The following is a 131,738-nucleotide window of genomic DNA, read 5'->3' on the forward strand; positions in this document are numbered from 1 at the left end:
TTTGTAACATTATAAATGTCTTTACTGTCCTTTTTTATTAATTCAATGCATCCTTGCAAGATATGTACTGAGCAAAACCTTTTCTGAGCAGAAAGCATTCAAATACTTTCTAGAGGCACTTGAATTATCTAAAAAAAATAATTATTTGAGCTTTGAGATGGAGACTATCAAAAAACATTTAAAAGTTTCTCTACAACAGTAAACACACTTCTGAGCCAAATCTTAGGCAAAATAGTCTGTGCTTGTTGTACATGCACACACGCCTCCTCAAATATAAATATAAACTGATGGCAATGAATGCACAGGGTGGATGGAGGAGAAAAACAGGAACTGTGAGCTGGTTAAAACACAGCCAGAAATTTGCTTTTTCATTGCAGTGGGAGAGAACTGTTATTTGGGCCTCACCGTAGCCCAGCTGATGCAGTGTAACAGGGTTTCTCCTGCTGACGTCAGAACAGCCCGTGCAAACCCCGCAGTCTCGGGGGATGCAAACAGAGAGAGCAAAAAACAACGAGAGAATAGAGGGAGAGCTGGCCACCTAGCAACCCGTTGCCCTGCTGCCATGGAGAGGTGGGCAGAGAGCGGAGACGACAAACCTATAGGAAGAGAGGGAGGTGATGCAAGCACCGGGCAAACTCAGGGATTCCCTCATCTGGGGTTCACACCAGCCCACATCCCAGGAATCGCCCCACACACCACGGGACTTCAGCAGTAATGAGATTCAATTACTGCAGAGCCTTATGTAACCAGCCAACTTACTTTCACCAGTGTCACCAGTTTCACGCAAACACAAGCACTTTTGCTGAAAGTAGAGTTAGAGTTGGATATAATAGTAAAAGCACTTTGTAGGCACAAAAACACAGAAAAGTGTTGGGGGTTATTACTAGAAATAATGCAGAATTTATAGCCCTCAATATTCTGTAAAATAAGCTGCTATCTTGCACACAGTAAAGTGCTGTAATTAGTGAAGCATATAATGTGGCATTTGAAGCTAATGTGTGCGCTTGTGAGATAAACATGACTTGAAATTTGATTGACTGAAAGTATAATGATTTCACTTTCATTTTGCTTCATTGTTTATTTGCACTGTTAAACTGGTTTTAATTGGTAAAGATAATTAGTTTTCTCATTACAGAGATTTGAGATGCCTACCATCAATAACATTCATTACTCCTCGATAAAGCTCTAGTTGTTTGTCATTATCTATCTATTAACTCCCTCAGTTTACAAACTGATAATATTGGATTACTTGCTCCACCTAGTGACTCTGCTAAGAATTGGTCTGTGATCATGTTTCTATTAAACTCTCACTCTAATACAACCTTCAACTTGATCTATGACAACAACAAAAAAGACTATTCTTCCTTTGACAGTTACTCTCTCAGGGGTCTATGTCAGCGTCTGCTGTCAAAAAAAGTATTTGACAATTTCTGACGACCTTCATAATTGCAGCTTTATTTACTTTAATTTAATGATAGTTCCGGTCATGGATGCTGATACAGAGTTTCACTGGAGGCCTAGATTCGCCCCTTTTTACCTCACCAGCGACGGACACGTCCAGTGTGTGAATTAACCAGCTTGAAAAGCCCCAAAAGGAAATTTTACTTTTTTATGAGATGGTCTTTCAACATTGCGTACAGCTAGGTGACGCTATGGGGAAACACCTTTCTCCTAGAAATACTGAAGCCTGGTTTCACCAATGGCACTTAAGCATACAAAAAGGAGGCGGGAAGCCAACGAATATAAGGCGGCACTCCTTAGAATCGTTCTCCTTCAATTTGCAACCCAGAAGCCTCTCCTTCACTGTCAAGTCATCAAAGAAAGTGGATAATTTCACGAAAAGAATTCCCTTACGCACTCCGGCAGGGCCTTTCGTACCGAACACTGGCAGTGGCGAGCTCACGCCGGCCCAGCGCCTGCGTTCCTTCCACTCCCTCGACCAACCCTCCCCAGTGGCATTTGTCAAGTTGTTTTTCTGGCCCCCTTCATGGGCTTGTTGTGACCTCTTCTCTTTTGGCACAACCGAGGAGGAATATGATGACGCCATGTACACGGCAGTGTCTGAATGAGAGGACTGGCCGGCTAGTCATATGTACCCCTTTTCCACCATAATGAACCGGGTGCTAGTTCATAGCCAGTGCTAATCCCAGTTCATAGTTGGTTCGACTGAGGAGCCTTCTAAGAACCGTTTGCTTTTCCACATGCTGAGAGCCACAACAGAGCCATGTCTTACGTCCCTGTATACATCTCATCTGTCTCAGCAACGCTAGCGAGGCAGCGGCAGTGTTGCCAAGTCCGCGGTTTTCCCGCGTAATTGGGCTACTTCATCACTGTTGCCGCGGGCTGTTTTGGTTGAAGCGACCCCAATTATGTGATATTTAGCCCCGGGAATGCGAATTTTAGTAGGCAACCATGCAAAAATTACACATATTTTACCCCTAAATGTGATTTTTATCGGGGAAGCCCCCCTGAAGCGCGATTTGGCTTGTTTTGAGTAGCAATTGGGCGGGTTTTGTTGTGAAAACCTGGCAACCATGGGAAACGGGAAACACACACACCAGGCTTGTTCGAGATGCATCGGCGCTGCGCAGACCGATCCACGTATGATATATAAAAAAAAACGCATGAGTGAATCAAAAGCATAAGAAGTCATATGCTCTCGCTGGACTCGTTATCATACGCCAATCGGTCTCTGCACTGCACCGCTGCGAACAAGCCTTCCATCAACAATGCAAACGTTGCGTTACTATTGATTCACATGGCTTTACCATCCTACATCGGCATCAAAACACAACGAATCCAACGCATTCATGCAGTTCGCCGTAATTTGTATAGACGGAGATTACAAACGAGCAGCAGCTGTTAGCTCCATTAGCTGCTATTTCAAAAATGGCGGATCTCAAGTTTGTGTTCGTCTTGTTGACCCCGCCCCCAGCGCCTGACGTAATCGGTTCTTACTTCTAGCCCTGTTCTAGCCCAGCAATGTTTTGGTGCTTTGTGTGGAAACACAAAGAACCGATTTGAAACTAGGCTCTGGCTCCAAACTAGCTCTAGCACTGCCTTGGTGGAAAAGGGGCAATGGAGGACTCCGATTCTCACTGCAGTGGCTCATCAGAAGCTTCTCCACGTTATTTCTAAGTCAGTTGAAGAGTTCGGCCTGGAATGGTCTCCCCCCGCTGAGCCAGAACAAAGCAGGCATGATGAGTGGTTTCTTCAGCCAAATTCCTGCCCCATTCTCCCCAGATGCTCAAGCCCCTAAATGAGCAGGGTCCCGATTCAGAAATCTTTAAAGAGCTCCGCAGCGCCACCGACCTCGCTCTGCAAGCCACAAAGATGACGGCACAGTCCATCAGCCGTACCATGGTTAGCCTAGTCGTGCTAAACAGGCACCTGTGGTTAATATTGACGGAAGGCCGTCCTCCTGAACGCCCCTGTCAGCCCCACTGTTTGGCAACTTGGTTGAATCCCTGGCATAGCGATTCACAGAGACACAGAATCAGTCAAGGGCCATAAAACCTTTTATGTCGAAGCATGCCGGAGAGCCTCCTCCCTTGCACTCATTGTCCACCCAGCACTCTTCCTTTAGACCATGGGCAATGCCCACTCTAAAACCTTGTTCTCAGCCAGAGCCTTTGTGCGGCCCATGGGACTCTTGGTATCTGCACTTCCTAAGCGTCAAGGCTCAAAAAGATGAGGCTTCCCATTCAGATGCTGCTCTGCCTGTTCCCCTCGCCTCCCTGCCTGTTGCAGACGATGAGAACAAAGAACATTGTTGTGTGATTGTTCCACATGTATGTGTAATAAAATCCAAACAACCTGCACAACTTTCAGACCGAGCCACTTTGAAACCGCAGATTGCGTTACATGCTTCAAGCGGTTACATGCACCCTGATTCAATGAGGTTCAAGCTCAAAACGCCCCGGTATTGAGGGTAGAGATTCAAAACAGGGTAGAGGCTGTGCCTCGAGTAGCACAGGACTGGTTTTAACTGCCGCTGTTTTCTGGTCCCCAAAAAAGACAGCGGACTTTTCCCTATTCTAGACCTACGTTGGCTGAATTGCGCCATCGCAAAGCATTCTTTCATAATGGTCACAGTAAAACAGATCCTCTCGTTCATTCAACCTGGGGACTGGTTCATGTCTGTGGATCTAAAAGATGTTTTCCATATTCAGCCCCTCGACACAGGTGCTTTCTGTTTATGTTGGCCTACTAGTTTATGGTCCTCCCGTTAGGTCTGTCTTTAGCTTCTGTGCACATTTACCAAGTGCATGAACGCTGTTCTCTCTCCACTTCGTCTGAGAGGAGTACGTGTTGTGAATTATTTGGACGATTGGCTGCTTATGGCTCCTTCAGCGAACAAGCTGTGCAGCCACAGAGATCAGCTTATCAACCACCTTCGGTGTTTGGGGCTTACGATCAACCTGCAGAAAAGTCCAGCGCATGCAATGTATTCCATTTCTGGGCACGAGTCTGAACTCTATTGCTATGATAACTCACCTGAGGCGGTAGCCCCCTGAATGAGCACAGCTTTTTACAATCTGTGTCTGGACAGACACAGAGAGAAGGGGCATATAAACTGTCTGTAGCAGTTCACCTGGATATCAAGTGTTTTTACTCTCAAGTCCATTACAAACATGTTCTCATTAGCACGGACAACATGGCATTGGTGGTGTACATAAATTACAAAGGAGCCATACATTCCTGCTCTCTCATCACACTCACGACGAGCCTGTTGATACGGGTAGATCAACATATCTATTCGAGCTGTCAATGTCCCCGGCCATATGAACTACAGGTCGGACATGCTGATGAGACACAGGGTAGCCTAAGGAAAATGGAGACTACACCCTCAGACTGTGAATGTTATATGGAGGCGAACAGAGGTGAATATCTTTGCGTCAGCGGAGAACACTCACTTCCTGCTCCCTAGCAGAGCGCTCCACACTGGGAGTGGATGCACACGCTCACCCCTGACTAGAGGCATTCAAATATGTGTTACCCTTGGTGAACGTCCTGTTAGATTCTGTTAACTGCACCAAAATGGCCCACATAGCCCTGGTCCTCAGACCTGCTTGTGATTCTGTCAGGTCCACCCATGGCCCTTTCCGCTGAGGAGGGATCTCTTCTCTTAAAGGGTTACTTCAGCGATTAGCATTAAGCTTTTTAATTTCTGACTAGAAAGAAGTAGAAAGTGGAAAAAGTTGGTCAAAAACGTACATTTACACAAAAACTGGCCACCAACCGCAACTTTAAGATGCCATCTTTCATTTTTAGCTTAACTGTCACAGAATGGGCACCGAAGGATACACCTATGCTGCCATCAGAAATCAATCAGATGAAGGTACTTGGAGAATCGGATTCGGACATGCCTTGATGCCTTCCTACCTTTACCCAGCATTTGTATGCTTTCAAACGCAGCCAGTCTCCCACAAATCAATTTATTCTTTCTATCAGAGAACACTAATCCAGAACTATAAACACCTTGAGCTAAGTCCAGACATTACTTTCTCAAATGTCCACTCACAATGTGAAATATTAGCATAATGCCTGCCCAAAGGCATATGCAAAGAAAGAAGGTTTCAGTGAATTGAGGTTTCAGTGAAATGTCGCAGAGATGCGGTGTGTTTGGATGTGAAAGCAAAACCGCTTTTGCTTTCAGAGTTTATAAAGCTGTTCCAAGCAGTATAACCCAAAAGCTCGCTTGAGCACATTTTACAGAGGACAGCTTCCTGAATATAGACAAAGCTATATACAAAGACTACTTACCACTGTGAAACGTTCTGCTCAAGTCAAGCTTCCAAAGTTGGTTCAGATCGATCGGTTTGATCATCTGCATTTTCAGAATAAAACCGACAACATTGTTATCGGCTGTGTGTTTACAACTTTAGAAGCCTTGGAAGCTGAAGCTCCCAATAAGGGGCGCCACATTTCCAACACACGCTTGAGGTGTTTGGCCAATCACATCAGAGCACTTTGATCGTTTTTCGGAAGGAGGGGCTGTTTCAGGAGTCAGCGTGTTTCAGAGAAACAGAGAATAGAGGACCTATATGTACAGAATGTGAAAAATAGTGTGTTTTTTTAACATTAAAGCATGTTCTTTTACGCACAATAATGAACTTTTAAAATATCATGACCCCTTTAAAATGTCTGATTGTTGACATTTTGCTAAAATTGAAATGGTGCCATAAGAAATAATCATTGCTTGAGATGGCCGACCAATTATTTCCTTGAATACTGTAAAATTATAAAGTGCATGTCTGCTAGACTGCCAAACTACATTTTTAACATTGCACTACAACATACTGTACAGATGACCTCAAAGCTAAGAGTTTTAGAGATTTGTGGCCTTTGGTCCATTTTTGATTTTATGTTGTCCTTAGTTTACATGTTAGCAATGTAAACGCTTTGAAATATTTTTTTATAACATAATGGGAATGTTAGCAAAACCTTCAAACATATTTTTTGTTAGCTGGAAAGGTGTTCCCTGGGCAAGAGTCAAGATTTGAATTCACAGTGTTGCGATTATGATTAAAATAAGAGATACATAAATATATATTATGCCTGTATATAGCCAGATAAAATGGTTCTCTTTCATTAATCATCTTTTCAATTATTCTAAATTGCCGAAACACTGTTTTAAATAGGATAGCTGATTTAATATTTCACATTAATGACACATTAAAAACATATGCAGGACTATAGGAATGATATCAAGTCATTGATACATTCTGTAAAATGTCCAGGTATGTAAGGAAGGACTCTTTGAATAAATTCACATTTCTTTTCCTTAACACATTGGCAGATGCATCACCATCAATATCATCATCATCATCCTGCACATGCTAAACTAAATAGGTTACAATTTAAAAGTAAAAGCACATTTCTAAAACAGGGGCATCTTCCCCCATCTTTCATCTTGTCATACCTCCTATGTAATTACAGCTTTTTGACAGAATGCTTTTTACATCAACAAAAAGGTAATATTATAACCGAACAGAAATGCAGCATCAGCTGAAACAAATGGTTCGAGCTTGAGAATTTACAGCTCCTAAACCAGAGTTCTTTATGAAAAACTAAAGGCAGATATTAAATTACAGGAATGGCTGTTGTTAATGCAGCTAAAGGTGGTACAGTTATTACTCTTTTACAGAGGGGATATCCATAACTTTATGAAACGTCCTTATGATGTGCCTCAAAACCACTGGACGAGCTGAAGTAACAAATAAACAAGCAAAGAATGGAGCTCTCCAGAACTGCTGCAGGTACAATTGCATAGTACATTTCACCTACTGCATGATAAACAAAGTTTAAAATAAAAAAAGAAGACAAAGTTTAGATTAGAAAGATTAGAAATAGCTAAAACGCCATACCAAAGGAGCTAAATGAATAATCCATTAGGGATGTAATTGCATTTTTATTGAATTATAATTCAGGGTCAGTTAGTACACACTTAGCAGCAATCTCTTTCTTTTTCATTCTTTTAATATATTAAGAGCATTGAGAATTGGCACAAACAATATATTAATGTTGACTATTCCCTCAGTTCAAATCTGTATGCAATAACACCAATTTCCAACACATTACAGAAAATATATTAAAGAAAAACTGAATATGTTCAATTTGTCACATCTCACTCAATGCAGGCTTCGGTGAATTAAAAACACGTTATTGACAGTTTTGATTATGCAAATAAGAAATAGCGAACAAAGGGGGAAAAGCAGCGAAAAACAGGAACAAAGAAAGGAGACTGACATGTCTTTTTTTGAGAAACAACCGCACTAGCATTTAATTAAAAGAAAGAAAAAAGTGTTTCTTTTTTTCAAAACTGAATTACTCAAGAGACTGAGACAGAAAAAGTCAAGTTGCCAATCAGCATCAGTGAATGAAAGATCATGATGATATTTAAGACATGACAACAGATCTGTTATTTCTAAACAGTGTTTCTACAGAAATTTCTACCTGCTGTTAACTACATGTTTGTGTGTCTAATGTAAGACTGAAGTATGTTTTAAAATGAACTGTAAAAACGATCATTAGTTCTTCTCAAATGCAACTGCCCCCGTGTTTCATTTCTCAACAAAATAAGGCAGAGAGAAGACAAAACACTAAATTAAAACGCCACACGAATATGCACAAAACAAGAAATGAACACGTTTCTGTACATCCTAGCCCACAAAAGTGACAAATTAAATGTAAACAAAGACAGAAAAATAACTTAAAAAGCCTATCAGAGCAAGGCAGAAATTTTGTACAGTCAATAGTATTATACAAATTAACAATTTCAGGTAAATTCCAGCTAAATAACCGACTGATTTAAATAGACTGATTCAAATCCGTTCCCCGTCCATATGTAATCGTTCAATCTGAGAGGCAGAGAACGGTGCTCTTTTCCTGTACAGCAACGCCCCCTACCAGCTCTCAGTAGTAATGTGTTTTTGCAACGCCCTTGAACTCAAGATCAGTACCACACACACCAAATCCTCCAGTTCTGAACAGCTTTGCTGGGAAACACAACTGCCCACATTTGGATTTAGGGCTACATGCGATTTCAAATGAACTTGGTTCACAGGGTAAAAACAAAAATGTCTACAGATGGACCATAGGGTAAAAGAAAACGGTCCACAGGGTTTTACGCCAGCATATTTTATAAAAGCACCTATGATTTTCAACAACGACAGATCATTTCACCACACTGAACCATACCAACTCTCGGGTGATGCCATGCTTTGCAGTGCGCCAACCGAATCTGCTCAGTACATAGATGACAAACTGATATGGAGTATTTGAGTTTCCTAAGCAAGCCACAACAACAAAAATCCCAGCACTAGAAGGCAGATAACTCAAAACAGAGGGGTCTTGCCCTTTCCTGTGGCCGACATGTGATTGTTTTCATCTTGCACCCTATCAAAACACCAGATGACACCTGCTATCTGATCTACCAGTTAATATAAATGCCTTTTAATACTTTCAAAATGTGTATCACGCTACACAAATGTAAAATTAGCACAAGGGACTGCTTATGCGAGTTGAACGCCTCCAGCCCCAGCTGACAAAAGCGTTATTAATGGCATGAGCGTTTGAGAGCCTGCAGCTTCCGGGAGACATCTGACCTCTTTGATCATGAATATTCACAACACATCTCAGGCTCTGGATGTTCTGTGACCCGGAATAAGAACAGAACTGCTCTGGGCGCCTCCAGAACTCTCCACGGACGCTGTACTCGTGTAAATCAAGTCTTGTTTCTATTCATTTAATAGCCCAGTTTTTCTGTTCCCAATTCTTGTTCGTCCCATAGCGTGTGGCCTACATGCTAAAAAAAAGAAAGAAAAAGGGAACCGGCCTCTATTATGGAAAACATGGGAGTTCTGGCATGGAATCTGTGGTTATAAGGGACAGAAGTGTTGATGTATGATCATGTGCAGGCACTGCTTTCTGATCTCATGCTTTACTATAATATTAAGGCCTACAGAGAATAAGACAAGACCCAGCCTTACTTAACACACGCACAGGAGTGATAACGTGGAAAATTAACGCATGAAGCCTGATGTCTAAACATTCTCACCGCATTAAACCTATTAGATAAAACAGCCTCAGGCGATGTGTGTGTGTGTGTGTGTGTGTATCTGCAGGTGTATAGCAAAGAGCACTAATATTTGGTTGTTAGTATGAGGAAGCATGTGATGTTTGTGTGTTGTCCAGGGATGGATGAACGCAGTGTGACTCATGGAGATTCGGCAATGTTGTTGGCCGTGGTTGTGGCTTTCTTCTTTGGCGGTTTCTTCAATGTCTTGGTGGTCTGCTGGGGATGACAGCAGAAAATGGTGGTAAACAGAAACAAAAGAAGGGAAAAAAGAGGATTAATAAAAAGACATGGAAAAGGTGTATACAGAAAATAACCAGGAACCTCTCATTCTGGTTTACATTCAAGCAGGCAGATGTGACAGACTACAGGACATTCAGAAAGTATTCGGACCCCTTCATTTTGTTTTCATGCAGCCTTGAGGTATGATCACATTAGTGAAATTGTCAATAATGTAGCGATACATGAAGCACTGCACACAGAAGTCACTTTCAAACCAAGCAATTTTCAAATGACCAACTTGAGCCTGTTGTAAAATCTTTTGCCCTCACGCAAAATTCCAGATCATGTGGATTCCTATTAAAATTACTGGATTTCAGCTGTGAAAATATGCTGAACAAAAGCTCAAAAATGCTTTTTAAAAAATCTACACTCCGTAGTGCATAATGACGAAATGGTTAAAAAAATAAAAAAAAAAGGATTTGCAAAAGTATTAAAAAGAAAAAAAGCCTAACTGAAATATCACATTGGCATAAGCATTCAGAGCCTCAAAGTGCCCCTATTATGCAGATATTATCTTTCATGTAGTGTGTTAAAGCTGTTTGTGAATGTAAAAGGTCTGAAAGTTTCAAAGATCAAAGTGCAGATAAATGGAGTTATTGTCTCCTAAAAGAAAGAACCGATTCTGAACTACCTGAAAAAAGTTGCCAGTAATTCCAGTCTTACTTCCTGCTCAAAACTATGTAGGTTTGTTTGCATAATGCCAGGTCTTCATTGGCTGCCCGTGAAAAGCATCTACTTTAACCCTCAAACACTGTAGTTGTTGCTGAGGCTTGGAAGAGTTTGGTTCGTGTTGTCAACATGTCAAGAAGACAATGTTTTCTGCTCTGTAAAAAGCGAATCCACTTTGCCTCTACTTCCAAAGAACGAGGACTTGCGCTGGAACTGATACAGTAAAACTAACACTATTGTTACTGTCTGTATGACTGTATTCAGATATGGTCGATCAAATCACAACAGACTGGGCCGTCTGACCCAAGTCTGCAGCACTCCTGTAAATAACTGAAGCCTACGCGCCTTGATCGCCCCCAGGTGGTTGGTCCCAGTATAGGTCATAACCCCCACCCCTCCGTGGATTCTAATGGACGTGAGATAAACTAAACAATCAAATTACACTTCATATAATTTTTCCCCAAAGTTGGTTTCTGTCATTTTAGTTTTTTATCACAACGATTTAATTTCAAGTGTTCGACTTTTAAATAAGGTTAGTTTTAGTTATTTATTTGATCCTATAAAAACGGGGGTGTGAGGTCATGATTGACAGCTGAGATTGACAGCTTCTCTGAGTGAAGTTCTTTTTTCAGGATTTTCGGGAGGAGAGTGGAGCAGACTCGGGTCCCGAGATAACTACTGCGCAGAAGGGGTGTCGAAATTAATCGTTTCTACGATGCATCGATGCAGACGAGGATGATTCGGTATCGGTTCAGTAATAGGCCATAACCGATTATAATGTACTGATGCTTTTCTGCCGTCATTTGTCACGTACGTGTGTTGTCGCGGTAGCATACAATGGCAGAGGGAGGCGAGACCGAGATGCGAGGGCGCGTAATTAAAAATGCTCCAACTACTGGGCATCTGGACACATTTCTTTAATGAACAACCTGGTAAGCACGACCTGGAGAAGACATGCGCAGTGTGTAAATCATGTCACTCACAAATAAAATATGGAAAGGGTAGTAATACCACTAACTTGAGAAACCACGGCAGCCGCTTTCATCGTGAACTGTTAACGCCTGTCAGTGCCAGTGGACCCAGCTCACCCAAAAATGTCTGTATCGCTGCCTCAGCCTCTTCCATCCCTCTCAGCTTGATTTCCGAGTATAGCGTTTCATACAGGTAAGGCAGAGACAGGCCCGGTTCCAGAATCAAACACAGTGAGTCATCACTTTTACCATTACTATTTTGGTACGAGTACTTTTCTATTAATCTATTAGTCTGCCTTTACATTGCTTTAATGCGTTACTATTTTAACATGTCATATTTCTGTCCCGTGCAGAGTGAATCCAGCATTTATGTAGATGCAGCATACAATTGGCCATAGGTCCTCTTAGCAGCATGAAAAACAATAGTTTTACTCAATGGATTATACCGGCTGTAACCTCAAAAGCGGGCTAAGGCCCTCAGCAAAAATATCTTACTTGCATCGTGTGTCTACACGACGTTTCACGAGCCTGCATAACTCAGCACTGAATAAAAACTGGCATCTCTGATTGGCCATTGAGTTCAAGAGATCAACAACCATTTCTGTGATTGGCTGCAAAAACATGTTGTAAATAGAAATATTTTACGTTCTCCAGGGGTCTGATCTTCGTACCTCGCTTAATACGATTTGACAGATGCCAGATCTTCTAATTGTGATAACTGATCAGCAAATTTGGTTCTTCAAATGAATTTGTGGATTTGATTAAAATATCTGGATGAAATTGTCTGAGATTACTGCACGTTCTAGTGTTCATTGGAAAGGCCAGATATATAGATACTCGAAACCATGATTGGCAAGACCGCAACTTAATGACATCTTATAAATAAAAAAGAGCATCACACACCTGACAAAAAACTTGAATTTCTGGACCTTTATAAGGAAGCAGCCAAGCGACCAAAACATAAAAGTTATAATAGATAAATAAAATGTACTGTTTGTTACATGATTCCCAATTATTTCCATGATTTCATGATTTCCATTACAGGCTTTACATTTTTATTTCCCTGTTGTAATTAGCAATTCATTTAATTTTACCTGTGAAACAGATTTGTTACGTGACAGCATTAATTAAAGTTTCTTAAGGGTCAAGAAAATTTTTCTAATGGCACAACAGACAGCATTTTTGCAGTTATCTGCATCAAGCCACTCCCATAATTGCTGCAAATTAATGCACGTCTTTAACTGTACATCATGTGTGTAAGACTCCAATACAATTATTAGGTAATTATTCCCTCACTAATAAATCTCTCAATGAGTGAAACTGGATGTGTCTATGATAGACACAAAATTATAATATTATTAGCAAATTTATTTTAAATCATTATTATGGTCCCTGGTTCATTAGGGTACCCTTGTAAGAACGTAGCAGTAGCTGGCACAGATTTTACTTTTCATCCACTTAAAAAGATGCAATCTAATCCTGTTTACAAGAAATAAGTTGCTCCTGGTTAGGTTTGAGCTTACGGGCCTGTTGCTATGACAGCAACTCCAGGATGAGCGTCGAAGAACCAAACAATCCTGGATCATGTCAAATCATCAACTATGAAATCCAGATAACTGAGTAATCCACGTACGAAGACATTTTCAAAATGTCTTCTTTTATGGTCCAAAAAAAGAAAGGAGGACATAGGGCATTGCAACAACACTAGGGTGAGTAAAAGGTGACAATTTTAATATCAGGGTGAATTATCCCTTTAATGTGGAAAAAAGACTAATAAATTGGAGCCTTTTAGCACAAGGTTACAAGATAAAATGTGAAACTGGTCTGAATGCTTTTCTGAATGCACTGTATTTCAGAGAACACATAGATTGCGTGATTTCCTTGCATTAAGAGTGGCAAACACATACAGTTACTATGAGTAAAAGAAACAAGAAAAAAAGAGGGTTGTAGACAGAAAGAGCAATTGAATTGTGTACCTCTGTCTTGGCAGCGGCTGGTTTCTTGGCTGCTCTGACGCTTACAGCGCGTTTGGGGGCTTTATCAGCTGCATCTTCATCTGAATGCTCTGTCCTGCTATCTGACTGGTCATCCGAGCGAGAGCTGTGCTGTATTTCAGCGTCAGCCGGCATGGGTGTGGCACGAACTGAGGAAAACAATAATGAAGGATACAGTTTAGACAGAATCCCTACTCTGCAGCATGTGCTGTACTAGATTATTCTTCTAGATGAGCAGCTGCCATGAATGTAACATGTTGTCAGTTGCTTTTTATTAGTCCGAGACAAATATTTGAAACCAGAGTATTGAGTAGGTCTCTCAGGCCAGGAGTTTTCAAACTTTAGGATGCCACGAACCCCTGAATATGATGTTCATGTAATTCATATACAGTACCGGTCAAAACATTTAAAAAATGTTTCCAAACTTATCTTATGCTCATCAAGGCTACGTTTATTTAATCAAAAATACAGGGAAAAAAACATGAATATTGTGAATATTATTACAATTTAATTTATTTTAATATACTTTAAAATATATTTTATTTCTGTGATGCAAAGCTCAATTTATCAGCCATTACTCCAGTCTTATGTGTCACATGATCCTTCAGAAATCATTCTAATATGCTGATTTATTATCAATGTTGGAAACAGCTGCTTAATATTTTTTGATTAATAAATATACTTTGATTAATAAAAAGTTTAAAATAAACTAACAAAGAAAATAGAAATAGAAAAATCTTTTGAAATAGAAGAAAAATAAATATGTTGTCACAATATACATTACCGTTCAAAAGTTTGGGGTCAGATTTGTTTTCTTCTTTTTTTTGCAAGAAATTAATAATGTTATTCAGCAAGAGTTTTGTTATATTGTTATAATAGGGTGACCATATTTTGATTACCGAAAACCAGGACACTCAACCCGGCAATGAGATACTCATATGATACTCAAAGTTTACTCAAAGATGCCTTATTAATTTCAATACATTTAAAGTATGCCCCCTCTGTATGGATAGAAAATTATTAAATTAGAACTGTTGCCTGTTCAGTAACTGATACAGACCAGTACCTAAAATGAGCCATATTTAAGAGGTCACATGAATTCAACCAAATCAAATCGGAGCATAAAATCTTGTGGTGTGAACATTGGCTCTCAGGCATTTTGGTGCGAACGGACTCTCTCTGGCATTTAAAGCTTGCCAGACCTCATTCAAAGCCTGAAACACAAAGGCTTCTTTAGATGAGCCTTTTACTTGTCCATTCACAATGCATGTCTGATGCTCTGTAATTCAAAGAAGAAGCTGTGTGCGCTAATAGAATCACTACACATCTCATTATTGAAATCATCGCCTCTGTGTGACTCTGGATGATTCTACCACAGGCTTTGTTCGTGTTTGCTGTAAAGCCTCACATGGGGTCATGACCTTCAGCAACTTGCCAGTTTAATGACGGCACAGTGTATGAAGAGACTAAACTTCATGGTCTTGATCCGCCTGAATGAGTGCTGAAACTCATCCAACAAGTGGAAAACAGCGTTCAGTTGCGAATGAACCAACTCCAGCAGAATGACCCCTCCTCTTTCTCTTCCAGTAGGCAGCTGAATCACATGCTGGTCACATCAGCATCAGCATTATAAACAGGCTGAGACAATGGCTGCCTGCAGAGCGGCTTTCAGGGAGTCAGCAAACACACATACACACCTCACTGACCGGTGTGTGTTTGAACAGGACATTACAAATAGGAGTAACATTAAAATAGTTTTGAAACAAAGGGATATTTACTAGAGTTATCCATCACTATGGTTACATCCGCACCTGTCTGGTCCTGTATGCACAGGATTAAATTTAGAGTGTCACACCTGTTTCAGTTTTGAAACCAAACACTGTGTGAATTTCGCCTATTATGTTTTAGTTTTAAAAAGTTAAGTCCTCGATATACTTCAAGCGAAATTGAACAAACTGGTGTGACATGATTTCAAACAGCATCAGGCCAAAACAAAGTTAATTTGGAGTTTGCCAAAGCAAACTTCTCAGATCTGGATCTCGGATGTTGGGGTAGGTATAGTGGGACGATGTATAGAGACCAATCGGACACTGTTTCACATCAGGATCGCGTTTGGGTTGGATCGATCGCTCAGGTTGACAGGTCTTCATTTAGAGTCTTTCAGAGTCTGCAAAGCATTAAATTACCTCATGTCTCAGAGCACATGACATTACAATAATAATGAACATAAAACAACTTACAGAGCTCTTACTTCTACCACCTGACTGCTGCAGATTCATTTCAGCGTTGATAGTGTTGACATAACACGACTTGAACAGCTCCGGGTAGAACGTCACAGTGGCAACCTCATAATTACGGTCACGACATGGCGTGAACGCAGCATAAGCTGTTGTTTTGGTTCAGCAGGAACTGTAAAAGTTGGCTGCTGTTTGTTTATGACGCCCGGTGACTGTCTGTCTACAACTGTACTACAGTCTCATGAAACACTCTGATGATGTGTGATGTCTACGCGAGCAGGGTGCACATGTTTTTGTCTGACCCTGCTGACCCAACGAGCATTTCAATGTCCAATGGTCACGCCTTAACTGCAATGTCTAGTATTGCATTAGTATTGCATCCTTCTCATGGGCATTTAATAATTTTTGACTTTTCAGTCTGAGTTAAATCTCTTTTTTGGCTCAATTTATCTGTAAAAGAAAACATGCCTAATAATTCTGCACACCTGAATATAAGGTGATTTTCATTTCCAGCCTTCATGAACAATTATATATCACTTATACATTATTAAATACTAAATCAATAGTAGTTATTAGGATTACTGTGGTTTGGAATTGGTCAAATGTGCCTGGAAAAAAAATATGATCAGAAAATCAACGTGCCTAATAATTCTGCACACAGTGTATGTAAATTACCACTGTAGACATCCAAATCAAGTCTACATGAAATGTATAACATGACAGGTCATCAACAGCTGTTTGTCTGAAAAAAAAAAATATTTTATTTTAATCAGCTATGACATATTTAAATCTAGCATATTTTGTGTATGAGCCCATACAGTAGCCTAGTGAAATAAATAACCATATTTTATTAAATCTAAAAAATCTAAAAGGTGTGCAATCTGTGCATCATACCAGACACCTAGATGAACACTTTACAGTTGATTTTATGACTGTAAACAATTCTCTTCAAACGCTATTGAAGTTAGAAACGGGTATATCAATGTTGTATGTAACTTTAGAGACGGTCCCTAAATTCACGAATATCAAACGTCCAACGTCAAGCCAGCTTTATCAGGTCACATCAGGTGCACTATGGTTCTGTAAACGTTTGAAACTATTTTCGCTGCTGAAATAGAACAAAAACAGTCAATCACTGTACGATGAATCTCCTATGTACATCGCACACACATCTCTGCTTTGATGAGAGTGCAGATTTCAGTGAGTAAGAGCACACTCTGAACAAAACTCAGCGTTTCAGCGATGACTAATCTGATCGTCTCTGATTATGACATTGCATTTATAAACTGAACAGATTTGTATGTGATGCCTTTGAGAAGACCCGCCAAAGTGGCTAGTGGGAGTGACTGTGTTACACGCCACAGTATGTCAAGCCCTGGTTATATTATAAAACTTACTTGTATTACTGATATAGCCATCAGAATGTGAGAAGAGAGTTTCAACCAGTATAACAAAAAGTGTTTATTAAAAAAATGCCTTTTATCAATCGTCGTTTAAAGGGTAGGACAAAAGCTGTGTGTGTTACCTGTGCGTGTGACTGTTTTAGCACGAGGTAGCGTGGCTGCGGTGTGTGTGTCGTCTGTGCTGTCCAGCAGCAGCTCATCTTCGTTCTGAATCAGAGTCAGATCCTGCATGCTGAAACTGCGCAGCTTCTCTGATAACACACCCTGACCCTGCAGTTCAATGACACAAAAGACAAACATTACAATTGCAATCTTATTCAAGATGCGTAACAATATTACTGTCCATATGACCAGGGACATTTCTGAGGGGAAGGGGGGTGGAGGTGACAACAGAACTGATTGTTTCATGTAGAAAAAAAAACTAACCAACCACCAAATCAAAAACATTATTATTAGAATAATAATTGCACTGCAAAGTCATCATATCTGATTATTCTTTTGAATTATGGAAGCGAGAACATCCATTAATGCTAGGGATCGGACGGTATGAACATTTCATATCACGATTATTATAGTGACCCAAATTATCACGATTATCAATATTATCACGGTTTTGTTAAAATGAGATGAAAATGTTCAAAAAGAACACACTGAAAACATTTCAACTAGTTTTATATTTGAAAATCAGCAAACAACAAATAAAACAAGCAGCTCTATACACTTTTTTAAAAACAAGATTCTATTCTATGTAATTTCCTTTTTTATAATGACCGTCATCAATAGCAACATTATAACGGCGCACATCCCACACATAACGGACCGCTCTCTTGTTTCATTCAAATGCTTTTGATTGTATTGAAAATGAAATCGGAGGACTTTACTATTAAAGGGGTGATGAATTGAGAAATCAACTTACCCTTGAGCTTTTGACATATAAAAGTTCATGGTAATATAAGAATATCCTGTAAGTTTCAGAGCTGAAAACTTCCTTGTTAGTCAAAGAAAAGCTTTTATAGACACCAGGCCCAGCAAACGACAGGTTTTTCAAAGTGGGTATCTATTACGTCAAAGGGAGGCAAGCACCGCCTCAGCAGAAGAATATCAATGCCTACTTCATCACTGCCTGTTTAGCCTGTAACATAGGCCTAGTGTTAAACCATGGAGCTACAAAGCAATAAACATGCCGTTGAGGAACCCAGTGACTGGGTTCAACAGTAATGCAACATGTACGTAACTGTGTTCATTCTAATGCCTGATCTGAAATGTGATGATTCATGTTGTCAGATGTTCTTTGTCTGTGTGTCAGTAAATCAGACCAGTGACTAAACCATCAACTTGCGTTGTTTCTCTAAGTAGGAAGAAAAAAAATCTGTTATTTAAAGCTGATTAAAAAGCGATCAAAGAAAGCTCCCTTTGCAATCGTTTGAGCAGCACGCGCTGAACCTGTCAATCAAACACGAGAGTTTATCAGTGACGAGTTTCAGTGACTTCGGCTTTATTCAACAAATCCCTTAACTATATCACGTTTGCACTGTTAGTGAAGATGAAAGCAGTTCATGTACAGATGTTCTGTACTGCTTTCATGCGCTCAGCATGTGTGTGAACGGCTACAATGATCATCACTGCAACCTTTCATGCCACAATCTTAATATAATGCCATAGATCAAAATATAATGCAAAACTTTTCAGAATTAGTTAACCATGAGAGCTGTAATTGTAAAAACGAGCTAAAAGAGAGAGTAATACTATTTCAAATGCAAAGACGTCAGCCAATCACAGCAGTGGGTGTTTACACTGAAGTCTCCCAGCGGACACGCCCCTTAAAATGGAGCATTCAGAGCAGAAGGCTAAAATCAGGGTAGGAAAAAAATGCCTTTTATTTATAAATTATGACAATTTTTGATGTAAAAAGCATTCTAACATTATATGTGCACCCCAGGAAACATCATAAAACTATTTAAAAAAAACTCTGCAGTTCATGACCCCTTTAATACTACTACAATTATTAGTATAACTTCTTGTGATCATCTTGTCTGGACGATTGTTTTGTACGCTGTACGAAATGGATTTATTAGCAGGTCATTTTTAAAACATTCATCTCAATATGTCCCCGTAATTATTTATGTGGTAAAGAAAATCTGTGTAATTAGTTTACAATGAATGTACATTATTATCCCTTAAATGTCACCCTTGTCTTGTCTTTGGCTCAAAGCCACTTGCTTCCTTGCATCCTCGATCAAGTTTCCCTCAGGACTTTTGTAAAAGCCAAAATATGACCACACCTCAGATTTTAGTCCTTTTAGAAGGCTGAACAATCCCCCGAGCGCTGTCACTGCCTTCTGCAATTTTAAAAAAACAACCTTGCGTGCTGCGCCAGGACAGGATTTACCGCGAGTTTTCAAAATCGTGATAATCAAATGGGGTTTTAATGATAAATACATTTTAAATGATATTACTAACCGTCAGGGCATTTTATAGTGGTTTATCATGAAACCGGTAATCGTCCCATCCCTAATTAATGTATTTATTGTCGCTAGTCCAGAATATTAGGTCTTTCATCGATTCAGTCTTCCTTGTATTTTGTAGCTTATAGAAACAAACTAATTTAAGCATATAAGCACTGTCAAATCAAAACAAACTGCACCAAGTTTGTGAATCAGAGGCTGTTCTTTGAAGCCCTGCAAACCTAACGTCCTCCATTGCCTAGTGTATGCTGAGTTCAGTCGAATGACAGTAAGAGTCATTTTAACAGAAGACTAAAAATATATTTTTTTTATAAAATTTTGGACTGACTCCCCCAACCACCTGCACGCGAATCACCTACCGGGCAGTAACATTTAGCGTCAAAACTAAGAAATGTGTCAACTTTCGGGCACTATTCATTTTGTACCAATAATATTCTAAGATTAAAGTAAACGTTATAGCTAACAACGCAATGTGCAGAATATGAAATCAATAAAACACCTAGTCAAATTATAGGCTATTTAAAAGGATTATTGCCACTTCAATAGACATCAGTCAGTGTACACTTTACAGACTATGAATGATTTTTACTAGTACTTATCTGTATTTAAATGTCAGACATATAAAATAAAATAACATAAACATAAGTTTTAAAACACTGAACAGTTGTGATATATGACGAGCACTGAGCGCTTCCGTCTCTGGCTCAATGCCAGCCAAAGCGCGAACGCAGATTTGAATTTAGCAGTTGATGACGTGACGCACAACGTTCTAATCACACCGGTGTGACTGTGCGATTCAAAAGCTTAATTATCAATTGTAAAATATATATTGTTTTGTTTTCTGGAAGCTGCATTCAAATCCATTTGGCTCAAAAAGTTTGGATAACACAAATGTGTACTGAACAGTGACCCCACTACACCACACAAAATATACACTGATACATTTCTTTCTTAACTTCAATATGCAACAAACATCTGCACCTCAGAATAGCACCTACACGTCACAACAATACGAATTTTTATATGCTGGACCGGCATTTCAGATTTACTTGCCTTGCCTATATTTACATTGGCTCCACCACAAAAAAGTATATTCTATTCTTATTTCAGAAAGAAACATTATTATATAATACTGATCAAAAGATTTTTTTCTTTCAGTGATTTCACCTTTGTGGCGGCTGTGACGGCTGCAGTAGCTGCAATGTTGAGTCCTCTCTTCCCAAACCGCATCATGGTCTCATAACTGCGGTCTTTAGCCTGGGTTATGTACTCATCAATTTCCTGTAACACAAACATAAGTCATGCAACACAAATCCATTACCCTGCCTTAACTCTCTGATTGGTGTAGTGCTCAGGAAACTGTCTGAAAACCACCACCTCGAGCAACAGTTTGATTATATTCATGAGGTTCTTTTGTACCTTTTCTTTATTGGAGAGGGTGGGGTGCACAAACTTGCGATACAGCACGCTGGAGCCCTTGGTGTACGGGGACAACAGCCAGACAACAAAGGCAATCTTAAGCTCAAAATAAAATGGAAACCTAGCAAAATGAGAGGTCAACATATTAACAGTTAATACAACAAAAGTTAAGATAAATTAATAATCATTAATAACAATGATAGAAGAGGACTATAATATAATATCACTACAAAACAAATTGTGTAGCTTATTAAAAAAAAAATTCAGTTGACTGACCAAGAGAGAAGCATATCTGTGATCGTCTCTGCTGTCGTAAATATTGCAAACACTATCCAGTACATCATCCATTTTACCTGAGGAAGGAAAAACATACACAGATGTTTTAATCAAGCAATGACATCAGCATGCATCAGGTCACATGCTCTTGCTGAATACAGCCTTGCGTTATGCATGACTGCTTGCTTATGAAGAAAAAAAAAGTCGCCATTGCCATTGGATTTGCCAGTTATATCTCCATCTGTACAGCCAATAAAATTAACAGCCAATTAAGCAATTATCAAATGACATCACAATGGTTGTCTAAAAAAGTGTGTGCATTTATAAATCCAGGTCTGCAAGAAAACAGAAGAATAAAAGGTTATGAAATGTTAGAACTGTGGACTAAATATCTCTTAATGAATGTGTAAAAAAATTACACTAAAATTGGTGTCTTTGGGAGCAAACTGCTGCCCTAATGATTTCCATAGCAACCAGTAACCTGAGACTCCAGAATAAGATTTCCAAAAATAAGATGCATGTATATATTTAATAAAGTAAAATAAAATGTATTCCTCAAACCTTAGGGAATAAAAAAAACTCATGTTCTCTTTTAAAAGCCATCTTATTTTGGTATTTTACATGAATAGGGTACTTGAAGCAATAAAGGCACAATGTGCCTTTTTTTAATTTTTTAGTAATGCATTTAGTTCAATAAATGTAAATATAATCCTTTCCATTCTGAATAGCAGAAAGAAAAATCAATTTTCAATTCTCAACATCTTTTCAGAAATTGTATTGTTTAGTCAGTGTGGATTCATCAGGCTCAACCATTCAACCTCATTACCATATAGTATAAATAACTAACAACCAACCAAACTAGCCATTTAGACAGTTTACACTAAAATTAAAAACCTAATCAGTAACACACATTCTGGAATTTCGTATTAGAATTTTGTATTTGTATTGAAAAAAGTAGATATAAAATATAGCCTTAGTATATAAAATATACATAGTATATATTTGTCAAATATATCTGTATAAAATATAGTATAGTTAAATATAGTAATTACATATAGCACACAGTATAAAAAATATACATAGTATATATTTATAAAATAAAGTATAGCTAAATATAGTAGGCCCATATATAGCATAGTATATAGTATCTAATTCTATCGTCAAGTTTGCGGACGACACAACGGTGATTGGGCTCATCAGCAACAACGATGAGACTGCCTACAGGGAGGAGATCCAGCACCTGGCCACATGGTGCACCGAAAATAACCTGCTCCTCAACACCACCAAAACGAAGGAGCTCATCGTGGACTTCAGGAAGGAGTCAAGAGGCACACACGACACCATCCACATCAATGGAATGGCTGTTGAACGTGTCTCCAGTTTCAAGTTCCTGGGGATCCACATCTCAGCGGACATGTCGTGGACGACCAACACCTCCAGCCTGGTCAAGAAGGCTCACCAGCGCCTCTTCTTCCTGAGGACACTGAGGAAGAATCAGCTCTCCTCGGCTATCCTGGTGAACTTCTATCGCTGCGCAATAGAAAGCATCCTGACCAACTGTGTCGCAGTATGGTATGGGAGCTGCTCTGTTGCGGAGCGCAAGGCACTGCAGCGGGTGGTGAAAACTGCCCAGCGCATCACAGGGACTCCACTGCCTGCCATCGAGCACATCCAGAGGAAACGCTGCCTGCATCGAGCTCGCAGCATCCTCAAGGACTCCTCTCACCCAGCCCACAGACTGTTTTCTCTCCTGCCCTCCGGCAGGCGTTTCAGGATCCACCGGACCAGGACCAGCAGACTTAAGAACAGTTTTTTCCCCAGAGCTGTCTCTTTATTGAACTCAAACCCCCGCTGATCCACTCCCCTCATATACTGATAACTCTCCTACCTCACATCCACCTTCACTTTGTTATTTGCACTACCGACTCTTTATTACAGTAACAACTGTTTACTTATTCATTTTGCACTGCCATATCTTAACTGGATTATGCTCATTTGCACTGCCGACTGTTATTTACAGTACCTACTGTTTACATTTGTATTTTGCACCGTACTTCTAACTGTAATATGCAATCACTTCCACTGCACTTTTACACTTTTTTTCGGATAGCTTCTGTCCATAATTTATTGCACTACCTTAATCCACTGCCATATTCCTAATTTTAGCCTAACATATCATTGTATACCTCTATCTGTAAAATTCTGTTTATAGTAATAGCCATCTGTATATTATATTATATTCATAGTACATATCCACCTGTAAATTCTGTTTATAGTATTAACCATCTGTATATTATTCACTGTACATATTCACCTGTAAATTCTGTTTATAGTAATAACCATCTCTCTCTTTATAGATATATTTATATATACTCAGTACATATCCATGTCCTGCACTTATGCAAACGTTGTATATCCTGCACTTGCTGCTATTGCACTTCTGGTTAGACCTAAACTGCATTTCGTTGCCTTGTACTTGTACTTGTGTAATGACAATAAAGTTGAATCTAATCTAATCTAATCTATAGTATATATTTATAAAATATAGTATAGTAAAATATATATAGCATAGTATATAAACGATATATAGTATATATTTATAAAATATAGTATAGAAAAAAATATATATAGCATAGTATATAAAATATATATAGTATATATTTATAAAATATAGTAAAGAAAAATATATATAGCATAGTATATAAAATATATATAGTATATATTAATAAAATATGTATAAGGTATATGTATACATTTATAAAACATATGTATAAAGTAGTAAAAATATAGTAAGTAGTATATATAGCATAGTATATAAATATATAGAGTATCTATTTATAAAATATGTATAAAATAGTAAAAATATAGTAAGTAGTATATATAGCATAGTAGGGATGAAACGATTACCGGTTTCACGATAAACCACGGTAAAATTTACTGACGGTTAGTAATATCGTATAAAATTTAATTATCATTAAAACCGCATGTGATTATCACGATTTTAAAACTCGCGGTAAATCTTGTCCAGTCAGCGTCAGTCTGTTGCGCGCACCGCTGTTTTCTGAATGAGGAGAAATGTCAGAAGGCAGTGACAGCACTCTGGAGATTGCTCAGCCTCTAAAAGGACCCAATCTGAGGCGTTGTCATATTTTGGCTTTTACAAAAGTCCTGAGGGAAACTTAATCGAAGATGGTCACCTGTCTGCAGAACATGCCAGAATAAAGTCGCTGTAATAGAGGGAAACACTTCAAAACTACGAACGCAAGGCAAGTGGACTTTGACCTCAATACCAAAACTACGTCTGGGAAATAATAACGTGAAGCGAACGAACAAGTTCAGACAAGACTAGGGTGACATTTAAGGGATAATAATCAGGGCTTGACATTAACAACCGCCGTTTGCGGGTGTAAGTTAACGTTATTTCGGCTGCACACTAGCCACTCTGCTGTTGAACTTATTATAGTCTTCTCAAAAGCCATCTGTTATAATCGCGTTGCGCATTATAACCACTCACACGTGTTTATATTGAGTTTATGAATGCATGTCTCATAATCAGAGGCGTTCAGATTATCCGGAATTTTGTTCACAGCGCGCGCCGCTCACACGCTGAAATCTACACTAAAAGCAGATGTGTGTGTGATGTACGCAAGAGATTCACTCATCATACAGTGGATGACTGTTTTTGTTCTATTTCAGCAGCGAAAATAGTTTCAAACAAACACAGCAGAACCACAGCGCATCTGATGTGACTGGCATAAAGTTGGTGAATTTAGGGACCGTCTCTAAAGTTACACACAACATTGGTAACGTTATACACGTTTGAAACTTTAATAGCATTTGAAGACAATGAAAGTCATAAAACTGGCTGTAAAGTGATCATCTAGGTGTCAGGTATGATGCAGACATTTTGATATTTAATAAAATAAACTGTCAAATCATATGGAAATATGGATATGCATTATATAGGATACTGTTTGGGCTCTTACACAAAACATGCTAGATTAAAATGCATCATTGCTGAACACTGATGAGAATATTGCTTGAGAATATATTTACAGAGATAATATTAGAGATTATATTTACGAGAAATTATTATTATTTATGCGTTGCTATATTGACGACGGCCATTATAAGGAAGAAAATCCCACATAATCTTGCTTAAAAAAGTGCATAGAGCTGCTTTAGTTTGTTTGTTGATTTTCAAATATAAAACTTGAACAAAACCGTGATAATATTGATAACCGTGATAATTTGGGTCACTATAATCGTGATGTTAAATTTCCATACCGTTTCATCCCTATAGCATAGTATATAAATATATAGAGTATCTATTTATAAAATATGTATAAAATATAGTATAGTAAAATATAGTAGGCCCATATATAGCCTAGTCTATAAAATATATATAGTATATATGTATAAAATATAGTATAGTAAAATATACATGTATAAAATATTGTAGGCCTATATATAGCATAGCATTAGGGGTGGCACGGTACATGGAAAAAAAACTAACACTTTGGTTCGCTTGTCTCGATTCGGAGTGTGTGCGTCGCACGGTTTGACGCATGCGCAATGTATCCTCGTGCCCGTATGTTACCTCAGACAGTGGGTGTCCTTTTCGCGCGAAATAAGAGGTGGGTGTGTGTGGACATACAGTAAAGTAAAAGTGGAGTGCTGCAGGTCACGTCACGTGAAGAAATGCAAGTGGGAGAGATAAGGAAGACTGCCCGGAGTTGTTGGAGGATGCGCTAGCGTCGTATAGCAGGCAGGGCAGATGCAGTGCGGAGAGCGGGAGCCGCGCGCGCCCGTTGCGCATACACACACTGGCAGTGTTTGTCTCACGCAGCTGAACCACGGCTTGTGTATTGCAAATACAGACAAATATTGTCCATTCTGTCACATTTTCCGGTGTTCTCCTCCGACCCCTGTCTGTCTCATGCTTTGATTTATGATGGGCAGCATATATCTGCTGCAAATGCGACCGTGTTCCCCTCTGTCTCATACACACATGCATATATAACATGTTGTATAGGCTATAAGTAGTTCACATGATCAATGTAACATTTAAAAGTAAAGATATGCTTCTAGTTTTAATAATTTAAACATGCCTTTGAAGTTTAGGCAAAAACTTCTAGCAGTGTTGTGTTTTTGTGTATTTTATTTTATTTTTTCACAGCGCTGGATGTCATATGCCATTGTGAAACACACGGAACACTTCATGGTGAAATTTGTTAATCAGGTCAGCTGAATTAAACCCACAGTGCATTGTTCTAAACAAAATTGATATGATTAACATGAAAAATGTTACGCCAATGTGCCGGACTCGGTAGACAGCCAGTTAGGAAACAACTTGATGTAACAATTTTTTAATACTGTATCCTAAATTGTGGATGATTAAGCCATATATACCATATGCTGAAGTAAATTTCTGGATTGTTATTGATTAAAAAAAACAACAACAAGAACCGTACAGAACCGAAAACCGTGACCCGAAAACCGTGATACGAACCGAACCATGGGTTTTGTGAACCGTGCCACCCCTACATAGCATATATTTATACAATATATATGAATAAAATATAGGATCTCAAATATAGCATAGTATATCAATTATTATAATATACAATATACTAGCTTCATAAAGAGGAGCTTCAACATTTTCTGCCAAAGCGACCCACCTAAAATAAAATCTCGTCCCATTAATGGCAATATAATTTAATATTACTATAACATTACAAAAGAGTAAAAAAAAAAAATCAGGGAGATATCAGATGAGGATGAATAACTGGACAAATTGACCTAACTGAAGCCACACTGAAATACTCACATACTCCTTGACGTTTTTCGTCTTCACAGCCTTATAAGAGGAATAGGCTGGGTAGAGGGTCCCGAAGGCCAGGCTGCAGAGAGAAAAGACCCTTATTAAACACACTCCCAGCAGACACAGACAAGCTCATCTTACCATTACACCAACTCACTTCAGCAGCTAACATTTCACTTGCACCATTACCTCGAGTTACAGGACACAATTACGACACTTAAGAGGCTGCCAGCCTATTTTAAGTATTAGAGGATGGATATCTCCAGTTCATTCAAATCAAACCAGAACAGAAATAAATGAATCACACAACCAATACTGGTGGTGACTGATCAAAATATTCAGATGCTCTGTACTTCAGTGAAAAGCAAGCACAAATCTTATCCCAGTCAATACTAACCCTACTGTATACACACTAGCATGTTTCATGACGCTATTGAAAGCAAACACTCTGTATCTGAGAGCCATTAAAAGTGAATCATTTATGAGCGCATGGAGACGGATCTACACACAAAGGGACCAGATTCCACACAGATGCCCTGTGCAGCATACACTCAGACACGTGCCCTTGTGCACTTGCACTCCTACACACACAAACATGCCATTTTGTGCTGAGGCGACAATCTGAACGTTCTGCACTAGCAGATCCAGTAGAGATGTCAGGATACAGGACAGACCACACCTACCCACTGCAGCTGGCAAGAGTGCATCCTGATCACTGTGATCTGTGGCTTAAAGTCACCATGAAATTAAAATGGACAATTCTTAAAGGGATAGTTCACCCAAAGATGATTGCATAATATACTCACCCTCAAGACATCCTAGGTGTATATCAGGGTTCCCACTCTTTTCTTGAAATGATTTTCCAGGACTTTTCCAGGACATTTTCAAGACTTTTTCCAGCTGCTACAGTGCGAGTCAAGTTATCACAACTAAGACCGTGGCGATATACCGATATTATCACATCGAGACAGATGTGATATTGTACCTATACCGTTATATCTGTATTATAGTTGTGCAAAGATTGTTGTCTTCCACAATGCCACCTGCTTTCCTCTACTTGCTTACTTACATGTTTTTTGTTTCTGCTGTCGGACAATAGAATAAGTATGAAATACTGAGTGGAACGTGGCCCGGTAAGACTACCTGTTACCCGTCGCCATCTCGAAGCTGTCGTCGTGCTCGCTACGGCTCCACTAAAACCAAAAATATATTTCATGCAAAGGTATGAGTGACACGCCCACAGCTCTCCACTGCTCCTCTGTCACTCAGAGAGAGGGAGAAAAAAAAAAAATTATTATATATATATATATAGCAACACTCTTTAACAGAAAGTCGCTAGCTTTGGCCCTTCTTTGGATAAATAAATCCTTACTTGGGTATGAAAAACCGATAAATCTAGCAACAAAGACTGATGAAAACACTGGGAGGCAGAACTGTTCAAAGGAAATGTGCAATTTGATTGGTTGGTAGCGTCACCAGACCTGCCAACTTCGTCGAAAAAATTTTCAGTACCACTTATGTTGTGCAGATTTTTTTTTTTTTGCAGACTTTTGCAACTCCATTACTTTGCACGCAGTAATTTCCCCATTCACCGGCTAGAAAATGGTTATAAAAAAAAAACAATAAAACCTATATTTTTGATTACAAAATATAGACATTTTGTACTGTACTGGCCACAATCTTTAAATGTTTTTTGCCCTCCACATGGCGTCGACAGTCCGCAAAACACACACACACACACACACACACACACTTGTTCACTTGTTGTTGTATTAAAATAAAATTGCCAGTAGGTGGTGGTAAGTAACTGTCTTTATGAGTGAGTGAGTGAGTGAGTGAGTGAGTGAGTGAGTGAGTGAGTGAGTGAGTGAGTCAGTCAACGAGTCATTCATTCATTCAGTAACGAAGCAAGTGGCTGTATTTATGAACGGATCATTAAATCTCACGATTCGTTCATACTAAGCCACAGATTCGTTCACGAATCACCGCTGTGTGCTGCAGTTCTGCTGTGGCTTTCGTTGCAAAATAGAGCAATGATCGGCTACTGACAATACTGTTTTAAACGTTACATCATCACTTAACAAAAGTTACCCTTAGCTTGTTGAACTGTTGTATAAAATCAATGTCACTAGGGCTGTCGCGGTAACCGCGATATTGTAAAACCGCGCTATTGACAAGCCAACCGCAGAGGAAGGAAAGCAACCGCAGAAACCGCGGCAACCGCAGTATTCAGTTTTGGGTTTTTTTGTTTTTTTTTGTGGCCTTGTTTTACAATTCGTCATGTGCATTTGAAGTTAAATAAATTAAATTAATAATGATACAAGAGTACCCAACCCGCGGCTGAGTTTACGGATCTGCTGTCTGGCGAAAGCTACGTTACAGTGTCTTCTGTCAAACCCGTCCTGAAACTCCTGACAGAAGATATGCTTAAACCATCAAGCGAGGATACCACCTTAACATCGGACATAAAGCACAAAATGTGTAATGTTCTACAGGGGAAGTATGAACCAGCTGCCTTACAAAAACTTTTGGCAAAGGCCAGTTTTTTAGATCCTCGATATAGGGACAATTATATCAATTATTCGTTAAAATTATTTGATTTCTTTTATTTTTTTAATGGGAAAAGGCATGTTTTTGTTGCTGTTTTGCATTTAACAATAAACAAAAATGTTTTAAAACGTGTCTCTTTGTCAGTTAAAAAGCAACAATTTATGCTACATAACTCAACAACAGAGCTTTTTATGCAGTAAAATCAGGATAAATTAGGTTTGTAAAAAAAATAAAATAAAAAATAAAATAAAAAAACGCGGTAATACCGCAGACCGCGCTATTGAGCCACCCATAATAACCGCAAGGTAATTTTCATAACCGCGACAGCCCTAAATGTCACGTTTGAAATCGTGGATATTCGGGAAACATTGCATTCTTGCTTGAATAATATGATCAAAATTAAAAACACTGCTGTATCAGCCTGCATTTTGATCGCAGATTTAATCGCACAAACAGCGCAAGCGGCTTGTGACAGAACACAGACCGACTGAATGACACTTTAATTTAAGTAGAAAATCTCAAATGAAGATCACTGAACTCCAGCTTACTTGTTTGTGTTTTCTGATCACCCGCACTTCTTCAACAGTGTAGAGAGGATTCATTATTTAAATCTGGTAAAAACAGAATGTAATGTGTTGTCTCATTTATTCAGCAAAACAAGTGGTTTTGGTCAAGTTTAAAAAAAAATTATCCACATTTCAGTCTCGTCTTATTTTGTCAACGATATTGCATGTGTTATTAGTCACAGTTATCGTTTAATGACGTGGGTGTCGTCTCTCATCGTCTTGTCTTAGTCAGGGAAAAAAAGGTCGTCAACGAACATTTTTCATCATAGTTTTCGTTAACGAAATTAACACTGGTTGTCAGACAGGAGTACCGCACGTGCACATTTGCCACAGAACTCACAATGTCCGTAGTTTAGAGGGGCAAGTCCTACCAGCGTACTGAGATGTCAAATTGCGTACTTGCTTGAAAACAGACATTCATGCGTAAAATGTTTAACCCGTTTGTGTTCATCCACAAGGAGGTACAATTATTTTCCAGGACAACGCAAACGTTTCCAGGACATTTTACTTTTTTCCCCATTTTCCATGTGTTTTCCAGGACTGGAAAATTGGTCTTTCATTTTCCAGGTTTTCCAGGACGCGTGGGAACCCTGTATATATGTGCATGTATGCCATTCACTGCCATTATAATGCTTGGATTGGCCAGGACATTTTTAATATAACTCTGATTGTATGTGTCTGAAAGAAGAATGTCATATACACCTCGGTGAGTAAATAATGGGGTAATTTTAATTTTTGGGTGAACTATCCCTTTAAGGGCCGGTCACACTACACTTTACATTCCATTGACTTCCATTCATACACATGCGCTTGTGTCAGACTGCAAACATTTCACTGAAAAGTTTCGCATTTCGTAGCATTCCAAAGTTTAAGTTTGGGGAACTCTAACCTGCGAATTCACATTACATGACAACGTGTGACCAGTAGAAGATCGGTTTTCACTTCCATGACCACAGGTGAATAAAATCAAGCACTAGGCATGCAGACGCTTCTACAAACATCTGTGAAAGAATTGGTCGCTCTCAGGAGCTCAGAGAATTCAAGTGTGGTAACATGATTGGTTGCCACCTGTGCAATAAGTCGTGAAATTCTTGAAATTTCCTCACTACTAAATATTCCACGGTCAACTGTTAGTGGTATTATAACAAAGTGAAAGCAATTGGGAACAATGGCAACTCAGCCACAAAGTGGTAGGCAACGTAAAATCACAGAGAGGGGTCAGCGCATGCTGAGGTCCACAGTGCACAGAAGTCGCCAACTTTCTGCAGAGTCAATAGCTACAGACCTCCAAACTTTGTGTGGCCTTCAGATTAGCTCAAGAACAGTGCGTAGAGAGCTTCATGGAATGGGTTTCCATGGCCGAGCAGCTGCATCACAGCCTTACATCACCAAGTGCATGCAAGCACGGGATGCAGTGGGGTAAAGCGCGCCGCCACTGGACTCTAGAGCAGTGGAGACGTGTTCTCTGGAGTGACCAATCACACTTCTCTGTCTGGCAATCCGATGGACAAGTCTGGGTTTGGCGGTTGCCAGGAGAACGGTACTTGCCTGACTGCATTGAGTGTAAAGTTTGGTGGGGTTGTTTTTCAGGGGTTGGGCTTGGCCCCTTTGTTCCAGTGATAGGAACTCTTAGTCTTAATGCTTCAGAATACAGAGACATTTTGGACAATTTAATGCTCCCAACTTTGTGGGAACAGTTTGGGGATGACCCCTTCCTGTTCCAACATGACTGTGCACCAGTGCACAAAGCGACGGTCCATAAAGACATGGATGAGCGAGTTTGGTGTGGAGGAGCTTGACTGGCCTGCACAGATTCCTGACCTCAACCCGATAGAACACCTTTGGGATGAATTAGAGCGGAGACTGCGAGCCAGGCCTTCTCGTCCAACATCAGTGCCTGACCTCACAAATGCGCTTCTAGAAGAATGGTCAAAAATTCCCATAAACACACTCCCTAAACCTTGTTCACGTGCATGTAAAGTGTTAATGTGTATACTATATTTATAAGTGTATATTTTTTACATTTTGACTGTATTACTATTTGTTATATGTTGAATTGAAGTGTCCGCAAAAATTTCAAATGCTCAAAGTCACTATGTTTTATGGAATATTGCAGTGTTTTTTATAAATGATTTATCTGTGTGCACACATTTTTTCTTTTCCTTTTTTTTAAAATAACATGCCCTCCAAATATTTCATCAAAATAACTTCCCCTCTCTCTTATGTCTCGTTTCCACCGAGTGGTACGATTCAGTACAGTTCAGTACGGTATCATTTTTGCCGTTTCCATTGTCAGAAGTTGTGAATGGTACCCTAATTCTGAGCCGTAGCGTACCACTTTTTTTGTGACCCTTCTATTGGGGTCCCTAGCTCAGTAGTCCGGTACTAAAGGGTGGAGCTAGACTCACTGCAGAACGTTGATTGGTTGACAGAGAATCATCACTTGCGCATGCTTTTTCGGCTGTGTTTTTCCTTGCAGCCTTGGCTTAAACAAAGCGCGTCTTCTTCTTGTGACAACAGCGACATGCCGAGAAGCAAGAACAACATCTGCTGTATGTTGTCCATTGTTTTTGCGTGAGAATGACATCAATCGCTACACCACGCATATCATAAGCATACTGTTGGCGGTGGAAAAGCAAGCCGGTCAGGGTTTACGGTACATACCGCACCGCTCGGTGGAAACAATTACAGAGACATCTCTACTCTGATGACATGTTTAGTGGTGTAGGGCAGGGCAACCGGTCACTCACATGATATCCACCAGTAGCAAACCACAACCATCCAACTATCCAATCACTTCCCCAATGGCAAAATCAAGTCACGCCCTACATTCGTTCTTGTTCAAGAAGCCGTTTCACACAGATATACGTCACAATAAAGAAGAAAAGTATCACAACTTCCATTTTTTGCCGACTTCAAAAAAATGCTTTTCTTATGCTTGTGCATGTGATGCATTATACTCTGTAAATGTGCATGTACAGACCGTGCACCACGTGTAATGCATAATGAAGCATGAGGACAGCGAGGCAGTCTGGCGCGTGGCAGACCACATGCCCTCTGTCCCATTACAACTAGCCCGACTCCCATAATGCATCTGCTCAGCCACAGCAAAGAGCATTCCATGAGATTCAGCAAAACCACGATAATGATGCCTGATGTTTGTTTCTAATGGCCTAGATCCAGACCAACAAACAATGAATTCAACCTTTGCCATTTGCACATGCATGGCCTAAGTGTTTGATTTCATCGATCAGGGAGTTTGTAATCTAAGTATGATCCACTGAGAGAATCAAACCTGACTGTAAATCCCACTAAGGAACCCACCTGAGACCAAAACATCACAAATGTGAGTCATATGGAACAGATTGGCCTCCTTCAAATTACGCAACATCACCAGCCGGGAAAAATCAGCTGGGCAGGTAGGCCTTCTCACAGAAAACCCCATCTTAGAAGTCTTTGATCACAGTTTGTGATTTAAAAATAGGCATTTGACAGTATGATGACATCAGCTTTGAGGAGATGATGCGATGGGTGTAATACATAGCCTACATAATAGCTGGGAAGCCTGAAACCTGCCCATATGTCAAATATTTCTATATTTCACATTCTCTATTGAAGTGTTTGGTACATTAAGACACAATATCATACATATGGAGCATTCTGCTCCAGGTGAAAATCCCACAAGCACCACAAACGGTGAACCGTCCTCGTCTGGATGAAGTCATCGCTTTGTTTTATTAATTTAACCCCTTGTGCAATTTATATGAGTAGCTGAATATCTTTATCCCTATAAATGTTAATATTATCGCATTTCCCTGAAAAAATAAGCAGAACATTTTCATTTTCCCATTAAAAGCGTCATGTATCTGCAGCAACACACAACACAAACACGCGCCGCATATACACTCACACCACCATCCGCGAAATGATCCACGACACCATCTTGATCTCTGCGAGGACTTTTCCTTATTTTAGTCGATTATTCAACATCTCCATTCCGACCGCACGAGTGATGCTGAATATCTGGAGGAATCTCAACAGATCTTGTGTCCGTGTGTCTCAGTACAGCCGTTATGATGATGACGGGGAGCCGCTGCATATGCGCTCAGTCAACCCGTGTCTCTTAAAGGGACAGTGACACCTTTACACCTGCTCTGTTTATTAAAAAACAAACATTCATTCATCTGTTTCATTGCTACCCTGACAAATATTTGACGTGGTATCATAGTTCAAGAAAGTCACTATAGTACATAGTTATTGCTTGTACTGTAAAACCAACCATAATCTAATATTGCCACAAGCTGCAGTCAATGATTCAAACGGAAGCCAAAAATACTGTGCGATTTACTTTCATATGATAGGTGGTGTATGTTGACTATTCGAACCATGTAGGATGTCATAGATCAATTTCAAAAGTCATAATTTGCAGATCAAAATATTGAAAGCTAAGGCCATTTTTTATGTGGCGTTCTGACTTTTAAAACTGCATTTGTGTGAAATGTTGTGTTTAATAATGTTCAATGTTTTTAGAACTGAAAGTAAAACCAAGTTAAAAAAAAATGTGTAATATAATATCAGCTCAAAATGGTACAGTTGTTGAATTGTACATTGATAATACACAAAACTACTTTCTGGAAAAACAGGCAGATGTTGGTTGGTTCGTTCATATTATTATATCCTGCAAAATCCAAGACATAAACACAATAATACAGAAATATATATGAATATAAGCTGCAATCAATATTTTGTTTAATACCCCTCATAAAAATAATGTGGCATCATGATGCTGGCATTCTGGTTCAAGTCCAAAACACCATGGTAATACCATGTTACTCTGGTATTTGTTGAATGTCACATGTACAATGTAAAGTGTGTAGGTGAGTCTATTGATGTAAAAAATAAAATGTTGGTTATGATCTAGGGTGCCCCCTGCTGCCAGGGTGTGGTGGGTATTGGCAGCAGGGGTCAAGAGGGTCCCGACCCCTAGTGGTGTAGTGGTGGTGGTCAGTTTGGAGATGTGACAGTGATTGACAAAAGGGGCGGCGTGGTTATTTTCTTTAATAACGTGACCTTTTTTAGTTGTTGAACAATGCCTGCTATGAGCCTTAATTTACGATTTTTACATTAAAATTTCAAAAAATCACTGGAACAATGTTATATATTTTGTTGACTTGTGTACTTCCATTATCCCAAATAACAATGTTTCCAACAATGTTTAAATCCAGAGAAATAAGCAATTTTAACCAGTTTTACTTTTCCAGTTTTACTTTCGTAGAAACCATTGAAACACCAACGATCCTATACATTATGGGCCAGATTTACTAACATCTTGTGCCAGCACAAACCCGCTTTTGGCATTAAAAAACTACTGTCAGGATAGCGCTGAAAAGGCATGGACAGAGTTATTTTTGCGGCTTGTAGGAGTTTTCCTTTCAGACACAAAATTTATGGAAGGAGAGTATTTAAATGAAAATTAATCATGAATTTTATTAGACAGGTGAGCATATGTTTGGATACATTCATTGACAGAAAACTGATCAGTCTCAACACAGTTAGTCTTATTGTTTGAATTGCTTGTTTTCTTGATTTACCACGAGTAGCCTACCATGTTTTTACCATGCCTCAGAGACAATTTTATCAGGTGGTTAACATAGCATAAACAGAGAGCTTTCTCCATTATACAATATATTTAAAAATTTAGCAAAAACAACTCATCCAGTTTTTATCGATCTAGATAGAAATGCAACAAGTCTCTCACACCAGCCACCGAGCAAACGAACGCACAGTAATGTTATAATATAACTTTCAACACACTCAAATGTATTTAGTATGATTGTTTTAACCATGTTAAACAGCACTGCTTTACCCCACATACACAATGAAAAGAGCGGAAGCGTCTGACTGCAGCATAAGCAGAATAAAAGCTCAGGACCGGTGTTTCACGCAGGTCTCTCTCATTAGCATTCGCTCCGGCGGCCTTGGGCTGCCCTGCTTCATACCACCGCAACGTTAATAAAACTGTAATACATTTGCTCATTCATGAACATGATTTCTGCCCGAGTCCATCAGACTCCTTTCCATCGGCTGTAGAGGTGAAGAGTAAGAATAAGTGACCTCTAGTGGCAAAAATTACATATTGTTTCTTTAATATGAATAACCTTAATATGAAGATCTGGGCTGCGTTTCCCAAAAGCATCGTAGGCCTAAGTAGATCATGAACACGACTGCACAAATCATCTTAGACTTATGGGCTGTTTCCCGAAACCATCGTAACTTAACAAGTACGTGAAAATCTTCATAGAGTGCTCTGGAGTAATTGCAAATCCCTAAGTGCATTGTAAGGAGACAGAGCTATGAGGTCACCTGCAGGACATTGCTAAACTTTAGTCCTGTCCAGTGGGACTTTAATATTATTTTTATGTATTTCTTTATAAAAAATAAAAAAAAATTGCTTGTTTTTTTGTTTGCTTAAATTCATTTTGAATAATTCAATAAAGAAATAATAATGAATAAATAAAATAAAAACTACATGACTGAACACTGAATAAATTAAGGAACGAAAAAGTGCACTGCTGAATGGACATTCATACGGCTTGTATGCTTATTTTCAGTACTACAGGTAGCCATATAAATTTGAAACACTTAAGAATACTTCTTTTCATAGAGTATTAGTCTTTGAGCGTTTCAACAAACACAAGGACATCAAACCTTTGAATCTAAATTTATTTGCGTTTGTTGTCAAAAAGACATTGCACAATGGGACTAACTACATATGGAAAATAATATTATTAAAGAGATTATTAAAACAAATAATTAGTCATGATTAACCAACATTAAACAATATTACCTGAATCATCTGGCAAGATAATTGGCACCAAAATGGAGGGCCTTGGTGTCTCCTCTCTTCTAAAGCCAGCTTGGCCTTCTTAAGGTCAGAAAGCTGCTGCTGAAAGCTGTTGTCCCTCTCACTGGCCTCTTTAAAACATTTCCTGATGTCTTTTAAGACATCTAGTTTCTCATTCTCCAGCTGCACTAAGTCCTGACTACGACCACAGACATTTTCAAACCACTGAGGTGTTGAGGTCTGACAATTGAAGATGGAGGCTCGAGCATGGGTGGGCTGTTGGGAGGACTGGGAGATGGTAGGTTTTTGCCAATGGGAGGTGAACCTGGTGGTCCTGGTTCAGGCATCCCTAATCCTCCATGGAGGTCAATACCACCACAAATCTCATCTGAGGCCAAGTATTGACAGTGCCGTTTCTTCTTCCAGTGTAAGAAGGGGGGAGTCATTTGTCCCACCACCTGTTTTATTAATTATTGACTTCTGCAGTGCTCTTGAGGCTTGCAGTCCTGCCACTTCTTCCTGACCTCCTTCCCTGATTTTAATGCCCCTGCTTGGAGTTAGTTTTATAGCAATATCCTCACAGATTTCTTGTTTTTGTTTATTTGCAAAATTATGTTTGTTTAGCTCCACCTCTAAAATAACATTAGTTTTCTCTTTTTTAAATTTTAGTTTTTGGATTCAGCCATTTTTTTTTTGCTTCCACCTAGCCCATGTTCTTATATAGATTTTTGGCCTCGTAGCAAATTATAATTAGGTTAAACATTTTGAAATACAAGCGTGTGCTACAACTGCGAGCCATTCTATAATGTGACTTTTTTCACCACCTGACAAACGGACAGCGACTCTTAAGTAGCACGTAAAGGTACACTTTGTAAATTTTAGCGGCATCTAATGGTGAGGTTGTTAATTGCAATCACCCACCGCTCACCCCTCCCTTTCGAAGCACATAGAGAAGCTATGGCGGCCGACACAGGACAAAGATGTCGTCGTCTGAGACAACAGAGAGTAGCTAGCGCTCTGTAGAGAAGTTTGTCCGTTTAGGTCTACTATAGAAACATGACGGCGCAAAATATCGACTTCACTGTAAGGGGACCCGCGGTGTATGTAGATAGAAATGGCTCATTCTAAGGTAATAAAAACATAACCGGTCATTATGAAAGGTCTTTATACACCACTGAAAACAACGTTATGTATATTATATTGCATTTCTGTCAATATATCCTCATAAATACTACACACTGCACCTTTAAAGCACAGCTATCATGTTAAGTGCATTTTTGTGAAACAAACACAAAGGTTCGTAAAATCGCTCATAGAAAACGTTCTTAAGTGTGAAGATCCATCTTTATCTGGAAATAATTTTCCAATAAACAAGATGCAAAATAATGCAAAGAGCCATGTATCATTAAAAATAGAATTTATCTCTAAGTGAATCTTTAAATAAATATTATGCTACATATTAAGAGAAAAATTATTTTGTCTCCCAAGGACATTTTCTGATTTTTCCTGCCAGTCGCATTTAGTTATGACTAATATAAATGTGGCTTTTACCACATTCCAGCGACCGATTGGCTTTACAGAAGCACAAGTCAAAAGTTATTTGATAAACTCCGATTACAGCCAAAGTTCCCCTTTTGCGTCAAGAAAATTTCAAAGTAAACAGACAATATTTCAAAAGCTTTAGTTTATTGCAGTGCCATCCATGAACCACAAAATGTCTTATAAAATAAAATAGTAAGCATTTAACAAATAGATAGCTAAGAAATTCATTGTGTCATTTCCAAACAACAGGGCCAAATCCTTTCTTGTAAATCTTTATTGTGGAAAAAAAGAGAAAATCATACACACTGCTAAGATCAATATATATATTGGTACATATTAATGAGCAGTAATTCTGCAGAACTGGAATTGTTGATTCTTGAATGACTGTCCCTCAAAGCCAGTCGAACTCCTGTTGTCAGTGAATTATTACCTAAATGGCATCTTACAAAAAGCAAAGGACATGTTTTCATCATCAACAAAAAAAAAAAAAGAACTTAAAACTAAAAACTAAAAAACTTTGGTCTAGATCCCTTCCATGTTCTTCTCCACCTCTCCTGGAAAAGGTGGCGGGAATCTTTTAATCATCTGAATTACTGTTGACCCCCATCTTAACTAAAAGCTCTCCTTCATTGAAGAGCACAAAATGAATGTTCTCTAAGCAGGAAACCCAGTGCTCACTTTTCACAGAAGTCATAGAAAACCCTTTAAAAGATTCATGTCAGCTTATAATCACCAGCTCTCTGAACAGTCCAACAAACTTTAAACGCTGAGCAAAAAACAGACTTTTTAAATACAGAGAAAAGGATTGTAAAACTAAACAATGCTTTTGTAACACTGATGAAGCAGCATCTTCATCCTACCAAAACGCTGAGATAAGTTCCATTATAAACAACTTGTTTTGCGAGTGCACTGGCCTCATCCGAACCCAAATTCACGCCAACTAAGAGCGGCCTAGCTTGGGCTCATGGGCTTTTAGTGTTCCCACAGCATCCTTCACAGCATGGTAGATGATGTTCTTCACCTGTGAACAACAGAAATGCAACATTAAACCAACATAAAGTGCTTGGCTTAGCAGAATTTGTTTTTGCGAAGGACAAAGAAATACCTGTAGCTTGTCCTCGTGGTTGGTGTGAGTGTTGGAAAGGTGCCGGAACTCTTGTGTCAGTCTAAAACAGTGCTTCACGTGTTCAGGAGACACAAAGTCCTCTGCGACCTTGATACAGCTGTACAGATTATGCACCTGGCAAAACCAAGATGAGGAAATTAGTATTTATGTGTCAAGTAGGGGTGTGTCATATGTATCGTCTATGCTAATATCTTAATAAAGCAGCAAGCCCTGTGAAGCCGTGGTTTACAGTGAATTTCAGACCTGCAAACTCACAAGTGTTGAAAAAGATGACATGTTTCTGAATTAAATACTTGGGGGCCAGTAGAATTTTTTTGTGGTTTTAACATGTAAACGAAGCATTCTGGTGCACTCTGGCAAGAAAATAAAGGGGAAAGACAAAATTTGCTTTCAAATAAAAAACATTTACACTATAGTGCTGGTCATTGGCACAAATTTCACAATTTGATTTGAAATTGATTAACATGGGTCCGTCCTATCAGGTACAATACATAGTAAATTGTATGCACTGTACAATGTGTGGGGGGATTTTTGGTGGTGTAAACATATTTATTCTGAAGCAAAATTCTCAGTGTAATATCAGCTTTTACATACTTAAATCTACATATTTGAGATATTTCCCCCAGGAAGTTATAAAGGCAATTTTTTAACCTTATTAAATGCATCATCTTTCATGTCAAATTCTTACATTTGATCAATCAATTCTGTTATATTAATAATAAGACACTATAAGGCTGTTACCAATCAAATTAAATAATTTACACTGCAAAATTACAACTATAATAAATAATGTTATGAGATTGAGGTTTTAAACGTTTGAATATACAAATAAGAAAAATGCAATGATATTTTAAACATGAAACTAAACCGCCAATAGGTGGCAGCAAGTGACCGTCTTAATGAGTGAGTCACTGAGTTGTTCATTCAAACGATTCATTCAAAACGCTGAATCGTTCAGTAACAAAACACCGGGCTGAGTGTTCCTTTCCTTTGGAACCATTTTCGTCAGTGAAATAGAACAAAAAAGTCAATATTGTTTGTGTCGAAAATGTAAGTAACTTATTAACTAGGGATGGGCAACAGTGGTCGAGTAATCGAGTACTCGAACGTGACAGCGATCATCGATCATGAGAACGATGATCGCCCTGAAAAAAAAAATATTTGTCTCTTTTTTATTGGTTATTGCGTCGTTTTGCGCGGTACCTGAGGTCTGATTGGTTAGCGTTATACAGCACGCCTCCAGACCGCGGCGAAATAAAGTGAAACTGAGGCGTGCACTGCAGTGATGTCTGGAATCACTGTGATCATTAAATGGTTAGTGCAAGATGTGCAGCGCCAATCTGTCATAGCCTACATAGCATTATAATGACAACACGATGGAACTAGAATGCTGTAAATTATCTGTGCTTAGTTCCCGGTGTATCAGCTGATCCACAGAGAAACTAGCGAGAACACTCAGACTAGCGCGTGAAGTTCATGTGCGCATTCACGTCCTTTTCTGCAGATGCACGTTGTAAGATTACTTTTATGTTGTCCATCTGATTAATCTAATATAAAACGCGTTTGGTTGAGCTTAATAAACAAGCAAAGCGCTGCCGTTATACCGGCTGTTGTTCATTCTCTTCATTTTCAGCTCAAACGCATATTTCATGCTCGAAATTATATGGTTTAGAGACAGTCATATTCTTTTCAGATAGGCTATTTCTTTCTCAGAATCATTGATATTAGTAATGCAGCACTGCTATACTGTTCTCGTATTTTTTAACAGTAGACCTAGTTTATTTAAAGTTGTTTTTCGGTATGAGTTCGAAAACGCGCAGTAGCCTATGTCTGTAAACGCTTTGATCATGAATAATAAAATTAAGTGCATGATGTGCAGAGTCAATCTGTCAAAGCATTATAATGTGAACACGATTTTAATAAAATGTTGTTTCTGTGTGCTTTCGTTGTCCGTGTATCAGCGTTGTTAAGGGAAGAGCGCATTCAAAATGTTCCGTTTCAAACCATAACCTGTAAAATCTAGCTCGCTGAAGTTCACGTGAACATTCACGTCCTTTTGTGTTGATTTATGTCGTAAGAGGTTCATAATAATCTTCATATTAATATTGATATAGGGCGCGTTTGGTTGAGTTTATTAACCAGCTAGCAAGCTAGCAAGTGTTATTTCACAGTTTCAGCTCAAAGGCAACGCTCGATATTACTGACTTGGTTATTTGAGACGGTCATTTTATAAAGATGATTGTTTTTCAAAGACATTTATGCATCATAATCTAGCAGTTATTTTTTGTTTTATATGTTCATGTTTTCATGTCACGTTTGTATTTGTCAAAAACCATTTTCATAACAGTTTTCATTATCTCAATGACGGACATGCCCTGCCCCCTGCACATGCCCCGCCCCCGAGTACTCGAGTAATCGTTTTTGAGACCTATCGATGATCGAAATGAGAATTTGACAAAAATGCCCATCCCTATTATTAACTAGGGTACTTGTTTATTGAACCACAAAATTCAATGTAACATTTGCAATCGTGATAATATTATGCATAATATACAGCTTTCGTGCTGTAAACTGCCGTTTGTTTGGACTGAGACGCTACAGTGTCTGTGAAGGTCACGCCACATTAGAGCGTCAAAAAAGATTGCGACAGCTCGATAGACGTCTATGGTCTCACTCCAGTCTATGGGAAATTAGCCCATTTCCAATTATTATTGTGATGTTATCAATGCTTTCACCCACTTTGTACTTATATTGTATATTATGCATATAAAACACAAAAAATGCCGGCGCACTGGTTCATTTTCAAATAGATGCTTTATATTTGTTTTGTTCAAACATTGCTGTTTCTTTTGCTATAGATATTTTACTTTTCATATTATAAAGCAATGTTAATTATGTTCTTAATAAGGTTTTTTTATTTAAAAAATATATAACAAAAAGAACCGATAAGAATACAGTTAAAGTACCATCTCAGTAACTAACCTGATGTGGCGCTCCAGCTGGGATGAACACAGCATCTCCCAAAAACTGCACAATGGACCAGCCCTGGACTCCATACTCCTCGAACAGCCTGTGACGCAGCGTCTGGTCCAGGTACCAGCTCTGGTCATGGATAGGATCGTGGTCTGGTGGGTTCTCTTGACCTTGTTCTTCTCCAACCTGCGATAAATAGGTGTAATTAACTTCAGTTATTCATACCGTATTCAAAAAATACAACACGACATCATGGCTTTGCGTAAACATAGACAGCACTTTCTAAAGCCAAATGGCATGTTATCTGTACGCATTTTGAGCTATCTGCGTGTATGTCTACGCTGTGTGATTCCGCGTGTATGTGTACGCCGAAACGAACATCATCTCCGCGTGTATGTGTACGCCGTGTGATTCCGCATGTATGTGTACGCTGTGTGATTCCGCGTGTATGTGTACGCTGTGTGATTCCGCATATGTGTACGCTGTGTGATTCCGCATGTATGTGTACGCTGTGTGATTCCGCGTGTATGTGTACGCTGTGTGATTCCGCGTGTATGTGTACGCTGTGTGATTCCGCATATGTGTACGCTGTGTGATTCCGCATGTATGTGTACGCCGAAACGAACATCATCTCCGCGTGTATGTCTACGCCGTGTGATTCCGCATGTATGTGTACGCTGTGTGATTCCGCATGTATGTGTACGCTGTGTGATTCCGCGTGTATGTGTACGCTGTGTGATTCCGCATGTATGTGTACGCTGTGTGATTCCGCGTGTATGTGTACGCTGTGTGATTCCGCGTGTATGTGTACGCTGTGTGATTCCGCAGATGTGTACGCTGTGTGATTCCGCATATGTGTACGCTGTGTGATTCCGCATGTATGTGTACGCCGAAACGAACATCATCTCCGCGTGTATGTCTACGCCGTGTGATTCCGCATGTATGTGTACGCTGTGTGATTCCGCGTGTATGTGTACGCCGTGTGATTCCGCATGTATGTGTACGCTGTGTGATTCCGCGTGTATGTGTACGCTGTGTGATTCCGCATGTATGTGTACGCTGTGTGATTCCGCGTGTATGTGTACGCCGTGTGATTCCGCGTGTATGTGTACGCCGAAACTAACATCTCCACGTGTAGGTCTACGCCGTGTGATTCCACGTGCATGTGTACGCCGAAACGAACATCTCCGCGTGTATGTCTACGCCGTGTGATTCCACGTGTATGTCTACGCCGTGTGATTCCACGTGTATGTCAACGCCGTGTGATTTCGCGTGTGTGTACGTCGAAACGAACATCTCCGCGTGTATGTCTGCGCCGTGATTCCGCGTGTATGTCAACGCCATGTGATTCCGCGTGCATGTCTACGCCGTGTGATTCAGCGTGTATGTGTATGCCGAAACGAACATCTCCGCGTGTATGTCAACGCCGCGTGATTCCGCGTGTATGTCAACGCCGTGTGATTCCGCGTGTATGTGTACGCTGTGTGATTCCGTGTGTATGTAAATGGATTTATAAACATACTAAATGATGCTTTTTTGAAAATGTAAAAATGCAGAATGTTTCTTGTGATGGGTTTAGGGGCAGGGGCAGTGTGTGTGTGTGTGTGTGTGTGTGTGTGTGTGTGTGAGATGGGTAGGTTTAGGGGTAGGAGTAGTGTAGGGAATAGAATGAAACGGCGTTGATAAACATGCTAAAAAAAGATTATGCGTCTTGATAGCACGCCAAAATGGCATAGCGAATTGGCGTGTCATACATATGCTATTTCATCAGTCTGAAAAATAGGTAGAGGTAGAGAACATTGCCCAAATGCGACATTAAAAATGTCCTCAAAGACACACGAGGGTCTTCATTTTTGGGTAAACTAATACTTTAAAAGCAAATCACATCAAACAGACAATGTTATCCTTTTACCTTTCGCAGGAGCTCACGGATCTTTTCAGCGTCTTTGGCGGCGTAGATGTGCCAGAGCGCTCCAGGTTTCTCCTTGATCTCATAGACCCTTTTCTTAGTCATGTCATCCACATCACCCTCTTCAATGGTCAGCATCACTTCTGCAGTAATAACAGGTCAGTCAGTAAACAAACACACACACAATCATAACTTGTGTAAAAGTCTTTATCCTTTCCATAAGACGGCGAACTACAGCTGTACTATTCATATTGATTGTAAGATCCTCCTTTGTGTCTACACTACAGCTTTAAATGAGTTACAGCAGTGTGAGCACGGTGACAAAGTTCGCACGCAATATGTAAACCTTCAGAAAGCACAAAAAAATATGACTGCACTGCGAGTCCTGACAGGTCTCACATGCAGATCTGAAATGCGAGTTCTGGTCTACATGCACACATCTGAACACACATTTCTGTTTTGTTAAGAAATGCTATTGGTTGCTGGCCTTCTCTGGAACTCTTATTTTAAATGGCTGCTTGCATTACATTAAAGGGACACGATTTCTTTCTGAGGTCATATGTCTTAGTAGCTGTAAGATTATTTGTGCGTTGGTGCATCTTCTGTAGTTACATCATGTACTAAGAGCGACCGTCCGTCCGTCTTTCGGATGAGACGTTAAACCGAGGTCCTGAAAATACAAGTATCGGATCAGGACTCTCACTTTCAACCACTTCCGTCCTGATTTCTTCAAAGGGTCAAAGGGAGGTTCTATGGTCGGTAAATGTATTGGGTTTTTTTTTAGATCTTTTGATCTAATGGACAAAATAAGCTCACGCAATTTACATATGAATATGAAAAAGGACGCAAGACCAGCCGAACGCTGTGAGTGTGTGTTAGACATCAGGAATGGTGAGAGAACATTGTGCTTGGTACGTTTTTCACCTTCAAACCACATTTGGATCTTCAGCCGACAAAGTTTAAATCTTGTCTGGCTAGCGCACTTCCAATAATGTTTACGTATTAGGTCAGTAGTGGAGAGTAGATGGTCTTTTGTGGCTGTTCGAACACATTGATCAGATCGACCAAAATGCATCTTAATACCAGGTGTAAACAGGGCCTAAGACTGTCGCCAACACAGATGTGACTCAGGGTGCTTTCACACTGGCAGTTTAGTTAGTTAGAAACGGAGCACAATTCGCATGAAAAATTGGTAATTCAGGGGGAAAAAAGCAACTCTGATTCAGGTGTGCACTTGTTCAGGAGTAACCTGCACATGCATTTAATCGGATGCCATTATTAGTACAACAAAACACATGTAAGGGATGACAGTGGTGATGATTTACCTAGGAAACGAGTGAGAGTGAGCCTGCAGTGTCGTTGTGCAGAGTGAGTGCAATCTGAGCAGCAATTGAATGGCTCGCAATCCGCTGTCTCCCCAAAAGAGTCAGTTTTTAAGCCATTCATGCGACGCACATACAGTAAACGCAAGTTTCGTTCACTCTGCTGCGCATAACCGCACCAAATCAATAACAAAAAATTATTGACCCATGTCCTGTTTTCCTGTCATGCACTGTGCATGTAAGATGCACGCAAACGCACCAGGGTTCGATAGAACCAAGTTTAGTGTGAAATCAGATCAACATTGCAAAACAGTCGGACTCGGACCACAGCAAACATGCCCAGTGTGAAAAATTCTCAGAGATATCTGTCAGGTAGGACTACAACAGTGGGATTTTAAGAACTTCAGTTACTCATTCATGTGCAAAACACTTATGCAAAACATAATGGAGCAGGACTTTAGAGCATGTTACACAAGTTTAATACCACACACAGGGAAAATTGTTACCATTTCTCAATGTGTGGTGTGGCAAAACCTAAATAACGACTTATATAGTGATGACCTATTTCAAAACATTGCATCATGAAGATTCAAAGCGTTATGAATCAGTGAGTCGATTCAGCGGTTTGGAACGCCAAAGTCACGTGATTTCAGCAGTTTGGCGGTTTGACACGCGATCCGAATCCTGATTCAACTCGCTGATTCATAACGCTTTCGAAACATCATGATGCCGTGTTTTGAAATCGGTCATCACTATACAAGTCGTTATTTAGGGTTCTCTTACGAGAGGTTCTCTCGTATTGCGTAAGTTTCCTTACGCATCGGGAAAGTATTCTTTCTTCGAGATTTCTGAAAAACCCAAAATTATCCTTAATTTTGTAACATTGTCAACGCAGTGCGGCAGCCTGGCAGACCATAGCAGGCTATTCCAGCGTGCTATTGGCTGCTCTGCTGGCAACTGCAGCAGCCTATCGGTGAGCCCGCGTGACGTGGCGACCAATTCATTTGCCTACAGGTGGGGCGTGGCCACGTGTATATAAGCAGGGCTCACGGGCTGCATATTCGATTTTCTTTTCTTCAGCGAAGCCCTTCGCATCGCTGGATCTGGAACCCGCCGCCGTGATCGTGCAGACGAGCAAGCAGAGGACAGCGCCTGAAGAAGCCGGCAGCATCGCGCCACCTTCAGCCATCCGTGCCTGCTCTGCTATCCGGCAGCCCATATCCTTTACGCTCAAGTGTTGTCGCCGCTGCGTCACACTTTCACAAAAAGAGCCGAGCGTTTGATGCAAAATGTCTCGTTCCACCTGCGGCTCGTGTCACGCGCAGCTCAGTTCCGGGGACCGCCATATGATCTGCGCTCTCTGCCTGGGCCGTGATCACGCCGCCGCCGCACTTCTCGCCGGCGGATGCCCGGAGTGCGAGGAACTCGGAACAGTTTGAGAATGACATCCCTCCAGTCTCTGCTAAGCCGCGCAGAAAGAAGCGCCGCTCGCAGCGGACTCCGGAGTTTGCTGAGAGAAGCTCGCCGGAACCCTTCCCGCCTGCTTCACTCTCGCCTTCCCCGCCCCCACCCCAGGCCGCCATCTCTGTTGCCGCCTCTGGGGATGAGGCGGATGCGGCCGCGGAACGCGCCGACAGCTGCTCCATCATGGCTTCCGACAGCGAGGACTGGTCTTCCGCGACCTCTTCAGTTCGGGCCTCCGGACGCTCTCGAGCGGGTGAGGACGCGGAACTGTTGCGCCTTCTCATCCGGGCCGTCGAGCAGCTAGGCCTCGAGTGGGCCCCGCCCAAGGTGGCAGCGCCGAACCGACTTGACGGATGCTTCCTAAACAGTCGCCGCCGTGCGCCCACCTCCAGGACTGCACCCTTTCTGCCAGAGCTTCACGAGGAGCTCGCGAAGTCCTGGAACGCGCCATTTTCCGCAAGGGTCTCATCTCAGGCTTCTTCGGCGCTCTCACAAGTTGACGGCGCGGCTGAGAAAGGCTTCAACGATATCCCTCCGGTGGAAGAGGCGGTCGCAGCGCACCTTTGCCCGCCTTCTGGTTGGCGCTCAAAGGCTTTCCTCCCGTCTAAGGCCTGCAGAGTGACGTCATTGCTGATCGGCTGCGCTTTCGCTGCCTCTGGTCAAGCGGCATCTGCTCTGCACTCTATGGCCGTGCTGCAAATCCTCCAGGCTAATCTCCTCCGCGATCTGGACGACGTTGAGTTGGTCACGGATTTGCGAAGCGCGACGGATCTCGCCCTCCGCGCTACCAAGACCGCAGCACAGGCCCTCGGACGCTCTATGGCCTCCCTCACGGTAGCTGAGCGCCACCTCTGGCTCACGCTCGCGGACATGCGAGAAACAGAGCGCGCGGCTTTTCTAAACGCCCCGCTCTCCCCCTCTGGGCTCTTCGGACCAGCGGTCAAGGGGATCGTCGACCATTTCTCGGAAGTGCAGAACACGACTCAGGCAATGAACCTCTTTCTGCCTCGACGCCCCGGCGCTAGCAATAGCTCCGCTGCTCGCCGTCCTCGTGACCAGCCAGCACCGAGCTCCGCGCAGCGCCCAGCGCGGCCCCCATCGTCTCAGCGAAGACCGAGCGGCCGCCCCAGATCGCGCTCTTCCAGCCGTGGTAAGCCGCCTCCACCGCGGGGCCCCCGGCCTAGGATCGCGCTGAAGTCCGAGCCTCCAAAGTCCTCCTAGCCAGAGGCGAGAAACGACGGTTAAGTCCCGCCGCGGCCGGACCACCGTCAAAACCCGTCAAGACCACCTCTTTCCTGTCAGCCCCCACCACTGTGGCTGCTGCAGATGGTTTTCACGCAGCCAACGAGCCGGCAAAACTGCCCTCTCGCCTGTCTACAAACGCCGTTTTTACGGCGAACCAGAGAAATCACAAAAGTTGCATTATTTCTGGTTGCACGGCTCACGCCGTATGTGTTTCAAATGCAGTAAATGTGCCCACTTTTCTGTGTTCACCCCTGCACACAAGCACTATAAGCCCCGTGTCTCTCACTCACATAAAGCGGCCACCGGCCGCTCGAGTGCTAGAGTTAGGTCACGTGTCCGCTTGTTTGCGTCCACGCCTAGCCACCACACGCGCTGTCACACAGCCACTCTTAACCGGTCATGTTCCACGTGTAAGAGTTGTGCCCGCTCAAACGCGCTCACACATTTTCGCGAACATTATGCCTCAGGCACCACGCGCCGCGCCACACACCATTTGTTCTCCGCCCAGGGTGGCCGGAGCGATGAGTGTGGGGCCACACACAAGCCATTCCCCGCTCAAAGCGGCAGAGATACAGTGTGTAAGGCGGCCAGCCATCGCGAGCGATCGGCTGGCCCACAGCACCGCGCCCGCCCCTCCTATACAGGCCGTCAAACCCGCGAAGCGCGGCGTTTCGAGCCCGGAGGCCGTTCTATCCCGTGTGGCACACGCGAGAGCGTGGGAAGCCATTTCAGGTGTATCAGAATGGGTGCTGAGAACAGTGAAGCACGGCTACACTCTGCAGTTCGCTTGCCGCCCTCCGCGCTTCTGTGCGCGTACGGAGACGAGAGTGAGCGAGGAAGTAGCACATCTACTTCGAGCGGAGATCGCCACGCTGCTGTGCAAAGGGGCTATAGAACCGGTTCCCCATTCTATGAGCGAGTCAGGCTTTTACAGCCGATATTTTCTCGTGCCAAAAAGGGACGGGTCGCTCAGACCGATTCTGGATCTGAGGCGTCTGAACAAAGCTCTTTTGAGGAGATCGTTCAAGATGCTTACGACCAAGCAGATCCTCGCGCATATTCGCCCGAGAGACTGGCTAATTTCCCTAGATTTGAAAGATGCATATTTTCAAATCAAGATAACGCCGCGTCACAGGCCATTCTTACGATTCGCCTTCGACGGCCAGGCTTATCAATACACCGTCCTTCCGTTCGGCCTGTCACTAGCACCCCGTACATTTACGAAGTGCATGGACGCGGCCCTCGCTCCCCTGAGAAATCGAGGGATGCGAATATTGAACTACCTGGACGATTGGCTCATCCTGGCGCAGTCAGAGGCCGAGCTCCTCGCCCACAGGGCAATGCTGCTCAGCCATCTGGACAGCCTGGGGCTCACGGTCAATTGGACCAAGAGCTCATTAGTGCCCACGCAATCAACCTCATTTCTGGGTTTGAATCTGGACACTGTGGCAATGTCAGCCCGCCTGTCACCCCAACGCGCGCGCCAAGTTCGGCGCATGGCTGCGTACTTCCGGCCGGGCAAAATCGCACCTCTCAAGCTTTTTCAGAGGATGCTGGGACGTATGGCCTCAGCTGCAGCTGTGCTCCAGCTGGGCTTAATGCGCATGCGTCCGCTGCAATGCTGGTTAAACGCTCGAGTGCCTCAGAGAGCCTGGGCGTCCGGAGGCTTCAGGATCAGAGTGACTCAGGGCTGCGTTTCAGCCCTAGAGCCCTGGTTAGTAGCCGACATGTACCAGCGGGGAGTGACAATGGGAGCCATCTCACACCGCAAAGTCATCTCGACGGACGCCTCCACCTCGGGTTGGGGCGCCGTTTTCGAGGGCAGAGCGGCCTCGGGCCTCTGGTCGAGCGGAGAAAAACTCCTACACATAAACTGTTTGGAGATGATAGCGGTAGAGAACGCGCTCAAGCAGTTTCTCCCGTTTATACGAGGACACCACGTGTTGGTCCGGTCGGACAATACCACGGTGGTGTCCTACGTGAACCGGCAGGGCGGTGTCAGGTCCAGGTGTCTGGGCAATCTGCCGGAACGCCTGCTCGTGTGGGCACACAGCTCGCTGCGCTCGCTGAAAGCTGCGCACGTACCGGGCCACCTCAATGTGGGCCCGGACAAGCTGTCCAGGGGCCTCATTCTCCCAGGAGAATGGTCCCTGCACCCCCAGACAGTCCAGCTGGTATGGCGCCTATTCGGCAGAGCGGAGCTCGACCTCTTTGCAACAAAAGAGACCGCCCGCTGCCCAACGTTTCTGTCCAAAAGCGAGGATGCGCTGTCCCAACCTTGGCCCAGCCTCCCGCTGTATGCTTTCCCACCGATTTCCCTATTGACCCAGGTCATAGCGAAAATCAGGGAGACGCACCGCCCGGTGCTCCTTATAGCGCCGCGCTGGGAGAACCAGATTTGGTACCCAGAGCTGGTGAAGCTGTCGCACTCACCCCCTGGCCAGTTCCGCTGAGAGCAGACCTCCTCTCTCAAGCAGGAGGGTCAGTTTGGCATCCCCATCCAGAGCGATGGTCTCTGCATGTATGGGTGACCAACGGATACCCGTTGACCTGCCCGAAGGGGTTATGAACACGATTTCACACTCTAGAGCCCCCTCGACGAGGCGGTTATATAGTTCTAAGTGGACGGTGTTCACTGAGTGGTGTGTTTCCAAGGGATTTGATCCACAGCAATGTGGGGTCCAGCGGGTGCTCTCCTTCCTCCAGGAGCTGTTGTAACTGGGCAGGTCCCCTTCCACGCTCAAAGTGTATGTAGCGGCTATAGCAGCGTTCGCTCAGACGACGCTAGGCAGCACGCTAGGAAGGAACGAGCTCATCATCCGTTTCCTCAGAGGGGCCAGACGGATGAATCCCCCGCGGCCCCCATCGGTTCCTATATGGGATCTGGCCTTGGTCCTAGAGGCCATGAAGGCTCATCCTTTCGAACCGCTCGAGACTGTGGAACCAAGGTTCCTTTCGCTAAAAACCACGTTCCTGATAGCTCTGGCTTCAGTAAAACGCGTGGGGGATCTACACGCACTCTCAGTGAGCCCGACGTGTATGGAGTTCGGCCCAAATGACTCCAAGGTCATTCTTAGGCCGAGGCATGGTTATGTCCCCAAAGCGATAGGCACTCCCATCAGGGCCCAGATTGTCTCCCTCTCGGCTCTGCCAGCACCCGACGAGGGGGACGGTGGCAATGTCCTCTGCCCTGTCAGGGCATTGAGGGTTTACGTCACACACTCCGCCGCCTTCAGGCGTTCTGAGCAGCTATTTGTTTCGTTTGGAGGGCGCACTAAAGGTCTCGCCTCCTCGAAACAGACCCTGTCCAGGTGGATAGTGGACGCGATTGCAGTAGCTTACGCTTCCAAACAACTGCAGTGCCCGCTAGGTGTCAGAGCACACTCCACTAGAGGCATGGCCTATTCGTGGGCTTGGGCCAGAGGGATTTCCATCCACGATGTCTGTATGGCGGCAGGCTGGGCCTCCCCGTCTACGTTCGTGAGATTTTACAATCTGGAAGTTCCTGCCTTACAGGCGAAAGTGTTATCAGTTCAATAGGGCTGTTGGTTCTGCCCAGTGATTCTGCGCAGACATAGCTCACATACTGGTAGTAAGTTCGGTACGAGGCTTATGTAAATTTGAAGGAGACCGGCGGTGCCGTTCCCTCATTTACGAAAAGAGCTGTTGTAAGTTTGAAGGTGACCGACGGTGCCGTTACCTCACTCATATGACAAGATATTGTGAATTTGAAGGCGACCGGCAGGTGCCGTTCCCTCATTCATAAGACAGGGTGTTGTATAGGGCTGGGCAATTTTATCGATTCTGCGATATAAATCGATATTTTTTTCTCCCAAGAAAGTATCGATTTTTAAGCCGCGAGTATCGATACATAAGTCCCATTCAAATCCCCGTGTTTACCCCCATTTGCGTTGCAGGAAGAGCGATTTGGTCAGCCAGCCGCTAGTATCGCTGTAGAGCAAGTTACCCGTACTACTAACTTTACGCCGACGTCTACCTCTTCTTGTTTACGGAGTCAGAGCGAGGAGATTCAAATAAATGGCGGCGAATATAAATCCAGCGCCTTCATGCTTAAAAGCAGATGTGTGGGAGCACTTTGGGTTTAAAAAGAAGAAGGAAAGCGACGACTTAGACTCAGGGGTCAACAACATGAGTCGCCCGCAAGCACCACACGAGTTGCCCGCGGGTCTGTTCTAAAAATAGCTCACCATAGCAGCTGCGTTCAGTCGCTTCCGTGTTAATTTAAGCGCAGGGCTCCAGGCTGAAGCCGAATATATACTAGTGTCTGTAAATAATAAACTGCAAAATACTATTTAAATATTACTCCTGCATGTTCTGCGTCTGTGTGGATGACGAGCGCCGCGCGTGCACTCGCTCTTGTAGTCTCTGCCGACACGAACACAAACCTCACTTCATGAGAATTTACCGTTTCATTTGAGAAAACTGGCTGCGTCTCATTCTGCTCCTGGTTCAGAAGTCAGGGCACTGATCAGGACATAAGTCAATGGGCTGATCCCTGATCAGTGCCCTAACTGAACTAGGGAGCTGAATAAGACGCGCACCCACTGTCATATCATCATGAACACAGACACTGGTAATCACGGCAACCCGTCAAAATAAAAGTTTGGTTTAACGTGAAGAGATTGACTACAGATTGTAGCCTACAGTACATTTAGCTACGTCTCTATGTAATAATAATACGTCTCTACTAATAATATTAATTATGAAATAAATAATACTAATTATATAATTATTAATGGTTGCTTATTTTTCACTTGATCTTTCATTTATAAACAATGTTTACTTTTAAACAGCATACAGCCTTTACATGTTTATGTATTATTTACTTATGATTATCATCATATATAATTTATTTAAAAAAAAAAAAAGTGGTATTGTACCGACTACTGGAACTACTACTATACTCTTTCAGGTGTAAAACAGTTTGGATAGTTGTTAATATGAGAATTATGATGCATTATTTAAGAGTTTTAAGTATTATATAACATGAGTAGCTCTCTGTGACTTTTTTTTTTTTATAAAGTAGCTCTCAAATGAAAAAAGGTTGGAGACCCTTGACTTAGACAAAGCATCGCGGTTGATTTGCAAGCTGTGTGACACAAACGTGAAATACTCTGGAAATACCACCAAATGTCAGTGTCAAGCTAAAAAAGCTGTCAAAGAAACTGTTCAGAACAGGCCACTTGCTATAATTTTTTAAAACTCCATTGTTAATTGCAATACTGCACTTTATTTACTTTTCAAAGGCTTGTACGCTACAGTTTGCACTGTTTCAATAAATGGAACTAATTTTCTGAACACATCTTTGATTCATTTTGTCCAGCATTTGCAAGCTGTAGACTCTGTCCCGTCAGAGACATATATTGTGTAATTGATGATTTTAGTTTTCAGTTCAGTTAATTCAATCCAAGTAAATGAAACACTCACAAGATGTCACCAAAATCACTCTGTCCCCTTTAAATCTTTCAGAAAATGATGTAAGTGTATTGAATTATTTCGAATCGTATCGTTGGCTGATTATCGTGATATATATCGTATCGTGAGCTGAATATCGAGTATCGTATCGTATCGTGAGATTAGTGTATCGCTACAGCCCTAGTGTTGTAACCACCCGTTGTAACCACCCGTCAGTTCGAACGAAGTGTCTGTATATGTGGTGGCCCATTTTCCTTACCGGCCACCCTGCCCGAGCAGTGTTATGGTCCCCGGTTCCCTGGGATACATATGCTGTGCGTGAGGCGCGCACGGCGTTGACAATGTGTTCCCGATGCGTAAGGAAACTTACGCAATACGAGAGAACCTCTCGTAAGAGAACGATACTCGGTTACTTAACGTAACCTCGGTTCTCTCTAGAAGAGGGAACGAGTATTGCGTTCCTTGCCGTGCGCCCCGCGGGCTTTTACGCTTCAGAACTACGAAAACCGAATATGCAGCCCGTGAGCCCTGCTTATATACACGTGGCCACGCCCCACCTGTAGGCAAATGAAGCTCATTGGTCGCCACGTCACGCGGGCTCACCGATAGGCTGCTGCAGTTGCCAGCAGAGCAGCCAATAGCACGCTGGAATAGCCTGCTATGGTCTGCCAGGCTGCCGCACTGCGTTGACAATGTTACAAAATTAAGGATAATTTTGGGTTTTTCAGAAATCTCGAAGAAAGAATACTTTCCCGATGCGTAAGGAAACTTACGCAATACGAGAGAACCTCTTCTAGAGAGAACCGAGGTTACGTTAAGTAACCGAGTATCGTTTTTTTGCGCACAAAAACTAATTCTCGTCGCTTCATAAAGTTATTGTAGAACCACTGTAGTGAGATGGACTTTGTAACGACGTCTTTAGTACTTTTATGGGTCTTGAGAGTGTACAGTGCATTGTGCCAATGGAGGCCTTTCAGAGCCCTCGGATTTCAACTAAAATATCTTCATTTGTGTTCAGAAGGTCTCATGGGTGTCGAACGACATGAAGGTAAGTAATTAATGACAGACTTTTCATTTTTGGGTGAACTAACCCTTTAAGAAGGAACTGAATGTGATGAACTACAAGAAATTTGAGATTAATTGAAATTAAATATTTTAATCTATTGACAGCCCTATTGATCAAGCAAGCAAATGGAGCAGAGGGCTGAATGTGGAGGGATACAAAAAAACAAAACAAAACAAAAAAAAAATCACAATAAACTGTTCCATTATCCCAACATATGGGAAAAAAACCCTAATCTGACCACAGAATCCTGGAATAAAAAAAACGAATTCCAATTAAAATATCTTTTAAAACCTTTAAAAGCAGGAATGACACGATCAACAAACATCACTGAAAAGCATGGACAATTAAAAAAAAAAAAGTGTATAGCAGATATTAACTATTTAAAGGGGTCATAATATTAGTCACAGCTGAACACTGCAAATTTTCAACAAATCCGCCTGCTATTGAAAATTGTTCCATTCAAGTTATGAACCAGATAAACCAGTTCATTGAAGCAACTGCCTCAAAAGAGCAATCCATTTGATCTGGTTGCAGCAGTTAACATAGTAATATAGTGCACAAGGCCGTGATGCACTAAGCCGACGGTCGACCAATGCCGAGCCATCGTTAAGCATCTGTCGGTCTAGTTTCTGCAGTGCGTTCTGCACCGTTAGCACTATTCGGACCCCCATCTGCAACTTTTCGACCAATTGAGCATGTTGAAGCCGCGTCAGAGAGATCACTCTGATTGGCTGGTCAGCTTAGTGAACCAGTGCACAAGAAAAACAAACGTGAACAACAAAGTCAAGAGGGCACTAACAGAAGGCTCATTTTTCATCCTCATCTCATCTGAGATTGTCATGGAGTCCATCTACAGGGAGCGAGATTGGTGTGAAAGTGGTGAGCAAGCGCTGCTTTGTTTATGGTTTGTGTATCCGCAGTCTTCTTATTGGTTCCTCTTTTGTATAACAAATACAGACTACTGCAACCTGCTAGAATGAAGAGTTATTTCCTCTCACGTATGTACATGAGAGATTGCCATTGGCTTTGGTCTTTGCTGCGTGCTCAACTTTTTGGCCCGCCCGCTAGTTATTTGATGTCGTTTGGTGTGTCTGGGCCTTTAGGTCTAAACCAGTGTTTCCCAAGCCTGTTCATGGAGCCATACCAACAGGGCACATTTTGTATGTCTCCCTAACATCTTGTAAGTCTCCCTAACATTTTGTAAGTCTCTACTAACAAACTAATGAGTTGAATAAGGCGTGTTTGAAAATGTGTACTGTTGTGCTGTGTCCTAATTCGCATACTCACCCTAAATATTATTCGAAATTAGAATTAGTATGTCCCAAATTGTAGTATGTTGAAATTAGTATTTCAAAGGTGCCTGGATTAGAAGCCTTTTTATTTTTCATAAATTAAAAATAAACTAGGAGATATGCTGTGCTGGTGGAAACAACAAGACCATGCTACTGCGACTGTCAAGACTGGCTCGCACATTGTTTAGTGTTCCCGCCAATAGCAGTAGCAGCGAGCGTGCCTTCTGCGCAGCTGGAAGAGTTAAGAAGAAAGGAGGACTAGATTAAAACCTTCCACTGTGGATGCTGTGCTTTTTCTCCCACGATGCTCTGTAGAGACTGTTCTTCTGGCTGTCTACTTTTTCTGGTTAGAATCCGAAGTGCAGACATGTGGATCTAACAGCTAATATTGCCCACAACCCATTGCGCATTGGACAAGGATTTGTTTTTTTTTCAAACATGAATAAAAAGGTGTTAAACCACCACAAACATGGCGGATGTGAAAGACGGTTAAGCAGAGAGGTTTGGATAAAAGGGTTTGAGTAATTAATAATCAGTATCTAACCTGACAAAAAAAAATATTATTATTCGATGTTATCCACATTATATTTCATCTCCAACAGCACTGTAAACTTTAATAAAGATTTTTGGTCATTAACTCATCATTATGCAAACACATGAGGAGAGTCTTCGTATGAACTCTTCGAAAAAAAATCCCCCTTTGTGTTTCACAGCTGAACTAAAAGCATATGGTTTTGAAATATAGTAAATCTTCATTTTTGGGTCAACTATTCCTTTCATAAATTGTCTTTTTTGACTGAGGAGGACATTTCAATTTCTGAAATGTATAAGTCATTATACATAAAACTACTTGTGGTTATTATTATTATTATTATTATTATTATTATTATTATTATATGACCACTTAAAAAAATAACTCATAAATTGGTCTGAAGGGGCATCAACAGTGAAATGTAACAACTAGTGATGCACCGATCATGATTTTACATGGCCGATTCCGATACTGATTTTTTTCAAGAAAACTGGCCGATTCCGATACCGATTTCCGTTTATTTTTATTTTTTACACAATAAAAGAACGAAAGTATACATGAACAAGATGTTTATTTGGTATTTAACAGGCTAAATTGGCTTTTGGCTAATGAAAACAAGTCCGCAATCTGAAATTAACGGGAAATTGAATTGGAAATTAAAAGGCTGAAAGGTGAAATTAAAGGCAACAACTGCATATTCTGCAATCCAAACAAAGATGTTACTTAAATCAGCATTTGTTTTTAAATTCAGTGTAAAGAAAAAAAGTCTTTACCAGTGAAATTAAATAAAACCAAAGTATATAATTGTTCCAAAATGTTAAATCAAATAATGTTTAGTGCAACGAAAAAAACTAAGATGCTACAGCAGGTGCTTTTTAAATCAAATTAAGTCAAATGTAATTTTAAGGTAAAATAAAAATGATCATCCTATAGGCTACAGAACTGATAGAATTTCATTTCAAAAGTGCATGCATGTTCTTCTTTAGGCTACAAAAAGAAGTATTACAAGTTAGTCTGTTTCGTTCTCATCCGATCCAACACGTGAGAAGCTGAGCTGAACAAACGCTCACTATCTCCTTGTGCAGGGCGCAGAGAGGTAAGCTCGCGCAACTTCACCTCACACAGGAAAGCGGCTCTTCCCTCAGTTCTCCAGTTTCCGTTTGTAACACACAAGTGACATGCTCGCGAATGACTGCAATATTGGCGTATGTGCACGCGGGCGCAATTCCGGAAAAAACGGCAGAAAAATACAAAGAAAAACGGTTTTTGGCCGGTCAACCGGTGCATCCCTAGTAACAAAAAAAAAAAAATCTGAATGTAGTACAAAATGTTGCACTGAGAGGTGCACTGTCCATACCCATTACCCATATAGTGTTGCTTTATAATAAACCATCAACACTAATAATTAATTTAATGTAAAGAAGAGTAGTAAGAGATGGGTTAAAGCAATGGGAGTGTAGAACAAGAGATAGTGAGAAAAGTGGGAAGGGCATGCCTGAGGTGAGACAAATGAAAAAAAAATGCACAGACCTTTAAATCCCGCGAGGTCTGCTTCTGTGAATGAGAAATGGTGCCACAATCAAAAGTAGTAAGACCCCCAAGAGCACAGGCCATCCTAAAGGCCCTGACTGCATCCGGCCCACTGGCCTGTGAGTGGTTTGGATGCTATAAAGGTGCTACAATAGCTCATTATCTGCACAGATTTCACCATGAGAGACCTCAGTCAGAGCAGATGCTATATTTAAAGGATTAATTCACTTCAAAATTTCAATTTCCTGATAATTTACTCACCCCCATATCCTCCAAGATGTTCGTGACTATCTTTCTTCAGTCAATTTTTTTTTAGTTTTTTGAGGAAAACATTCCAGGATTTTTCTCCACATTATAGACACCTCAATGGCAACTAATGGGTTGAAAGGTCCAAATCAATGCCATTTCAAAGGCTCTGCACGATCCCAGCAGAGTAATATACTTATCTAGTGAAACCATCGGTCATTTTCAAAAATAAATAAAATGTATATACTTTTTAACCTCAAATGCGCATCTTCAGAGTTGTGCTTCATGACGCATCACGTCGGAAAGGCCACGCGTGATATAGGTGGAAGTACCGACCCAGTGTTAAAACAAACGCGCAAAGACTAAATCAAATGGCCTGACGTGATTACGCCATACACCGTGAAGACGAACAACACCAAAGTCGAGCATTTGTGTTTTAAAAGTATATACATTTTTAATTCTTAATTTCTTTTCGACTGAAGAAAGAAAGACATGAACATCTTGGATTCCAAGATGGTCCCTGTGTGTTTGGCATGCCGTCTGGTGCTCTCGTAGACTTCAAAATTCTCCTCTTTGTATATAAATCTCTACATAACCTAGCTCCTGTTTACCTCTCTTAGCTTCTTCATCCCTACACTCCATCCAGAAGCCTAAGATCCTGCGGCCAGGGTCTGCTGGTAGTCCCTCACTTTAGACTCAAGCGTAGAGAGGAGCGTGCATTTGCGGTGGCAGAGCCACGACTTTGGAACAGCCTGCCGTTAGAGATTAGATGTTGGTAATTTATATCGGAGCTTCGATTTCTGGTTGCGGTCTTCCTGTTTTATGGTAACTGTGCTCTTATTTTTATTGTTTTATGCATGTTATATTTTAATCTTGTTCTTCTGTTAAGCACTTTGGTTAGTATAGTTGCTGTTGTAAATGTGCTATATAAATAAAATGAACTTGAGCATCTTGGATGAGATGGGGGTGAGTAAATTATCAGGAAATTTTTATTTGAAAAGTGAACTAATCCTTTAAAAGATTAGTTCACCCAAAAATATGTAATATATATAATAATGTAATATATGACATTCTTCTTTCAGACGAATACAATCAGAGTTATATATAAAAAAAAAAGTCCTGGCTCTTTCAAGCATTATAATGGCAGTGACTATTTTCGTTTTTTAAATCCATAAAAGTGCATCCATCCATCATATAACTGCTCCACATGGCTCCGGGGAGTTAATAAAGGCCTTCTAAAGCAAAGCCATACGTTTGTGTAAGAAAAATATATTTAAAACTTTATAGACTAAAATAACTAGCTTCCGGTGGACTGCCGTACGCATCGTTTTACGGCAAAAGAGTAACCCCTGTTATATGATGGATAAATGCACTTTTATGGACTTCAAAAAGTCACTGCCATTATAAAGTTTTGAAGAGTCAGGACATTTTTAATATAACTGATTGTATTTGTCGGAAAGAAGAATGTCATATACACCTAGGATGACTTGAGGGCGAGCAGAGGTGTCAAGTAACGAAATACAAATACTTCGTTACCTTACTTAAGTAGAAATTTTGAGTATCTATACTTTACTGGAGTAATTATTTTTCAGCCTACTTTTTACTTCTACTCCTTACATTTTCAAGCAATTATCTGTACTTTCTACTCCTTACATTTTAATAATAGCCTCGTTACTCCTATTCCATATCGGCATGTTTTCATTCCGGCTTGTCGTCAAAAAAAAAAACTATCCACTGTATCCAGATAAATCGCGCCATCCGGATAGAGTGAATTTGATTGTGGTTGGATGAGAAGGATAAACACAAACCATTCCGACACCCTATTGGGTTGTACGCGATCAATCACGCCTGCACCTGCACAAATCACACACCATGTTGCCAGATAGGGCGGATTCTCGCCGTCGAGAGCACGCACTTTCAGCCAATCAGCGATCAGCAGGCAGACGTGCTCATTCATGACTTTAGCCGGGTTTTTAGCGTGATAACTCATAGCTGTATATTCCAGTGATCGTTATGCCAGTAGCATAAATATACAGTAAGTTGTATCTACAGTAAAGAGTGGGAGTGACTCAACTCTCAAACGTGAATTACACCTGTGACTCGAAGACTCTATCATATAAATATGACCGTGACTCCTGTCCATCGTCATATACACACACTTAGGACATCTGCAACTAGCAACCCCGACAGCTGCTGAAAGAGGTTTAAATCAACGATTAATCCGTTCTGACTGTGCTAAGTGCATGTGCCATGTACTTCACGAAAGACGTACTGTAGTTTTGTCAAAGCAAAGTGCAACACAAAGGTAAGCGCATTGTTGTTATTTTTTGTTGACGGATTATTGTACAGTATCAATGAATTACACATTTTGACAGTGGTGTGTGCATTAACGTGTGAAATGCCTGTTTATTACATTGCTTTTTCCAATCTCTATATTGGGCACTTTTTGCACATAAATTGGCTTCTTACTGTTGACATTGTGTTTTTCTGAGGGATAGCCGTTTTGACAGTTTCTACCTGGACATAGTCATATTTGATTCGTTTTACTGGGATTTTTTTTTTTTTATCATCAATGTTATGTTTAAAGGAGATAAAATGGTAACTTACTTATTAACATTGATTGTAATGCCAATAAAATAATATCACATTATTTTGGCAGTTAAAGTTTTGGGTTTTTTCTAGGAGTGAATAGTTGCCTATAAGTATTGTAAAGGTGCAAAAAGTCAAAATTCAGAGGAATGTTATCAATAACCATTTTTTGAATATAAATGTACATTTGGTGAGTTTTTGGGCTGGAAATCGTCGACCCAATCTGGCAACACTGATCACACATTCAAATAATGGTTATTGATAACATGCCTCTAAATTTTGACTTTTTGCTCAGTAGTACACATATGGTTCTTTAATGTATTTGCATTGTCCTAAAATGCGTTGATTTTCAATGGGAATATATGCGGCTGAAACGGGTAGCCTATGCATCTAAAAAATGTAAACATTAACTTTTTAATATAACATTATAGTCATTATGGCCTTTAGACTTTTTTTTTTTGAGGAGGTGGGGTATGCACTGTGGCGCGGCCTAATCTTTTGTCCTTAAAGGGATAGTTCACCCAAAAATGAAAATTCAGTCATCATTTACTCACCCTCAAGTACTTTGTTCATTCAAGTTTCTTTGTTCTGAAGATATTTTGAAGAATGTTTGTAACCAAGCAGATTATATGCAACCATTGACAGCCATAGCATTTTGCCCCTACTATGGCAGTCAATGGTTTCTCTATCTGCTTGGTTACAAACATTCTTCAGAACAAAGAAACTCATACCGGTTGGAAGTATTTGAGGGTGAGTAAATGACAGAATTTTCATTTTTGGGTGAACTACCCCTTTAATGGCATTTTTTCCCCTTACATTACTTTTATACTTTAAGTAGTTTTGAAACCAGTACTTTTACTTGAGTAAAAAGCTTGAGTTGATACTTCAACTTCTACAGAAGTCTTTTTAAACCCTAGTATCTATACTTCTACCTGAGTAATGAATGTGAATACTTTTGACACCTCTGAGGGCGAGTAAATCATGGGCCAGTTTAAATTTTTGGGTGAACGATCCCTTTAATGACACCAACAAAAATACAGCTATGAGGGAAAGACATTCAATATGTTGTACTGATCATGAACGACACTGTACGTCTTTCTGCAAACATAGGCATCACCATCACAACCTAATTAAATACAGCTTCTACTCTTAATAAGGTCTGTCATGGTGGAATCTAGGAAACTACCTCTTGAGGGAGGCTTGGGACTATTATTCACCGATATAAAACTTTTAACAAAAAGTTAGGGGTCTGAATACTTCTGTAAGGCACTGTATCTAATGTGTTCTATTTGCCACTTTTCCCCATCCAATTATTTAATCTATGGGTGGATTCTCTAATTCTAGCTTATGCCTAAAGGGACACTTTATCTAAAAATTCAATTACTATTTATCATTCCAAACCTGTATGACTTTCCTTATTCCACAGAATGCAAAATTTGCTAGACAGAATGACCCATTCAACATTCACTTTCACTGTATGAGGAAAACAATGCAATGAAAGTGAGTTCAAATTCTGCTTTTCCTTTTATATTTCGTCAAACGGGTTCAGAACAACACGAGGATGAGTAAACAAATGACAATATTTCTATTTTTAATTGAACTAACCATTTTAGGACAAAGCGTTTTCAGGGGAATTTGACAGCTTGTGAACACTGTGTTGATTTTTCATTTTTTGTATTACATTGAAGGTTTGAAACCATTATTGGTGATAACATTTGCAAATAAGACGATAAAAAGATTTACAAAAGATTACAAAGGTTTTTTTTTTTTAAATAATAATAGACTACAAAATAACTATCAAAATGATGCCCATCCTTATACAGTACAGGAACAAACAACAGATGCAAACTAAAATATTATAATATAATTTAGCAATATAAGTTTACAGAAACAATAACAAGTAAATTAGCAATAAAATGTTATACACATAAGCTTTATGCTTACCCTTTTCTTGATCACTGTCCCCTTCTGGGACGCCCACATACACCATCACGTTGACTGCATCGGATACGTCCAGATGCAGGTTAGTGGTGCCAACCTTCCTGTCTTCTGTGGAGATCAGACCTGAGAGAGACACAGCAAAGGAAAGAGGTTAAAGATAAGTCAACGTATTCCTCTTGAGTACTGGCAGGATTTTGAATGAAGATCCCTTACCATAGGCATTGTACATTTTAGGGCCCAGATCTGGCCGAACGAAGAAGTTTGGAAGACGAGAAGCCAGGTTGAGACGGCCGTCTCTCTTTGTGTACTCTGGTAGAGGAAGGTTGTCCATGAGATCATCAAACCTGCAAACAGAAGAACATAAGTAAGTCAAATCATAAACTGCTAAACACACTGGCTGCTCCCAGATAGATATAGCACGGATGAAGATACCAAGGCAGCAAATGACATCAAACCTACCGAGTGGGCATCATGTCTCTGAAATCTTCTCCAGGAGGCCAGTCTTTAAGTTTTAATACCATAGGTTGGCCATCTCCACCTTGCAACCGTTCTAGAGAAGAAAGGAGAATATAATAAACTCAAGGTTAAAGTGGTTTCATTGTTAACTGGTTATGATGACAGTTAGGGATGTTAACAATTAATCAACAATCAATTAAACGGTTGTTAATAATTGATTAAACTATGAAAAGCCCAGCCAAGTTTGAGAAGAAGTCTGGAGATATTAAAGCATATGTACTCACTGGAAATGACCTGGAAGCCATCCCAGAAGTCTCGGACTTTGACATCAGAGATGATTGCGCAGTTCCTACAGTTGACCAGGTCTACATCCTGGTCTCCAAACTCCAGGCTGAAAGCCTCAGGCTTCCATAAGTTACCCTTCAGCCTCCTGTGTATGCCCGAGACCAGCACAGGCTAAACAGAAGAAAGTGTGATTAGCATCAGCAGAACATAATTGATAAAACAGAAGTGCATCCATTTGACCGCCACTGCTCACCTGTCCTTGTTTCCAGCACTCTCTGAAGATCTTCCAGTTGTTGCCGTTTCTGGGGTCTTGTAGGCAGAGTAAACGGCCGTCACACAGCCAGGAGTGGGAGGTGTGAGGGTCTAGCACACTGAGGCCCATCACCCCCTCTCTGCGAGGAACAGCCCCAGACTCGCCGCCTTCTGCTGACCCTGACACACGCCGACCCTCTGCCTTCTTTGTCTCTACTACTGATGCAATGATATGATCTAGGAAATTAGGAAGACCTCCCTTCATTTTATCAGTCTGCTAAGGAGGGAAAGAACAAAACTATATTAATAAAACGCATTTAGAACATTTCATGTCTTTTAAGTCTCAATAACAATTTTTACATTACCATTCCAATGTTTAACGTCAGTATTATATTTTTAAAGAAATTAACATTTTTATTGAGCAAGGATACAATAAATTGATCAAAAGTGACCATTTCAAACTATTTCAATGAATACTGAAAACACATGATTTAAAAATAAGCCTCAAAAACAATGCAAGATAGATGCAAAGCACTGATACTTACACCAGCAGTGGAGAACACTGAAGGGAAGGGGACTCCTCCCTCGGTGGGACCTTGCGGGAGCTTCCCAGGGCCACAGTTCAGCAGATCTCTGAGGCTAGTACCCTCTGCTTTGGGTTGGGATGGGCCAGCACCCAGCAGCAGACTATTGAAGAGCTTGGGGCTGGAACCCGAGGGTTTGGAAAGCGTGCTGAAGGAGTCCAGGCCAAACGGAGCGCGAGGGTCACGACCCATCATGGAGCGCAGTGACTCTGAAAAATGATAAAACAAGAGGGAGAGCATATAATCATGCATGGTTTGGAATAGAAAGATAAATAGGCTTGTCAATTTTTAAAATAACACTATATAGTATTTTTACTGCAAATTACTGCTATTTGAAAGAAAATAGGCAGTACAGATCAACCCATATGATTTACGAATACCAATATTTAATTATTATATATGTTAAAGTGTCTGATAACCAGTGCAGAACCAATATTTAAAGGTCCCATGGCATGAAATTTTCATTTTATGAGGTTTTTCAACATTAATATGAGTTCCCCTAGCCTGAATATTGTCCCCAAGTGGATAGAAATGTTGATTGGTGTAAAACCGAGTTGTGGCTGTCTTTCTCTGCCTTTGAGAAAATGACAGGCCAGACGAGCCAATCCTGAAGTCTCCTGGTTTGACGTCCAAGCAGGAACGGTTACCTCCCTTTCCTCCACCCAGAGAATTTGGCACGCCCATGCGAGCGCCATATTTGTTTGTCCTGGAGAGATCATGGCTTGTGAACGAGTAAATGCTGGCAGTTTCTCAGTGTTTGGATGTACAAATGAAAACAGAAGTCTTTTTTCAGTTCCTTCTGATCTGTGATCAGTGATTTCTGATGTGTAGCTAATTATTTATTATTCGTGCACACAATGCGGCTTCTCTCTCTCCAGACAGAACGGTGTTTTCGTGTTTTCTATCTTGTGAGTCAGTGTTTTTGTACGTCCTCGTCGCGTCTATCGGTTCTAAAATGCCGATGTTGAGCAGAAACTCATGACTGTATGCACAGAGTAACATCTTTAGAGATAAACCTCACACACGCCGAAGCTCGGGCTGCACTGGCCGGTGGCCTTCAACATCCCCGACCCCCAGTACTGCATCTGGCCCACAGCGGAGGCACCAAACGCGGCGTGAGATTAAGCAGAAGGGGGGTAAGCGTGAGCATATCCGGGCTAGCCAGCCTAGCCCCACAATAAACTGGATTACATTCGATTACTGCTGTTGTGTCTTTGTTTGCGCTGTGTACTCAACGCGCATCACTGACGCTTTTATTTTATTTTAAAAATAATGCTATTATCAACACTTACTTTTAACTCGTTCATCTCGACAGCTGTAATGGTACTTTGCATGTGTTACAAAGTTGGTAATAATGATGAAGACGGACTCGGTGTGACTGGGACTCGTGTTTATTCAGAACTCTGATACAAACACAATAAACTCGCGCTGACTGACAGCGCTCTCATGACTCAGTAGTTACTATAAATAACTTTGTTAGCAATCGCTGAGCTCCATCTCTGGTACATTAGTGATGTCCGGTTCGCGAACGATCTTTCTTTTGAACCAGTTCTTTTTAGTGAACCGAATCAGTTCACCAAATCGGACTGAATCGTTCTAAACGGTTCGCGTCTCCAGTCAGCGCTGATCCATAATTTACAAAAGTTACTAACTTTCTGACATGAGTGACAGCCCCTCCGACTAGAAATAGACTAATAACCTGAAGTATATGCTGTAACTACAACAGTTCAGACATGCTGAGAACTGATGTGAAGTGAACTCAGGTCCATCCGTCTCTCTGGCAGTAGGGCTGTAGCGATACACTAATCTCACGATACGATACGATATTCAGCTCACGATACGATATATATCACGATATTCAGCCAACGATACGATTCGATACACTTACATCATTTTCTGAAAGATTTAAAGGGGACAGAGTGATTTTGGTGACATCTTGTGAGTGTTTCATTTACTTGGATTGAATTAACTGAACTGAAAACTAAAATCATCAATTACACAATATATGTCTCTGACGGGACAGAGTCTACAGCTTGCAAATGCTGGACAAAATGAATCAAAGATGTGTTGAGAAAATTAGTTATATTTATTGAAACAGTGCAAACTGTAGCTTACAAGCCTTTGAAAAGTAAATAAAGTGCAGTATTGCAATTAACAATGGAGTTTTAAAAATTGCAGCAAGTGGCCTGTTCTGAACAGTTTCTTTGACAGCTTTTTTAGCTTGACACTGACATTTGGTAGTATTTCCAGAGTATTTCACGTTTGTGTCACACAGCTTGCAAACCAACCGTGATGCTTTGTCTAAGTCAAGGGTCTCCAAACTTTTTTCATTTGAGAGCTACTTTTTAAAAAAGAAAGTCAAAGAGAGCTACTCATGTTATATAATACTTAAAACTCTTAAATAATGCATCATAATTCTAATATTAACACCTATCCAAACTGTTTTACACCTGAAAGAGTATAGTAGTAGTTCCAGTAGTCAGTACAATACCACTATTTTTTTTTTTTAAATAAATGTTTTATTATATATGATGATAATCATAAGTAAATAATACATAAACATGTAAAGGCTGTATGCTGTTTAAAAGTAAACATTGCTTATAAATGAAAGATCAAGTGAAAAATAAGCAACCATTAATAATTATATAATTAGTATTATTTATTTCATAATTATTATTATTAGTAGAGACGTATTATTATTACATAGAGACGTAGCTAAATTTACTGTAGGCTACAATCTGTAGTCAATCTCTTCACGTTAAACCGAACTTTTATTTTGACGGGTTGCCGTGATTACCAGCGTCTGTGTTCATGATGATATGACAGTGGGTGCGCGTCTCAGTCATTCAGCTCCCTAGTTCAGTCAGGGATCAGCCCATTGACTCATGTCCTGATCAGTGCCCTGACTACGGAACCAGGAGCTGAATGAGACGCAGCCAGTTTTCTCAAATGAAATGGTAAATTCTCATGAAGTGACGGTTTATGCTTTCGTGTCGGCAGAGACTACAAGAGCGAGTGTGCGCGCGGCGCTCGTCATCCACACAGACGCAGAACATGCAGGAGTAATATTTAAATAGTATTTTGCAGTTTATTATTTACAGACACTAGTATATATTCGGCTTCAGTCTGGAGCCCTGCGCTTAAATGAACACGGAAGCGACTGAACGCAGCTGCTATGGTGAGCTATTTTTAGAACAGACCCGCGGGCAACTCGTGTGGTCCTTGCGGGCGACTCATGTTGTTGACCCCTGAGTCCAAGTCGTCGCTTTCCTTCTTTTTAAACCCAAAGTGCTCCCACACATCTGCTTTTAAGCATGAAGGCGCTGGATTTATTTTCGCGGCCATTTTTTTGAATCTCCTCGCTCTGACTCCGTAAACAAGAAGAGGTAGACGTCGGCGTCTGTGTAAAGTTAGTGCGGGTAACTTGCTCTACAGCGGTACTAGCGGCTGGCTGACCAAATCGCTCTTCCTGCAACGCAAATGGGGGTAAACACGGGGATTTGAATGGGACTTATGTATCGATACTCACGGCTTAAAAAATCGATACTTTCTTGGGAGAAAAAATATCGATTTATATCGCAGAATCGATAAAATTGCCCAGCCCTATCTGGCAGCAGCTCGTGCCTCGTAGACCTCGTTAAACCACGCCCCCTCCGCTCATTTAAAATGCAAAGATGTCAGCGGCGTTTTTACTGAAGTCTCACAGCAGACACGCCTCTTGAAGCAGGGCATTCAGCCACAGGGCAAACAGCAGTATAGAATAAATGCCTTTTATTTCTAAATAATGACATTTTATGATGTAAAAGTCAAACTAACAATATAAGTACACCTCAGGAAACATTATAAAATAATAGAAAAATGCCATGCCATGGGACCTTTAATAATTTATTAAATATTTTTTCAGTTTTTTTTAACACAATGGTAACAAAATAATTATTATACTCCAATAATATTAGGGAAGCTAGCACACCAAATATTTTTAAAAGAAGGCTAAAAATGTATTTTTTACTTTAGCTTTGAACTAAAATGAAATTAATTTACTAAAGCAAAAATTATCTAAATTCCTTTTGTATTCATTGACTTTTTTACCTAATATGCATTTTTTGTATTTTGTTTCTCTTATTATAATTAAGTTTTAATTTCCATCTTTTGTTATGCATTACATGAATACTAATTTAATATTTTATTATTATTATAATAAAGTGGGGTTTCATGTTATATTAAGTATTTTTATTTGTTTTTATGTAAAGAACTTTGTGCTTGATGTCATGTTTTGTATTGTAAAGCACTTTGATATGCATTTCTTGTATGAAAGATGATATAAAAATAAGCATATTATTATTATAGTGTATTTTAACAATAAAATAAGGTTCATCAGTTAACAACATTAGTTAACATTAACTAATAATGAACTGCATTTATTAAGCATTTATCTTTGTTAATGTTAATTTCAACATTTACTAATGCATTATTAAAATCTTGTTAACATTAGTGCACTGTGAACTAACATGAACAAACCCTGAACAGCTGTTTTTTAATTAACAAAGATTAACTAATGCTGAACAGAGGTGTTGTTCATGGTTAGTTCATATTAACTAATGCATTTAACTAATGTTAACTAAATACAACCCTATTGTAAAGTGTTACCATAATACAAATATCTTTGCATAAATATAAGAAAAATTGTGTAAACACTTTGGTCAAATGTAAGTTAAAGTAACTGAAGCGAAAACCAGTTGGGTTGCACTTTATTTTACAGTATGTGTACTTGCATGTAGTTAAGAAAATACTGGGTAATATAAGGATTAAGTTTAGGAGAATATGTAGGTTCAGGGTTAGTACCTAGTTATTACCCAGTTACTGTAATTACTGTAATAAGTACATATTATATACATAGGGAACAGGACTGTAAAATAAAGTGCTACCACTGTTACGGTTATAAAGTACCTCCACATAGTCTCACCTTTGGGCTCCTTTTGTGTGGCAAGGTCAGCCAGCCAGTGCAGGGCTGAGGAATTGGCCTTGACATCTTTTGCGGCTGGTGTGGGGGCAGCAGCAGGGCTAGGTGCGCTGTTGTTTGTTCCACTGGTGCTTGATATTGTGTCAGCACTGCACGCCTCTTCAACAGGTTCTGTTTTGACTACTGCGCCTGCTGCAGATTCCCCATTAGGGCGGGTTGTGGCTGAAGTGGAGGTGGCTCCATTACCCGAAGTGTGAGCTGCACTCGACTGCACCAGTAAAGAGACAAAAGATGAGATATTGCAAGAAGAGACTAGGGGGGGGGGGGGGGGGAATGTGTTTCTGCAATACTTAAGAGTATCAAAAAGAAAACATGCCTGTGAAAGGCCATTTGGAGCACTGGGCCGCACCAAGGGTTTGTTATGTCGACTAGTGCAGGGGCAGTTCGCTTTGATCCCCCATTTACCTCTGGCTGCGTGTACCATGTCACCTATGCTGTACAAGGCTAAAGAGATACAAGGAGACAATATAAATGTGATTGTGGCTCCAGTTACTGTGATTTCATTTTCTTTTTTTAAATATACATACACCCATCAAGCGTAACACTATGACCACCTTCCTAATTTTGTTTTGTCCCCATTTTGCTGCCAAAACAGCCCTGACCCTTCGAGGCATGGACTCCACTAGACCCCTGAAGGTGTGCTGTGGTATCTGGCACCAAGATGTTAGCAGCAGATCCTTTAAGTCCTGTAAGTTGCGAGGTGGGGCCTCCATGGATCGGACTTGTTTGTTCAGCACATCCCACAGATGCTCGATTGGATTGAGATCTGGGGGAATTTGGAGGCAAAGTCAACACCTCAAACTCGTGCTACTAAAACCATTCCTGAACCATTTTTGCTTTGTGGCAGGGGACATTAACCTGCTGAAAGAGCCACAACCACCATGGAATACCGTTTCCATGAAAGGGTGTACATGGTCTGCCACAATGCTTAGGTAGGTGGTACGTGTCAAAGTAACATCCACATGGATGGCAGGACCCAAGGTTTCCCAGCAGATCATTGCCCAAAGCATCACACTTCCTCCTCCAGCTTGCCTTCTTCCCATAGTGCATCCTGGTGCCATGTGTTCCCCGACTATGCAGCCCCATATGCAATAAACTGTGTATTCTGACACCTTTCAGAACCAGCATTAACTTCTTGAGCAATTTGAGCTACAGTAGCTCGTCTGTTTGATCGGACCACACGGCCCAGCCTTCGCTCCCCCCGTGCATCAATGAGCCTTGGTCGCCTATTACCTTGTCGCCGGTTCACCACTGTTCCTTCCTTGGATCACTTTTGATAGATACTGCCCACTGCAGACCGGGAACACCCCACAAGAGCTGCAGTTTTGGAGATTCTCTGACCCAGTCATCTAGCCATCACAATTTGGCCCTTGTCAAACTCACTCAAATCCTTAAGCTTGCCCATTTTTCCTGCTTCCAACGCAACAACTTGTTCACTTGCTGCCTAATATATCCCACCCACTAACAGATGCCATGATGAATAGATAATCAGTGTTATTCAAGTCATAATGTTATGCCTGATCGGTGTATATTAAACAGGAATAAATGCACTAACCTGTGCCAGGTATAATTTGAGTGGGCATGAGGTTCTGTGGTTCATGTGGCTGGCCTTTAGCACACTTCAGCCATGAGAACACCTCTTCATCAGAACTGTCTTCTACTGAAAGAGTGGAATCAGAGACATGCTGTAATGGATGTACATAATACAAGATAGTGGTCTTGCATCAAACAGCATGATCGTTTGACCAGTCATTAATGTGACAGATCCTTATCATATTTACCTTCAGGTGGCCTGTTCTTGCGTAGCCGGTAGCAGTCAAGACAAACACCGAAGCCGCATTTGCGACACACCCAGTGGATGTTGAACAGTGTCGTTTCACACACATCGCACATTTCTCTCACTCCCCTCACAGCTCGCTTCCATGCCACTTTTTCTGCAAAATCACAGAGGATTATCAGATTTTATACAAGTTCTTACCAGAGTTTTAAAATGGTTACTAGCTTTTAATTTGTCTATTATTTTAGTTTTGTTAATATTTTAGTGAACATTTATAAACACATTTTTTATTTTAGCTAAAATAACTTTTTTTTTTGCACTGCTAGCTTTCGTTTTAGTAACAGTTTCGACTATTAAGTCCTAAAGTGTTCACACTAAAACAAGTGACCTTGAGGTCCTTTATTTATAGGTGGTATATAAATAAAAATGTGTAGTTTTATTATATATGGAAAGCTTTTTGCAGATAAACCAATGTAGGGAAAAGTATGTCTCAAAACTTGAGTAGAATGTCTAATTCATCATTGTCGGTTCGGTTAAGAGTTTGGTTTTATGTGATACTTTCTTATGATTTATTCAGATTATAAGTTATTTAGTGTGAACAGGCCTTTATTCAGTTTTAATAAACATTTAGTTACTTACGATGGGGCTCTACCATCATCATAGCCTCTTTCTCTGACATGACCAATTGGCAAAACTGGTCACCCACGTTTGCTAAAATATATTTGGACGTGTCCAGGTCAAGTCCTTCCTGTGCCACGAGGGTGGGGAGCCACAGTCCCATTGCCATGCTGTCACTCTGCTGCGGGCTCAGAAAACCTTCCACACGAAGGACTCCCTTCTTAGTGAAAGCCAGCCTGTTACAACATAAGTCAAGATGTCAGTGTCATACCTTAGGCAAGAGTTAAACAAGTCATACCACAAGTTGTCTGAATCGTATTCACCTGCGAAAGTGGAAGAATCGGCAGGCCACATTTGGGTCGTCATCATCGGAGTCTTGCTCGCGGGATTTCCTGTAGCGCTCCAGACGGCACTCGCGGCATTTGTGCAGGTGAGGAGCCACATTAATGCAGGAGCCATCTTGCAGGAAGGACTCTCCGGACTGCTTCAAACGCCGAACCTTACTCTGGTCCTTCAACACGGACTGTCCCACTAGAGATGTTCACACATGAAATCAAAATCAGATGACCGTGAATGCTGACTGATCTATTAATTGTAACCTTTAATATTAAAGTAATGTGCAAGAAAGGGCTCCTTTTTTTATTATAATTGAATTTATTTAAAGACAGAGACACAATTTGTTCAGTAAACCACCATTTCATTTTTAAAAAATGATTAGTTCTCTCTCCTGCTGTACCGAAACCGTACCGAGCCATGACTTCAAAAGCGAGGTACGCACCGAACCATCATTTTTGTGTACTGTTACACCCTTACAGCTGATACTTATTGCATTTTAAAGGGGAATGTCTGAAGAATAAATAGGAGGGAAACAAGATACGTTTCAACATTATCAAAACAATTGCATACAACATGCCTCTCTGTGTGCCAAAAATCCACTGAAATGGTCAATTTGGGGCACATTAACTTGCTCAAAATGATAAGATACTAAAAGAAAAGTTTGTTAAGACCCAGAATCTAAAAGGATATTACGATATCTTTAATACTTTTTGAGTTACAGGCATGCAAACTTGGTGTAAAAAACATGCTTTTCCCATTTATGAAATGTCACCGTTGGCATTAAATGCAACAAAGATTGCTAAAGTCAACAGATTTAACTAACAGAACTACTAATCTCTGTGTAAAAGAAAAAAATATTGATGCGGTCATCTATTTAGTCATTTTTTCCTTCCTGTAATTTGGCTTCAAATAATTAACAATATCTACGCACTAGTCCGCTTTCACAGCCTCATTGTATTTATAAATCACACTCTTGCAAACTATTCTAACTTGAGGAAAAAAATGTTTTCAATAAAGACAGATAGAGTTGTCAGAATCTTAGTGGTGGTGGTGTGTATCTGTAGCCTACTTTAAGCTTTTAGCTTTTTCCAATTGTTTTTAGGCTTTAAAATTCATAAAACTTGTGTTCTTTTGTGAAGATTATCATAATGAAGTGAACAAATCGCGTAAAAATCCTAAACTTTTGTTGGTCACAGAGCTTATTTTCTGCAATAATACAAAAGCCAATGGAAAAATCTTACAGGGTTTTTGTCGAAGGAACCAGTGTGAAGCTAACTTACGGGTTAGCCTACAAAAATATGTCAACTGCACCATTCTACGCAGAAAACGGGAGCACCTTTGTGTCTACGCTCGCACATTGATATCAGTTCTCAGCTGTCAAAATAACAATCTTGCTTCTGACATATCTCGGCCAAACTGAAAAACCAATATAACAATATAGGCATAAAACTGCTACAAGGCAAAACTCATAAGGCATGAATCAAAATTAATCAAGTGATAGTTGAAAAGGTTCAACTGTTTTTGTCCATACAAATGACAGTCATTGAGGTCCAAAACAACACTGGACCCCTTTGACTTTTATTGTATGCAAAAACAAAAACAAACAAAAAAGACATTTATCAAAATATCTTCCTTCATGTTCCACAGAATAGAGAAACTCATAAAGGTTTGGAGCAACATTGGGGCTGGTCAATGATGACAATTTACATTTTTGAGTGAACTAATGCAGTAGTCACACACGTTACCTTTAAAGGGTTTGCTCCGCGGCCGGCTCTTAGGCGCAGGCTGGGTCTTATTCTTATCCTCATTGGCTGAAGGAACACCAGGTTTCTGGCCCTGGCCAGAGTTGTCCTCCGCCTCGCTTAAATCAGACAGGTCACTGTTGCTACTGGACTCTGAATCCCTTTTGGTGGACTGACCGCGTTCCTCCATAGAAAACTTGGTTTGGTCGAAGGGCATTGCGACACCTTGGTCTTCAGTGGTGAGGCGGGTTCCCGTGCTGACATCCGAACCCTCTTTGTTTGGTTTGGATGTTTGTTGTCCATCCTGGGCTACCGATGTGAATGACGGAGTGGTTATGAGAGCAGGAGCAGCGAACTGGGCGGCTAAGATTCCCTTAGGAGGTTCTGCCATGGTGAAGAGATTTGGTTTGGCATCATTACCAGGAGAATCTTGACTAAGTACACTGGTGCTGCCTGAAGGTGAAACAGCAGATGCAGACAGGGCGGATGAAGACTTTGGAGTTGACATAGAACTGAAAGGGCTGTGTGAAACAGCTCCACCATAAGCGAGAAATGGATTTGTCTCCTTCGACGCCTGTAGGAATAGGTTCTGATGAGTTTCTGAAAGCTTGTTGCCAGCAAGCAAACCAAAACCGCTGACTGGGCTCGAGCTGTTAACATTTCTAATCCCACCACTGGCACTTCCAAGTCCACTGGTTCCTAACCCCAAAGAGGGTTTCTGCACCTCCGCAGAGCTTGCGGCTTGCCCGATGGCTGAGGGAAAAGTGGCTGGGAGTTTTCCGTGTGCCTCCACCACCGCGCCGAAAGGCTTGTTCATTAGCCCATTGCCTGCAGGCTTGACATCAGGCACTTTTGGCTGCTCTTTCAGTGGTGCCAGGCCACTAGCAGGTGCTGAACCAAACAATCTAGCGGATGCAGAAGAAACAACAGCCTTTTTGAAACCCTCGGAGGAAGCGGTATGCTTGAACAGGCTTGGCGGCTCCTTGTTCAGGCACTCAGACAAGGACGTGAAGGCCTTTGACTGGCCTTGCGTGACACTCTGGTTCTGAGACATGCATTGGAAGAACAGATTCTGTGAGGGATCAGCGTCCTGCCTCTGGGGTTCCTTCGCAGCTCCAAAAGAAAAGCCAAAAGGCTTGTCCTCCTGGGAAGAACCATTGGTCTGTGTGGGAACAAGGGTCTTGGGGGTCTGAAATATAAATAAGCCAAATAAGGGACAGTCCAAAGAAAGAAATGGACAATCTTGTTAAAGACATCTTGTGAAAACCAGTGTTGATATTAACTAAAACAAAATTTCTCAGTAATTGAACTGAAATAAAATACTTAGTGTTAGTTCACCCCAAAATAAAAATGCTGTCACTAATTACTCACCCTCATGTCATTCAGCTTCAGAACACAAATGAAAATCTTTGTGATGAAATCTAAAAACTTTTGTCCCTCCATTTTATTAAAAAATATCTTCATTTGTGTTAAGAATGTGAACAACCAAAAACGCTGATCTGCATTTTTGCACGGTAAAAAAAGTGCACCTTGAATTATAAATTAGTTATTAAAATTCTCAATTTTCCATTATAGAAAACTAAATAGGGACAATAGTCTGGAAATGCAAATATTTTTCCATACTCTGCTTTCTTTTTTCCATACTTTTACAAACTGATTGCAAATTTCATAAGGATTCAAAAAACCTTATAGCATTTTTAAGAAAGGTTTGTATTTAAATTATTCTGAATAGGTTTTAAATAGATTTTTCAACATAAAAAGTATTTCTTATAAATGTATATTAGTTCATAACATTACATTTTTAGGGGACCCCTAAACACCCTTGAACCTTTTTTGTGTCAAGGTCGATTTATGTCTGTTTTTTAACATGACAAATGCGTGCAAAGGTTTTTCCAATTTCCATACATTAATATTTTTAACAAAACGACTTCACTCTGATACACCCCAAAATATCAAAACAAGTATGTTTTTAATTTCTGAATTAAAACTCATAATGAAGTGGTGTATTAATTTGTATGTATGAATTACATTTAATATATTTTTGAATGAATTAAAAGATGCAAAGGGAATAAACTAATGTCTTACCTGGCTTGCTTCTGAGGTTGATCCCCACATACTGGGCTTTTGGTTTGGGTCCACAGGAACAGAAAGAGCCACACTTGAAGCATTGTCTTGGGAAGGTGATGAAATGGTCACAGGACCTGGAGACACCAGGGCAGCCGTTTTAGGATACCCTGAAAGGACACCTCCCTCCTCCCGCTCAGTTGCTGGGAGTGTGGGAGATGATTTAGGGGCAGGGGCCCCGGGCACCAAGCTGGGCATTTGACCCAAAGAAGGAAAAGTGTTAGAAAAAGGCGACGGGGCAGGCTTCAACGGAGGTGGTGTTGGAGTGGACGCAGGAAGCACCGCTGACACTGAAGATATCCGCTCTTGGTTTGGGACAAAACTGCCATTCTCCTTGATAAAACTTGTGCTCCTTATGTGGGAGTGATCCTGCTGAGAGGAAGTGCTGTTGTTAGAGGAGTCTTGGTTTGTGAAAGCTACTGGACTACAGGTGCTCGACACCCTCCCACCTACACCACCCCCTCCGTCTTTTCCCTCCACTAATCCCTCTCCCGGTCTCTCTACGCGTGTTACCATAGCCTCAGTGCCCTTGTTGGAGCCGTTCCCATTCTGGCTGTCAGAGGCACTCTCCCCGGCTCCTTTGAAACGTTTGAGAGTAACGTCTTCATCTCCTTCAGATGCTGTCCGGCGCCGCCGAGTGCCCTCACCTTTCCCACCATCACCATCCTTCTTGCGTCTATCTTGGCTCTAAAAGAGACACAATATGGTAGAATGACCCGGGCACAAGGTAAATTACAAAGTTCATATATATGTGTATGTGTATATCTAGCTATGTGTGTGAATGTGAAACTATACACACACACATGCATAAATAAGTGTTTATATATGTTTGAGGTCAGTAAGATTTTCTGTTTTGTTTTGGAAGAAGCTCATATGCTCACCAAGACTACCTTTATTTTCAATAGATTTTAAAATGTAATTTATTCCAGTGATGTAGAGCTGAATTTATCATCATCATTACTCCAGTCTTCAGTGTCACATGATCCTTCAGAAATCATTCTAATATGATGAATTGCTGCTCAAGACGCATTTATTATAATCATTAAAATTGATTATCATCATTATTAATGGTCAAAATAAAAGCATTTATTTAATCTTTTCTTCAACAGAAGAAAACTTTTGATCAACATTTGCAATATAAAGTCTTAGCTGTATAACTTCCAACTATTTTTGCTAAATCAAATTTAACATTTAATACATTCTTTCTGGTGCAAATAAAAATGTTACAAAAAAGAAAAGAAAATTACAATACCCAAAAATACTTTCTTTGGAACAGGGGACATAACATATGCTCTAATTGACACTAGCAATGACAGAAACCTAACATACCTCCTCTAATTGTTCCACAGCAAGCATCACGTGAATAACTCGAGGATCGACCACTTGAGTCTCCTCACCCTGCAACAATACACCATGACAGACACATCAAGCCAAACACCATCTACTGTACCCCATGAATCAGTCAATGGTAACACCATTAGTTAAACAGAGAGCATACTGACTTTCGCACGGACCTGGTCCATGGTAATCTCCATTATGTGTGAAACAGGATCATGCTGAGATACGAGTCCCAGGGCCCAGGGCTCCTCAAACTCCGGCTGGTACACCTGTACTCTCCGACCCTGAATAGTGTAAGATCCTGTGCAAGACAGAAGAGAAGTAAAGCTTATATTATCAGCTTAAAGGGATAGTTCACCCAAAAATGAATATTCCGTCATAATTTACTGACCCTCATGTTGTTTCAAACCCTTAAAGTCCCAGTAAAGTCAAAATTAAATGGGTTCTGAGTTTGTCGCACCACAGAAAAATGTGTTATTAACCACCCAGCCAAATTTGAATGATAAAAAAAATCCTCCAAGTAAATAAAATAGCTAATCAAAATCTTGAAAAAAAGAAGCAGCATTCTGTGCTCTCAAACGCTGAGGGAGTGTCCGCTGTCGCCGCTGAAACCACGCCCACTCACAGGAAAGCTGCGGTAAGCACTCAAGACAACATACATACGGCGGCACCAGATGTCAACAGGACGGGAGGATGAAGGCCGGCGTGGGAGATAGTCGGTTCGGCCCCGTTCTGCAGCGGATTATCAGTGAATCCCAGTTGTCAAGTTTGTAAAACTATCCGGTATAAAGTCACTGCAGAGGCAGGTGTTGGTGGTGATCCTCCGCTCTCCATCAAGGTAGCTGTTCACAAAATTAATCCACCTCTTCTTGATGTCATCATTATTTTGTAAGCTGTAGGTTGTAGTAACTGACAGTACTGACAATAACGCATGATTGAGCGGGCGAACTAATGCGAATGTGCTCTAGTTATGATAGTGTTAGTGGAGGAGCCAGCCTCAATGCCTCCAGTGCGTTATCGAGCCACCGTTTTAGCGCCGGCCAAAAAAATCCTGAACACAGCGATGGTGAAAGTGAGTCTAACTTCACAATTCAGTACTACACAGTTCACAGTCTTTGTAACATGTTTCAGCAATACATTTCCAAACATTTATAATGCATTTAGAAACAAATCTCAGAATTTCCTTTACAGGGACTTTAAGACTTTCGTTCCTCTTTGAAACCCAAATGAAGCTATTTGTAATGAAATCTAAAAGATTTCAGTCCCTCCATTGAAAATCTATTGTTCACCCAAAACTTTCAGAAAGAAATCGTAAAATAAATCCATATGCATTGAGCGGTTTAGTCCAAAGTCTTCTGAAGAGATGCAATCGCTTTATAGGATGAACAGATTGAATTTAGGCATTTATTCACATATAAACATTGGTCAGAAAAGTCAGTTTACAGCATTTAATTTAGGTAAACGGAAGCTCAAGCATGGTTGCTTGATGAGTGAGAACCAAGAACGGTTGAGCTTGTGTTTATATGCGAATAAAAACGTAAATTCAATCTGTTCATCATATAAAGCAATTATGTCTCTTCAGAAGACTTTAGACCAAACCACTCAATGCATATGGATTTATTTTACGATCTCTTTATGAATGTTTTGAAGCATCAGAATTTTGGGTGAATAGACTTTTTAAATCTCTGATTTCATCAAAAATATCTTCACTTGTGTTCCGAACATGAACAAAAGTCTAATGGGTTTGGAACAACATGAGGGTGATTAAATGATTTTCATTTTTGGGTGAACTATCCCTTTATATATTGCACGACTTCATTTCAGGCTTTGAACAGGTAAGTTTACTCAAGCACGTTTATAGAGTTAGAGTTTATTTATAGTTAAATGTAACTGACCTTTCCGTAGGATCTCCTGCAGCTCAGAGTCACTGTGCCAGCTGCTGATGGCAGCTTGAAGTGCCGGCTGCTCTTGTAGCAAGGAGTGTCTAAAATCTTTTTCAGTCTGAAGAAAGAAAGATAATCTATTTGATATACTTCCATTTGAACTTGTACAGTGCAAAAGTTGCATCAGTAAATATGATCAAAATGCAGATCTCATGATGGTCACCAACCTCAAAAGTGTGCAGTGAATTCCCATTAGGGAGAAACACCAAAGTTCTCGGTACAAAGAACTCGACAGGAACCATGGATCCCAAACCCACACGGTCAACCAGCGGTTTGAACATCTGAAGATTGAGACAAAAAGACAAAAAGTGGGTTCGGGAAAACAGTATGAGATGCACAAACGAGTGAAAAACAAAACAAGAGACCCAATCTAATCAATTTCCAAAAGCTTTTTCTAATTAAAACTATAACTACAACAAAAAACAAAGACAACTGACAATGTGAATGTACTGCAACTGCTCAAAAACCCCAGCAGAAATTAGATATCCAGCTCACTGCTTGGAGTACGCAAGTCACGCTCGCCAGGAAAGTGAGCGAAACGCACACAAACGCACATTTTTATCAAATCATGCATCATTAGTAGCGGTTCACTTTCTCGATTTAGTACAATTGCTTTCTTATCAACAGCGAACCGTACCCCAGGTGACCCTTTTTAAGCGGACTCGGGTACAGTTCGTGGGTGTGCACCCGAGTTTGGAAGACAGCGTTCACATCATCCAAACGAACCAAACTCTGTCGTCAATCGAACCCGGGTGCGCACCCTAGTGTGCTAGTGTGAAGGCACCCTAAAATTCATCGGTCCTCATAATATTTAATCAAAATAATTTCCTCTCTCTTGCAGCGTCATCTCTTGTCTGATGATGTGTTTACTGGCGTGAGGGCGGGCAGCCTGTCACCAATAGCAAACCACAAGCATCCAATCAATTCCCCATGGACAAAATCAAGTCTCGCCCTACATTTGTTCTTTTTAGAGAAACCGTTTCACAGGGAAGAAGAGATTAGCGCAACTTCCGTTTGACACACCGACTTTAAGATCTGTCTTGGATGTTCAGATCACAAGTGGCCAATCATGGGAAAATTACCAGGATGGGCAGAGCTAAATCCCAGTGTGCATCTGTACTCACCAAGGCTGGCCATTGAGTAGCAGCCGCTCCTACAGCAGCGGCGAGGGAAGGGTCGCTACAGTTGGCCCAGACGATGGCACTCTCCATGAGAACGGCACGCACCTCGTCCCCGTACACCTGCACCCATGACCGCTGCCGCCAACGGCTCTCCTCAAATTCCACAAACACCTACAATGAAAATGGAAGGTTGGCATCTTTGCAGAACACCGCAAGTAAAATGCTGCACTCTAGAACGCTTGGTTTCGACACGAACCATCTGTTGGAAATGGATATTACGGTAACTACATACCAAACTCACAACCTTTTCTGTCCCATGACAACAACCCTGTCATAAGGCTCATTAGCACCAAACAGGAAAATGCTTTTATTACTCATATTTCAGCAGCTGCACTGTTAATATTACGGGTATAGCGATACCCTCATGTGACAATTCAATACATGTCACGATATTGAACTCACAATACAATATTATTGGGATACTCAAAGACATATGATAAAATGTACTGTTGATTAAAATGCTAAACTTGGTATTACATTGGGGCTGGTAACCCAATGGTGACACCAGAACAAAGATATTAATGATTCTGAAGCTGAAAATACAGAATTATTTTAGACGATTATGCTTGCACTCTGTCACTGACTGGATATATTTAAAATAATGTAGGCCACTTTTTACTGGTAACATTGGACATTTGGCATTATCAGGAACCACAAATATTCCCCAATTACATTATACATTAAATTCAACATTATATAGATAGTAGTTTAATGTAGTACTGACGCTGAAACTTTTTTGGGTGAGTGAACTATACACAACACAAACTGTCAATACCCACGATACATATTGTTGAATTTTTTGTATCGCGATATATTGTGACACTGACACCCCTAGTTAATATTATTAAAATGTGGTGAGTGAAAGTAGCTTCCTTTTAAAAATGTATAACTCCATTTTAAAAATCAGTTCGAGAATCTGTTATTTTAGAACAGCATTTAGTTTGAGACATTCGAAGGGACAAAAAAAGTAACATTAGCTAGTCTGCTGGATTCCAGTAAATAACAGATCACTAACAAATGGTAAAAATTAACAGGATTAAATCAAACCAAAGCACAAGAAATATAAAGCCTGCATGTGTCTACCATGCATTTCATTGGTTCTGTATTCGGGTTGTTGATGTGAAATGTCATTTTTACTGTCACAAGATCAAACTTAATATAATTAGTAGTCTCATCGTTTAAAATGCAGTAAATGGTTAAACATTTCTTTGTCTTACATGAACCTGTTGATATAAAAACTGCTGTCTTTAGATTTTTTTTTTTTTAACTGAGCCAAATCTCAAAATTGTCCTATGGTTCAATACATAACTTTTATAAATTAAAAAGAAAAGCATACAGATGTTAATAAATACCTCAGGCATAATTTTACAAGTGTCTATTTTAGTAAATGACAAATGATTTTTTCTCATCCATATTTCTAAAAGCGTAGGAACTTGATACATTTTGTCACTAAAAACCATGTCCTCTGGTGTGACACCATATCCTGATTTAAAATCGGCCAATTCCACTGACAAGTTTAATTAGTTGAAGGACCCCATTCAATGTCATGATACTGAAGCCCCCTTGAAGCATGTGGACATGGCAAGTGTCTGTCTCCGATAACCACTATAAATGTGTTAAGTTTTGGTGTCCTTTGGCGCGACACCCCTTTATTATTAATTCTTCCTATGTCAAACCAAGACACATTTCAGTAAAAATGTAAAATAAAATAAAAAACTGTGAACGAATTTACAAACGTTAGTGACACCTTATATTTTCTCAAACATCAGACTTCACACTACATAATATGCATTTTATTTTTCAAAAGTGTTGTTTTCTTATGTCAACTACCCATTGACCATTAAACTGAATCTAATGTAAATTAATCCAAAACCATCTAAAAATCTTAATATATAGGGTTTGTCTGTGTGAATATGAATAGACACAATAGCTTATATTTCCACTTATTCTAAATAGAAAAAAAAAAACACTTATCAAAACTCTCAGTCCCCATCATAACAAAATGAATATTACTTCAAAGGCAATATGATATAAACAATGGCCTTTCCCTTTGTGACCATAGCGAGTATATTTAAACGATTTCCATCGTGCTGAATGCGTTTTAATCACAATGGGCCTTTTCTGAATTTAAAAACTAGTAAGCTGCCTCTCCAGACAGCATCAATGACTCCCAAAAATACACCAGGATTTAAGCCAGCCCTTATCTGCAGCTAGCTAACTTAGCTAACTAGCACTCCAACACACATTTAATGTCTATGTGCTTATCTCTCCCTCAGTTCAGAATCAAATGCAACCTAGAGTCATGTCTCATTGTGTTACACTGACGAATGCAGCAGTGTTTATTCGCACGGACCGGTTTTGTTTGATGTTTTGACGGTGTGTTGGTGGTGTTGTTGTTGTTGTATCGGTCTCACCTCCACCCCCGGGCTCGCCAGCCCGATCACACTGACCGCCCGCACGGTGCCGCGGAGCCAGGCCGCCGGCTCCATCCCACCGGCCGCCGCTGCAGCCGCGGAGCTCCCGTCATTGAGCAGCAGAAGCAGCCGCTTCCCGATCAAACCGAGCGAGTCCCCCATATTACAACCACCATGAAGAGAGCGACTTCCTCCGGAGCTCTGCTCAAATCCGCGATCAATCGTACCTCAACTAAATCAGTCAATTACTGTAGCCACATATGAACGACTGCAGCCTATGCGCGCGGGATTTGCATCGGCAAGCTGAGACGATTGAGAACGCGCTTTACTGAGGAAAGGTAAGGTGTTATTGTTCGAGCTACAGCCCCTTGTCTTCATCCGCCATTTAGCTGTGCAGTAATCAAACGCACCCCTCGTACTGCTGCGGGACTGCGCTTCACTGGCTGCCGAGAAATAGAGCAGCGCCCCCTTCTGGACACTGTACGCGCCATTCACAGTGAACGCGCATCTCTGGAGGTCTGTCTGGGAGGGTCACGCCAAACTCTCGCGAGATTCACTTGCACTTATTTATTGGGATTGAGTCGCGCAGCAACGTCCGCGTTTTAAACCAACTTATTGACAATAATTGTCAGTTACACACTTTCCCCAATTTTATTTTTAAATACGTTTTTTGTTTAAATGTTTTTTTAATCGATTAAGGCTATTCCCAGTGGTATATTAACCTCCTAAGACACATGAAAACAAAGTCTATAGAATTTAGTGTTTGTTTCATGTCATTACATTGTTAGAGCATAAGAAACAAATGAAACTTGTTTTGTTTTTTTTATATTTCATGCATGTTATGCTATGTCCTCGTATGTGGACACCGAGACTCGGTTGTTTAAAAAAATAAAATGACATGTATAGGCAAAATCATTGGGAATTTGTTTTCCTTCACCAATCAATTTTCAGGTTTCAGAATTTTTTTAACCAAACTTTGTTTAAATATGATTCTCAACTAGGTTATGAAAGATATAACGGAATTAATTGACATACCATTTTACTTTATGCAATATGTGGGTAAAATGGCCACATGGGTTTTCCCATTCATTGCAATCTTATCTATACACTGGATCTAATTTGCATAATGTGTTCTTGCAGCAACATGTAATGAAAAAAGAAGTGTAATAACGGGATGAATAGTTGGGAACATTTTCATAATAATATCTAATATTGCCTATGAACATTGATATGTTGCCTATTTTCTTTCTCTGTTTACTTGTGTCTAAAATGCCTGATAAACACGTCCCTGTGTCCTCTACAGTGGACATGTATGAAATCAGTGCCCTGTTTTGTAACAGAAAGTCATATTTTGATTAGAAACCATAACATTTTCCTGAGATGTTGAGTTATAACAAACAATTTGAAAATTAATCAGATTTAAATAGTGCTAAATTTGATCATTCAGTCATTTTTAAAGACCAATGAGAAGTCGTTGTCCATGGTGAAACCTCCAAAGAAATGGTATTGCTGAAAAGCCCTCAATGTGCTCTTTACAGGACATGTGTGGTGTCAGAAAAATTCACTAAAATATAATGTGGCACCCAGGAGGTTATGCCTCTGTGGCCTAGAACCTTACAAAATCCCTAACTTTCAGTAAATGGCCTCTCTTTTTTGAACTCCTTTAACGTTGGATCCAATCCTCAATGTAAATCAAAATGGCTTAAACCTCACCATAGGCATACACTCTTAAAATAAAGTTTTCAAAATTGTGTTTTTGCAATGATGCCATAGGAATAATTTTTTTGGTTCCCAAAAAGAACCTTTGAGTGATCCGTTCTTATAAGAACAGTTTTCTTTCTTGGTGTAAAGAAGATTTTAATAACCGTTTTCCACTATAATGAACCAGAAAGCTTCCCTGGATGTTAAATATTATTCATCATGAATGCCAATAAAGAACCTGTCTTTAAGAGTGTATCGTTATTTCTAACAAATGTCTAATTATTAATCAATGTTATCCTATAAATGCAGCTATTAGTAGATATATCCAACATATACATATACATGTATTACCTGCAACAGATAACTTGAAGATACTGAACTTTTTTTTTATTGCTGTTCCCCCTACATTTTGTATTGACTTTTAAATGGACATGACAGGGACATTACATTTAGACCTGTACAATATTTTACTTTTACAAAACCCACACTGAAAAAAAAATTGCATCATTCATTTTATTGAACTACATACAGTATATATAATCACACCGATCAGGCATAACATTATGATGTGAAGTAAATAACACTGATTATCTCTTCGTCATGGCACCTAGTGGGTGGGATATATTAGGCAGCAAGGGAACATTTTGTCCTCAAAGTTGATGTTAGAAGCAGTAAAAATGGGCAAGTGTAAGGATTTGAGCAAGTTTGACAAGGGCCAAAATGTGATGGCTAGACTACTGGGTCAGAGAATCTCCAAAACTGCAGCTCTTGTGGGCTGTTCCCGGTCTGCAGTGGTCAGTCTCTATCAAAAGTGATCGAAGGTAGAAACAGTGTTGATCCGGCGACAGGGTCATGGGTGGCCAAGGCTCATTGATGCACATGGGGAGTGAAGGCTGGCCCGTGTGGTCCGATCAAACAGACGAGCTACTGTAGCTCAAATTGCTCAAGAAGTTCATGCTGGTTCTGATAGAAAGGTGTCAGAATACACAGTGTATCGCAGTTTGTTGTGTATGGGGCTGCATAGCCACACACCAGTCAGGGTGCCCATGCTGACCCCTGTCCACCGCCGAAAGCACCAACAGTGGCCACATGAGCATCAGAACTGGACCACGGAGCAATGGAAGAAGGTGGCCTGGTCTGATGAATCACGTTTTCTTTTACATCACGTGGATGGCCCGGTGCGTGTGCGTTGCTTAACCTGGGGAACACACACCAGGATGCACTATGGGAAGAAGGCAAGCCGGGGAGGCAGTGTGATGCTTTGGGCAGTGTTCTGCTGGGAAACTTTGGGTCCTGCCATCAATGTAGATGTTACTTTAACACATACCACCTACCTCAGCATTGGGGCAGACCATGTACACCCTTTCAAAAAAACGGTATTCCCTGGTGGCTGTGGCTCTTTCAGCAGGAGAATACTCCCTGCCACAAAGAAAAAATGGTTCAGGAATGGTCTGAGGACCACAACAACGAGTTTGAGGTGTTGACTTTGCCTCCAAATTCCCCAGATCTCAATCCAATCGAGCATCTGTGGGATGTGCTGAACAAACAAGTCCAATCCATGGAGGCCCCACCTCGCAACTTACAGGACTTAAAGGATCTGCTGCTAACATCTTGGTGTCAGATACCACAGCACACCTTCAGGGGTCTAGTGTAGTCCATGCCAGCAAAAGGGGGACCAACACAATGTTAGGAAGGTGGTCATAATATCTAAAAAACAACAATAAGACACATTATGTGTGTGGATGTGTTTACATGCATTATTATTTTTTGTTCTTTATCTCAGATTCTCTGAACTGTTAAATAATGCTCTTTACTTTTTTGTAATGTTTTTGACTGTTATTACTGAACTAAATACATTCTAGAGCATTGCTGGGGATATTTTGCAGTATTTTTTATCAGAATCCTCTTTGAAAACCATGGAACTGAATACAGTTTGTTTTGCCAGCAGGGGGCGCAAGAGACCATTCTCGATGGACACTGTTTATGAGTTGTTTTCGGTCTCTTGGAACTGACCACTAGGAATTTTGGGACATGGATGACGTCTAGACTTCATTAATTAGTCGTTTACTCGTTCATCTTCAGAATGCAAATGACACAAATGTCAGTGGAGGGACAGCAAGCTCTCAGATTTCAACAAAAAGATCTTCATTTGTGTTCTGATGAACGAATGTCTTGTGGGTTTGGAACAGGTTTGGAACAACATGAGGCTGAACGATGACAGATTTTTCATTATTGGGTGAACTGTCCCTTTAATGAGTTAAGGGAACCTGACGTTCTTTTTCATGTTTAGGTTAACTATCCCTTTATTATTTTTATTATTGTCTAGACTCATATAAGCCTGAAAATCACAATTATAAAATTATTTGATATTTCCAGGTTTTCCATGACAATGTTGGGGCTCCTAAATCTAGTTTAATTCTCTGTTTTCTCCACTAGATGGTGACATTTCAAAACATAATCACGTTGAAGTTCAGCTTCGCTTGACTTGAAGTTCAAAACATGGGTGTCTGTCATGCAAGAAAGCGGTTAACTGGGTAATATCACGACAATATTATTTCCCAAATAATTAAATGTTAATAAACGGTAATACATCTAATGCTTTTCAACGAGTTTATGTTGTCATCCACCGCCGCTGATTGTTTGAAAAATGTGCCATGTGAAAATGCTGCCTTCAAGTGCTATCGGGAATTTCCTACTTTCTGAAGTCGTGATTACGACCTCATTGTATTCAAATTTTAACTTGAGGGCGTTCATGTACAATTATTTAACTAGGAAACTATTATTTACGATAATTCGATAGCACGTGAAGGCAGCATAAACCCTTTTTATTTAGTAGCCTAGGCTATCACCTGAGAGGGAAATTAAAACATACACATAATCACATCGTTATGGGTCACACAAGAGGTTATGGATAGATTTCAGAGACTGATTTTGCTGTTAGCCTTTAAGTAGCGAGAGAAAATGCTCCTATGTGGCATTATTGACTAATTTTATTACTAATTACAAATTATATAATTAGCATAACAAAGTTTTTGTTCCCTTTCTGTAATGACAGCAGCACTATGCACTCCACTATGCACTCCACAAGTTTGTGCAAACAACAGATTCATAATGTTTGAGGGGGCCCTTATGTTCCCAGATTTATATTGCACATAATGAGCACATGAAAATGGTCCCATGTTTCCTATGTTTAATTAGCACAAAAAAAAAGGTTTGTAATAGTAACAGTAGCCTAAAACACTGTATAAGTTCCCTTACCATATGGTGAAACATGTAATAGATCTAACAGACATTTTACATAATTTTAGAGAAAAATACTGTTTGTTAGCATGATGGTCTGTTGTATTTGTATGACAGTGTGTCATATATTCACATATATCCAGGATGATATATAATATACAGAAAACAGGTTTTATTATTACTTTAGATGGAATATTAACATTATATCAGTTAATAAGATATAGTTGTGTAACATACATTTAGGTTCAGTCCCATTAAATCTAAATGCTACCGTGTTTATTTGTTTTTGCAGTAATGTGCTGACAACCACAGCTGCTGATTTCTTTTTTTTTTACTGTACATTTTACAGGTTTATTTTTTTTACAGTGTGAGAACCTGGAAAAAATATATTCCCAAGGTCCGTATTAGCCTAATATGAGATGGCTTATTGTGGGAATGTGTCAAAGGGGTTTTCTGTTCCACAGCACTGCTGTGTGGCTCTCAATAGGGAACTAAACAAATTGCTATGGAATCATAAAAGACTATAGCTTCCTTATGTTAAGAGTTTATAAAGTTGATAGGGCCCTGGGAAAATAAGTCCAGAAAATTACTTAAAGGGCACCCATTATGCAACATGTCTGAACATGTTTGAACATAAATGTGTGTTGGCAGTGTGTGTACACAACCACCCTATAACGGTAAAAATTCACCTATCCTTTTTTTTTGTCCCCATAAATCATAAGCAGTGTCTCAGAACAAGCCGTTTGCAGATTCTGGGCAAGCCTGCCGCACTCGTGTTAAAAACTGAAGCCAAAACGTCTCGATCGCCCCAGGTGGTTGGTTCCAGTATAGCTCATACATTTTCTGGAATTTTGGGAGGATATTGGAGCTTTAGCTTTAATTTCTACATTTCCATAACTGTTTATTTCACACCAACATAATGAATTGTTCTGGATCTGCGAGAGTGTGGGCAGGCTTTTGATATCGCGCCTCTACTTCCTGCTCTATTCTGCTCAGACTCCAGTCCCGAGGTCACTACTGCGCAGACTCGGTCTCAAATCTGCACAAGATGTCAGCTTCATATTCTGACCTCCGGACGCTTCAGTTACTTCAGCGGAAGAGAATGAAGTTGCGTTGTCCATATTTTTTTACGGTCTATAATTCTATGCAATGTGACATCACATTTCACAGGCCCCGCCCACAAGTGTTGATGGAGACTGCCGTATTAGCATAGACCCCGCCCTCAGAGAGAGCTGTACACAGTCTGCCATGTTTATCTCCTCGCCAGAGCATTAACAGCAGCGTTCAAGTAAGAAATGTGTTCTTAATAAAGCTACTAAAGTTCATTCAGTCAAGAGCAGTGAGTGATTTTCTGTTTGATTCATATTAACAGCAGATATAGCAGTAGGTACTGTTTGTTATACTGCTTTCACTTTAATAAACTAATATACACACAGGATTTCTGTACTTGCTGCATACGTGCACAGACATAACCAACTGTTTTCCTGTGAACTTAGTGTGTTTCTGACATAACCTTGTGTGCATTTGACAGTTTAATCGCAATAACACATGAAAGAGAACTAGTTTAGTTTAAAATACCCACGGACACATCGATATCCAGCTCTCTGTGCATGGTGTGTTTGCTCAAGTTGAGTGATATGACTTTGAAACGCATGCAGATGATAATATTTCATCATGATGAAGAACTGCAATGTCATGCGTATCATGTTGCAGTTTTCATTTGCCTGTTCATGAGCTGTGAAGGCTCCGCCCCCTGGGGCAGGGAGCAGCAGCTCATTTGCATTTAAAGGAGACACACAAAACTGCAAATTTTTCTCAAAATTTGACATTTTCATAATGGTATATTAAAAGATCTGTTAGGAATTTTGATCTGAAACTTCACGGACACCTGAGACTTATATTACATCTTGTAAAACGGGGCATAATAGGTGCCCTTTAATGTGTGTTAACAGACCATTAAACGAGTATGAGGTCTCTGTGGAACAAAAGTGGACGTTTCTAAATTTGTGGGTGTTTTCAAACTGATGGGTGTTTATAAACCATGCAATGAAAATGATCCCCTTCACCTGACCCCACCCCACCCCACCCCTAAACCGTACCCACCCTGTGACGTGGGAAAATCAGGTAACGCAGTGAAAAACGCCCTCTGTTTATGGCCCACTGATCTAGTAACTCCTTTTACTATCCTGCAGATACCTATACTTGCATTGAACTGGGGACCCTATTTCATGTGTTCTTTAAATAAATCTGGGAACATAGGTATGCTCCCGTTTGAGGACCCTTATTATACTAATGATGTTATTATTAAGTCAAATTATTATAAAATGCTACCACAAAGAAAACGCAACAAAGAGGAGATGATTTGAGAGAGAATTTCATAGTTTATTATTAGAAGAAACATAAAATACAACATATACACTACCGTTCAAAATATTTGAAATCCTTTTAAAATGTTTTTGAAAGAAAAACAGTAATATTGTGAAAAGTATAGCAATTTAAAATGTTTTCTATGTCAATATATTGTAAAATGTCATTTATTCCTGTGATCAAAGCTGAATTTTCAGCATCATTACTCCAGTCTTCAGTGTCACATGATCCTTCAGAAATTATTCTAATATGATGATTTGCTGCTCAAGAAACGTTTCTGATTATCAATGTTGAAAACAGTTTTGTGATACATTATTACCATTCGAAAGTTTGGGGTAGGTAAGGACGCATTAAATTGATCAAAGATAACAATAAAGACATTTATAACGTTACAAAAGATTTCAAATAAATGCTGTTCTTTTGAAGTTTATATTCATTAAAGGTCACAAATATGAAGCAGCACAATGATATACAGAAAATAAATTGGAGCAGCAAATCATCATATTAGAATGATTTCTGAAGGATCATGTGACATTGAAGACTGGAGTAAGGATGCTGAAAATTCAGCTAATATATTCAAATAGAAAAACAGTTCTTTGACATTTTGATAATATTTCACAATAATACTGTTTTTACTGTATTTTCAACCAAATAAATGCAGCCTTGGTGAGCATAGGAGACTTCTTTCAAAAACATTTAAAAAATCTTAATGATTGCAAACTTTTGACCGGTAGTGTATACAACATCTAAACGGTCCCTTATTTGATAAATGACACATGATCAATGTTTTGGTGTGATTCCGCACAAGATAATATTGTAAACTGTATGCATGCTGCATTTTGATCATCATTAGGCCTGTATGAGACAGGAGCTGAGGTGTCTTCAAGTGTTATTTTACTAATGAACTACCGGTTGACTTCTACAGCGTACTAATCGTCGGTCAAATCACTCAAAACCCAACTAGGCTACTTCAAAAAGGTTGCTACTGTTGTGAGATCAAGAGGCAGGCTTATGTTAATTCGTGTATTTATGTTGAAATCAGTGGTTGGGCAACTGCAAGTCGACTATTCCATAAATCTATATTGGCAAAATAATGTGCGATTATGCAAAGATACACTGAGATTACTGCGAGTACAGCACCCGTAATCAAAGTCTCTATTAACAGAATACGAGCCGTTCTTTTCCAGTGAGGAGAGGAGCCAATGCAGCTCACTGGACGTCCAGCCAGGCGGCTCTCCCGCATTCTGCGGCAGTGACTCAGCATTGGCATGAGGTTAAACTCGGCTCTCCGTTTGGACAGCGTCGAAGTGTCTATGCCAGCGGTGTGACCGGCATCACTGATATGCGAGGCAGTTGTGCGGCGTGCACTCTTCTTGTTCCTCCAGCTCGGGGCACGGCGTGCCACTGTTGGCGGGTTTCAGCAGGATATAACGGGTGCGATGGCGCAGTCCGCCCCGAGAGCACGGCCCCAGACACAGGCCCCAGGACGACCACATCGACACCTCGCAGTCCAGTGGTGTTTCTGAAACACATGCAGGAATCATGAGGATCGCTAGTCTGGAAGCAATCCGTCAAGAGATTATGTTTATGTGGCTGTTTATGCATGGTCAGATAAAGAAAAGCAGGCCACTGGCGTACTCTAGGGCAGACCAGCTCGGATATCCCAAATAATTGAAGATACGTGTATTTTACAGTAGGTCTATGGACTCGCATCAGCGACATGCAATAGAAAGTTGTAATACTGAATCTCTTAAAGTGCCCCTATTATGCTTTTTCAGATATTATCTTACATGTAGTGTTATAGCTGTTTGTGAATGTAAAAGGTTAAAAGGTCAAAGAATGGAGTTATTGTCTCCTAAAAGAAATAACCGATTCTGAACTACCTGAAACAAGTCGCCTGTAATTCCAGTCTTACTTCCTGCTCAAACCTACGTAGGTTTGTAACAAATTTGCATAATGCCAGTCTATGGTCTTCCTTAGCCGCGTTCCCACTGTCGGGCCAAATACGGGCATGCTAGTGCATGCTAGGGCCAGTCCCGTTTCCACTGTCACTTCCAGAGCTTGAACGGGTCTTGCCTGGGCTTCCTTGGAGCCAACGGCCAAGGTTTTTTGGCCTGCCGAATACCTTGGTCGAAAGTGGGCCAGCTCGGGCTTGAGGAGTGGTTATGAACAAAGGGTTTATCTGAGTCTGGAGACGGTCATGGTCATGAGTCATGGTAAATACGACCGCTTGAAGAAATAAGACAAATCATGTAGGCTATCACAATCGTGTATTTATTTGATCTGTCATAATGTCTCATCTCTATATATCTTTTATCGGGAGCTTCTTCTGTTCCTCTGGTTCTCTGACTGATAATATAACTGTACTGGGACTGTCACTGGAAAGAGCGCTAAAGCTCCTCAGGTCGTACTTTTGGTGGAAAATTTGTAGAAACGATCATTCTGTGACTACAAATAAACAGAAACAGACGCCATTATAATAAGTACGTGTGTCCTCTTTCTTTTCTGAAATAACGGTAAATACCTCTTTATTTCTGTGGGACTAATGTGCAATCTTGACACAAATGAATTCATTATGATCAAGGTATCACTTAATATTGTAAAACTGTGGTAAAACATTGATGCTTGGGCTTTAAATATTCAAGTAAACAACAAAAATTGCAACACACGGCCGCTTTTATCATGTCGGTTTTGCGATCTCGCTAGTTTCCAGAGATTTATTTCTGATAAAACGTCCATTTGTTGGTGAAACGATGGGTTTGTGTGACGTTGTTCCAGAGAGGCGTGTTACGGTTGGGTTTTAGTGAAGCACTGTGGAGCTTCTGGCCCGATGGTGTGGTTTTGGGCTTGGGGCTACAGGTCTGAGGCTATTAGCACAGCCCGGCCCATTGAAAGCCCTGGCTCACACAGACCCCACAATGGAAAAGCGGCTATTGGCTGACCGCGAACAACGTCTACTTTGACCCTCAAACAGTGTAGTTGTAGACATGTCGAGAAGACGCTGTTTTCAGCGCTGCCAAAGCAAATCCACTTTGCAGCACTTCCAACGGATGAGGATTCGGTACGGTAAAACCAGCATCATCGTTGCTGTTCGTATCAAGTGCTGAGGAAGATCTGGAGCTGAAATTCAGATATGCATATGCATGTTTTTTTGGAGACCTCCACAACAAAATTAAGAACCTTTAAAATAGCATAATAATTGAAACCAGCACATTAGTTAGTGGAACAACGCACATGCTAAATTTTTTGTGGAAGCAAATAAAAAGTGTTTACCACATGTGGCGTGCATTAGGGTTCATCAAGTCTAAACTGTTTACTTGCCCTAAAACACGTTAAATCCTGCACAATGCTGTGGTAAACCAAAACATCTTGAAGAAGCACATAGCACTTCTTTTTTGGATTTACCATCAGATCACGATCGAGAGACACAATACTCTGCCCTTGCATGTGCGAAATGTGTCTGCAGCTCTACCTGAGAATCTGTGAGGTTTGGTTGCTTCAGGCAGGATGTGATTGGACACCCGGTTCTGTTGACGGGCAGATGAGCGACCCTGACGCTTGACCCAAATGGTGGCCAGAGGCGGGAGTTCTGTTAGCCGAGGGTAAAAGAAGGAATTTGCCGGGTGGTTTGGGTTCTGAGAGGTGATCTGCATCACAATAAAACAACAGAGACATGGTAAAACAGTGATTTGAATTAGTAAAAAATATTGCAAATATATCAGTGGCCAAAAGTGATGTCAGGCCTACAAACAATTGACATCATTACCATATATTATTAAAAATGTGTCAATGATTTTGTAGCATGTGATGATAACGCAATGAAACATGACAAAATGTGCAGTCAACATTTTTGGCCCGGCTGTCTTATAAAGAAATTATGAACACATGCAAAAACAAGAGAGAACCAAGAAAATATGAATAACTTTTTTATTAATTATGCTGTATAATGGATGTTTTTTCCTGTGAGCTTTTTGTTTTTCTATGCATTTTTTGCACAGTAAAATAAAATCTGTAGCTGTATTATTTTTACCAAATAATTTTGGTCTTTCAATCATATTTAAAATATTCAACAACAAAAAAATAAACACTGCCGTTCAAAAGTTCTTGATCGGTATGAATTTTTATGTTTTTAGAAGAAGTCTCTTATGCTCACCAAGGCTGCATTTATTTGATTAAAAATACCAAAAAAAAAAACAGTAAGTAAGAAATAAGAAAGCACTGTTTTCTATTATATATTAAATATTATACATTAAATAAATATATTTTAAAATGTAATTTAGTCCTGTGATCAAAGCTGAATTTTCAGCATCATTGCTCCAGGCTCCAGTGTCACATGATCCTTCAGAAATCATTCTAATATGATGATTTGATGCTCAAGAAACATTTATGATTAATATCAATGTTGAAAGCAGTTGTGTAAATTAATTCTTTGATGAATAGAAAGTTCAAAAGAACAGCTTTTATTTGAAATAGGATATTTTGTAACATTATAAATGTCTACACTGTCACTTTTGCTCAATTTAATGCATCCTTGCTGAATAAATGTATTAATTTATTTAAGTTCTTTAGGTTACATTGGAATAAATATTACTTTTTTGTATTTTTAATAAAATAAATGCAGCCTTGGTGAGCATAAGAGACTTATTCTAAAAACATAAAAAATCTTACCGATCAAAAACTTGAATGTTTAAAATATAAAAATATTTTAAACATTAAAGGAAAATATATAAAATATATAATCTCACCATGGTGATATTTTCAGAAGGTATTGTTGGAAAGTTCGGTGAGGAGAAAGTGAAGCCGCTATCTGTGCCGGCATCAAATGGGTGCAAGTCAAAGGTCACTTCCTGTTTCCACTGGCCACCCTCACACAGGTTCAGACTGTCAACCCCCACAAACCAGTCTGGACTGGGGATCACTTTCACTATCAGAGACAGCTGTGAGAGAAAACACAAGACGATCAGTCACCCTCATGTTGAAAACACACACACAGACATTATCAACGCTGATTTACCTTTGGCAATGCACTTCCTTTTTTCAGCATGCTCTGCTAACATAATTGGCTTCATAAGTCACATCTGAAACTTTTCTTTGTAGCCATTTCCAGCATTTTCCACTCCTTCCTGTGTATGTTATGTTAAACCATTCAATGGTGATGAATGTTTCCTTTTTGACTATGACCTCATGCAGGAAGATCCCTTCGGTAAGAGCAGAATGAGGGAATAGCCACACGACACAGTCGCACAGAGAGAACGTGCCATACTGTGACAATGGCTATTTCAGGACGAGCACAAGCCTAATATTGAGCCAAAGATGATTCATCAGACACAATAAAACCTGACAGATCATGCCTGCTTGAGTTCATTTCAGGTATATCAGTCAAACCTCTCTACTAAAGAGAAGGTAGATTCATATTTTCTGACCAAAATGCAAAAGTGCAAAACTCGCCACCAGGTTTGCCAGGATATTGCTGTGCAGTTGCTAAAAGGTTCGGAGTGTTTTTTAGTGTGTTGCTATGTGGTTGCTAGGGTGTTCTGGCTAGTTGCTTACTGGTGCTAGTCAAATTTTAATAGACCCTTTTCACAGACTGTGATGACGCATTTTAACGGTAATCAATATCGTAAATCCTGCTACGTTTTTTGTATTTTCATTTTTTTTTTTAAATGTATGTACATTTATAACACTAATACTTTGTATTATGTTACTTTTGCATCAAATTACAAAAAACAAGTTACCGCTGCTGTAAGGGTGTTTCTAATACAGCGTCTATGGGAGTGATGGTAAAAATTAACTAAAAATTATCTTTCTCTCTTTTCACTGCCGTTATTAATCTCACTCTATTTTTCCCCTCTTTTTGAAAGTTGTGAAATCACTATTGTGGCGTTTTTCTTTTGCTATTTGAGCAAATGGGCACACAAAAAATATATTTCATGAATACTCTCAATACTCCGCTATAAAAGTTAACCCAACTATGACGACTTCCGCTCTGAGAAACCCGGAAATGTGAAAAGGGTCTATACACAATAAAGGTTCTTTATTGGCATCGATAGTCAATTTTAGGGGTAACGCAAGTTAAATAATCAAATTACTTTTGTCAAGTAACTAGTAAAGTAACTCATTACTTTTTAATTTAAATTTACTTTCTCAAGTAAGTAACGCAAGTTACATAGTTTCCCCATTCTTGTCCTTTATGTTGAAAGAAATCATGAGTAAATTCAGAGAGACGTGTGTGAACATGATGCTTATTGTAGTTCTAGACTAAATGTGAACATGCATTTACTCATCTCACTTGCACTAAATGAATAAAACCGTGAAACTCAAACTCAGAATATTACGCAAACCTGCAATAATTGAATGTTAAATAACACAAATATACTTTATGTGTTTAATCTCACTTTATTAACCAATGTATCAGTGCTGCTGACCTTTGATGATCCAATTCAACCATAAGCAAAAATTATTTTAGATAAACATCATTAGTTTCATTTTTTGTTTTAATTGTTGAAGTGAGAGCGTTTATTTGCCTGCGTCCTATTCTTCTGTGATCCAGAACTGCAGCACAGCTGAAAGGTTTGTTTGAGCTGCGCCCTCTAATGTACACGCGTGAGTTTGTATTTCCTGAGGATTATTCATGTCACTTTTGGGGCCCTGTCATACACATGGCGCAATGTGGCCCCAGGCAAGACACAAGGGTTTTTTGCTAGTTTCAGCCCCGACGATATTAATTAAATGCACTCGCGCCCATCTGTTCGCCCATGGGCATGCTGGTCTGAAAACGAGGTGTGTTCAGGCGCATTGTTTTGAGGAACTGAAATCGACTGCGCCATTGACCAACAAAAACCTGGTTTAAAGTGAATAGTGCAGTATTTTTTGTGTTATTTAAAGGGCGTGTTTGTAATATGCGCCTATAGGCGGGTGGACAATACGCGTACACTCTGATTATTACACACACAGGGACACGCAAACATTTTTAAATATTAAAAATAAAAGGAAGCATTCAGTCTTTCCACTCACAAATTCTGTCATGTAAATCCGCTATGGTGCAAGCGCAACTGGCTTTTAGAGGAAATTGATTGGTTTATTGCAAGTTATGCCCAAAACACACCCATGGCTCAATAAGAGACTAGGTACAACCCTTTTAGACCCCACCTTTAAACTAGCAAAAGTGGATTCGGACACGCCCCAAAGTGCACCTGCGCCATGCGCTCAGATCGTTAAAATAGGGCCCTTGGTGTGGAAACGCCTTTGAATTAGCCAAAAATAGAATTTTTGTTATTAAATCTTTTCCCGTCAGCGTAAAAAATATAATTTTCACAACATTTTCATGGCCCCCAGATATTTTGTATGAATATCTGATCATGCAATATATTAAAATAATGAACAGACCCTCTGCTTTTAAACAAAACAAATAAACCAAAAATTCTATAGCTTAATGCATTCTTTTTTTAATCAACACTTGATTGTGGGTAAGTTTAATAAAAAAGCAACATTTTGAGCAAAAAGCTGAGAAAAACGCATTCTTGTTAAAGACTACATCCAGAACACAGTCCTAGAGCTCGTCCTGGGTGGACATTTCATTCATAACATTAGGCAGTTTTGATTTATATGCTGTTTAATTTTGATGATCGCGTTATTTTACATATGCCTATGATTACATATGAAATCGACTGTTTCTGCTTCTTTTTCGCATGTGTTTTGATCTGGAGATTCAGTACTCTTTCAGAAGATGTGTAATAGCAGCCCCTACTGTATAAAAGTGAAAACACGGAAAGCGTCAATAGAGGTAAAAAAAAAGAAAAAAAGACAAGCGATCCCTGCCCAGGTGAGAAAAAGCAACGCAAAAGTTACGTAACATATTACTTTTCATAAGTAATATGTCTTTTAAGTAATGCAATTAGTTACTTTTTAGGTAGTAACGCATTACTTTTAAAAGTAACTTTCCCCAACACTGTCAATGGTTCCATGAAGAATCTTTAACATCCATCAAACCTTTCCATTCCACTAAAGGTTCTTTAGATTATTAAAATGTTCTTCACACTAAGAAAAAAAAGGTTATTTGGGAAACCTAAAATGGTATTTCTATGGCATTGCTGCAAACAAATCCTTTTGGAACCTTTTTAGAGTGTAATTTTCTTTTTCTAGACAGTAATTGATATTAAATAGAGAGCAAAAGGAGATTTTTTGGAATGTCCTGAATCTTAGATTTGTCTCTTGAGAAAAAAAAGAGACCCTATAATCTCACTTGTCTCCTCTAGAGTTTCAGAAGACCTCTCAAAAATGTCTAAAACCACTCAGAATTGCAATCTAAAGGTATGCAGAAAAGTTATATTGTGTAGTTTTAAAATGCAGTTTTATCGTTCTATAATCTGTATGTATTTTTATGGAATTAAAAGCGAATCATTTGAGACAAAGTTGACACTTAAAACACAATTTAAAAAATCAATGGTTCCATACTTCCAAAGGGGGCAGCACGACTATATAAAATTATTTGGATATAAATAATTTTATGTAATACATTAATTTAAAAGGCTAAACTCACCAAAACCCTAAAAGTCATGAACCTGAAAAAAAGCTGTTCATCTAGGAAACTGGCATATTTATTTTCATTTGTCCCCTCAACAGCTGCTGTTTTTACTGAGGAACAGTTCTTGAAACTTCTGGAATCATATAATCAATCACCGTTAATTATTTTGCACTGAAGGGGCCCTGGAGCCAAAAAGGTTGAGAACCACTGCATTTAGTCTCCTCTGGGACACAAACTTAAGCAACACTACATCCGAAATGGATCTCACTTTAAAGTATGCATTTTAGTGTGAATTGCTTACTATACATAATTCCCAAAGCAAACATTAAAAAAGCAGGACAGATTTATTTGTAGTCGGTCACTTTCCATCCATATTTGGGCCACAATTTTGGTACCTAGTGACAACATCCAGTCTACGGCTGACTCTTCTCCAGGCTGGATTTACTCTTGTCTCTCGCTCACATCTCTTCTCATTCTGTGGCTTTTCCAGGAATACCTCCTGCTATATCAATTTCTCTGGCGTGAGAGGCAAGCGGTGCCTCATCCCTCTGCTGTCTGTTCCGGCCCTGCGCTAATAGAGCTCAATCTCTCTTCAGGGCACAAAGTAAAAACTAACACATAATTGCCAAACCAATGCCCTGATTTGCCAGAACATTGTGTCAGGAAAAATAATACACAACTCATCTATTCCTCTTTCTGTCTGCGTGTGCTGCTGGAACGTGCTGCGGTTTCTTACACAGTGCTGCCGCTGTCTGGTTCCTATTAAATGCAAAAGAACCTTTTGTAATTTTGGACAGCATTTAGCTGTTTTTGATTACCCTATGTTCCTGTTGATTTGGTGGTGTTGGGCATGTGTGGGAATCTGAAATCTGACACTGTCTCTTTTAATAATTGAACACTGTTCAATGTCGGCCGCAGCCCAACAGTGTATTTACGTAGTTTCTCAGAAAATGACACAGAAAGGGGAAGGCAGCATACAGAGGTAAGAAGGCATCAAGGTATGTCTGAATACAATGTTCATTTTAATAAGAGTAAAGTTACAGATTACAAGTTACTGTCAAATCTGTGCATTGCCATTTATGATACTTGAAAAAAGAAAAATAAGGAAAAAGTCTTTGTTACTGTCCATTGCAACCTATGCTGTTGCTAGTGTTGAAATTATATATTATATTATATTATATATATATATATATATATATATATATATATATATATATATATATTATATATATAATTATATTGGCAAAAACGGCAGATTGTATGACAGCCTGGTCAAAAAATTATGTCCACACAATTTAGTATGTTTCATTGTGTTACTACAATTAAAACAATTGACTCCAAGCACAGCTATACACAATATGCTTACAAATCTTTAACACATTTTTGTTTTCTAATAATATTTGCATAAAGGGTGAAGATGTCAATGAACCTAGAAAAAAACCTGCTACTATTGTATATACCTATGGTACAGCGTTGCCATATGGCAACAATTAATTTCTACTAATTTCCTTGTTATTCAGAAAAAAATACAATGAATTGCACTACGGGAATTAAAAGGGCAGTCCTTAAGGTAGCCAATGATGTGCTGTTTTTAAGTCAAATTACATTTGAATGTCCCTCCAAAACTCTCTTTCCCCTGGTCACCATGACACGGAAGACAGGGGTTGAAATGCTCCAGTAATTGCTCTGTAACTCATTTCTTAACATCTCTTCTCAAGGGGGATTTCAATGTTGCCAAATGGCAACGCTGTAGAGTGTTGGAATTGCAGTATTGTATTTCCCCATTGGGATTTTTTAGGTAGCATCAACAATATAATTGCAGTTATTTATTTATCTATTTAAAGTGTTTATTGTAGTATTGTTGTGTTTATGTATAAGTAACAAAATTATTTCTTCTTTTCAGAAAATGAATACAGCAATATTTTACGGAAAGGGCAATAGTGCAGAGTTAGCTCTTCCATGTGATGAGAGTGAGGATGAGATGAGAAAACGATATGGATAAAGGATGAGAACGATAGGGATTAAATGATAGGGATCTACTTATTTTTGGTCCCAAGTATATACATTTATCAATTTCTAAAAGAAGTGTGCATATAAATAGAAAAGAAAATCATAATTTTATAGAACAACTACTTTTTGGACAATTTTCCATTGTGGTACAGCGTTGCCATATAAAACATATTTTTTTGTTTGTATGATTGAAGCTATTTCATGTAATAAAACTTTTTTGAAAAAAATATTTCATGGTTAGAACATAATGCATCCCATAGAGGGTTAAGATTATGTTTAATGGATGATTTAAAATTTAGGAAGGCTTTAAATAAAATGCTAAATTAATAAAAATGTAAATGCCAATTTTAAAATCACATGTCAAAAAAGCATTAGCTTTCTGATGTACGTTTATGGGATTATTAAGTCTGATCACTAAGAATATACTCAACAAGCCGTGTGATTTGAGGTTTCATTAATATCTGTAGCACAAACATTCAGAACAAATTACTCACTGAAGTTTATTATTATTACATATGCTTAATATTAAGGTGTAAGCAATCAGTTCATCAATAATAAGTGAACAGACACTCACAGCTCACACCTCACAGTCTCATCCCAAGGCCACATTCATGCTCTCAGCTGTACTTTACTGCCCTGCGGATCTAAAAACAGCAGTGCCACGGCAGACATCCCGCCATGCTGTGGTTAAGTGCCTGCAGGACTGAATGCCAAGCGCATCTGAGGGGAGTTGCCGTTTTTAATAAGTCTCGTTTGTATTCCAGACTTTGGCAATAAAGATATGTAGGTCACCAGCAGCACCAGCGCTGCCTTTAGACCCTATAACCAACTGACTCATGGCTAAGGAAAATAAATATTCCAGAAACTGAGAAGGAAAGGATCCAGCCTCTCCCTATCTGCAAATCTGGTGGGTGCAGGAAGCACAGCACAGGAGCCGGAAGGGAGGGAGTGAGGCTTGTGGTCTGGAGGTCCCGGGACTGTGGATGTGGTTTTGCAGACTTGCGCTCTGGTAAAGTCTGCCTTTGTGCAATATAGAACTAAATTGTATCATTAAAGTCAGCATGACCTGAATGACGTATGCAGGACTTCGCCAATCATTTACTCTCTTAAACCCGATCCCGCAAGCTCACGTTCATCTGCTTCCACTTTTGAGTGCAATAAATCGAATAAACAAATGATGCATCGGACCAAGTATACACAGCCTACATTCCTTTTTTTTCTCGATAATCCATTACGGAATTACACTATATCGGTAAAGGTTTTGGGACGTCTGTCTTTACATGCACATGAACTTTAAAGGGGTGATGAATTGAGAAATCAACTTTCCCTTGAGCCTTTTGATATATAAAAGGTCATGGTAATATAAGAACATCCTGTAAGTTTCAGAGCTGAAAACGTCCTTGTTAGTCAAAGAAAAGCTTTTATAGACACCAGGCCCAGCAAACGACAGGTTTTTCAAAGTGGGGATCTATGACGTCAAAGGGAGGCAAGCACCGCCTCAGCAGAAGAATATCAATGCCTACTTCATCACTGCCTGTTTAGCTCCGCCCACCAATTCGCACATGTAACATAGGCCTAGTGTTAAACCTTCGAGCTAAAAAGCAATAAAACATGCCGTTGAGGATTACAAAATATTGTGCAGTGACTGGGTTCAACAGTAATACAACATGTAAGTAACTGTGTTCATTCTAATGCCTGATCTGAAATGTAATGATTCATGCAGTCAGATGTTCTTTGTCTGTGTGTCAGTAAATCAGACCAGTGACTAAACGTCAACTTGCATTGTTTCTCTTAGTAGGATGAAAATAATGTGTTATTTAACAGTGATTTAATTATATATAGAAAGCGATCAAAGAAAGCTCCCTTTGCAATCGTTGGAGCAGCGCGCGTTGGAGCTGTCAATCAAACTGAGTTTATCAGTAACGCGTTTATCAGTGACTCTGGCTTTATTCAACGAATCTCTTAACTAAATCACGTTTGCATCAGCTACAATGATCATCACTGCAACCTTTCATGCCACAATCTCAATATAATGCCATAGATCTAAATTCAATACGACACTTTTCACGGTTAGTTAACCATGAGATCTGTAATTGTAAAAATTAGCTAAAAGAGGGAGTAATACTATTTCAAATGGAAAGACGTCAGCCAATCACAGCAGTGGGTGTTTACACTGAAGTCTCCCAGCGGACACGCCCCTTAAAATGGAGCATTCAGAGCAGAAGGTTAAATCGGGGTAGGAAGAATCCCTTTTATTTATAAATTATGGCAATTTTTTATGTAGAAAGCATTCTAACAAAAACGCAGTTCATGACCCCTTTAATGACATCCCATTCTTAATCCGTAGGGTTTAATATGGAGTTGGCCCACCCTTTGCAGCTATAACAGCTTCAACTCATCTGGGAAGGCTTTCCACAAGGTTTAGGAGTGTGTTTATGGGAATATTTGACCATACTTCTAGAAGTGCATTTGTGAGGTCAGGCACTGAAGTTTGACGAGAAGGCCTGGCTGGCAGTCTCAACTATAATTCATCCCAAAGGTGTTCTATCGGGTTGAGGTCAGGAATCTGTGCAGGCCAGTCAAGCTCCTCCACACCAAACTCGCTCATCCATGTCTTTATGGAACTTGCTTTGTGCACTGGTGCACAGTCATGTTGGAACAGGAAGGGGCCGTCCCCAAACTGTTTCCACAAGTTTGGAAGCATGAAATTGTCCAAAATGTCTCAGTATGCTGAAGCATTAAGAGTTCCTATCACTGGAACTAAGGGGCCAAGCCCAACCCCTTTAAAACAACCCCACACCATAATCCCCCCTCCGCCAAACTCCTGGCAACTGCCAAACCCAGACTTGTCCATTAGATTACCAAACAGAGAAGCATGATTGGTCACTCCAGAGAACACGTCTCCACTGCTCTAGAGTCCAGTGGCAGCGTGCTTTACCCCACTGCATCCCACGCTTTGCATTGTATTTGGTGATGTAAGGCTTGGATGAGCTGCTCGGCCATGGAAAACCATTCCATGAAGCTCTCTATGCATGTGCTGACCCCGCTCTGTGATTTTACGTGGCCTACCACTTCGTGGCTGAGTTGCTGTTGTTCCCAATTGCTTCCACTTTGTTATAATACCACTAACAGTTGACTGTGGAATATTTAGTAGTGAGGAAATTTCACGAAGGGACTCATTGCACAGGCGGCAACCGATCACGGTACCACACTTGAATTCTCTGAGCTCCTGAGAGCGACCCATTCGTTCACAGACGTTTGTAGCGTCTACATGCCTAGTGCTTGATTTTATACGCCTGTGGCCATGGAAGTGATTGGAACACCTGAATTCAATGATTTGGAGGGGTGTCCCAATACTTTTGCCAATATAGTGTATAATCCTGTCCCATCCACAAGGTTTCTCTTTATTTTGTTTCACACCTGTGTTGTGTACCATTTTCAGGTGGTGCGCACATTCTCCTACTGCGCAAAAAACAATCTCATGGCCGTGTCAGTTTTATCATAGAAATAGACATTTGCCAATAAGAAGATCCTGATCATGGAAACTAATAGCAGAGTTAGGTACGAATGTAATCTTGATTTAAAACTTTAATGTCCAAAAGCAAATTCAAGTTTTAGCTGCTCTTTAACTTGATGCACTAAAACTTGTGATTTATATATTATTCAAGTAGTTTATGGTATATTAATAAAAACAAATTTCTGTGTAGTAATGATGAAAGACCTACATTTAGAATCTGTTGATTTGTAACAGTGGATATTGATATTTTCTCATTTGTTTCTTATTACTAGTATATGCGATTACTTTGTGGTATGATTACTAATGTAACAGTTTTGCATATTCATGGGCAAAACTTTTTATGTCAAGCCATAATCCACAAGAATGATGCAAAGATGCTTGCTTTGGTGTTGTCACAGTCCTCATGCCATCCCCTTACCACCCTACAAAAATGTTCTAGATCCGCCCCTGAATGTCCCTTCCTACTAGCCATCCTGGTGATCATTATTTCCAAAGATCTGTTTTATTTCAATTCCAATGAAAAGTCAGTGTTTCACTAAAAGAGGCAGATTTACCTACTTTTCTACCAGGAAAATCAAACAATCCCTATCAATATTTGATACAGTTTTATTCTATCACCTAAGCTCTTTCAGTAATTCATGAACTGACATATACGCAAAAAAATTTTAGGTACAGAAAAAATAGGTTTCTATTTAGAGTAGGAACAAAATGACCCATTTTGTGCAGTGACTATGGTCATCTTACCAGCGGACTCCTGGGCGTCAGAAGCAGCTCTGTGGAGCTGTGGCCGATGCCAGAGGGAATCCCGGCTGTGCGGTACATGGACCCCACCGCTCGCCCCTTCCTCGCCTCCTTTGCATCCTTCACCAGATCCACTGTGAGCCCCTGCTCAGCAAAGCTCTTCATGCCATCGCTCGCCGCCGCCCCCTCCTGCCACAGCCGGTACTGCTCATTATGGGTCACGGCTGCACAGATTCAGAAGTAAAAGAATAAACACATTTCAATTGCTCGTGTTCACAGGCCTCGTGATTCCTTGTGGCCTGTTGAATATTACTACCTCTCCAAGAATTTATAATGCTCATCAGATTTCAAAAAACACAAATACAGGTCTGCCACTTTCTGTGTGTGCTCAACAGACCTCTAGCTGTTTAAAATAAAGCCACGCAGAAGCCCCAATGCCAAGAGAATAAACACCGAAAAACAAAACCGTCAGTGAGAAAAACCAGACCTACTATGAGTCTAGCGGGCACCTAAAGTGCAGGGGTGACTGAGACTGTTATGTAATATATTAAAGTAGATTCATGTCTTGAAGGTAATATCAGTGCTTGCAAGGCAGCAAAAGGTTAAGGTTTTAGGTAAACCTCACACATGTTTTCAGATTTGGTTCTGTGTGTCAGAGACACTTTGACATTCAACGTGCATCGTGTTTGCAGTTCATTGCACTCAAAAATCCCAATGCTCTTGTCTGGCTATCACCAGACCAAGCTCAATTTAAGATTGAACATTGGTCTGGGGAATCAGCTATGTATTTTCTACTGCACAAGAGGCGTGATAAACGAGCTTAATTCAAATGACGCAATTGGAAAGTCCTTGAACCAATCAGACCACAAGAAGCGTGATCAACGGGCATCGATCAATAACAATAACCAATAGCGCGCCAGGTGGATAAGCCAGTCTGTGATTGGTTCCCGCAAAAGTATGACAGAAGCAGGAAAAACTAATGTACAGGTTTCCAGCCTGAACTGCAGGGCGAAATCAAATCGCCGGCAGATCAGGCTGGGTTTACCCAATCTAACAATGCTCTGCACTGTGGTTAAATGTGTGCAAAGAAGAAAGACCGATCACAGTTCAGTATGCAAACACACAAAGACCGGTAACAAAACTGGTATGCAAATATTATGACATGATCTTCACTCACTCACTGAGTAAACACTACAGAAAAACAAAGTCAATTCTATATTAGCACTCAATTAAAGCTTGTGGACATTAAAGTGTAAATATCAACGCTATAAAAGTAAGTAAACCCTACTCAACTTTCTGATACTGGTGTTATAATAATTAATAAGGTTGCATTTTCCACTGTTTTACAGCTGTATTTACTCATTTACTCAACATCGTTTTATCATTGCTCTTGTTTTTAGGCTTAGTAACTTGCTGTTTTTGTGACATCTGGAGTTCATTTTCTACTCAAAAGGACATATTCGTACTCAAAAATGATCTAATGAATGTTACTGTTATTGTGTACCAAGTATTGAGGTCTCTGTGTTCGGGTGGGTACCATATTACTTCTATTATGTTGTCTACACAATATCTATTGTATTATTAACTTAGATGTTCTAAGTAAAGCTTTCACTTTAAAAGCATGGCTTAATTCAGTGTTATGCCGTTTGAGTAAAATGTACTTGAAACAGAGTATTGCAGAAATTGTAGAAATTACACAACAAACTTTAACTGGCCCCTTTATTTTCTTTGTAAATTTTACTTAATTCCATATGTGAAATGTACTTAAAAAATCTGCGTGCAAGAACGTGCAAAAGAAAAATTACTTATTTTTTTCCATGGCATTTTAACATCCATGTTATTCAAAGGGAGCTTTTCAAACTTTAAGTTTACAACAAAAAAACCCACCTGTGTAGTGAGACGATAAATATTGTGAAGCAGCACATTTTCAGGCTCCTTTTACTTTGCATGTAGATTCCTGTGATTCATAGCTAAAACTCTGTCCTCTGTCCATAATTGACAACACATTCAAGCACATTATGTGCTGTCACAGTTTTTCAGGCAAAATCCAGTCAGTTCAATAGGAATCTTCCCAATCGGGCGATACATTAGCTATGTACACGAATTCAGACACAGCGCAAGTCTCAACTGTATATGCATGTATAAGTAAGGATAATGCACAACGTGGAGGCAAAGACGTGAAATGCATTAAAATAATTGAATGCAGAGCTAGCTGTGGATTATCCCGCTTATACTATGAAAAACTTAAAGCTGTAATGGATGTTTTGTCAGTTACGGCTGGTTAGATCTTAGCCTGGATGCCAGCCGAACTTAGCCCCGCCCCGAGGTCGGGAAGTTCGGTCTGGACTTGATCCGTTGTGGAGCAACTATGCTCGAACCAATGAAATTGTCAGGGCGGGCTTTATACAATGATGGACAGATGATAAACAGTAACGTAATCATCGAAAGAGCGATTGGGTTGAATTCGGCCTAATCCTAAACGGAGAACTTGTTCGTATATGCATTCACCTTTACTATTTCTCTCAAAAATTATCGTGTTGGCAAGTACTCCGTCTATCCTTAAATTCTTTTTACAACCCCGGCAAAGATCGTTTACACTCATCTTCTTTTTCTACTTCTTCCAGCGTGCGTGCAGTTGAGTTCTGTTGACAACTACGTCGCACCGTTGCTCTGATTGGTTGTAGGTCTTCCAATTGAGGTCTTTCCTGGTTCGGTTAAAACACGCCCCATAATCACAGCCCAATGGAGCAGTATCAGACTCATATTCGGACTAGAATCTGAGTATGACGACGTCAGGCTAGTTAGATCTAGCATTCTGCCTATTTTGAATCAGACAGAGATAAAAGTAGTGCTCAAGATTACATTTATTTGAATGAATGAATTATATCATTTATTTGAATTAATTATCGATCGAGAGAGCGAGAGAGATTTGTACCTGTGTCTGTTCAGCGTCTCTCTCTCTCTCTCTCTCTCTCTCTATTAACAATGAAGCTGCATGCGTTTAATTACTTCAAAATGGCGGTGTAACTCCTTCGTTGCTAAGAAATATAACGTAGCGATTCGGTAAAGTGAAGCTATTTTATTACTAAAAGTCACAGGGCAGCATTGACAGCAAAGTTTCTGTGCTCCTCCTGAATGTTTCAGTGTGCGCAACGCAATCTCAGCTCTCTGTGTGCGAGTGAAAACTGCGCATTAATGTATAACGTTGATTCAACTGACTTGGAACTACCTGTGCATTAAACAATTTTATTGCACACCTTCCAGCTAATCAGAGTCAGATGGCATAAGCAGTAGCAGCATGTGTGGAACGACATAATCATGAGTAAATACTCATTTTTCAGTGAACTATTCCTCCAAAGACAAAACGTGCCTAGTTTGATAATTCACCTATTAGCTCTTGATATGGCAATAGAGGTTTTGAACGAGGAAGGAGCTAAGATGATGTTTCTGAAACGATTTCAGCCTCTCTTTAACGTCCCAGTGTGTTCTTCATAGCTACAAACCATTTTGGTCTGGCAGAGCCTGAGCTGGGAGCGAGAGCGCAGGAGAATGAGAGAAAAAGATACAAGTGAGAATGACAGGAAGGCAGGGAGCACGTTTGGCACGCTGACACGTCTAGTCTCTCCATGGTACACGTCTGGCCCAAATGTGGACAGGAAAATTGAAGAGACCTGACCTCAATCAGCTAAAGCACAAACCACAACCATCTCCCACACTTTTATCTCTGTATCTCCGTCTTTCCCCAAATTGTCTTATACTTCATCCAGGGAGTTCATATGTACGGCGCAAACTTTTGATTAGATACAAAAATGTGTGGTTTGTGAACATAATTGTGATACAACAGTGAAAAATGGATAAAGAGAGAGCCATAAAGGCATCCAGGAGGCAGCAGAAAACCGCACAGACATCATCTCAGCGCTCCAAAGCCACAGCCTGAACTTTCAGGATCTCTGGGTTTCAAATGTTTTGGCTGAGGCGTCCACGTCTGCTGCTGGTCTTGGCTCGCGTGCAGTGGCATGTGACGGCTGGTATACCGGTGACACCCAGAGAGCGCGTTCTCAGAAAATGTGAGCACACTGCCATTGCATTAAAGTCAATGGCCATTGCAGGCCGCATGCGTTGGGTGTTTATGGAAGGAGCATAAAAGAAAAGGGTGAACCTGCAGGGCAGCCCGTGTCATCTGGCAACGGTTATTACTCTTCAACCTCTGTCTCGTTCTGCTTTCCTCATTAGACTGCCCCGCTCACGTGCTGTGGCAGGTAATGCGTGTATGTTTCGGGGGTCGTCGGGGCAAATTACAGGGTTAACAGGCCAGCTGTGAGTATTTAGTGTCCTGACATATGGTGAGGTGAGGAAGTTTGAACAGCCTCATCCCTAACAGAACGTGAAGCCATCGCTGGCGGTCAGCCTCAGAGAACTAAATGTTCCACATCTAGCAACCTACATCTGAAATGTCAACCAAACAGCTCATCTCTCACAAAGCTCACGCTCTCACTTTCTGCCACCTCGCAGGAGTCTTACCCATGAGCTTGGACCACTGAGCAGGTGGCCGGAACAAGGGATACTGTTTGGGGAAGGTCTGTGGACTCCAGTGGCCGGTGAACACCAGGATGTAAGAGGCGGGTCCTCGAGCGCTGCACTCCGTCCCATTGTTCAGGTTCACTGGGGCTGCGCAGGACAGCGTAAACCTGAGCAGCACGACGAGCAGCTGCTGCAGCCAACCAGGAACCAAGATCTCTGATGACATCATCTGTGTCAGGAAAAAAAAAGAGCAGGAAAAGTCATTAGCCAAATACTTCTTTTGAAGAAAGCACAGTTTGTTTCCCGTTGTATGGTTAATAGTAACGACACTTTTCATCCTTCAATAACTCTGATCCACTCATGCAGCAAATATGTATCGCAATAGGAAATTACATAACTTTGGTTCCTGACACCTTAATCCTCTGTCGAGGGAAGCATCTGAAATTTGCAGCTTGCTCGGGATGAGAGCGCATTCAAAGACACTAACCATCTGATATTACAAAGTTACACTCCTTTAGAGAAACTCTTATGAGGGACAGGTCTTCTGAAATGAATGAAAATTAAAAGTCTGTCATCATTCACACATGGCATGTTGTTCCAAACCTGTATGACTTTCATTCTTCTGAGGAACTGAAGTCCTGAGCACAAACTTGCATACGATGAACGTGAATTGAAACTCCAAAAGAGACATACGACCAAAATTAAACTTGTTATTCACTGACAATCTTCCCCTCCAATTTGGTTCTGAAATTTCATATTCAAACATGTTCAAATATGGACGAGCGAGATGTGTTGCATCAGGTTTGAAGTTACTGACGATGCTGTGAGATGCGTAAAGCAGTTGACATTGACATTATGTCGGTTTTCAAAATGCACCAATTATTATTAAACCTTTCCTTTAGTATGCAATATTGCTGTTTGTGCATGCATACAATCTGCAAAGTTGCAAAGCAAAGTCAACACCAAAAACAGTGAATCTCTCCAACAGAAAACACTTGCCTGAAACACCTTGTTTGTAGCACTGCCATTATTTCCTTGACTTCGCTACGTCATGTAAATACATTTGCATAATGTCACTACTGGTTGCTTTGGCCACCTTCAAAGAATAGTTGGGTAGATGATTTCACTTATTAAAGGAAACATAAGCCACCGCAGGAACTTTCTCCAGGAACTAGGGACTTTGGGGTGGTACCACTGATCTATATAAATGACTCAGAGTCATTTATATAGATCAGTGGGTGGTACTCGACCTCAGGGTCTAAATGAAGTTACGGGGAAAAAATCCCCCCTCAGAAAGGCCCTGCTTACGAGGTAGTACTTTCTCAAAGTTCAGAAACTTTCAGGGGTGGGACATTTCCACCGAAATTACCCAGAACAATTTGTACCCGCAACATTTTTTACAGGAACTTTTTTTTCCCCCAGACCTGCTACTGTCTGCGTTTCCACTGCGGTCTAAAGTACCGTGAAGATTAGACAAATTAGTCACAGTAACAATTTTTGGGCGACACTGTCTGCAACAATAACAAGTATGGAGGAGATGCAAGCAGCGCCGCTTTTGCTAGTTATGTATTGGTTTACTAAAGATGTAATTAACAAAACTGCGGAAAAGAGATGAGCACTGATACTAAAGCGTATTATGAGAGGTCGTAAAGCTAGATTTAAAATAAGACAACGTATGTTATTATCAGCTATTACGGACATTGACCGTGCGATGGCTGAGACAACGCGCGCCATCGGACAGAAAGAGCAAGATTGATATTTATTTACTGAACGCAGAACGAACCTCGCAAAAGACTTTTAAAAATGCCGGTTGAAATAAAATTCAGCGTGAACTCAACCAATCAGCATGTTCAGCTCACAAGAACCACCCCCGAAAGTTCCTGAACTTTGAAAAAGTAGGGCCGTTTGAAGGGGGAAATATTTACTTCATTTAGACCCCAGTTCCTGCGGTCGAAACACACATAGTACCACCCCAAAGTTCCTAGTTCCTGGGGAAAGTTCCCGTGGTGGAAACGCGGCTTTAGGTGCTGAACATGAACCACCATTTTTAAACGTCCGTTGCGGTGTGTGCAGTAAGAGTTGTTTGCTATTCGAATCAACATTGGGGTTTAAAAAATACGACAGATGGACTGACCACGAGGTTCAGGTTTATTAAGCTTACATGCAGAGGACGAAATCCAGCAGGAACTGGAAAGTCACTCGCAGTCCTAGGACTAATTTGCCTAATCTTCACGGTACTTTAGACCACAATGGAAACGCAGACAGCAACAGGTCTGGAGGGAAAAAACTTCTGGGTAATTTCAGTGGAAACATGACTATAGTGACATTTTCAGACCTTTTTAGAAAGGTGGGCTTTAAAGAGACAGGAACGAAAACAGAACGCTTCAGGCAAATGGTGAAAAGAGGTGCTGCGGCAAAGACTAGTATGAGAAAAATAATCTTTTTGAACTTCAAATCGTGTAAATGTATTCTAGCAGACCCCATAAAGATTTTATGGTTGTTTTTATCTATTTTGAAGCTTGACAGCACCTTCCCCTTTCATATTCAATGTATGAAAAGAAGAAAGGTGAACATTCATTCATTTTGTGTTTCTAGAAAGTCTATCATTTGGACTTTGGAACAACATAAGGCGGAGTACATTTTTGGGTGAACTATCCCTTTAAAAGCAAGACTGGCAAAGACAAGTCAGCTTCATAAAGTTTTAAACTTACTTCATGCTTTAAAATAAAACATAATTAACAGCTGTTGAAGGCATGTGTGGTCAACTCAACATCACCACGGTCCACGGCACAGATTTACCCAGAACCCCACAGTCACATCCCAGCCAACCCCCTATCATCACAACAACCCTAGGCTTGCTGTTTATTCCCGACTAAATTAAAATAACACAACAGAAAGGGGTTGTGTGACTGATTTATTTTCATCCCATATATCCTTTGATTGATTGTATTACGCAAGACCACGGCTGAAGGTTTAGAGCATGACTGCATGAGATACTGGGATCTGCACCGTCTGCCACTGTCTTTTAATAAAGAGGCGAAGCGACAAAGGGCACAAGTTCATCACCGCAGGCTCAGACTATTGCTCTGGCCCCGTCGTTGCGCTGGATCCCCATAGTTTATAACGAGCCACGATCAGATGACAGACCCGCAGATCAAAGACACAGGCTCACAGCGTCCCCGCTTCTGGTATTTTTATGCTCGCCTGTTAAAATTTGAAGTCATTAATGTAGGTTTAGGTTGGACCGGTAGTTCATATATATATATATATATATACATTTGAGAGGGTGACTCTGATGTTATTGAAGCAAAACAGCGGACAGGGTTATAATAGTACTCATAATGAACAGATATATTAAGATCCATGAGGAGAGAGGTCTTGAGTCACCAGAAATGACCTCATGTCTAATGGACATAGTTCTGGAGTGAGAGAGCAGCTAAACGCTCCTTGTTTTAAAGCCGGCTAGACCGCAGGTTCAATGGGACATGGATAAAATCTTACGAGTGAGGACTGAGCGTGCACTCCTTTGTGGTTTCCTCTCTTTTTCTTCAGAACTCAGAGTCTCCTTCTCCAATATTTGACAGATCAGGTTTCGGCATCTTTTGGAAAATCTGAAATGTCAAGGCACTTTCACACATACAGACTTTTCCAACTGCATTTTTTCCCATTTAGAGGTGAACAGCGCGTGAACCGAAACGCCGGCAAATCAGCCACAGCAATTTTGCCCGCTTGAGAAGTTGTAACATTGCTGGAAAAATTCTGAATTGATGCATGCATTCATGAGGTTTAGGAGCTCTTCGATTTTTTTACATTTCTTACGGTGCCGACACCTTAGTTAAAACTTATTTTCAAGGAAAAAAAAATACATTTAAGGTGCATTTTTCATGCAATGGTCAATTTTGAGATTTATTTTGCTTCCGTAACATGTCTTCTTTCAGACTAGTGGAAAGAAAACATGCAAAACACACATTTATGCGTCTGTAGTTTTCAATTACAACACATTTTTAAAGGATTCCTGCAGAAATCTTCACTTCAGGAGCACTTACTAACACCAAACGTTACAGTTTTCTGAAGGTTTTTACAGAGGGGTTTGTCTATATATAATTTGCCTGATATATTTAACATTTTATGGACATTTTCAACAATATTTTCTGATTTATGAAGTGATAAAAGAAAATCCCTTCTGCAAATCATTTAACTCTAGTGAGTCAATAAAATGAAAACCTTATCGAATGTTCAGATTTCTCGGTTTCTCTAAGCAAATTGGTGCATATTTAATTAGATAACATTTCAGAAAACTTGTAATACAAAAAAGTTGTCAAGTCTCGTGATAACTATTAGGTAACATTTTGCCACATTTACGAACTCTAAAAATGTCATGTGGTGTAACCATCAAGTAAAATGTAATAATAATAATAATAGTAATACGTAATTATCAGTCAATGTACACATTTGTATCCTTATTTTTGAGTTATTTATTCACAAATGTCATTAGGGTTTTTGGGGAGTTGCACCACATGACATTTACAGCCTGAACTAATCGTTCCATGTAGGGATGCACCGAAATGAAAATTCCTGGCCGAAACCGAAAACCGAAAAAGAGGAAACCAAGGCCAAAAGCCGAAAACCGAAACACCGAAAGAAATTATGCCAATTATTAGTACTATTGCATTTATGGCTATGACTGTGTACTAACTTTACTAAAATCAAGGCATTGCAATTGCATAAATTAATATTAAAGTTTCAAAGAATAAATAAATTACAAATTATGCCAATATTTATTTAGCACATTGCAACAATGCACAGTATAAAATAAAATTCAAACTAAAATGTTTAACTTGACCCCACTCATTTGAACATTAAATAATAATGTACAGGCCTACAGAAAGGTTATAAAATTAAATGTTCTCTCATAAAAACAAAGTGCATTTAGGTCTAGTGCATTTAAAAATGTTCTCTGTAGGACTACAAGAAAGTGCATTCAGAACAAGTGCAACTGCTTAAAGATACAACTATTTTCTCTGTAGGCCTTCAACATAATAGTGTATCAAAACAAAGACTGCCATAGCCCATATGTTAACTGTAGAATAGGGGTGTAGCGGTGCACAACAGTTTTACAAAATGGCTTTTTATTTATTTTTATTGGTTTACTGAAAAAAAAAGTATCTGTCCTTACATGAATTAAATTATAACTAAAAGTTTATTGAATATATTGCTCTAAACTATATAGGGAGCCCTTACTTGCACATTAATATTAAAGGTTAACAACAGAGCCAAAACTATTAGCATAAATTCAGTTGCTATGTATTTTTAGGTCTAATAATCAACACTCAAGTAACATAGTACACAAACATGTAAACTTCACATAAGGCAGTTTTTGCAATAACTTCTAAATCTAATTATAAAATAGTTTTTTATCCAATTCGTTGTTGAAATATAATCATTTATACACAGTGTCTGTCATTTTATTTAAACATAGCCTACATGAAATAATCAATATATCATTAACAGGTTAAGTAGAATATAACGAATATAACGGCTAATATAGGTCATATATTTAGTGAAAGAGTTGATTTCTCTAGTGAACTAACAGATGTGGACACGTGACTGCCTGAGGTAAATGATGCTACATGACTGTTTAGTTTACAGCAGTTATATTGAGGTCTTTCCGCCGTTGAGACACTGATTGAGCGATTACACCACATAAGATACGTGACAGTAAGTTGTAATGTATCCTCAACACACGTTCATTCATTCATGTTTATTCTTAAGGAAGAGATGATCGATCGCGCTCACAGATGATCGTGTTCACGCGCGCGCGCCGCCGCCAGATTGAAGTGTGTTCCGCGCTTAAAACATGCCCACTGTTAAAGATTGCGTTCGGTTTCACAGTGAAGTCTGGTCCTCTTCTGGTCCACGTGCAGGTCGCGGTTTCTGTTTGCGTCATCACAACATTTCGGCCGTGTTGTTTCGGTGATAAAAGTCTTTCGGCCGAAAACCGAAAATTTACGTTTGGGCCATTTTCGGCCGAAAATTTTCGGTGGCCGAATATTCGGTGCATCCCTAGTTCCATGTCATAAAAAGGTCAAATCATCAGATATTTAAAGAGACTTTCGCAGTCATGGGTCTGTGGGGGTCGTCTCTATGACATAATTTCCTGTTTTTTAGTTTTGTTTTTCTATGACATGTTGGTCGCGCCACATGAAACTCTACATTTTGAAAAGAAAACTGGACAAGCATTGAAACAAAAGTAGAAACTTTTCATCCGTGTGGATGAATAAATGAGATCTCAACAGATCTCGAAGCAGTTTGAGGTTCTAGATTTCTGGCGTAGCTGTTTAAAAGCCATCGCCACTAAATAACATCACAGAGTTTTAACTGCAGTTTAGTGCTGATATGTAAACGGGACCAATAAAAGCTGTTGAAAGTGTGAAAAGCAGATGTGGCATTTGCCAGAAGAGGTTATCCAGCCGTTTAACAGGTTTCATGTGTGAAAGTGACGATAACCTACAAGCATCAGGCATACATGCTACAGTTGCTCAATAATGTTTGTCCGAAAAACAAACAGATCTGTTTGTTCATGCGAGACCGAGCAAAGCATTGCCTTGAAACAATGCCTTGTCTATCTAGTGCAGTCAGCATTCCCAAACATCATCCACTGGCTATTAAAACAGCATAAATATTTTTATCTCCCATCTGCAGTGACATTCTGCACACGTACAAATGAAAAGTCCCACGTTTTCCACATTATCTCTTTCTCTGGGGCTTGGACTGTGCGATTAAATCAAATCACATGACAAAATTCAGGTGCGTTTTGCTGGGTTGGGATGCATTTCTGCAGCCCTGCACTTGCCAGAGGTTGCAGATGCTGCATGACACCGACCTAAAGCAAACCTCCCTCTGTTTGCCGTCTCCAGCGCAATGTCAAAAGACACACGTATTCTCAAACATCCGAGACACACAGCAAATCTCTGCTCTCAGCACGAACCAGACACAATAAAACCAGTGGAGACGGAAAATTGCCAAAGAAAAGAGCTTGCGGCTTTTCCACACTTAAGCTTAAACTTACAGGGAGAGCAATTATGAAGCCGCAGTGCGCTTGTACTGAAGAAAGAGGTCAAAGCGTGCATTTCAGTCGCATGCAAACGCAAAACCTTTAGAGTAAGAAATGAATGAGCAAAAAGGGGAAAATAGTTAAATAACTGTCAAGAGCAGCACATGTGTTAAAACACTTAAGGACTGCAGCATTGTTCCTCAAAGAGACGTCAAACCTGCAGAAGAGGAGTGTGGGAAGGTAGAGGCACAGCAGGAAAGTGGAGAAGCAGAAAAGCAACCCTCGGTTTAACCTTTGCCACAGCAGCCGGCATGAGCGCAGGACACACACACACACACACACACGCAGTGGATCACATGCTAGTGAACGGCTCACTCTTACCTGGCTGTGATGGTAGACAGCAGGACAGGGTTTGAGGAGAGGTGCACTACGGATCAGGATACCTCACTTTCATGCTCTCTTACCCCTCCTCTTTTTTCTTCCTCTTTCTCCTCCCATTCTTCACCCCCACCTCTCCATGTATGGGTACACACACACACACACACACACACACACACACACAGACGTTGTGTTTTCATGTTTTATGGGGACTTTCCATAGACATGATTTTTACAAACTGTACATTCTCTCCCCTTAAACTTAACCTACACATCACACAAAACGTTCTGCATTTTTACATTTTCAAAAAAAACAACAACCTCATTCTATTTGATTTATAAGCTTGTTTCCTCATGGGGACCTTAATTTAGGTCCCAACAGTGACACGAATCCCCATGAGCCTGTGTGCATTCAGGTTGAAGTCCGGGATAGAAAAACATGCACACACACACACACACACTTTCTCTCGTAACAGCCTTGCTCTTTTTCCTGTCCTCTCCGTTTATCTCTTTTTCTTCTCCTGTGAGATCACAGACGGTCCCCTGTGCAACAGCCAAGTTGCTGTGTTCATATATATGAATAACTGACTCCATAAGTAAGCATTCATCTAATAGTTTATAGCTGTCTGAGCTGCGGATTCCTGTTTGTATCTGGGAATTTCAGTGATGTTTTGCTTAAAGAATTTCATGTGAAAATACTTAACTTTGTAATACAACTGCGTCATTTGTAGGTTGCTTCCCCTGGAAAAGTGTAAACATTTCTCTGTGGCTCTATCAAAACATTGCTTGGTTTGTTTGTGCAACCAGCCTGACAACAGCTCAGCCAATGGCGTGATTTTGGGGCAGGGCTCTCTGTTTGTTTTGCCAATGGTAGAGGAAGGGGAGTGTTTGGGAAACTTGTTTGAAAACAGTCATCGGGTGCATCTGAATAGGCATACTAAGCAGCATACTTAGTAGGAGAAAAGTAGTCGCTCAGGGGAAAAAAAAAAGTCTTAACTCAGAGTATTAGTAAAATATAGGCTAGGCAAGGCTTTTCACACTGTGCTTAAGGTTATCCTCCTTTGCCCTGGGTTATTAAAGCAGTGTTCAGAATGACAACGACCCAGGGTTAAGCGCAGTGTGAAAAGCCCTACTTGTCATTTAAAAGCAGGGTCAGCGCCGTTTTTTTACCAGGGGTTATGAAACCTTGCTCCGGAGCAGGGTTAGCACCGCTTTTGCTGTGTTAACCCCGCTTTAAGGTGCCAAACTTGTACAGTGTGAAATGATGTGGTGTTAGAATGTTACGACTTAGCAACAGACAACCAATCGCGTACATATTTGCGTGCTTTGTATAGTCACGGAAACACTGCACATTGTATATAAACAGTAAATTCAGCATTTGAGAGGAAAAATGTCAAATGCTGACAGAAAATCTTAAAATTTAGTGAAGAGACAGTTTAGTTCTTACCTTTATAGTCCAAAGTATCCATTCAGTATAAACTCGATAGTATAGTCGGCAATGCTAGAGCTTTTACGCAAACAGGCCACGTGCTTTGTTCATCCAATCAATGACACTGAGCCTGCAAATATGCAAATAAGAACGTTACCCCAGAGTTTAGGAAATGTCACTTTATGAATACCCAGGATTAATTGTTAACCACAGGTACATTTTGAGCAGTGTGAAACGTGAAGCAAGATAACCCAGGATTCAGTTGACCCGGGGTTAACTGTTTCAAGCGTGAAAAGCCCTAAAATGTACCCGGTTGACCTAATACTTCCAATGAGATTCTGGAGTGCACATCCGCTGGACATATTACTATCCCATGAGGCCACAGAAGAGGAGTTGTAAATGGCAGTGAAGCAACACAAATGATACTGTATGACGAATGTTAGAACAACTAGATCACATTCTGCTGTACATTCTATATAGAACACACTTTTTAACAACCAGGAATTATTTTTGGTACTTATTCAAAATAATATACCTACTTACAATTTCAGACGCAGCCATATTTGAATGATTCCGTTTAGTGATTCAAACTGCACAGATATTAAACACTTCACATTAAAGTTTCAGAGCTTTACACACTGTAGAAATAAATGATAAATTATTCATATTTAATGTTTTTTTATTATTATTATTTATCTCATAAAATAAAACTGGGAGTTGATACTTTGGTCATCTCCTAATTTTTTTTTAAAAAGTAATGTTTTAGCTGATGAATGCTTTTAAAATTTAGACAGTAGTCTTTCTTTTCAATGAAAATGTCTACGTATTGTGAAAAACGCAATACAAATAAATATGAATTGAATTGAATACAGCCTAAAAATTGATGACTCATCATGCACTCAGGGGTGTAACCAAATTTTGGTACAATTTTCTCTAAAATGAGAATAATACCACTTCTGACTAGAAACGAAGTCTGTTCATTCGGCGGCCATATTTGCAACGTCTCCGGGCATCTATCTCAGGCAATGTGGGATTGAATAAGTGCACTCAATAACGTCCACTATGGTTTCGGACAACACTACAAATGGGTGTCCCCTCAAATAAAGCCCTATTTGAGGGTATAGGGGGTGATTTCGGATTCAGCCCAAGTCCTATCTATTTGAATTTTCGAAATCTTAAAAACTGCTTGGCAAACTAACAATTAAATAACATTTCAAATCAGCAACAAAATCTGACATGAACTGTCCCATAAATGTTGTTTATTATGCTCAAATAGCATAAAACCCCCCCCCGTATTTTTCAGGCTAGACCAGCCAATGCGCATGTGCAGTCCTAAGCGCGAGTTTCAGGTTTCTATGGGAACCGGCGCGTCTAACGGCAGCTGCTTTCTATATCTATAGTGTTTGCTAGAAGTAGTAAGTAGCAAATCATGAAAAATGTTTTCTAACAGTTTTCCTGAACACACCCTCCATTTGGCATTGGTCAGACAAACAGAAAGCTCCGCCCCGAATACACACCATTGGTTGTGCAATTAATGCAGTGTCGGGCTGCTCAAACAAACAGAAAACAGCACTTATCAGGGGAATCAGCCTACAAATGACTTAAAGTTGACTGTATATTAATGTATTTCTTTGCAGTGGATCAAACAAGGCAGCTGAAAATACAAAATCTTATCCCATTACACACAGAAATGCCCAAACGTGCCAACACAATACGCCAGAGCGTTGCTATCCAGTTGCTAAAGTGTTCAGAGTGGGTTTGTTTTAGCATGTTGCTCTGTTTCTAAAAGGAACTTGAGTCCTGAGTCGGATTATTTTTCACAAGCATCCAATTGCTTAGAAAATATAGTCCAAATTTCCTCTATGAGCCACATGACTTTTCCATACCATTCCATACATCATATCAGTAGCCCAAACAGTCTGAGGTATGTCACACTGTGACATTCAAAACCTGGGGTTAGAGATTTGATTAGTAGTTAAGAGTAATTAATAGTGTTGCTTGCTTTGGTAATACTGCACTGATATAGCTGATCTACAGCAGCTCACAGACTCGCACAAGAGCTTTTAGTAGCACATCCTGATCTTGCGGAGTTAGACGCATTTCTGGGTCAACATTCCTGTCCAAAAATTGTAATCCTAACCTTATCCGTACCCCTAAACCTAACTCTATCCATAAGCTATCCTTAAAACCAGAGGGAAATGATTGGTGAATTACGCTGTCGCTGATATAGAAGCACCCAAACCTGTTGTAAGCCTAAATTTGACATAAACTTTAAATTTGTCCCTCAAATCTGATTGGTTGATTGGAAGGTTGTTGCTGTTTTCCCGCATAATTGGGCTTCTTTTAAGTTGTTGTTGATTTCATCTCCCTTAGATTCCGTTTTGGCACTCCAACACCCCAAAAACACCCCCCAGATGCACAAATTCAGTGGAGAATTTGGCCACCTGACGGAGAAAATCGCATTGGGTTATTTTTAGGCTACTTTTGACTGGCCATTGGATTAGTTTTGTTCCACAGACTTGGCAAAGTAATATCAAGTAATATTGCACTTGGTGAAATCAGGATCTGCATTTTAGCACCGGAAGATTAGTTTGCAAAATACACTCTCTTAGGAACTTTTCCAAACCCAGACCTGTTGCTGTCTGCGTTTCCATCGCGGTCTAAAGTACCGTGAAGATTAGGCAAATTAGTCCGGTGACGTAGGACTGCGCGTGACTTTCCAGTTCCCGCTGAATTTCTTCCTCCGCATGTAAGCTCGATAAAGCCTGAACCTCATCGTCGGTCCATCGGTCGTACAACTCTTACTGCACGCACTGCAACAGACTTTTAAAAATGGTGGTTGAAATAAAATGCTGCGTTGAGTAAACCAATCAAAATGCTGCGTGAACTCAACCAATCAGCATGTTAGCCACCTAAGTCCCACCCCCAAAAGTTGCTGAACTTTTAAAAAGTACTACCTCATGAGCAGGGACTTTCTGAGGGGGGGTTTTACCCTGAACTTCATTTACACTCTGATCCCTGCTGTCAAAACACAGAGTACCACCCCGAAGTCCCTAGTTCCTAGTTCCTGGGTAAAAATCCTGCGGTGGAAACGCAGCAATAGACATGAATGACATCTGGGAATTTTCTGGTTAGAAAGCAGTCGGTCGCTGTTGGAGCTCACGTCAATCCAACATAACACACATTTGTCACTGATTTGCCCATCAAGAAAAGACAACAGCAGAAATACAGCTAAAAGCCAAGAGGATTTTACTAGGCCCCATAAATCAAGACTGGCATTTACAGGAAAAGTCCGATGTAAAAGCACCCATTCATCAAATTTGGTAATGTTAACTGTGTCAGGCAAAAGTAGTCATCACTTCATCAGAGGCCAGACTGAATGGTGATTAGTTTGCATTGACGCAGATGGGATTGGACACCACGAACGAAGTGATCGGTTTCTGTCTCAATGAGTGTTATGTACACTCTGAGTACACTGACCCTAATGTGAACCCCTCCTGGACAAAAGCCCTTGATAAATCTGCCAGTGAGCTGATGAGACCAAGAATGTACAAGAAACAGGAGTGTGTAGCATGGAGCATTTACGCAATTGCTCACACGGTCTCAATGAGCAAAGTAATCTGCAGCCCAATGCAACTAAAACTTGATCTATATGCCAATATTTCACTAGTACACTTAGAAATACTTCACTAAGAATTCAAACTCTGTAGGATTGTATTTATTGACTTGTTTGTTCAGTTTAAATAATTGTGGTTGTGAAAACAGCCAATATAAAGTTAATCCAAAACTTTGATCGATATTTCGGGTAAAGAGTGACATAAGGTAGATGAGCTCATGCTCGGTCGTCTAAGGACAATAAACCAAATTTAGCATCCAAAAATGTCATTTCTGCTCAGTATTTCAAGTGCGGCTGTCTATTCCTTCAACAGCTCACTTTTTCCTGTCATTTCACCTCCGACAACTTGTCAGTGGGAATCATGACGTCATTCTGTGGGATTAAGTGGCGATGCATCGAAGCCATGTCAAATAAACTGCCAAAGTCTAGCAAGACAAACCTGTAGAAAAAAAAACATTTACATGGGGTCAGAGTGCTGCATAAACAGTCATTCTCTGCTGACTGACTCCCATAAACAGTGGAATCTAGTTTTACGTCTTGTCTGAGGGAAACCGTTTTAGACATAATACATGGTCACCTTCTCGTCTGGAGTTGCAGCGTAGACATATGCAGTAGTGGCATTTGCTATGTTTCCCCTGTTTCACTGCGGGCCACGCAACAGAAGGGTCCTCCGCTTGCGCTCGAAAAAGAGCCCCGCCCCCGCCATCATGCCACGCACACACATGGGTCTGAAATGAACGGGGGCTTGGGGGAAAATGCCACCAAAATGAATACAAAAAATGCCCCATAAATCCAGTATATGGTGCAAAAAAATGTCTGTATAGGGCTGCCACAAACGACTATTTTTATATTGATTAAAGGGTTAGTTCACCCAAAACATTAATTACTAAAATGTCATTAATTACTCACCCTCATGTCGTTCGACACCCGTAAGACCTCCGTTCATCTTCGGAACACAAATGAAGATATTTTTGTTGAAAGCTGATGGCTGAGAAAGGCTTCAGATAGGCCTCCATTGGCATTCAGTACATTTACACTCACAAGACCCATAAAAGGCACTTAAAACGTCGTTACAAAGTCCATCTCACCACAGTGGCTCTACAATAATTTTACGAAGCGACGACAATAGTTTTTGTGCGCAAAAAAAATCTAAATAGCGCCTTTATCCAACTTGTTCTTGTCTTCCGTGTATGCCTCCACGGCGAGAATATGACGCAGATCCGGCGTTCGGATACATGACCCAGAAGTGATTTGTTTACAAGCAGAAGGAGACGTGCGTATCTAAGCTGTTGAATTCTACATTGATCGTGCTTTAGGTCTCGGCGTAGTGCTCAAAATGGGGTTAAAGTGCGCATTTCATGGATTCCCAAACGCCGGCGCTACGTCATATTCTCGCGCATGCGTCGTGGAGGCACACACGGAAGACAAGAACAAGTTGGATAAAGGCGTTATTTTGATTTTTTTTTGCGCACAAACTATTGTCGTCGCTTCGTAAAATTATTGTAGAGCCACTTTGGTGAGATGGACTTTGTAACGACGTTTTAAGTGCCTTTTATGGGTCTTGTGAGTGTAAATGTACTGAATGCCAATGGAGGCCTATCTGAAGCCTTTCTCAGCCATCAGATTTTAACAAAAATATCTTCATTTGTGTTCCGAAGATGAACGGAGGTCTTACGGGTGTCGAACGACATGAGGGTGAGTAATTAATGACATATTTCGTATTTCGTATATAATGAGAATTTTCATTTTTGGGTGAACTAACCCTTTAATCTATCGACTAATTTATCAATTAATCTATCGACTAACTTATTGCAACATTTAATTTAACTTGCAACGTTGGCCTTCAGCAGTGAACTATAAAAAAGTATAATTGTAAACAAGCCCTTGACAAAATGTAAAACTAAGAGTACAAATTTAAAAAGGTACAAATTTGTAAACCAACATAACAAAAAAAAGAGAATATCAGCAAATACTTTTTATATAGAATAGTGTTGTCACGATACCAAAATTATGACTTCTATACGATACCAGACTAAAATACTTCAATACCGATACGGAATCGATATCATGGCAAAAAACTGTAAAAGTAATTGAATAGTATGACAGAACTTACTATTCATATTCTTTTCATTGTTTTAGGGTTAAAAAACCCTAAAAACTCACTTGGCCGGCATGTTCCTGCCCTGCCTTGCTTCACACAGAATATTAAATCCAGAATTGAATTTCTCATTCAATTCTGTATACGCTCACTAAAGACATATCCGACTGCGTTTACCCGAATACTCGCCAGGACGTACATTTTTAATATTTTTTACCATTCAAACCCAATAATCCGCGAAACTGACGTCGCGATCTGTCTGAGTGAAATGTAGCAGTACTAAAACAATTTCATATCGTACCCCAGTCGACTAAAAATATTGACTTCGACTAATTAACAGCGTCGACGCATTCAATTATCGACCAATCGCGACAGGCCTATCTCTGTATAAGTTCTTGTTTTTAATATTTATAAGCAATACCACATGAGCAAGAGTGCCGTTTTCCCGAATATCAGCTCACATTTGCAACAGTTCAATACACATGTGGTTAATATTAGGTGACTTAGACACAATATTTACGCGTTTTTGAACGAATCGGTCTATGACTCAACAACTCACTCAAAGACAGTGTCCGAAATCTCATACTCTTGAGTAGGTACTTGAATAAGTACTTAAATTGTGGCTGCTAAAAAAGTATGTTCTATATCAGAGGTTCTCAAATGGTTTGGCTTTGGGACCCACATTTTTCACGGTCATTAAGCCGCGTCCCACTTTACGTAACATACACATAAATTGTAAGAATATGACTAATACTGATAAAGTGTTAATACAATGAAGTTAGTATGTTGGTATGAGCCACCATAGAACTTTAAAAATATACAAAATAACACTGAATGTGAAAATAAAGTGGCATTTTGGGGTTACAGAAACAGTTACCATGGTAAATACAAAATACTAACATGAAAACATGGAAACTGCTCCAGATCAATAGAATGAACATCATACCTGCATGCAAATCCTTCCCAGCTAACACACAAAGTACCAGCTACGTAATGTATCGGTACTATTTATCTGTAATTTCATGATTTACCAATTGACAGCGTAACTAGCATGCTCGTAAATTTCTTTTGCACTTTATTTATAATGACTTAATTATAGTGATATACAGTGTGCGCCATTGAAGAGTGCGCATTACAGCTGACAGGACAGGAAAGTTGGCTTTTCTGAGGTGAGAGACTTTAGAATAAAGACATTGTCATAGCTTGATAATGTCTCATCTGGCCGCAGATACAGAATCAGGACAAAGGCGTTTTTACAGAATCAGGACAAAGGCTTTTTCTTTCAAAAATCAAAATACAAGTTTCGCATCAGAAAAACAGTATGCAGTCAAAAGAAACAACAACAAACAATCTATGACCCACTCAAAACGGTCTTGCGAACCACTTTTGGGTCGCGTCCCACCAGTTGAGAAACACTGTTCTGAATGTGTGTAGTATGAATGTAATCTGGATGTACTACATTCGCAATACTGTCATTATCATATGACCTAACAGTGGGACAGTAAAGTGTCCTTCGTATACACACATCAGAATCTCGCTGGAAGTAGTAAGTCATCCAGGTACTTTTTGAGTACTGGACATACTATTGTCACATACCGTTTTTCACCTACTATATTGTAGGGAAGTATGTGATTTCAGATGCAGCCATTCACTTGCTTTTGTCCCTGAATGAATTAGTCGAATGAATCATTTGGCTAAATGATTCAATGACTCATTAAGACAACGATTTGTTCATTTTAGTATAATTTGATTTTAGCTTATAGGCTAAGAGAGGGACAAAGATCCTGTTTTTGTTTGTTTTCGGTCATGATCGTAACAATAGTTCTGGTTAACGAGATAGAATGCGTTTATAAATAGACTATTAAGAGTGAAATATGATATAACATTTTTAAATATAACAGGGATGAAGTAATTTCATTCGCAGTGCATACATTTGCATACAGTCTTTTCATGGGGGTATTTAAGATTAAGAGGATTTGAGATTTTTATATTCTATATACTTAACCCATTATTCACATGTAATAAGATTAATAACACTCCATAGGCTTAGATAATTAGCGAATGTAATAATTGGCCGTTTTCAAAGCATGTGACAAAATAAAATGCACTTCATAAATGGTTTACTGGAGGACGTTATGGAAAAATCTGTCGTAAGCAACACTTTGAAACTACATGGAGTTTGTTTTATGCATCTAAAAGATTTTAACATTTTAAAATTGAATGGTTGTTTTGGGTTAGTGGATGTCAAAAACAAAGAAACTTGCCTAATTAAATCAACTGGCTTTAAGGTTTCAACATCACAGTGTTGCGCAATCCTTAGGAGACTTCAGACATAATGGTGAATCACTGCAATAAAACAGTTTTTTGTTTCAGCACATTTCATCTGAACCATCAACCATCATAAAACCCCATCTCACTCAACTACAGAGAAAGCCGTTATTATTTTTTTCTACACGGTTTTTCCAAGATAGCCCATTTATAAAGGAGTTTCCTTCATTTACAAGACAAAGAATGTTTACTGCCAAACCTTTATGGTTAACCTACACTCCTAAACTTCAGCTTTCAACATTAACAAACTGAAATGGCACGAATAACAGGCGCCAAACAACGCATTTAACGTCCTACATAACTCAATTATGCACAAAAGGGTTTTCCTGGCTTCAACGGAAGACAACAGGACTTAATATGTGGCAGAGGGAGTTTCTCGGAGACATTTGGTAACAATTTAAGCCAGCAGAGGCAGGGGGTATATGCCCTGAACACCTCATTAACCTGATTGGCAACACATCAGCACTTGGGGACATTAGCTGATAAACAGCCCATCAGGGCACATTCAGAGGACCCCGCTAAAAATACACAGCGGAATACTTTCCTCCCTTTAATCACCTCAAACCGTGCTTTTCTTTTCCCTACAGCCAAAGATGTTGTATGAATACAAAACCACTTACACCTGAAGAGCAAGTCTGGAAAACTTGGCTATGAGCTCTTGACTAAACATTTATTTATGCCAACAGATATTATAAGAGTTGAAATTAAATCAAAAGTGAGCCCCTTCAATTAATTGATGCACGTTCCTGCATGGTCTTCTTGTGCATGATACACTTGGGCCTGGTTTCACAGACAGGGCTTAGATTAAGCCAGGATTAGGCCTTGGTTTAAGGACATTTAAAGGGGTGGTTGAGTATGATTTCACTTTTTTAACTTTAGTTAGTGTGCAATGTTGCCGTTTGAGCATAAACAACATCTGCAAAGATACGACACTCAAAGTCCGAAGCAAAGGGAGATATTTTCTTTTGCAGAATTCACTTTAAGGACTACAACAAACTTCATCATGGGTTAGTGACATCACTAACCCTAAAATTTGCATAAACCCTGCCCCCGGGAACACGCAACAAAAGCCATGTTCATAGTTTTCAGTCATGTGACTGTTGCGGAGCCCTGGAGGACATCACAGCCATAGAATTGCTGCACAAGCCTGTCAATATTCATCTTAAAAACTAAAATATGTGAACAAGATGCACGTTTTGGGCCCTTATGATCCATATACAGCATCTGCTGCAGTATTTCAGTCACTAAAAACAGCGGGACGTTTTTAAAACGCTATAGGGAGAGTTGCACTAATAAGGATTAAATTAAGCAAAGTTTAACGCTAATCAGGGATTTGTTGATGTGTTTTTTTTTGTTTTTTATCGAGTTGTGTTGCACCACTTCATTTTAAACATTCACCGTGTAGAAAGTCCGTTAGAATTAAAAGGCTGATCGGGATGAACTGACGCCAGGCTAAAGAATTCTTATTAGTGCAACTCACCCTTGAAGTGGTATTAAAAGATTAAATTCAGTTAACACCTTTTTGATGATGCATACCATATACAGGCGAGTAGATGAGCCAAGAATTTGAACACAACGAGTATTCTTTATAATGGTTTTCCATGGGAAATACACTTAACGAGAGAGTATAAGGTGTATATTGAATTTGGGCTTTTAATATTACTGTCTTACTACATTTAAACTTACTACAAACCTGGTAAAAATGACTGGTGGCCAATGGAGGAAAGCCTTGTTTTGCCCTCCAGGTGGGCGTTCCTATAATGGTGTGACGTCACGTGAAAACTATGAATTGAGAAGAGGAAGAGTTGTTGTTGTAGAGCACATTTGAGAGTCTGCTCAAGCTGTCGCATCCGTCTTTTCACATTTATTGAAATGCAGTACATAACGCAAATGCAATAGCATGTCATAAAAGCAAGATGAAACTAAACTATACCTGTTCTATCTTCAGACAACATTCTCTGGCTCTGTAAGCATTTAACAAAAGTTCCCACATGAGCATTTATAGATTATCATGACAGAATATGCTAATCGATGACTTGAAGATAGTTAACTCCATATCAGCTATATAAATTCATCAGCTAACCGTTCAGAAACGTCCTGTTCAATTCTATATGTTCCCACTTCTTGAGTCTCTCCATCATTGTCCGACTCCGGTTTGAACATAAAAGGCTGAGCAGGCGAGGTAATCGGAGCTGCCAACATGAGCTCTTGAAGCTCCGCCCTCTGGGAAGAGGCCGGGAGCAGCAGCTCATTTGCATTTAAAGGAACACACAAAAACGGGTTTTTTTCTGCTCACCCTCAAAAAGTGACAATTTAATTCATAATGTTTCTACTTCATGTAACTCAGTGACGCCGTTCTCATCATGTGATTGGGGAAACATTTCTTAGGGCGTGGTGAGCTCGTGCCAGGGGTGTGGGTAACTACTGAGCCAAGAACCATCCTACATCAGGATGACCTACAACGTCCAATAGGAAAATTAAACTGCAGTAGCCACCGTTCAACCTTAAGAGGGCAACACTCTCAACACTCACTCTATATGGTTTTACACCATATATTATATAATTAAAACACTTTATACCCAAATGTCAAAACCTTTACTCGAATCAATGAACAGCACTAATAAAGCCCCAGTCTTGCAGATCATTACCTAAAAAAAAGAGTTGATTTAGGGTTTAGTTACCCTTTAACATGCTATAAAAACATGATTTGTGGGGTATTTAGAGCTGAAAGTTCACATACACACACGGGAGATCAGAGGCTTATTTTACATCTTATAAAAAAAGGGCATTATAGGCCCCCTTTAAGTAGCTTTTTAAACGTGCCTCAGAAGGGGGAAAAAAAACATTACTGGTGTGCATCTTGAAACATAACAATGGTACATATTTTAAGATGTCAGGGCAAGTTGCTTTCAGTTAAAAAAAAAAAAAACAGCTCAAACGTGCATTTTAGTCTGGGACTAGCTTAAGCCTTGCCTGTGAAACCGGGGGTTGTGGTCTTCATTCAAAAATAGCATTGAAATAATAACTTGCCTCTAAAACTTTCCTATTCCACTCATATTACATACTATGTACCGGCTTAGACGCCATTTCAGCAAAACTCACCTTCAAATCTGGGCTCATTCTGTTATGTAACATCCACTTTTCACCATCCAAACAATTCCTGAAACAAACCACCGTTCAAAGGTTTGGGGTTGCTTTGATTTCTTAATGATTTTGAAAGACTTTGCTCACCAAGGCTGCATTTATTTGGTAAAAAATACAGTAAAACCGTAACAGTGAAATATAAAAAATTAAAATAACTTCTATTTTAATGTATATAGTTTATTCCAGTGATGGTAAAGCTGAATTTTCAGCATCATTACTCCAGTCTTCAGTGTCACATGATCCTTCAGAAATCAAGAAATCATTCTAACAATGATTTGATGCTCAAGAAACATTTATGATTATTATTATTATCAACGTTGAAAACAGTTGTGCTGCTTAGATTTTTTGTGGAAAAAGATTCAAAGAAATTTCAAAAGCATTTATTTGAAATATAACATTATAAATGTCTTTACTCTCTTTTGAACCATGCGATGAGTTCTTACTAAATAAAAATATTAATTTCTGTAGTGTTCATCACAGAAAAAAGTAAACCGTCTGCGAATGAGGTTACACTTTGACTTCAGAGTTCAGCTTTTCAATTCGTGTCAGAAAAGAGCGAGCGACCAAGGGTTTAATCTTTAGGATTTTATTAAAATACCTTGTGGAATTTACCATCAGAGGTTACCATCACAAACATGATTGTTTTCTAATAAAAAAGTAAACAAAAACAAAAGTAAAGCTTAAGAGCCTAGTTACAGGATTTTTTTTGTGTTGTTTTTACTTTTTTGCAGTCTGGTGATGGGGGAAAAAAAAAAGAAAAAAAAAAAATCAAGTCACAACAAAAAGAAGGTAAGAGAAAGGAATAAAAAGTTCACATGTTGTAAAAATACATTTCCCAACTTCAACGTTACACGCAGTTCTATTAAAACATTCATTCTTCTGTTGTTAGGTGTCAGTGCGACAAATACGCAAAAAGAGAGGAGGAGGAAAGAGCGATAGAAAGGAAAAGGATCACTGAGAAAGACACTCACTGTTGAAAGATGGACTGTGTGTGTGTGTGTAAGAGATATACAACATGATCTTCATTCGGATAGAGGAAGAGTTAACTGGTGGCTGAAGGATATGTGTGTATTAGAACCCTGAGAGAGAAACTGACTGCTCCAAGTCCATATCGGTCCTCTCCAGCCTCCCTTCACGGACTAGATTTAACCACATCGGCGGCTCCTGAAAGGGTCTTTCATAGTGCCCGAGCATTTCACACCTCAAAGTGAAAGCCATTTGTGTTCTCTAGAAATATGCACCAAGCACACAGAGCAACATATGGCTAAATAAAACAGCTTCCTCTCTCGCATGTGTGTTTGCAGGGGGAAGAAGAGAGGTCGGGGGTTTGTAGAGAAAAACATATACATTTCACCAAGCCCACCACAGTCTACAACATTAAGGCAGCGCGGGGACCACACGACGACGAGAAATGGGATGCTGAGGGTTAAGGTACGGAACGAGACTCGTCTTGAAATGTTTCAATACAACATGTTGAACACTGAATGACAAACTAGATCAAAAGGTCTCATTTCTTGCTTTTAACACATAGCGCACATCTCGTGTCAGAGATGATGCCGGCGGCAAAGAAACACCACGATAATGCTAGAAGAAACTCGAAAAAATTCAAAAACGGAGAAATTTTACAGAGCAGCTGTAAAGTGTTGATGAGAAAGGGCATCCCTTCAGTCTAGGAAAAGCTGCACGTCAATCAAAACTCAACACCAAA

The 131,738-nt window shown here is 40.2% G+C and overlaps 3 protein-coding genes across 14 annotated transcripts; all 3 read right to left on the reverse strand.

Annotated features, from left to right (window-relative positions):
- Window positions 1-7,396: 7,396 nt before the first annotated feature.
- Window positions 7,397-34,369, reverse strand: reep2 (receptor accessory protein 2). Of its 2 annotated transcripts, none has more exons than XM_079838803.1 (8): window positions 34,147-34,369; window positions 27,127-27,199; window positions 21,297-21,373; window positions 21,021-21,141; window positions 20,769-20,882; window positions 17,259-17,406; window positions 13,479-13,645; window positions 7,397-9,796 (listed from the first exon to the last, which is right to left on the reverse strand). In XM_079838803.1, the coding sequence occupies exons 1-8, from the start codon at window positions 34,176-34,178 to the stop codon at window positions 9,722-9,724; spliced, it is 807 nt and encodes a 268-aa protein (XP_079694929.1). In that variant the 5' UTR covers window positions 34,179-34,369; the 3' UTR covers window positions 7,397-9,721. The 2 variants fall into 2 exon arrangements, with proteins under 2 accessions (XP_079694929.1, XP_079694928.1); XM_079838802.1 differs by having other exon boundaries at window positions 7,397-9,799; window positions 34,147-34,333.
- A 4,376-nt stretch (window positions 34,370-38,745) lies between these two features.
- Window positions 38,746-83,785, reverse strand: kdm3b (lysine (K)-specific demethylase 3B). 11 transcript variants are annotated; one of them, XM_079839812.1, is made up of 26 exons: window positions 83,364-83,783; window positions 80,893-81,060; window positions 79,936-80,049; window positions 79,721-79,826; window positions 78,002-78,126; window positions 77,817-77,885; window positions 77,001-77,174; window positions 76,449-76,856; window positions 74,367-75,552; window positions 72,609-72,816; window positions 72,307-72,521; window positions 71,672-71,824; window positions 71,446-71,550; window positions 70,207-70,334; window positions 69,834-70,098; window positions 64,832-65,079; window positions 64,288-64,563; window positions 64,034-64,205; window positions 63,753-63,843; window positions 63,507-63,637; window positions 63,297-63,416; window positions 58,518-58,541; window positions 44,634-44,773; window positions 42,731-42,907; window positions 39,728-39,862; window positions 38,746-39,643 (listed from the first exon to the last, which is right to left on the reverse strand). In XM_079839812.1, exons 1-26 carry the CDS (start codon window positions 83,523-83,525, stop codon window positions 39,563-39,565), a joined length of 5,181 nt encoding a protein of 1,726 aa, XP_079695938.1. In that variant the 5' UTR covers window positions 83,526-83,783; the 3' UTR covers window positions 38,746-39,562. The 11 variants fall into 11 exon arrangements, with proteins under 11 accessions (XP_079695938.1, XP_079695947.1, XP_079695946.1 ...); XM_079839821.1 differs by having other exon boundaries at window positions 64,288-64,560; window positions 77,990-78,126; window positions 83,364-83,782; XM_079839820.1 differs by having other exon boundaries at window positions 77,990-78,126; window positions 83,364-83,780.
- Window positions 83,786-91,720: 7,935 nt separating this feature from the next.
- On the reverse strand, window positions 91,721-117,537 carry spon2a (spondin 2a, extracellular matrix protein). The gene is made up of 6 exons (XM_079839841.1): window positions 117,420-117,537; window positions 109,985-110,213; window positions 105,467-105,687; window positions 95,417-95,608; window positions 94,144-94,318; window positions 91,721-92,193 (listed from the first exon to the last, which is right to left on the reverse strand). Exons 2-6 carry the CDS (start codon window positions 110,211-110,213, stop codon window positions 92,006-92,008), a joined length of 1,005 nt encoding a protein of 334 aa, XP_079695967.1. The 5' UTR covers window positions 117,420-117,537; the 3' UTR covers window positions 91,721-92,005.
- Between the last annotated feature and the right edge of the window lie 14,201 nt (window positions 117,538-131,738).

The sequence above is a fragment of the Gobio gobio genome (assembly GCF_949357685.1).
Source record: "Gobio gobio genome assembly, chromosome: 16".
NCBI lineage: Eukaryota > Metazoa > Chordata > Actinopteri > Cypriniformes > Gobionidae > Gobio > Gobio gobio.

What these genes read in the sequence shown, in the direction of transcription:
- reep2 (XM_079838802.1), bottom strand. Translation starts at nt 34,178, where the DNA reads ATGGTGTCGTGGATCATTTCGCGGATGGTGGT. An exon ending in ATCATTTCGCGGATGGTGGT is followed by an intron (nt 27,200 to 34,146) that starts GTGAGTGTATAT and finishes TTCTCTCTGCAG; the next exon opens with CCTGGCCTTCGGGACCCTCT. An exon ending in CAGCCGCTGCCAAGACAGAG is followed by an intron (nt 9,800 to 13,478) that starts GTACACAATTCA and finishes TGTCATCCCCAG; the next exon opens with CAGACCACCAAGACATTGAA.
- kdm3b (XM_079839811.1), bottom strand. Translation starts at nt 83,525, where the DNA reads ATGGGGGACTCGCTCGGTTTGATCGGGAAGCGGCTGCTTCTGCTGCTC. An exon ending in CAAGAACAGGCCACCTGAAG is followed by an intron (nt 71,551 to 71,671) that starts GTAAATATGATA and finishes CCACTCTTTCAG; the next exon opens with TAGAAGACAGTTCTGATGAA. An exon ending in AGAGACATGATGCCCACTCG is followed by an intron (nt 63,638 to 63,752) that starts GTAGGTTTGATG and finishes TTCTGTTTGCAG; the next exon opens with GTTTGATGATCTCATGGACA.
- spon2a (XM_079839841.1), bottom strand. Translation starts at nt 110,213, where the DNA reads ATGATGTCATCAGAGATCTTGGTTCCTGGTTGGCTGCAGCAGCTGCTC. An exon ending in TCAGTGGTCCAAGCTCATGG is followed by an intron (nt 105,688 to 109,984) that starts GTAAGACTCCTG and finishes GAATCTGTGCAG; the next exon opens with CCGTGACCCATAATGAGCAG. An exon ending in CTTCTGAAAATATCACCATG is followed by an intron (nt 94,319 to 95,416) that starts GTGAGATTATAT and finishes ATTGTGATGCAG; the next exon opens with ATCACCTCTCAGAACCCAAA.